The sequence below is a fragment of the Conger conger genome, chromosome 4 (genome assembly GCF_963514075.1).
Source record: "Conger conger chromosome 4, fConCon1.1, whole genome shotgun sequence".
Lineage (NCBI taxonomy): Eukaryota > Metazoa > Chordata > Actinopteri > Anguilliformes > Congridae > Conger > Conger conger.
The window spans coordinates 10,472,385-10,609,015 of record NC_083763.1 but is presented as its reverse complement, the minus strand read 5'-3'; the positions used below and the strand labels follow the sequence as shown (position 1 = coordinate 10,609,015).

Sequence of the window (136,631 nt, the reverse complement as noted above, 5' to 3'; positions counted from 1 at the left end):
ACCAGGGGAGTCAGGAGAGGTGCAGTCATGGTGTCAGGGAGACTGTCAAACGCTTTGGACTAGAGACAGCAGGCTCTCACAATTAACGTTTAACTGCTGCCCTTTTAGTGATGGCTTTCGGGAAGCTGCGGACACCTGTGAGGTTTTTATTAGTAAGCTGCTGACATTTCTTCAGAGAAGCCCCTCCTTCGACTTGTTGCAGAAACCCCAGCGTGGAGCACTGGCTTCAGAGATGTCAAGTGGAGCAGATTGAGGTCAGATTGTCAAAAGCAGTACATAGGTCACACATTTTATTTTCACACTAGGTTTTTTTCTTTTTGACAATGACTACCGCCATTGTCTGTAACTGAACGAGTGACTGACTTACTCCCCGTTCTTCAAATGCGATGCACATGATGTGTAACAAGAATATGGCTGCAAGTACCTCACCAACACAGGAACAATCACAGACGCAAACGCCAGCACGAGGTCAGGAAGTAATAAAAACTACTCAGGGCAGGGGAAGGGAAAACGAAACCTTCACAGAATAGCACACCCACTGAGAACCTGGGCCATGAACCATGCACTTGCTCACATGTGACCTGTAGTGCACTCCAGTCCAGAAGGGGGGGGAATGTGAAGTTAAGCGAAGAGGCCTTTCATTTGAGACTGGAACTGTGATGTCAGCCAGAAGCTGGCGTCTGTTTGCGTTTCTACAGCAGTGGATTCCCATGCATTTTCATCCTTGGTTGTTTTTTCAGTTATTTTGTGTAATGGTAAGAATAGGCATCTCTGTATGCTCATATTTATTGTGCATGAGAAGGTATTGTAGTTGCTTCAAGGGGGTGGTCACAATTTAGAGTAGAATATAGAAGACGGCAAGCGCTCAAATTCCGCACATCTTCCTGTTCTAGGCTAGCCCACAAGAGCACTTTGATCGCATGATTACATTCAAGCACCACATAGCAGAGCTGTTTGCTTTGATGACGTTTCTTCACATCAATCCCTCACCGCATCAAGAGCAGTGTTTTCCATTTTCTCACCACAGGTTTAACATTCATTAATGCTGTGAATAATGACTTAGATAAATGACAATGTGCATTAAATGAGAACAGAACAAACACAATAAGGCTGTATGTCATATTTGCATGAGTTTTATTGAAGTAAATTGCATAGGGGTAGGCAAAAGAAACACGGAACTCTTTTAAACATGCAGTGTCTAGTTTGAAAATGGAATGGAATTTTGTTTCTGGCTGATAGAAATGACTAGATATGTGATGAATAAGACTGACTGAAGTATATTCTTAGTAGAACTGGAATAGCTCTTGTGATGACAGATGCATTCACCATCTTGTGTCCCAGAGAGATAAAGACGGGCATTACCACTGAACCTCCACCCTCTCCACATACAGTAAGAGTGGAAAAGACTAAGACAAAGGAAGGTTTTTGACATACTTCTTGATCCAGGGCACAAACTTTGAGATCTGAGTATAAACATTGGGACGATTTGGGTAGCTGCAATTTCCTTCGTAGTTGAAGGAAACGATTCCCACTGCTTGTTCACTGCACACCAGTGGACCCCCTGAGTCTCCCTGCAAGAGACACATTTTGAAGATGTAAGGAATTGTGGAAAACACAATATTCATTTTTACACCTTGTTCTTTTCTGCTCTTTATATTTGCAAACAGTGGTAACATGAACCAAAGTTGCCGAAAAAACTATGACACAATAGGTTTTCTTTTCTTTCAGTTGACTGGCATTGTTCATGTATGCTGCAAACTGGATGTTTTAATGTATGTTGAGAGGTATAGTTGTCCCCTAATCTTCTGGATCAGTCTGTATCACTGATAAAAAGATGCACAAACCTGGCATGCCCCGTATTTGGCCTCGTACCCTCCAGCGCAGATTGTGTTATCTGGCAGGCTTCCTTTCCACTGTTTCTGGCAGATGCCACGGTTAATGGTGGACACATGAACAAAGCGAAGGTCCGTGACGTGAGGCTGCTTTTCAGTTTTGCCCCAGCCTGCCACGGTGCACTTTATGTCCGAACCGATGGGTCCATCCTTCTCCGGAATTGTAATTGTTTTTACATTTTTGCTTAATTTGATTTTTTTTGATAGCTGGAGAAACACAAATCAACCAAAAAAAACAGGACATTCATTGTATAATACATTACATTATTGGCATTTGGCAGACACTCTTATCCAGAGCGACGTACAGTTGATGAGACTAAGCAGGAGACAATCCTCCCCTGGAGCAATGCAGGGTTAGGGGCCTTGCTCAAGGGCCCAACGGCTGTGCAGATCTTATTGTGGCTACACCGGGATTAGAGCCACCGACCTTGCGTGTCCCAGTCCTTTACCTTAACCACTATACTACAGGCCACCCTGCAGCAATTGCAGCTGTTTCACCTCAAAGAATCAGTACTGATTGCCTGATAAAAAAAAATATGGATCCACAGTATTGCCCAGTATTGGTCTGGGTGTAAGCAAATATAGTTATTGAATACAGGATACCGGAGATGGAGACAGGTAAGTGAACTGGGTGGGGGACAGTATAGCTGGAGCCATGGGGAACTGAACTGGGTAGATTTGCTTCCCAGTTGGGGCAATGTGGTTGTTCCCTTGAAATGGGTACTTGCCCAAAACATTTGTGCACACATAAACAAATAATAATTTAAAAAAACAACGTTCATGTTAGTGCTTTCACCTCACTCAATTTATACTTTTTGCAGGACCAGCACTGAGATATATTTGACATTGAGTTGAGCACAATTATTTTTATAACTTTCAATTTACTTAGTCTGAACTGCTTCAGTAAAAACGTTAAGCTAGACCATACCTTTAGGAGCATGATGTCACTGCCACCACCCGGCGTTTTTTTGTATGCTTTGGGCTTTATTATTTTCATCACAGGGATTCTCAGAGCATTCCTGTTACCCTTCTGAATGTCATGAGAGCCGAGAACCACATTCATGTTTTTCCTGGAAAGCAAGTCGAAAGCACGCCTGCGTTAGCATTAGACCATTGTGCACTGGATTGTTACGCTTTTTAAAATGTTTTCAATAATATCTGGCAAATCTACTTAGCCTTGTCTTTGTTTCAGTTTTTAATGCACTTTGGTGAATCCGTTTGGTTATGTATATGACCCAGGTTTGGTAAGCATACATGTAAAACCTTTTGTTATGTTATTCCTGGGTATCAAACTCACAACCCTTCTGGCCTTTCCGGAGCATAGGCAATTACCCTGCTGAAAAAAGTTTTTGAAACTTTTGGTGGTCTGACTTGACCAGTTCAGGCCAGCTCCCAGCTGTACATGGTTTAGCTGCTTGCCCAGTTCACACCAGCTCCCAGGTGTAGATGGTTTAGCTGCTTGACCAGTTCACACCAGCTCCCAGGTGTAGATGGTTGGACCAGCTCAAGCTATGTTTTGAAGGAGCTTATATGTGTTTGACCAGCTACCAGCTCAGACAAGCTACCAGAACTAGCTGCTTGACCAGCTCATACCCAGTTAAACCAGCTCATGACCAGCTGGTCAAGCTGGCATAGCTGGATATTACAGCAGGGTAAGTACAGTAGAAAAGCAAAGGTCCTACATGAAGGATGAACACTGCAGAGACTACATTGTGCATTGTGAAGAAGGAAAGAGATTTTACCCGTTGTCACAATGTGCTGCAGTGAGCACAAAATCAGGAGATATCAGGAATCCTCCACATTTATGCTTCCCGTCTTTCTGCACCGAAGCCATGTAATCAAAGGAGCCCTTCTGAGCCTTTTTCCCATTGATGATCTCCACACCAACAGAAGCTGAATGATCAGAGGAAACACAAGTGCTCAGTTGTTGTTGTTTCTCCCACACGAGTTAAGTGTCACTGACAGATTTCATACAAATCTTCTGTAAAGAGAGACTCTGGTGTACAGTATATGAATGTAGTTTTATCTTCCTACAGAACAAAACAAAAAAAAAATGTTGCAGTGAAAATATCTTCAAAAATATTATTGATTTTATTTTTCTTTAAAAAACAGTACATTGAAAAGGAGTAGGAGGAAGTGAATACTCATTAGTTCCTACCCCTCATCAATTCATTATGAGCTCAAATAAAATCATTTATTGAATGTCCCTTGTAGTGCAGGTTTCAGTTATTACATATGTGGTTCTTCAAATGAAGACCACCCAGCTAATGCAAAATGTTCTCACAATGTCACTGGTATATTGTATCAATGTTATAACATTGAGACTGATGTCTCCAGGGAGAAATAATTATTTGCCAGGTCCCAACTGGAAGACGTCATCTCAATGATCTTGTTACAGACAGGTACACAGGACTTACCTCCTTGAGCCAAGGCGATCAGGAGAGCCACGACCAGGGGAGTCAGGAGAGGTGCAGTCATGGTGTCAGGGAGACTGTCAAATTCTTTGGACTAGAGACAGCAGGCTCTCACAATTAACGTTTAACTGCTGCTAGTGATGGCTAGTGAAGCTGCGGACACCTGTGAGGTTTTTATTAGTAAGCTGCTGACATTTCTTCAGAGAAGCCCCTCCTTCGACTTGTTGCAGAAACCCCAGCGTGGAGCACTGGCTTCAGAGATGTCAAGTGGAGCAGATTGAGGTCAGATTGTCAAAAGCAGTACATAGGTCACGCATTTTATTTTCACGCTAGGTTTTTTTTTTTTAAATGACTACCGCCATTGTCTGTAACTGAATGAGTGACTGACTTACTCCCCGTTCTTCAAATGCGATGCACATGATGTGTAACAGGAATATGGCTGCAAGTACCTCACGAACACAGGAACAATCACAGACGCAAACACTAGCACGAGGTCAGGATGTAATACAAGAGAGCTGGTGGAATGTGGCAAGAGAGAACAAACATAGAAAGAAATTTGAACACCCTTAGCTGCCTGCATTGTATGATTCATAAACTGATACCACAGATTTCCCTTTATATCATACTCATCCGCCTCCAAGCAGGTCTCGTTAGTTTGTGGCGAATGTCTCTTAACTCTTCCTAGGTCATCGGTGGGCAGAGTGGCGTTCCTCTGGTGCTCCTTCTCCAGCATCATGATTACGGGCACGGCAATCAGGAGTGCAATGAGGCCTTGGACTACAAGGCTGACATTGGCACTGCATCCCAATCTGCGGAGGGGGCTAAATTTGCCATCTTCTCGTGACATGTTGGGAGCAGAGGTTGCAATCATTTGCTCCTTGTTGGTTTGGTTCTCGTGAGTGTTTAAACTCCAGGAGAACTAGCATTATCCGTGCGTCGGTTGAGGTGGGTCTTTCACCCTGACCCCTCCTTTTGTAGTTCTGCTCTCTTGCAGTGGCTGGTGTGGACCCAGGAGGCACAGTATTCCACTCGTATTGCGGTTGGCACGGTGGGTAAGACCTGGTGTGGTCCTCTCCACATGGGTTGGTTCCACCTTTTCCTCTGGAAGTCTTTTATTGCGACCCAAGAAAAGAGTCCCAATGCTTCAGGTGGTGCAGGGGGCTGCTGGCCGGTGTTGGGAGGGCAGCCTTTACCTGCTGACATACAGACTTCAAGTTAGTTGAATACAGTAACTTGCCATTCTGGTTTCTGCCAGATCTTGGTCCAACGTTAGTTGATGTCAGCCAGAAGCTGGCGTCTATTTGCGTCTCTACAGCAGTGGATTTCCATGCATTTTCATCCTTGGTTGTTTTTTCAGTTATTTTGTGCAATGGTGAGAATAGGCATCTCTGTATGATAGTATTTATTGTGCATGAGAAAGTGTTATAGTTTCAAGCATCTTCCAAGCAAGGGGGTGGTCACATTTTAGAGTAGAATATAGAAGACGACAAGCGCTCAAATTCCGCACGTCTTCCTGTTCTAGACTAGCCCACAAGAGCACTTTGATCACATGATTACATTCCAGCACCACATAGCAGAGCTGTTTGCTTTGATGACGTTTCTTCACATCAATCCCTCACCACACCAAGAGCAGTGTGTTCCATTTTCTCACCCCAGGCTTAATATTCATTAATGAAAACCATTTTCAGTTGTGAAAAACACCTGTTTTTTTTTCAGTGAACCTCAATTAATGAATTAAATGAATGCATTTTAATTAAGATTTTAATTTTTCTCTTTCTCTTGGCAAACAGTGATAATATAAACCAGATTACTCCTTACAGTTTGGAGGCGTGGGCTTCCAGACCCATTTGTTTCTTGGTCCCCCCCCATCCTGCCACACCATTCCAGGCTGGACGTCTTCAGCTTTCTCAGGGAGGGGGATCCACTGCACTTCTTTGGTCTTCTTAACCGCAGTCTTGAGCTGCTCCAGACACAGAGAAATCGGAGTGGCACAGCCCACAGAGTTCTACAGCAAATGGAGCTGCACACATGAAGCACCAGATTGAGCAACAACATTTTCTTAATTTTAATCACATATTTATGATTGTAAGAATCCCCTTTCACAACAAACAGAGGAAGTGTCTGAGTGTGTAGTCCTACCTTGTGCTACTGGAACAGGATGTATTTAATGTTACATAATTTATCTGACTCCAAAACAAAATTTTATCCTTTCCTCCTCTAGTTTCTTGATCTAATGAGCGAATAACCCGATTACCATATTACAGAACATTAAGTTCTTCGGGACTCAAACGATTCTGGATCTGTACAATGAGATTGTTTTTGGTTAAGTTGCGTTTTGGGATTGCGGACTGGGACTGTGGGTTGAATAGCTAAATAATAAATGAATGAGTAAGCTATAGTGTCCATGAGCAGTAATCATAAATGTGAAGAAAACAGGTTGCTTGTTTCCAAAGAAGAAAATGTTGTTCAATGCTGCATGCATCGTTCCACACAGTGTCCTGCATCTAGTGTAGCCTCTGTTCATCGAGTATTCCTGGATATCTTGGACCGTGATCAAAATAGCCATAGAAGCCATTGAGTAGAATTAAAATCCCCTGATGATATACATGTTTCCAGGGTTTCACTGAGTGTGGCCATGCCCAAACTCCTAACTACTCAAGATATGTACCGTCTACTAATGATACTCCTGACTATCTGACATATCCTCTGTACTACTTTCCAATGGTATAGCAGAAATGCAATTAGTCATACACCTTTGTAATTTCCATGCAACAAAATTCCTGAGTCTGTACATGAAGAAAGATAAATTAATATTTTTACACTTGTTCACTTTGATGTCCATCTCAGTGGGAGACGTTGCTTTGTCAGCCAATGTGCCGCAGTCCTTGCGAGGAATTGGGACATCAGAAAACCGCCACAGGCGTGTTCTTTCTTTCGCATGTTCTTTTCAAGTTAAAAGGGAAATGTATACTGGAAATGGCTACTGCAGACTGGTGACCAACCCTGGTCCCTAAGTACCTATGCAGAAGAAAACTAACCAGAGAAAATTGAAGGTTTGCTGTTTTCAGGGAGGCCTCAAAAGCTGACACTGAATCTGCAGACTATGACCAAGAGTCTGAATAACATACCCCCAAAGACATTGAAAACTCTCAATGGGGAGGGTCTTCTGAAACCCACGGGAAAACAAGCTTGCGGTACCATGAATGGCCAAGAAGTTTATGCATCCAGTTCTGGGAGAGATAGTATTGTGGTAATATACAGGGTCAGTCTCAAGTCTGGCTTTCCAAGGTCAAGTAACTACAATCAGCTGGGGAATACAGTTAGCCAGTTGTAGGACAGTGTTTTCCCCCCAGGACACTGATGCGTGACTGCAATGACTGCATATGTTACACAATGAGTAATTGACCCTAGATGATTCAAGTCATGTATCACCAGCAAAACAAAAATTCTCAGATTTTACATCAAATTGAAAGGGTGCACGTAGCATGTTTGTTTCTGTTCTCAAGTTGTCCATAGTACCTAACACTTTAACCACATTATTCCATTCAGTGGAAAATAAAGTAGAGCGGTTTGCTTTGATAACATTTCAACTCATCAAACCATCACCACATCAAAAGCAGTGTGTTCCATTTTCTCACCACAGGTTTAACATTAATTAATGCTGTGAATATTGACTTAAATAAATGACAATGAGCATTAACTGAGAACAAGACAACAACACTGTTTGTCATATTGGCATGTGTTTTAATGAAATAAATGTAACTGCAGAAGCATAGTGGTTGCAAATAAACAACACTGAGTAGATCTCTTCTAAACAGGCGTTGTCTAGTTTGGAAATGGAATTAGCTTTGTTTTACTTTTAAAGATAAGCACATGGCCAATGTCTAAGCATACATTATGATGGTGTATGGCTGGACATATACCTTTAACCTACACTAAAAGACTTAAAAATGTGCAAAATAAGAATTTGACATATCTGTCTGAAAATTCATTTTAAAATAAGGAAACTTCTAGCTGATTAAAAAAAAATATATGACGAGATATGTAAAGAATAAAAGTGTAAGGAAAATAAAAAGTATAAAGAACATTAATTATTTTTGACATACTTCTTGATCCAAGGCAAGAACTTTGAGATCTGAGTATAAACGTTGGGATAATCAATTGGGTAGCTGCAATTTCCGTTGTTGAAGGAAACGATTCCCACTGCTTGGCCACTGCACACCAGTGGACCCCCTGAGTCTCCCTGCAAGAGACACATTTTGAAGATGTAAGGAATTGTGGAAAACACAATATTCATTTTTACACCTTGCTTCTTTTCTGCTCTTTATATTTGCAAACAGTGGTAACATGAACCAAAGTTGCCGAAAAAACTATGACACAATAGGTTTTCTTTTCTTTCAGTTGACTGGCATTGTTCATGTATGCTGCAAACTGGTTGTTTTAATGTATGTTGAGAGGTATAGTTGTCCCCTAATCTTCTGGATCAGTCTGTATCACTGATAAAAAGATGCACAAACCTGGCATGCCCCGTCTTTGGTCTTGTACCCTCCAGCGCAGATTGTGTTATCTGGCAGCTTTTTATTCCACTGTTTCTGGCAGATGCCACGGTTAATGGTGGACACATGAACAAAGCGAAGGTCCGTGACGTGAGGCTGCTTTTCAGTTTTGCCCCAGCCTGCCACGGTGCACTTTACGTCCGAACCGATGGGTCCATCCTTCTCCGGAATTGTAATTGTTTTTACATTTTTGCTTAATTTGATTTTTTTTGATAGCTGGAGAAACACAAATCAACCAAAAAAAACAGGACATTCATTGTATAATACATTACATTATTGGCATTTGGCAGACACTCTTATCCAGAGCGACGTACAGTTGATGAGACTAAGCAGGAGACAATCCTCCCCTGGAGCAATGCGGGGTTAGGGGCCTTGCTCAAGGGCCCAACGGCTGTGCAGATCTTATTGTGGCTACACCGGGATTAGAGCCACCGACCTTGCGTGTCCCAGTCCTTTACCTTAACCACTACACTACAGGCCACCCTGCAGCAATTGCAGCTGTTTCACCTCAAAGAATCAGTACTGATTGCCTGATGAAAAAACTATGGATCCACAGTATTGGTCTGGGTGTAAGCAAATATAGTTATTGAATACAGGATACCGGAGATGGAGACAGGTAAGTGAACTGGGTGGGGGACAGTATAGCTGGAGCCATGGGGAACTGAACTGGGTAGATTTGCTTCCCAGTTGGGGCAATATGGTTGTACCCTTGAAATGGGTACTTGCCCAAAACATTTGTGCACACATAAACAAATAATAATTTAAAAAAACATCGTTCATGTTAGTGCTTTCACCTCACTCAATTTATACTTTTTGCAGGACCAGCACTGAGATATATTTGACATTGAGTTGAGCACAATTATTTTTATAACTTTCAATTTACTTAGTCTGAACTGCTTCAGTAAAAACGTTAAGCTAGACGATACCTTTAGGAGCATGATGTCACTGCCGCCACCCGGCTTTATGTATGCTTTGGGCTTTATTATTTTCATCACACGGATTCTCAGAGCATTCCTGTTACCCTTCTGAATGTCATGAGAGCCGAGAACCACATTCATGTTTTTCCTGGAAAGCAAGTCGAAAGCACGCCTGCGTTAGCATTAGACCATTGTGCACTGGATTGTTATGCTTTTTAAAATGTTTTCAATAATATCTGGCAAATCTACTTAGTCTTGTCTTTGTTTCAGTTTTTAATGCACTTTGGTGAATCCGTTTGGTTATGTATATGACCCAGGTTTGGTAAGCGTACATGTAAAACCTTTTGTTATGTTATTCCTGGGTATCAAACTCACAACCCTTCTGGCCTTTCCGGAGCATAGGCAATTACCCTGCTGAAAAAAGTTTTTGAAACTTTTGGTGATCTGACTTGACCAGTTCAGGCCAGCTCCCAGCTGTACATGGTTTAGCTGCTTGACCAGTTCACACCAGCTCTCAGGTGTACATGGTTGGACCAGCTCAAGCTATGTTTTGAAGGAGCTTATATGTGTTTGACCAGCTACCAGCTCAGACAAGCTACCAGAACTAGCTGCTTGACCAGCTCATACCCAGTTAAACCAGCTCATTACCAGCTGGTCAAGCTGGCATAGCTGGATATTTACAGCAGGGTAAGTACAGTACAAAAGCAAAGGTCCTACATGAAGGATGAACACTGCAGAGACTACATTGTGCATTGTGAAGAAGGAAAGAGATTTTACCCGTTGTCACAATGTGCTGCAGTGAGCACAAAATCAGGAGATATCAGGAATCCTCCACATTTATGCTTCCCGTCTTTCTGCACAGAAGCCATGTAATCAAAGGAGCCCTTCTGAGCCTTTTTCCCATTGATGATCTCCACACCAACAGAAGCTGAATGATCAGAGGAAACACAAGTGCTCAGTTGTTGTTTCTCCCACACGAGTTAAGTGTCACTGACAGATTTCATACAAATCTTCTGTAAAGAGAGACTCTGGTGAACAGTATATGAATGTAGTTTTATCTTCCTACAGAACAAAAGAACAAAAGACCCAGAACAAAACAAAAAAAAATGTTTCAGTGAAAATATCTTCAAAAATATTATTGATTTTATTTTTCTTTAAAAAACAGTACATTGAAAAGGAGTAGGAGGAAGTGAATACTCATTAGTTCCTACCCCTCATCAATTCATTATGAGCTCAAATAAAATCATTTATTGACTGTCCCTTGTAGTGCAGGTTTCAGTTATTACATATGTGGTTCTTCAGATGAAGACCACCCAGCTAATGCAAAATGTTCTCACAATGTCACTGGTATGTTTTGTCAATGTTATAACATTGAGACTGATGTCTCCAGGGAGAAATAATTATTTGCCAGGTCCCAACTGGAAGACGTCATCTCAATGATCTTGTTACAGACAGGCACACATTCTTAGTGCTGGGACTTACCTCCTTGAGCCAAGGTGATCAGGAGAGCCACGACCAGGGGAGTCAGGAGAGGTGCAGTCATGGTGTCAGGGAGACTGTCAAACGCTTTGGACTAGAGACAGCAGGCTCTCACAATTAACGTTTAACTGCTGCTAGTGATGGCTTTCGGGAAGCTGCGGACACCTGTGAGGTTTTTATTAGTAAGCTGCTGACATTTCTTCAGAGAAGCCCCTCCTTCGACTTGTTGCAGAAACGCCAGCATGGAGCACTGGCTTCAGAGATGTCAAGTGGAGCAGATTGAGGTCAGATTGTCAAAAGCAGTACATAGGTCACGCATTTTATTTTCACACTAGGTTTTTAAAAAAAAATGACTACCGCCATTGTTTGTAACTGAATGAGTGACTGACTTACTCCCCATTCTTCAAATGCAATGCACATGATGTGTAACAGGAATATGGCTGCAAGTACCTCACGAACACAGGAACAATCAACAACACTAGCACGAGGTCAGGATGTAATACAAGAGAGCTGGTGGAATGTGGCAAGAGAGAACAAACATAGAAAGAAATTTGAACACCCTTAGCTGCCTGCATTGTATGATTCATAAACTGATACCACAGATTTCTCTTTATATCATACTCATCCGCCTCCAACCAGGTCTCGTTAGTTTGTGGCGAATGTCTCTTAACTCTTCCTTGGTCATCGGTGGGCAGAGTGGCGTTCCCCTGGTGCTCCTTCTCCAGCATCATGATTACGGGCACGGCAATCAGGAGTGCAATGAGGCCTTGGACTACAAGGCTGACATTGGCACTGCATCCCAATCTGCGGAGGGGGCTAAATTTGCCATCTTCTCGTGACATGTTGGGAGCAGAGGTTGCAAGCATTTGCTCCTTGTTGGTTTGGTTCTCGTGAGTGTTTAAACTCCAGGAGAACTAGCGTTTTCCGTGCGTCGGTTGAGGTGGGTCTTTCACCCTGACCCCTCCTTTTGTAGTTCTGCTCTCTTGCAGTGGCTGGCGTGGACCCAGGAGGCACAGTCTTCCACTCGTATTGCGGTTGGCACGGTGGGTAAGACCTGGTGTGGTCCTCTCCACATGGGTTGGTTCCACCTTTTCCTCTGAAAGTCTTTTATTACCACCCAAGAAAAGAGTCCCAATGCTTCAGGTTGTGCAGGGGGCTGCTGGCCGGTGCTTGGAGGGCTGCCTTTAACTGCTGACATACAGACTTTAGGTTAGTTGAATACAGTAACTTACCATTCTGGTTTCAGCCAGATCTTGGTCCAACGTTAGTTGATGTCAGCCAGAAGCTGGCGCCTGTTTGAGTCTCTACAGCAGTGGATTTCCATGCATTTTCATCCTTGGTTGTTTCTCAGGTATAGGCATCTCTGTATGCTCATATTTATTGTGCATGAGAAGGTATTGTAGTTTCAAGCATGGGGGTGGTCACATTGTAGAGTGGAATATAGAAGACGACAAGCGCTCAAATTCCGCACGTCTTCCTGTTCTCTTTCTCTTGGCAAACAGTGATAATATAAACCAGATTACTCCTTACAGTTTGGAGGCGTGGGCTTCCAGACCCATTCGTTTCTTGGTCCCCCCCATCCTGCCACACCGTTCCAGGCTGGACGTCTTCAGCTTCCTCAGGGAGGGGGATCCACTGCACTTCTTTGGTCTTCTTAACCGCAGTCTTGAGCTGCTCCAGACACAGATAAATCAGAGTGGCACAGCCCACAGAGTTCTACAGCAAATGGAGCTGCACACATGAAGCACTAGATTGAGCAACAACATTTTCTCAATTTTAATCACATATTCATGATTGTAAGAATCCCCTTTCACAACAAACAGAGGAAGTGTCTGAGTGTGTAGTCCTACCTTGTGCTACTGGAACAGGATGTATTTAATGTTACATAATTTATCTGACTCCAAAACAAAATTTTATCCTTTCCTCCTCTAGTTTCTTGATCTAATGAGCGAATAACCCGATTACCATATTACAGAACATTAAGTTCTTCAGGACTCAAATGATTCTGGATCTGTACAATGAGATTGTTTTTGGTTAAGTTGCGTTTTGGGATTGCGGACTGGGACTGTGGGTTGAATAGCTAAATATAAATGAATGAGTAAGCTATAGTGTCCATGAGTAGTAATCATAAATGTGAAGAAAACAGGTTGCTTGTTTCCAAAGAAGAAAATGTTGTTCAATGCTGCATGCATCGTTCCACACAGTGTCCTGCATCTAGTGTAGCCTCTGTTCATCGAGTATTCCTGGATATCTTGGACCGTGATCAAAATAGCCATAGAAGCCATTGAGTAGAATTAAAATCCCCTGATGATATACATGTTTCCAGGGTTTCACTGAGTGTGGCCATGCCCAAACTCCTAACTACTCAAGATATGTACCGTCTACTAATGATACTCCTGACTATCTGACATATCCTCTGTACTATTTTCCAATGGTACAGCAGAAATGCAATTAGTCATACACCTTTGTAATTGCCATGCAACAAAATTCCTGAGTCTGTACATGAAGAAAGATAAATTAACTTTTTTCACTTGTTCACTCTGATGTTCATCTCAGTGGGAGACCTTGCTTTGTCAGCCAATGTGCCGCAGTCCTTACGAGGAATTGGGACATCAGAAAACAGCCACAGGCGTGTTCTTTCTTTCGCATGTTCTTTTCAAGTTAAAAGGGAAATGTATACTGGAAATGGCTACTGCAGACTGGTGACCAACCCTGGTCCCTAAGTACCTATGCAGAAGAAAACTAACCAGAGAAAATTGAAGGTTTGCTGTTTTCAGGGAGGCCTCAAAAGCTGACACTGAATCTGCAGACTATGACCGAGAGTCTGAATAACATACCCCCAAAGACATTGAAAACTCTCAATGGGGAGGGTCTTCTGAAACCCACGGGAAAACAAGCTTGCGGTACCATGAATGGCCAAGAAGTTTATGCATCCGGTTCTGGGAGCGATAGTATCGTGGTAATATACAGGGTCAGTCTCAAGTCTGGCTTTCCAAGGTCGAGTAACTACAATCGGCTGGGGAATACAGTTACGCAGTTGCAGGACAGTGTTTTCCCCCCAGGGGGAATGTATCATCAGCAAAACAAAAATTCTCAGATTTTACATCAAGTTGTCCATAATACCTAACACTTTAACCACATTATTCCATTCAGTGGACAATAAAGTAGAGCGGTTTGCTTTGATAACTTTTCAACTCATCAAACCGTCACCACATCAAGAGCAGTGTGTTCCATTTTCTCCCCACAGGTTTAGCATTCATTAATGCTGTGAATATTGACTTAAATAAATAACAATGAGCATTAACTGAGGACAGAACACAACAACACTGTTTGTCATATTTGCATGTGTTTTAATGAAATAAATGGAACTGCAGAAGCATAGTGGTTGCAAATAAACAACACTTAGTAGATCTCTTCTAAACAGGCGTTGTCTAGTTTGGAAATGGAATTAGCTTTGTTTTACTTTTAAAGATAAGCACATGGCCAATGTCTAAGCATACATTATGATGGTGCATGGCTGGACATATACCTTCAACCTACACTAAAAGACTTAAAAATGTGTAAAATAAGAATTTGACATATCTGTCTGAAAATTCATCTTAAAATAAGGAAACTTCTAGCTGATAAACAAAATATATGACGAGATATGCAAAGAATAAAAGTAAGGAAAATAAAAGTGTAAAAAACATTAGATGTACTTCCTGATCCAGGGCAAGAACTTAGAGATCTGAGTATAGACGTTGGGCACATCTGGGTAATCGCAATAGTTATTGAAGGAAACAATTCCCACTGCTTGGCCATGGTATACCAGTGGACCACCAGAGTCTCCCTGCAAGAAACAATTTTCAGTTGTGAAAAACACCTCTGTTTTTTTCCAGTGAACCTCAATGTAAATCTGTTCTTTCTCTTGGCAAACAGTGATAATATAAACCAGATTACTCCTTACAGTTGACTCAATGGACAGATTATTTCTTAAGACTGAGGTGAATCAATATGCTCCTTTATTGGAGAAAATGTGGCACATGATCACAAAAACTAAGCCTTTTGTAGATGATGAGGAAAACTTTTTTATTCAATCATTTGCAATGTTGCACAATCTGAACATGGAATGTTTATTCTTAATGGCATGGATAAGTATTTCAGACATAATGTGACTAAAGAGAGCATATGTAATATATTTATGCAATGAAAATTAGAAAAATGACAAGATATGCCTGACAAAATCCTGTCTTCTTGGTACCCCCAGCACACATCATCCTGGTTGTGAGATTCCATTCTCTTTTCCACATACCTGACAGAAGCCTCTGTTGCTATCGCTTCCCCCTGCACACATCATCCTGCGTGTGATTGGTATCTTCCCCCACATTTCTCTGCACATGTTTCGGTCCACAACGGTCACTTCGACTTCCTGAAGGCGTGGGCTCCCGCTCCCATTTGTTTTTAGGGCTCCCCATCCTGCCACACTGCAGATCGTTCCAGGCTTGACGTCTTCATCTTTCTTAGGGAGGGGGATCCACTGCACTTTTTCGGTCTTCTTGACTGCAGTCTTGAGCTGCTCCAGACACAGAGAAATCAGAGTCCCACAGCAAATTGAGCTGCACACATGAAGCACCAGATCGAGTGACAACTGACAATTTGGCACTCTAGAGCTCACTGTATCGTTACCTGCAAATCTCTCCATCACTAGCTCTGAGCACCTGGAAAGACGTGATTCAGCAGCAGCAATGGAACCCAGGTCTACATGAACCCACCTTAAGCATCATAACTGACCCGATAATCCAGTCTGTGCTCATGGTGGGTGTATTTACTGACTCAATCACGTGTTATCCTTACCTGCAAAAGCATGATGTCATTGTCCGGTTTTCTGAAATCAGGGTGCTTGTAGTACATTTCCACTTCAGCCCTTTTCCCCTCGTGTTTCTTGTTAATGTCATGGGCACCGAGCAGAACTGTCAGTCTCTCTCCCCTTTGTAAAAGAAGCAGCAAAGTGTTAAAGGTACACTAGGTAAGATTTTCATGTTAAAACATTGTTACAAGACCATTGTAAATCCCTTCCTATTATTAAAAAAGCCTTGCTGACATATTGACTCACCCTCTGCCTGTATTTATAGTCCTTAAATTCGGGTTTCAAAGTGTACAGTTACCAGGCTGTCACTCTGTATCAAAACATTGTACGACTGGACAACAATGCAAGCTCATTGGTTGAAAATGGATGGTAACTGCCACAGCCAATTGGCGCTTTTCTTGCTTATTATCCAAGCGAAGACTCATAGTTATGAAATAATACCAGTTTGCTATCGGTAGCAACAAGCAAATTAGCTGTAGTTAGCTCGACACATTTACGAATATCCAAATATAGGCAATACGAACATAGTAGCGATGCATAGTGTACAAGCGTTGTGCCTCAGGTGGATATTTCTCAATTCAGGAAGCTGAGTAGTAGCTAATTTGCTTGTTGTTACTGATAGCAAACTGGTATTGTTTTCTAACTAGATAAGCAATAGTGTCCAGAGTTTCAGTGATCGCTTGTCTGGAGTGCAATTTGGGCAGCTACGTGTTCCTTTACGTGTTCAATCACCCGTGTTTAGCTAAACCTTTATTTCTTTCAAACTGTAAGTTACAGTTGTGTCATTTGTGGTAGACTATCACATCTTAGTTATATAGCCAGCTAGCCAAATAACTTGCTTGCTCATAATATAGTGGGTAAGTTAAAGTGAAAACTTAAAAAAGACAAAAAAATATGAACAGTTTTGTGTAGCACACCAAAGTGAAGATTTTATAGTCACCAGTTTGGCAAAAATTTTCTTAACAGAACACTACGAAAAGATGGCAGGCTCTGTTGCGTTTGTCACTGTCAGTTCCTCTCTTGACCTTTAGAAGTCCGAAATTACCTATTGTACCTTCAACCTAATTTTATCGCAGAAATACCCAAATTTGTGCCATTTGACCTGACATTTGTACAGTACACTTGCATTGACATTGTTTTACGTAATAATCTAGCTCACAGGAGATCTTACTTCCAGCAATGTGCTGCGGTCATTATGAAGAAGTTGGACACTAGGAAACCACCACAGATGTGTACGTTATTTCGCTGCACAGAGACCATGTAAGGTCTGGAGTGTGGCTTAGCCTCCCGTCCATTCACAATGCTAGAGTCCTGTTGGGCTGGGACAGAAGGAAGAGAGTGTTTTCATACATTTGAAAGTTACAAAATTATACAAAGAAGATTACACATTTAAAAGTTACACACTGGAAATGAAAGTGCACGGTTGTAAAGTGTGTTTTGTGCTTTTATTATTCCATTCATTTATATTTTATTTTGATTGCGTGGCAAAATTATTTGAATAAGCCAATTAAATGTTATAATTATTCATATCATATCAAATTTATTCATGCTTAAGTGGAGTTGAATATAAATTCCAAAAAACATTATAAACTATAAACAGGGAGTAGCCAAAAAGCCATTGCTTAGACCGTCGTTTATATGGCTGGTCTCTCTTTACATTACATGTAGCCTACATTTATTGCCTTCTTGAAAGATTTCAGGCATGGCATAGCCTACATCGGAAAGAGCGCATCTTCAAAGGCTGAGACGATTTCTTTGGTGAGGCTCACAGAAGAAACGACAAACACATGCACAATGTATAACGGTGTGTAATCGGTGTCTAAAATGTTCCTATTTCAGACTGACATTCTGTAGTGCTGGGACTTACCTGCTTCAGCGAAGGCAATCAGGAGGCCCACGACCAGAGGCGTCAGGAGAGGCGCAGTCATGGTGTCAGGGAGGCTCTCAAACACTTTCGACTTAAGACAGCAACTGATAACAGTGAGCTTTTCCCTGCTGTCCTTTTATTGATGCCTTGCAGGAAGCAGTGGACACACAAGATTTTTATCAGTATAACCACTATGACAGTTCTGCAGAGAAGCATGTTCTTTTTACTTGTTGCAGAAACCCCAGTGTGGGGCAGTGGCTTCAGATTAAGATCAGATTGTCAAAAGCAGTACATAAATCACACATTTAGATGTCTATCGTCCATCTTGTTGCAGAAATTCCAGCATGGTACGGTTGCTCTACAGTTGTAAACACTTTTTTTAAATTTGAGCTTTCTATTGCTTTCAATGAATACGATTGAATGTAACATCCGTATCCCATAGCTTTTTGATATAATTAGGGAATAACCTAAAATGCAGTTGTTTTACACATATTTTCTCCACCTCAGTACCCTGCCACTTAATATCCGTTACAGGAGCTCTAAACTGATCTGGATCTGTACAATGAGATTGTTTTTGACACAGCAAGCAAAAAATAAACTTGGCATGCCTCTGTTGTTCAGTACTGTATGCACACTGTAACACATAGTGTACTTCATCTAGTGTAGCCTCTGTTTATTGAATATTGTGGATATATTAGTCCACATGCAAAATAGCTTACTTGCCTACGATTGAATCTATAAATTCAGTACCTAAAAGTTACCTAATTTTCTTTTAGCTCTGTACTCCAATTAAATTTGTATTCTGATGGTGGAGGTGTGTGGCACATTGGCTCAGTTTTCAGGAAGGAAGCAGGGCAATCCGAGGACCATGCCTATTGGTTAAGTAGGCACACACCTGCACTACTTTACCAATCAGTCCAGGAGTTTATAAGGTGTGCTTCTTTGTACAGGAGACGACTGAGACCAGGGATCTGTTGCCATAGGAGAAAAGCTATTTTATTATTTTAGTTTGTTATTTTTATCTGAACCCGGTAAAGGTGACTGCTCTCTCTCTTTAGCTGTGTCATCCACAGCAGGCCCTGCTCGCTCTCTCTCTCTCTCTCTCTCTCTCTCTCTCTCTCTCTCTCTCACTCTTTCACATCCCTGCACCAAACCAGCTGCTCAACGCTGGTATGGAGTCTGTTAGTATTTAGACACAATTTCTGTTGGTTTGGCTCTGACTGTTCAGGAGTAGGCAGACCTGGCCTCATTGTGGGTTTCTGTTGGCCAGGGTTGCTAAAGTTCCTCTCAAGTGCCCACAGAGTCACACTATTTGTCACTGACACTGGCATATCACGAGTAACGTGACAGTGAGCTATAGAGTGCCAAATTGCTGATGGCTGGCGGGCCAGTGCATTGCATGGGTGCATATTATATTTTGCTTTCATATTATATTTCTTAGTTTCCCCATTATGACTCATTCTATGAATGCATTCTTTCTAACATTCTTTTTCTTTGCTTAGTGGTTGCTGGACAAATACAAGGACAATGCTATTATGCAGGTTCTGCAACAGCATCTCCATTTGAGTTCAGGACACTGACTAGGCCACTCTAAAACTTAAATTTTCATTATTTTCAGTCAATTAGATGTGGACTATTGTCTTGTTATTTAATATGAGACAAAAGTACAGACAATCAGCTTATGCTCAAATCCAAATGTCTTAACTTTAGAGCAGAAACAACAAATTTCACTGTACTGTTACCATACTTTTGGAGGGCACTGTACTCATGACTCTGTACAATGTTATTAATATTCCTGTAACAGGAAGATTCTCAACAAGTACATACGACTCCAATTCCAAGCATATGTATTCTATAAGAGTTGATTGCTTTGTGCATAATGTTTTCTTATGCAGGTAATTGAGATTTTTTATTAATTATAATTTCTCTTTTAGAAATGCACTCTTGCTGAAGGAATAGCAGGTGCACAAAAGTAATATTACAAGACGATGATATTAAATATTTTGCATTGGAGATTGTTTTGCTGTGTATTGGATTGGGGCATTTGACTTGTCTATTGTTTAGTACTTGCAGTGAAGGTAAAGAACTTATAATATGATGCTAATGCAATCGACCGATGCCGAGACTGCCAGTAAATTCTTTTGGTTGTGAAATTATTGACAGTGCCTGGTTTGCTGAAACCATTTGTCTGCTTGTGGTCTAAATGACTACTCAAAATTGTTATTACTTCCCTTTCTGCAATGACTAAGAAATGAATACAGTTTAGGTAAAATCACTTGCATCCCCTGGTTTTGAACAATACAGCTTGACCATGGCTTTCTTACTGTGTGTGTGCGTGGCACTGTCTATTGCACAGAGTGGTAAGTCTTTTTTGTCTAAAATGCTCCATTTATATGCTTTGAATTATCACAGCACTGCAGACTAAATGCTGCAGATTCAAAAAAGGAGAGAAAGCGTTTTTTCCAGTAGAATGGCAACCACGTTTGCAAGAGTGAAATGTATTTTTTCAACTATGTATCCAATGGAATTTCATCAGATGGCAGAGGATATTGTAATTTTACACACAAACATAGTTATCAGTTGACTGAAAATAGTTACTTGAATTCATTTCATTGACTCGAATTAGTTAGATATTGTTCTCAAAATCAGTAGTGGAATGATCTTTGAGTGGTGGCGTGTGTAACGTTTCTGTTGCCACTATCCCAAGCAGCTGAAGAGGGCAGAGTGGGTATCGTGGGGGGTACAGAAGCAGCACCCCATTCCCGCCCCTACATGGTTTCTCTGCAACACAACAAGCGGCATTTTTGTGGAGGAATTCTGGTCAGAGAGGATTTTGTGCTCACGGCTGCCCACTGTAATAAGTGAGTTTTCGTTGTGACATTGTCTGTAAAAATCAACTCCAGCTAAAGCCAGCGACATGAGTGTTCAGCTTTAGACTTTCACCAATGATTGATCATACACTCATATGACAGAAAAATACATTTTGTACATATACTCTGTAAACACAGATGTATCACACTGGATTATGAAATGTAGTTGTTTATATTTACAGGTATTTTTAACCTTTTTGGTTAAGATATTGGGCAAATGCGCTTGGAACTACCTGAGCCTGCATTCAGGTTATTTAGCCAGATAGTCTATTTAGCCAATCATTGCTATTCATTACTTCTTACATGCCTGTTTTTTCTTTCATTCCATTACATTACATTACATCATTGGCATTTATCCAGAGCGATGTACAGTTGATTACACTAAGCAGGAGACAATCCTCCCCTGGAGCAGTGCAGGGTTAAGGGCCTTGCTCAAGGGCCCAACAGTTGTGCGGAATTTATTGTGGCTACACCGGGATTAGAACCACCGACCTTGTGTCTCCCAGTCATTTACCTTAACCATTACGCTACAGGCCGCCCTTTCAGCTCACACTAATACAGCAAATGAAAGTAGTGATTAGGCTGAAATGAACACCAGCAAAAGATCATTCAGGGCGTTCCACTTTTTCAGTTTCAGGCGATACAGAGTAGTCCTGGGTGCTCACTCCCTACATTCCCGTGAATCAACTCAACAGGCGCTGGACATCAAGCGCTTCTACCCACACCCAAAATACAACAAGGAAGCCAATGACATCATGCTACTCAAGGTATGTTTTTCTGGGAGCAGTAATTGTGGTGATTTTATTTTGATATGTGACCACTCTCACATATGACAAAATCCTAATACCTCTATCTGTGCGGAATGTATCCTATCCATTTATGCCCCCTCATTCTGCTTACCGAACTCACCCTGAAGAATCGCCTGTAGTTTGCTTTCTTAATCCCTTTAGTACATTTAAAGAGGAATAATAATAATAATAATAATAATAAAAATAATAATAATAATAATAATAATAATAATAATAATACATTTAAAGCCTCAAATCAAATAAAGTCTCCTTTTATTGAGCTTGAAGTGATTAAGCAACTTAAGTGTTAACTTTTATGTTTTCTGTATGGAATCAATTTGGTTTCCCTTCTTTGAACCATTTCCAGAGCCTCTATAAAGAAGGGCAAACAGATTGATTCTGTGTATAGAAGATAAAAGTTATGAGTAATGACTATACCTCCAGTCTAGTATCAAAAGCCCTGGAAAGTTAACTGATTAGAAAATTAGTTAACCAATTTGTCGATAACATAGTAGATTAGTAGTGCTCCTAAATTATATTTCCCATTAGCACACATCAATTTTCAGGAGCTCCTATACTGGGAGCACTGTAGAACTGTGTTAAGTTTTTTCCCCCTCTTGTTTCTGCTAGCTGAATGGGAAGGCGGAGCTGACTAAATTTGTCCAGGTGATCCCTTTGATGACTCAGCGACTGCCACCAGGCAAGGTGTGCAGCACTGCAGGCTGGGGGGATGTGGGTGATAATGGCACCTTCCCGGACAAACTGCAAGAGGTGAACACCACCATCATCGGACAGAAGAAGTGTGCACAACTGTGGAGAGGCAGCGTTAAGATCACCAGTGGCATGGTGTGCGCGACAGGCCAGCGCCAATTCCAAGGCTTTTGTTCGGTATGTATCCTACAACCAAAACAGACACTTCTTTCGTTGTTCATTTAAAGACATAAGAGCAGAAAATAAGCAGTCTGACTAAGGTACAATAATATGAGTATGAAATCACTGCATAAATCCTCTTGCCTAGATTAGCTGTGTGTGCAGTATGTTTGTGTTTCAGTACTCCTAACTTCGCCATACTGCACATTTCAGGGGGATTCAGGAGGTCCACTGGTGTGTGATGGGAAGGCAGCTGGCACCGTTTCCTTCTCAGGACAGCGTTGTGGAGATTCCAGGACCCCAGATGTTTATATGAACATTCCCAGCTACAGGCGATGGATCGAAAGCGTCCTTAAACATGGATAATGTTTTTTTTTCATATTATTTGTTAAAAATTAACTGCTATTCTATTTTACTTTTTACGAAAAGTAAGTACAATAATCACAACAACTGGTAACATATAATAAGAAATTGTACAGCACTTTAGTTGAAGGTAGTCATTTTAAATGTGCTTTATAAATAAATGTGACTTGACTTGAAATGACTGAGAAAACTCTTCTTCTGTTTTAAATATATCAGATTGTTTTGTGACTCTTATGTCGTCTATCTTTTAACACCTTGTTTTGTATTGTCTAACACTTGGATTGAACAATATTGCACAATAAAAATGAAAGAAAAACTTGAAATGACATTAAAGAGTACAAGGAATGGCAAGATTCATTGTTGAATGGAAGCAAACAGCAGGCGAATAATTTTCAATCCAGCAAAGATCACACTGATGGCTATGGACAATGCAAGTGGTGAGTTTCGGCTCCCATTGGTGTTCAGCAACAAGAGTGCAAAATGGTAATTCTGCACTCGCATCACAGTAAACCTGGTACACAAATGCACTGATTTACTAATATTGATTCTATGGTGTGTTGAATAAGAGTTCTATTCCCGTGAGATCAGCATGTGAGTCAGCATGTTATAATGGACCATACAGAGAGTGCTTATGGAGGGTGCATTTCACTCACTTGTATCTCTGCACTTGTATACTCAGTACAGCCCGGTTTGACTTTCAGTAATGCGCGCCACAGTCATAACCAAAGGCCGCACGGATGTGCTTGTTCCTTTCTGAGATCTTACAGAGATCATGTGTAGTCTCCAGTGTGGCTTAGCCTCCCTGCCATTCACAATACTTGTTGGTCAGGTACAGAAGGAATAGATCTTGCAGCTAGAGCATGTTTATACTCCCCCACGTTGACTGCTGCCCTTGGTCAATACATTTAAATTCTACACAGTGGAAAATAAAGTATAAATTGAGTCATCCTTTAACCCTCTAAAGAGGTTCGGGTCTGTGGGACCCGTTTTCAATGTTTACTAAAATAAAAATGATACAACAAATATTTTTTTCAACCTTTGACTCATAACCCTTGGCTCATTTTCTGTGAAGAACATGTAAATTAACTCATTTTCATTGAGTACACACTGTGCACCCCCCAACACATTTACATTACATACAGGTTATAAGTATGAGGTTTATATGTTTTATAAGTATAAGGTTTGCTGTGTACCTTTACCTGGCCTTCCTCCTTCCTCCTAGGACTATTGTGTGTGTGTGGGTGTGTGTTTGTGTGTGTGCGTGCGTGCTTTCTCCTTTAGATTATTAGATTTAGATTTAGATCCACACTGTCAGACTGTGCCCCTCGTGTGGTGTGTAGATATTGTGTTCAATCAGGGCCGTTTGAGTAATGACTGGGTCTCTGAACTAAAGTGCAGTGAAAGGGCCCTCCAGTTTTTTATGACTGGACTGCATTTGCCCCCTCCTTGTGGCTGGGCCCCAGAAAGCTTTGCTGTTTTCCGCCTTATTGTGGGCATGTGTTCATTGTTAAATTTGTGTTCTGTATCCTAATTTCTATGATTTATTCCTCCCAGTTTTGATTATTATTGATTTGTTTGACCAAAATCACATTTCATCACAAAAAACGAATACTAATGAATGTGATTTAGCAGGGGTAAATGGCACATATTAACCGTATATGCTATATGTTATGGTCTATATTGCTTGTAATTAAGATAAGGTCAACATCTGTGAAGTATTTTTACATAAATTGTTATGACTGCATTGTTTTAAGACCCCAATAATGGTATGGGTCCACCAGACCCGCGAAAAGGTCCTGAGTAACATAAATATGTCCACCGCACAAGGGTTAAATACTCACTGTGTCTTGATATCGGCACCACAAAATGTCAAGTGAATTGTAGGGACTCAAATTAGTTGCATAAACATATTTTTTAAGCAAGCATCATGATATGGAACTCGAACAGGTCATCATTATCTGCACGATTGAACCCTGCGCACATGGATCTTGGTTGATATCCAGCTGGGAAGGGTGTGTAATCAGTGAGCTAACAAAAAGGCATAAGAAAGGCCACAAGTGTTCAATTAACAGCTGTTTGAACAGCAGTGCAGGAGGGCATCTCTGAACACACAAAGCATCAAATCTTGAAGCAGATGGGCTATGGCAGCAGAAGACAACACTGGGTCACACTTCTGTCAGCTAAGAACAGGAAGATGAGGCTACAGTGGGCACATGACTACCAAAACTGGACTCTTGAAGATTGGGAACACATTCCCTGGTCTGACAAATGTCTGCTGCCACATGCAGATGGTAGGGTCAGGATTTGGAATAACAGCATGAATCCATGGCTCCATCCTGCATGGTGTCAAAGGTACAGACTGCCAGTGGTGGTGGTGCAATAGTGTGGGGAATGTTGTCTTGGCACACATTAATCCCCTTAGCATTTTTGGTCGGAAGTCAAAGATCTGGCTATAATCAGCTTGGGGTATAGGGATGGCCTTTTGTATGCAAGGGAAACTTTTTCACTCCAAGATGCACACTAGGATGGAATGACTGTGATGGAGATCTGTGATGAATAAATATTTTACAGAATGAGTAACTGATCCTGGAACTATGCACTATTCAAGGTGTGGCGATAAAGGATTACATTTGGACTACTAGGACTGTAAAGCAATGCAAGGTTTTCCCTGTACATTATCATAGTGTTATCAACAATTAATATATTCATTATTTTACATGTTGAACTGTGCATTTAATGTTGTTATGGTGACGGTTTCTGTAATCCCATCATCCCACTTGCAAATTCCTTTTTTATTTTTTTTGTTTTATTATTTTTATTACACCGCTTGATTTAGTTCTTTACTTTATGTGAATTCATTTAAATAAAACCATCAGCTTGATGAGTTATCTGGGCCAAGAAAGCACATTTCTGTAATTCTCTTGGTGGGAACTTGTGATCTCTGTTTTTGGGGTCTTTCTGTCTCAGCCGAATGGTTAGAGATTCTGGTCTGTGATACAGCTTGTTGAAGGCGCTGAGTAATATCTGATGGTCTTTGCAGATGCTGTTTCTTTAGCTGTGTCATCCACAGCAGGCCCTGCTCGTTCTCTCTCTCTCCCTCCCTCTCTCTGTCTCTCTCTCTCTCTCTCTCACCTCTGCGGCGGTAAGTGTTAATCATTATTTCTATCTGCAGACCCCCATCTGTCATCAGCTGAGGTGTGACTTGAGTGCATCTTGCAGTTCTCACCAAACCAGCGGCACACCACGTTCTTTTTCACTACAGGCAGACTAGTTATAATGTGGTCTGATGCAGAAGGCCTTCTCGGAAGGAGGTGTTGGTTGACACAAATAGCTTCTGCTCTTTGTTCTAGCAATGAGGTTTTCTGATACCATGAAAAAGAATGGATAGAATATCATCCCCCCCCCTCCCACCACCACTTCCATCTCCCCCCAAACATACATCGAGACAAAATCAAATGCATGTATCATATATTGTTCATGATGCGCTTTAACATCATCTTGGTTGTGATTTGGGCCGAAATCCACTTTTTTATGCATGTCTTTCGGTCCATAACGGACACGTTGACTTCCAGAAGGCGTGGGCTTGCATACCCTTTGGTTTTGTTGGCCCCCCATCCTGCCACGCTGCAGACTGTTTCAGGCTTGACGTCCTTATCTTTCTTAGGGAGGGGGATCCACTGCACTACTTTGGTCTTCTTAACTGCAGTCTTGAGCTGCTCCAGACACAGAGAGATCAGTCATGAGAGCCCTGACACAGCACCGCTCACAGTTCTACAGCAAATGGAGCTGCTCACATTAATCCAGATCAAGCCGAAAGCAGATGAGTTTTTGCCTAAAAACTTGGACTGTTTTCCTTTGTCTTGTCCACTATTGGGCCCAAGATGTGCTAATGTTATCTCACCTACAGTGCATACGATGCACAATTTTTGTTTTGGCTCTGTCCTCCAGCACATTGGATTTGAAATAAAACATGAAACATGAGACATGAATGAAACAACGATTATCATATTGTGTCCCCCCATTTTAGGGGAGCAAATTTAATGGCGCCCTTTCAATGCACCATATACACTCTGTCACATTACCTGTGATACGCATCAGTGACAAATAGCGCTACTCTATGGGAGAAAGTGAATCATAGACACCCCGGCCAACATAAGCCCTGAACCGTATGACCAAGTGTCTGCTTATGGTGGGTGTATTGACTGACTCAGACTGACTTGTATTCTCCATACCTGCAACAGCATGATGTCATTCTCCAGTCCATGATACCCAGGGTGGATGTGGTAAAACTTCACTTCAGCCCTGTTTGGCTTCTCATGAATGTCATGGGCACCGAGCAGAACTGTCAACTTCTGTCCCCTTTGCAAAAGAAACAGCTGGGTGCTAACTTCACCTTATGTGTAGTTCATCCGTGTATCCAAATCTTGTGTTCACACTGTTGGTAATAATAACCCAGCTCCACAGGAGGTCTTACCATGTCAGGCAATGTGCTGCAGTCATGACAAAAGACTTGGACACTAGGAAACCACCACAGATGTGTCCGTTATTTTGCTGCACAGAGACCATGTAAGGTCTGGAGTGTGGCTTAGCCTCCCGGCCATTCACAATGCTAGAGTCCTGTTGGGCTGGGACAGGAAAGGTAATTTAGCCGATGAGAATGTGTTTATACGTTAAAAAGTGAATGTAAAATTATATATTTATAAGCAACGCATAATAGTTTAAAAGACACACTATTCAAAGATCCAAAAATATAAAACACAGTGTTATTGGGATCAAAATGAATTGACAAAATGCTAATTAGATGCACTTACATATATTATACAAAAGCAAACAACATGACATTGAGCTCACTCAGGTCATCACTGTCCAAAAAATAGTGGTCATTCTTCAGAACCCTTCTTACTTGGTTCTCAGTGTGAGAAGGGTGTGCATAATCAGTGTGTCAAGGTGTGTAATCAGTGTGTAAAGGGTGTGTAATCATTGTGTAAAGGGTGTGTAATCAGTGTGTAAAATGATCTAGTTACAGACAGATACAAATTGTTAGTGCTGGGACTTTCCTGCATCAGCCAAGGCAATCAGGAGGCCCACGAACAAAGGAGTCAGGAGAGGGGCAGTCATGGTGTCAGGGAGGCTCTCAAACACTTTGGATTTAAGACAGCAACTGATAAAAATGAACTGTTCCCTGCTGTCCTTTTATTGATGCCATGCAGGAAGCAGTGGACACACAAGATGTTTATCAGTATAACCGCTGACAGTTCTGCAGAGAAACCCGTTCTTTTTACTTGTTGCAGAAACCCCAGTGTGGCACAGTGGCTTCAGATTAAGATCAGATTGTCAAAAGCAGTACATAAGTGACACATTTAGATGTCTATCGTCCATCTTGTTGCAGAAATTCCAGCATGTACAGTGGCTTTAGAGTTGTTAAAACTTTGAAGAGTAGGTTTCTCAATTTTTTTATAATTTTTTATTTGAGAACTCTATTGCTTTCAATGAATAGGATTGAATGTAACATCCGCATCCCATAGCTTTTTGATATAATTAGGGAATAACCTGTAATGCAGTTTTACACACATTTTCTCCACGTCAGTACCCTGTCACTCAATTACAGGAGCTCTAAACTCAGTTTGCAGGAAGGAAAGCAATCCGAGGACCATGCCTACTGGTTAAGTAGGCACACACCTGCACTACTTTTGTCACGTTTCAGGTCTGTCTCGCCATGTTTTATGTTGATTTATGTTTATTCATGTTGTCTTAGTCACGTAGTGTCTTCATGTATTATGTTAGTCTAGGTTTGTCATGTTGTTTAGTTATGTTTTCGTACGATTTTATTACCTGGTTATGTTGAGTGATTATCGTCTTAGTTTCGCGTTGTGTCATGTTTTGATTTATGTTTATTGTTACGTTAACTGGTCACGGTTTATGCATACACTTTTACATGTTTTTCCGCAAACCTTGCGTTCCGCCTTTTCTCTCTCTCTCCTTCTGTCATTCACTTCCTAATTGTTTCTATTTGTCTATTTACTAAAACTACTAACGCTAGATCAGGATTGGGTAGAGACTAACAAACTAATCATGTGTTCATGTTACCTTACGTTTCTCGTGCATGTCATTTACTAATTTACTAATGCTAGGGCAGGATAGGTTTATTACTAACGATTACTAATCTCCTTGTTAAACTTGTCATCCATCGCACCTGTTTTCCATTTCCTTGCTACGCTCTAACTAATTGTCTACACCTGTCTACACCTGAATTTATAGCCCAGTCGCGCAACTGTTCACTGCGAAATTGTCTGCCTCTGTTTTCCACGCAACTCTTGAGCATTTACTGTTTTGATTACACGTTACGATCCAAGCCTGTTTACCGACCATAGTTTATTGATTTCTGTTTTGTGACCTTCGTTTGTTTTTTGACTACGTCCCCGCCTACCGTTTTTGTACTTTTGCCCCGCTGATTGTTTCATGGTTTCGACTCCCGCTTCGCCCACGACTACGCCTCTGCCTGCCGTCCGCCTGTTCATCTGCCCCGCTGACAGCTCTCCTGCTACCGGACCTCCCTGCACGCCTACCGACTACGAGATTGCCTCTTCCCTCGGCACCGTGCTTTTTGTTAGTTTTGTATTTGTTTGGCTGGATCTTCGTGTATGGACTTTGCTTGTGTTGACTACGCTCCTGGGACTCGTCCCGAATAAAGCCCTAATGGGACTTTATTTTACTATTGTTTCTGAGTCGTGCATTTTGGGTCCAACCCCCACGCACCCGTCTCAACTTTACCAATCAGTCCAGGAGTTTATAAGGTGTGCTTCTTTGTACAGGAGACGACTGAGACCAGGGAACTGTTGCCATAGGAGATAGAGCTGTTTGTGCTGACCGGGTGCAAGCAAAGCTGAAAAGCTACTTTATTATTTTAGTTAGCTATTTTTATCTGAACCCTGTAAGGGTGACTTTTTGTTTGTTTGACAGTTCTGTGCACTCTCTCTCTTGCAGGTGGTTCTGGGGGCAAAAGGGGTCCTAGATAGGTGTAACTACATACTGCATTACCGACTAGCATACCATGGTCGGCAGCTAGAATACCCTGAGTACAACAATAACTATACATAAGTGCTACTATAATCTATGGTATACACAAGGCTAATCATGGTAACATGGTAGTGAGATAGGGAGGGAAAGGTGCAGCCTGAAGAGATGAATCTTCAGTCTGTGTCTAACTATTGAATGAGGTATTTTTTTCTTTTGTTTTTTTTTTTTTTTTCATTTTCAAAGAACTAGCTATAATCAGTTGGGGTATACAATAGGCCGGAAACGTTTTCCATCCAAGGAAAGACTGACAGATATTGCAATGAGTCATGGAGAACTGCAATGACTAAGTAAGTAACAGAATGAGTAACTGACCCGAGAACTGTTGGACTAAACACTGGGAATTTAACTTTTCAGCATGTAAAGCAATACAACGATTTTTGGCACATTCACATTGTGTTCATTTCATGAAGGTTTTTATAAACCCATTGTCTCCTTGTGGTTTCCTTTTTATAACCTTGCTTTATTATTATTATTTCACAGCTTGTTTTAGCTGTTTATTTTGTCTGAATAAATGAAAATAAAACATCCATAGAGTAATGAGTTATCTGTGTATGGGAACAGGTCAAGCACGTATCTGTAATTCTCTTGGTGGGAACTTGTGATCTGTGTTTTCTGGGGTCTTTCTGTCTCAGCCGAATGGTTAGAGATTCTGGTCTGTGATGCAGCTTGTGGGAGGTGCTGAGTAATATCTGTTTCACACGCTGTTTCTTTAGCTGTGTCATCCACAGCAGCAGGCTCTGCTCGTTATAATGTGGTCTGATGCAGAAGGCCTTCTCTCTTAAATGTCTATCGCTTTCAGTTACCAGGATTGAATGTAACATCTGCATCCCAGAGCTTTTTGATCTAGTTAGGGAACAACCGAAAATGCAGTTGTTTTACACATATTTTCTCCAACTCAGTACCCTCCGAATCAAATTTTGCACTTACAAACGTTGCTGTGAAATTGCGAACAGGCTAAAAATTTACCAGGAGTTGCAAATAAGAAACCAATTTTAGCCATGTTTAAAAACCTTGAATTTACCCAAGATAAATTAATAATCAAAACTGGATTTAGCCATCTGGCTAGCCTCTCTAGTCGAAGCAGAACATAAATAACACCAAAAGCAACAAGCTGAAACAGTAGCCACCTTAATGGCTTGATGTAGTTTCAGCCAGTAAAAAAAGTTTTATTTTGAGGGTGAATTGGCCAACAATATTAACAACCCCTGCTTATAGTTTTAGATTTGGTAAAAGACCATGGTATAAGCGGAGTAATCCACTCTGCGATGGTCATTACACGGTTTTAACACACTCCACTTCACGCCGGGTGGTTCTTCAGCCCCGCATAATGCGTTAAAAGCGTGTAATGACCACCTCGTTGTGGATTATTCCTTACTTATATTGCTTTGGCAACAATGGTTGACTTCTATTCATGCCAATGAAACCATTCAGATTTGAGAGAAAGAGAGATATGTGATCTTGTTGCGGACACATATACATTTAATAGTCCTTGGACCTGGTTAAGCCATGGTAATCAGGAGACCCACTAACAGAAGCAGAATGCACCCTGGCTGCATGCTGATGGTGGAGGTGTGTGGCACATTGGCTCAGTTTTCAGGAAGGAAGCAGGGCAATCCGAGGACCATGCCTACTGGTTAAGTAGGCACACACCTGCACTACTTAACCAATCAGTCCAGGAGTTTATAAGGTGTGCTTCTTTGTACAGGAGACGACTGAGACCAGGGAACTGTTGCCATAGGAGATAGAGCTGTTTGTGCTGACCGAGTGCAAGCAAAGCTGAAAAGCTATTTTATTATTTTAGTTTGTTATTTTTATCTGAACCCGGTAAGGGTGACTGCTCTCTCTCTCTCTCTCTCTCTCTCACTCTTTCACATCCCTGCACCAAACCAGCTGCTCAACGCTGGTATGGAGTCTGTTAGTATTTAGACACAATTTCTGTTGGTTTGGCTCTGACTGTTCAGGAGTAGGCAGACCTGGCCTCATTGTGGGTTTCTGTTGGCCAGGGTTGCTAAAGTTCCTCTCAAGTGCCCACAGAGTCACACTATTTGTCACTGACACTGGCATATCACGAGTAACGTGACAGTGAGCTATAGAGTGCCAAATTGCTGGCGGGCCAGTGCATTGCATGGGTGCATATTATATTTTGCTTTCATATTATATTTCTTAGTTTCCCCATTATGACTCATTCTATGAATTAATTCTTTCTAACATTCATTTTCTTTGCTTAGTGGTTGCTGGACAAATACCATACAAGGACAATGCTATTATACAGCCTGAGTCATTATCCTGTCTCGTCAGTATGTTCGGTGAACTCCAGAGAAAGATCTAAGTGACCAGTGGAAAATCTATGACCCTCAAAGTTGGTATACAGTGCCAACTGTATTTGCCCCCTTCATGATTCCTTATTGTTGTGTATTTTTCATACTGAATGGTTTCAGAACTTTCAACAAAATGTAATGTTGGACAGGTTCTGCAACAGCATCTCCATTTGAGTCAAGTTCAGGACACTGACTAGGCCACTCTAAAACTTTAATTTTCATTATTTTCAGTCAATTAGATGTGGACTATTGTCTTGTTATTTAATATGAGACAAAAGTACAGACAATCAGCTTATGCTCAAATCCAAATGTCTTAACTTTAGAGCAGAAACAACAAACTGTACTGTTACCATACTTTTGGAGGGCACTGTACTCATTACTCTGTACAATGTTATTAATATTCCTGTAGCAGGAAGATTCTCAACAAGTAGATACGACTCCAATTCCAAGCATATGTATTCTATAAGAGTGCATAATGTTTTCTTATGCAGGTAATTGAATTTTTAATTAATTACAATTTCTCGTTTAGAAATGCACTCTTGCTGAAGGAATAGCAGGTGCACTAAAGTAATATTACAATATGATGATATTAAATACTTTGCATTGGAGATTGTTTTGCTGTGTATTGGATTGGGGCATTTGACTTGTCTATTGTTTAGTACTTGCAGTGAAGGTAAAGAACTTATAATATGATGCTAATGCAATCGACCGATGCCGAGACTGCCAGTAAATTCTTTTGGTTGTGAAATTAATGACAGTGCCTGGTTTGCTGAAACCATTTGTCTGCTTGTGGTCTAAATGACTACTCAAAATTGTTATTACTTCCCTTTCTGCAATGACTAAGAAATGAATACAGTATAGGTAAAATCACTTGCATCCCCTGGTTTTGAACAATACAGCTTGACCATGGCTTTCTTACTGTGTGTGTGCGTGGCACTGTCTATTGCACAGAGTGGTAAGTCTTTTTTGTCTAAAATGCTCCATTTATATGCTTTGAATTATCACAGCACTGCAGACTAAATGCTGCAGATTCAAAAAAGGAGAGAAAGCTTTTTTTCCAGTAGAATGGCAACCAGGTTTGCAAGAGTGAAATGTATTTTTTCAACTATGTATCCAATGGAATTTCATCAGATGGCAGAGGATATTGTAATTTTACACACAAACATAGTTATCAGTTGACTGAAAATAGTTACTTGAATTAATTTCATTGACTCGAATTAGTTAGATATTGTTCTCAAAATCAGTAGTGGAATGATCTTTGAGTGATGGCGTGTGTAACGTTTCTGTTGCCACTATCCCAAGCAGCTGAAGAGGGCAGAGTGGGTATCGTGGGGGGTACAGAAGCAGCACCCCATTCCCGCCCCTACATGGTTTCTCTGCAACACAACAAGCGGCATTTTTGTGGAGGAATTCTGGTCAGAGAGGATTTTGTGCTCACGGCTGCCCACTGTAATAAGTGAGTTTTCGTTGTGACATTGTCTGTAAAAATCAACTCCAGCTAAAGCCAGCGACATGAGTGTTCAGCTTTAGACTTTCACCAATGATTGATCATACACTCATATGACGGAAAAATACATTTTGTACATATACTCTGTAAACACAGATGTATCACACTGGATTATGAAATGTAGTTGTTTATATTTACAGGTATTTTTAACCATTTTAGTTAAGATATTGGGCTAATGCGCTTGGAACTACCTGAGCCTGCATTCAGGTTATTTAGCCAGATAGTCTATTTAGCCAATCATTGCTATTCATTACTTCTTACATGCCTGTTTTTTCTTTCATTCCATTACATTACATTACATCATTGGCATTTATCCAGAGCGATGTACAGTTGATTACACTAAGCAGGAGACAATCCTCCCCTGGAGCAGTGCAGGGTTAAGGGCCTTGCTCAAGGGCCCAACAGTTGTGCGGAATTTATTGTGGCTACACCGGGATTAGAACCACCGACCTTGTGTCTCCCAGTCATTTACCTTAACCATTACGCTACAGGCCGCCCTTTCAGCTCACACTAATACAGCAAATGAAAGTAGTGATTAGGCTGAAATGAACACCAGCAAAAGATCATTCAGGGCGTTCCACTTTTTCAGTTTCAGGCGATACGGAGTAGTCCTGGGTGCTCACTCCCTACATTCCCGTGAATCAACTCAACAGGCGCTGGACATCAAGCGCTTCTACCCACACCCAAAATACAACAAGGAAGACAATGACATCATGCTACTCAAGGTATGTTTTTCTGGGAGCAGTAATTGTGGTGATTTTATTTTGATATGTGACCACTCTCACATATGACAAAATCCTAATACCTCTATCTGTGCGGAATGTATCCTATCCATTTATGCCCCCTCATTCTGCTTACTGAACTCACCCTGAAGAATCGCCTGTAGTTTGCTTTCTTAATCCCTTTAGTACATTTAAAGAGGAATAATAATAATAATAATAATAATAATAATAATACATTTAAAGCCTCAAATCAAATAAAGTCTCCTTTTATTGAGCTTGAAGTGATTAAGCAACTTAAGTGTTAACTTTTATGTTTTCTGTATGGAATCAATTTGGTTTCCCTTCTTTGAACCATTTCCAGAGCCTCTATAAAGAAGGGCAAACAGATTGATTCTGTGTATAGAAGATAAAAGTTATGAGTAATGACTATACCTCCAGTCTAGTATCAAAAGCCCTGGAAAGTTAACTGATTAGAAAATTAGTTAACCAATTTGTCGATAACATAGTAGATTAGTAGTGCTCCTAAATTATATTTCCCATTAGCACACACAATTTTCAGGAGCTCCTATACAGGGAGCACTGTAGAACTGTTAAGTGTAAGCTTTTTTTCCCCCCTATCGTTTCTGCTAGCTGAATGGGAAGGCGAAGCTGACTAAATTTGTCCAGGTGATCCCTTTGATGACTCAGCGACTGCCACCAGGCAAGGTGTGCAGCACTGCAGGCTGGGGGGATGTGGGTGATAATGGCACCCTCCCGGACAAACTGCAAGAGGTGAACACCACCATCATCGGACAGAAGAAGTGTGCACAACTGTGGAGAGGCAGCGTTAAGATCACCAATGGCATGGTGTGCGCGACAGGCCAGCGCCAATTCCAAGGCTTTTGTTCGGTATGTATCCTACAACCAAAACAATGTTTCCTTCACTGCAAAAAGACTAAAGAAAGTGCCAAAATAAAAGTATGAAAGCACTGCATAATGAGTAAACTGATGATAAACTGTTATGTTCCTGTGTTCTGTGTGTTAGTTTATCATTGTTTATTATCTTTAGTCTTGTAATTAATTCTTTTTCATATTCATGTCTGGTGTTCTGTTTATATTCATAGTCTTTGCACTCATCTTCCCCTGTGATGTCTGAGTCTGAATGTTTACTAGCCCAGTCACTCCCTTGTCTGAGTGCCCCACTATTCGGGTGTTTACGGTAGTTCCAGGGTTCAATCTTCCTTCCAATCTTGCATTCCTTACTTCCTGCTTTCTCTCCATTTCATGTTTGTACAGAGCACTAATATACTAATCCCATCTAACATAGAATTTGTACAGTACTAATTATACTAACACACTAATATGTTTGTCAAACTAACAAACTAACATTCATTAGTTTTGGGTATTTGTAATTTAAATCACTTAACTAACTTACTAACGCATCTCCAGTTTCAATTCTGTTCTGTAACTCCGCCTCCCTATTCTATCACTGATTACTTGCTTAGTTTCAGCAAAGTATTTGCACCTGTCTCTCTGTATCTCTGCATTTCCTGATTATCTGCTATTGTCTACTCTCTAGTCCGGAGCCGTTTGTATTACATGTGTGTCTTTGTGAATCCAGTCCGCGTTTTCGTTTCCCCCTTGTTATTGTCCTATTACCCTTTCATGTGTCTCACCTGATGTTTATTTGTTAGACTGCCCTAACTCCCATGCCCCGCCTAGTTTGTCTCATTCCCCTGTGTATTTATACCTGTCCTTTTCAGTTGCACGCTGCTAGTTCGTCTTGTCCTGTTTTCTTGTCCTGAGCCCTTGATTCCTTCCCCCAGTTCTAGCCTCCTTGTGCCCTTGCCCTTGCCCTTGCCCTTGCCCTTGCCCTTGCCCTTGCCCTTGCCCTTGCCCTTGCCCCTGCCCCTGAGTCCTTGCCCTTGCCCTTGCCCTTGTTTATCTGGTTTTCTGGTTTTGACCCCTGCCTGCTTCCCTGGACTCTTCTTTGCTTTTTGGATATTTGTACCTCTGCCTTTTTGGATTGGACCCCCTGGATTTTGACCTTGGCTTGTTTTTTTTTTTACTCCGCTCTGTCTGCCCCAGCTGTTGCTATTAAATCCGCCATTTTTTCTTCACTCCAGTCTGCTTTTGGTTCCTCTGTTCCCCCCGGCATAACATAAAGTGTGTGTGTGTGTGTGTGTACAGTATGTACAGTATGTTTGTGTTTCAGTACTCCTAACCTCACCATACTGCACATTTCAGGGGGATTCAGGAGGTCCACTGGTGTGTGATGGGAAGGCAGCTGGCACCGTTTCCTTCTCAGGACAGCGTTGTGGAGATTCCAGGACCCCAGATGTTTATATGAACATTCCCAGCTACAGGAGTTGGATCGAAAGTGTCCTTAAACATGGATAATGTTTTTTCATATTATTTGTTAAAAATTAACTGCTTTTCTATTTTACTTTTTATTAAAAATAAGTACAATAATCAAAACAATTGGTAACATATAATTAGAAATTGTACAGCACTTTAGTTTAGTCATTTTAAATGTGCTTTATAAATAAATGTGACTTGACTTGAAATGACTGAGAAAACTATCCTCATGAATTGGAAATCAAGGTTTGTTTATTTTAGTTTGTGTGGCTCTGTTCTGTTTTGAATATATCTGATTATTTTATGACTCTATTGTCTATGTCTTGTATTGTCTAACACTTGTATTGAACATTATTGCACAATACAAATTTAATGAAAACTTGAAATGACATTAAAGAGTATTGTACAAGGAATGGCAAGATTCACTGTTGAATGGAAGCAAACAGCAGGCGACTAATTTTCAATCCAGCAAAGATCACACTGATGGCTATGGACAATGCAAGTGGTGAGTTTCGGCTCCCATTGGTGTTCAGCAACAAGAGTGTAAAATGGTAATTCTGTACTTGCATCACAGTAAACCTGGTACACAAATGCAATGATTTACTAATATTGATTCTATGGTGTGTTGTATAAGAGTTATATTCCCGTGAGATCAGCATGTGAGTCAGCATGTTATAATGGACCATACAGAGAGTGCTTATGGAGGGTGCATTTCACTCACTTGTATCTCTGCACTTGTATACTCACTACAGTTTGACTTTCAAGGCCACACGGATGTGCTTGTTCCTTTCTGAGATCTTACAGAAAGAATCGATCTTACAACTAGAGCATGTTTATACTCCCCCACGTTGACTGTTGCCCTTGGTCAATACTCGGGACCACAACATGTCAAGTGAATTGTAGGGATGCAAATTAGTTCTCTCAGCCGAATGGTCAGAGATTCTGGTCTGTGATACAGCTTGTTGAAGGCACTGAGTAATATCTGGTGGTCTTTGCAGACGCTGTTTCTTTAGCTGTGTCATCCACAGCAGGCCCTGCTCTCTCTCGCTCTCTCTCTCTCTCTCTCTCTCTCTCTCTCTCTCTCTCTGCAGCGGTAAGTGTTAATCATTATTTCTATCTGCAGACCCCCATCTGTCATCAGCTGTGGTGTGACTTGAGTGCATCTAGCAGTCACCAAACCAGCGGCACACCACGTTTTTTTCCACTGCAGGCAGATTCGTTTTAATGTGGTCTGATGCAGAAGGCCTTCTCGGAAGGAGGTGCTGGTTTACACAATTAGAATTCTGCTCTTCGTTCTAGCAATGAGGTTTTCTGATACCATGAAAAATAATGTATAGAAATCACTCTCCTCAGTCTCCCCCCCTCCCACCACCACTTCCATCTCCCCCAAACATACATCGAGACAAAATCAAATGCATGGATCATATATTGTTCATGATGCGCTTTAGTTGCAGTATTTAAACAATGGGTTCGCATTTTAACTGTGTTTCACTTTACACTGCTTATGATACATTTGACCCAGGACAGGTATTTTGATATTTGAGTGTAAACATTTGGTATTTTAGGTTCATTGCAGTTTCTGGCCTCATTGAAGGACACAATTCCCTCCGCTGTGCCCTTACACACCAGAGGACCTCCAGAATCCCCCTGCAATTAAAAAAACAATTTGTTGCTGATGCATATATCAAAAAATAATTGCTTCTGTATTGAATGAAAAACAGACAGTTTTTTCCACATACCTGACAGAAGCCTCTGTTGCCAACGCTTCCCCCTGCACACATCATCCTGGGTGTGATTGGTGTCTTCCCCCATTCTCTTCTGCACATCTTTCGGTCTGTGACAATGACATCGACTTCCAGAAGGCGTGGGCTTTCATACCCTTCGGTTTTATTGGCCCCCCATCCTGCCACGCTGCAGACTGTTTTGGGCTTGACGTCCTTATCTTTCTTAGGGAGGGGGATCCACTGCACTACTTTGGTCTTCTTAACTGCAGTCTTGAGCTGCTCCAGACACAGAGAGATCAGTCATGAGAGCCCTGCTCACAGTTCTAAAGCAAATGGAGCTGCTCACATTAATCCAGATCAAGCCAAAAGCAGATGAGTTTTTGCCTAAAAACTTGGACTGTTTTCCGTTGTCTTGTGCACTATTGGGCCCAAGATGTGCTAATGTTATCTCAAATCTCACCTACAGTGCATACGATGCACAATTTTAATTTTGGCTCTGTCCTCCAGCACATTGGATTTGAAATAAAACATGCAACATGATACATGAATGAAACAATGATTATGATTATGATTTTCATATTGAGTCCCCCCATTTTAGGGGAGCAAATGTAATGGCGCCCTTGCAATGCACCATACATACTCTGTCACATTACCTGTGATCTGCATATCTCAGTGACAAATAGCGCTACTCTATGGGAGAAAGTGAATCATAGACACCCTGGCCAACATAAGCCCTCCGCAACACTCAAGATGAGGCCAGTTCTGCCTACTCTGCAGGTCACACATCATAATGAACCATATGACCTGGTGTGTGCTTATGGTGGGCTTCACTGACTCAGACTGACTTGTATTCTCCATACCTGCAACAGCATGATGTCATTCTCCAGTCCATGATACCCAGGGTGGATGTGGTAAAACTTCACTTCAGCCCTGTTTGACTTTTGACTTTTGATGTCATGGGCACCGAGCAGAACTGTCAAGTTCTGTCCCCTTTGCAAAAGAAACAGCTGGGTGTTAATTTCACCTTTTATGTAGTTCATCCGTGTGTCCAAATCTTTCATTGCCACAGCATAAAGTAACTTTTTTCACCTTTTGACATTCATACACTTGTGTTTACACTGTTGGTAATAATAACCCAGCTCAACGGGAGGTCTTACCATGTCAGGCAATGTGCTGCAGTCATTACGAAGGAGTCGGACACCAGGAAACCACCACAGGTGTGCCTTTTATTTTGCTGCACAGAGACCATATAAGGTCTGGAGTGTGGCTTAGCCTCCCGTCCATTCACAATGCTAGAGTCCTGTTGGGCTGGGACAGAAGGAAGGTTCAGCCAATGAGCATGCGCATGTTTATACATTTACAAGTTAAAACTTATACATCAAAATGATACATTCTGCAGAGAGAGGGAGCGAGTGAGAGAGAGAGAGAGAGAGAGAGAGAGAGCGGTCTTACCGGTGAGCACCAGCAGGGGCAGGAGAGTCGTGAGCAGGAACAGAGGCACAGCAGCCATTGTGTCTGGGAGAGCTGAGTGGTCCTGCTGATGCTAAGTGTGGAAGAAATGAGCGGGATTACAACTGCGTGATACTTTTAACAATGATGAACTTTTTGCGATGATGAGCACCTCCCTGCGCTGCCTGAGGAGGCTGGAGGCCCGTGGTCTCACACAGGAAGAGGAGGTGGAGCTGTGAAGTTTCCTATGAAACAGAATCTACGTGATGACTACCCCTGTTCTGGGTCCCTATTCCAACCTGGGGCATGAAGTAAACAAAGCAAATCAAACCAAAACCATATTTCCACCAATTCAATATCCAAGCAATTCAAGTTTGGGACTCTACGTGTCATATTTGATCTATCTGGGCATTTTCAGGGTAACTGACGTTACAACTGCTGGATATTTGGGCGGTAAATCCCAGCTACATAATAGAGACTGATGAGAGTTATTGACACCTGAGGGTTATAAAAGCATATGTCAGTCTCTTATGTGTCTGTATTGGGCTTTGTCGCCCAGATATCCAGCAGATGTAATGTCAGTTACCGTGGAGTTGCCCAGCTGCATTTTTTATTCATCATTTTGCCTACAGGTGAAGATGCTAAGTTGCATTACCTGAACAATAATGCTTCTGTGTGCTTCAGGGGTCACCAACCCTGTTCCTGGAGATCTACCATCTCGTAGGTTTTCATTTCAACCCTGGTCCTGGAGATCTACCATCCTGTAGGTTTTAATTTCAACCATGGTCCTGGAGATCTGCCATCCTGTAGGTTTTCATTTCAAACCTGTTCCTGGAGATCTACCATCCTGTAGGTTTTCATTTCAACCATGGTCCTGGAGATCTACCATCCTGTAGGTTTTCATTTCAACCATAATTTGACACACCTGACTCTACTAATTAGCAGCTCAATGCAAATGTCTTGCTCTTGTATGTGTGCTTTGTTAGGGTTGGAGTGAAAACCAACAGGATGGTAGATCTACAGGAACAGGGTTGGTCCCCACTGGTATACTTCATGAAAAACAATCATACAACATGTCCAGCAGAGGGGGAATGTGAGTTATTTGAAGTGGAATTAAGTAATACATCAAACGGAACACAAGATGGCATCAATGTGCCAAAATTGAGACCTACTTGAAGGCAAATTCTGTACTTACATCACAGTAAACATGGTACACAAATGCACTGATTTACTAATATTGATTCTATGGTGTGTTTTATAAGAGTTATATTCCTGTGAGATCAGCCTGAGAGTCAGCATGTTATAATGGACCATACAGAGAGTGCTTATGGAGGGTGCATTTCACTCACTTGTATCTCTGCACTTGTATACTCAGTACAGCCCCGTTTGACTTTCAGTAATGCGCGCCACAGTCAGGACCAAAGGCCGCACGGATGTGCTTGTTCCTTTCAGAGATCTTACAGAGATCATGTGTAGTCTCCAGTGTGGCTTAGCCTCCCTGCCATTCACAATACTTGTTGGTCAGGTACAGAAGGAATAGATCTCGCAACTAGAGCATGTTTATACTCCCCCACGTTGACTGCTGCCCTTGGTCAATACATTTAAATTCTACACAGTGGAAAATAAAGTATAAATGTAATCATCCTTTAAATAAAGCACTCACTGTGTCTGGATATCGGCACCACAAAATGTCAAGTGAATTGTAGGGATGCAAATTAGTTGCATAAACATATTTTTTAAGCAAGCATCATGCTATGGAACTCGAACAGGTCATCATTATCTGCACGATTGAACCCTGCGCACATGGATCGTGGTTGATATCCAGCTGTGAAGGGTGTGTAATCAGTGAGCTATCAAAAAGGCATTAGAAAGGCCACACATGTTCCATTAACAGCTGTTTGAACAGCAGTGCAGGAGGGCATCTCTGAACACACAAAGCATCAAACCTTGAAGCAGATGGGCTATGGCAGAGAAGACAACACTGGGTTTCACTTCTGTCAGCTAAGAACAGGAAGATGAGGCTACAGTGGACACATGACTACCAAAACTGGACTCTTGAAGATTGGAAACACATTCCCTGGTCTGACGAATGTCTGCTGCCACATGCAGATGGTAGGGTCAGGATTTGGAATAACAGCATGAATCCATGGCTCCATCCTGCATGGTGTCAAAGGTACAGACTGCCAGTGGTGGTGGTGCAATAGTGTGGGGAATGTTGTCTTGGCACACATTAATCCCCTTAACTTTTTTGGTCATAAGTCAAAGATCTGGCTATAATCAGCTGGGGTATAGGGATGGCCTTTTGTATGCAAGGGAAACTTTTTCACTCCAAGACGCACACGAGGAGGGAATGACTGTGATGGAGAACTGTGATGAATAAATATGTTACAGAATGAGTAACTGACCCTGGAACTATGCACTATTCAAGGTGTGGGGATAAAGGATTATATTTGGACGATGTGAACACTAGGAATTGAACTTTTCAGCATGTAAAGCAATGCAAGGTTTTCCCTGTACATTATCATGGCGTTATCAACAATGAATAAATTATTTTTTACACATGATGAACTGTTCATTTAATGTTCTTATGGTGACGGTTTTTATAATCCCATCATCCCACTTGCAAATTCCTTTTTATTTATCTTGTTTTATTATTTTCGTTACACTGCTTGATTTAGACTATCCGGGCGGCACGGATGGTGCAGTGGGTAGCACTGCCGCTTCACAGCAAGGAGGTCCTGGGTTCGAATCCCCGTCGGCCGGCGCCTCTCTGTGTGGAATTTGCATGTTCTCCCCGTGTTTGCGTGGGTTTCCTCTGGGTACTCCGGTTTCCTCCCACAGTCCAAAGACATGCAGGTCAGGCTGACAGGAGAGTTTAAATTGCCTGTGGGTATGAGTGTGTGAGTGAATGGGGTGTGTGCCCTGCGATTGACTGGCGACCTGTCCAGGGTGTATTCCTGCCTTTCGCCCAATGTATGCTGGGATAGGCTCCAGCCCCCCTGCAACCCTGTTGAGGATAAGTGGGTTAAGATAATGGATGGATGAATGGATTCAGACTATCTGTCTCAGCTGAATGGTTAGAGATTCTGGTCTGTGATACAGCTTGTTGAAGGTGCTGAGTAACAGGTGGTGGTCTAAACTTGGCATGCCTTTGTTGTTCAGTACTGAATGCGCACTGTAACACATAGTGTACTTCATCTTGTGTAGCCTCTGTTCATTTAATACTGTGGATATATTAGCCCATATTCTTTTAGTTCTGTACTCCAATTCAATTTGTATTCTGATGGTGGAGGTGTGTGGCACGTTGTGTCATTCACAGCAGGCTCTGCTCTCTCTCTCTCTCTCTCTCTCTCTCCCTCTCTCTCTCTCTCTCTCTCTCTCTCTCTCTCTCTCTCACCTCTGCAGCTGAAAGTGTTAATCATTATTTCTATCTGCAGACCCCCATCGGTCATCAGCTGTGGTGTGACTTGAGTCAGCAAACCACTTTTTTTTCCGCTACAGGCAGATTAGTTATAATGTGGTCTGATGCAGAAGGCTTTCTCAGAAGGAGGTGCTGGTTTACACGACTAGCTTCTACTCTTCGTTCTAACAATGAAGTTTTCTGAAACCATGAAAAATAATGGATGGAATATCATTACCCCCACCCCCTACCTCCATCTCCCCCAAACACACATCCGGAACAAAATCAAATGCATGTATCATATATTGTTCATGATGTGCTTTAATTGCAGAATTTAAACAATGGGTTCCGATTTTATCTGTGGCTCAGTTTACATTGCTTATGATACATTTGACCCAGGACAGGTATTTGGATATTTGAGTGTAGACATTCGGTCTTTTAGGTTCATTGCAGTTTCCGTCATTGAAGGACGCAATTCCCACCGCTGTGCCCTTACACACCAGAGGACCTCCAGAATCCCCCTGCAATTAAAAAAACATTATGTTGCTGATGCAAATATCAAAATATAATTGATTCTGTGTTGAATGAAAAACAAACAGTTTTTTACACATACCTGACAGGCGCCTTTATTGTCGATGTTTAACGCTCCACAGATCATCCTGGATGTGATTGGATCCGGAACCCAGTCTTTTGTGCATGTCTTTCGGTTCATAACGGTCACGTTGACTTCCAGAAGGCGTGGGCTTGCATACCCTTTGGTTTTGTTTGCCCCCCATCCTGCCACGCTGCAGACTGTTTTGGGCTTGACGTCCTTATCTTTCTTAGGGAGGGGGATCCACTGCACTTCTTTGGTCTTCTTAACTGCAGTCTTGAGCTGCTCCAGACACAGATAAATCAGTCATGAGAGCCCTGACACAGCACCGCTCACAGTTCTACAGCAAATGGAGCTGCTCACATTAATCCAGATCAAGCCGAAAGCAGATGAGTTTTTGCCTAAAAACTTGAACTGTTTTCCGTTATCTTGTGCACTATTGGGCCCAAGATGTGCAAATGTTATCTCAAATCTCACCTACCAATTTTTGTTTTGGCTCTGTCCTCCAGCACATTGGATTTGAAATAAAACATGAAACATGAGACATGAATGAAACAACGATTATGATTCTGATTTTCATATTGAGTCCCCCCATTTTAGGGGAGCAAATTTAATGGTGCCCTTTCAATGCACCATACAGACTCTGTCACATTACCTGCCATACGCATATCTCAATGACAAATAGTGCTACTCTATGGGAGAAAGTGAATCATAGACACCCTGGCCAACATAAGCCACCGCAACACTCAATATGAGGCCAGTTTTCTGGCAACCTACTCTGCAGGTTGCACATCATCATGAACCATATGACCTGGTGTGTGCTTATGGTGGGCTTCACTGACTCAGACTGACTTGTATTCTCCATACCTGCAACAGCATGATGTCATTTTCCAGTGTATCAACATCAAACCCAGGGTGGATGTGGTAAAACTTCACTTCAGCCCTCTTTGACTTTTGATTCTCAGAAATGTCATGGGCACCGAGCAGAACTGTCAAGTTCTGTCCCCTTTGTAAAACAAAGAGCTGGGTGTTAACTTCACCTTATGTGTACTTCATCCATGTATCCAAATGTTTCATTGCCACAGCATCAAGTAACCTTTTTCACCTTTTGACATTCGTACACTTGTGTTTACACTGTTGATAATAATAACCCAGCTCAACGGGAGGTCTTACCATGTCAGGCAATGTGCTGCAGTCATTACGAAGGAGTCGGACACCAGGAAACCACCACAGATGTGGCTTTTATTTTCCTGCACAGAGACCATGTAAGGTCTGGAGTGTGGCTTAGCCTCCCGGCCATTCACAATGCTAGAGTCCTGTTGGGCTGGGACAGAAGGAAGGTTCAGCCAATGAGCATGAGCATGTTTATACATTTACAAGTTAAAACTTATACATCAAAATGATACATTCCACAGAGAGAGGGAGAGAGAGAGAGAGCGAGAGAGGGAGAGAGAGAGAGAGAGAGAGGAAGACAGAGAGAGAGAGAACGGTATTACCGGTGAGCACCAGCAGGGGCAGGAGAGTCGTGAGCAGGAACAGAGGCACAGCAGCCATGGTGTCTGGGAGAGCTGAGTGGTCCTGCTGATGCTAAGTGTGGAAGAAATGAGCAGGATTACAACTGCGTGATACTTTTTACAATGATGAACTTTTTGCGATGATGAGCACCTCCCTGCGCTGCCTGAGGAGGCTGGAGGCCTGTGGTCTCACACAGGAAGAGGAGGTGGAGCTGTGAAGTTCCCCATGAAACATCTACGTGCCAGACATTGGTGGAAACAGTAACCATCATAGCTGTGGCACACTTGGATGACTGCCCCTGTTCTGGGTTCCTATTCCAACCTGGGGCATGAAGTAAACGAAGCAAATCAAACTAAAACCATATTTCCACCAATTCAATATCCAAGCAATTCAAGTTTGGGACTCTACGTGTCATATTTGATCTATCTGGGCATTTTCAGGGTAACTGACGTTAGAACTGCTGGATATTTGGGTGGTAAATCCCAATACAGCTACATAATAGAGACTGATGAGAGTTGTCGACACCTGAGGGTTATAAAAGCATATGTCAGTCTCTTATGTGTCTGTATTGGGCTTTGTCGCCCAGATATCCAGCAGATGTAATGTCAGTTACCGTGGAGTTGCCCAGCTGCATTTTTTATTCATCATTTTGCCTACAGGTGAAGATGCTAAGTTGCATTACCTGAACAATAATGCTTCTGTGTGCTTCAGGGGTCACCAACCCTGTTCCTGGAGATCTACCATCTCGTAGGTTTTCATTTCAACCCTGGTCCTGGAGATCTACCATCCTGTAGGTTTTAATTTCAACCATGGTCCTGGAGATCTGCCATCCTGTAGGTTTTCATTTCAAACCTGTTCCTGGAGATCTACCATCCTGTAGGTTTTCATTTCAACCATGGTCCTGGAGATCTACCATCCTGTAGGTTTTCATTTCAACCATAATTTGACACACCTGACTCTACTAATTAGCAGCTCAATGCAAATGTCTTGCTCTTGTATGTGTGCTTTATTAGGGTTGGAGTGAAAACCAACAGGATGGTAGATCTACAGGAACAGGGTTGGTCCCCACTGGTATACTTCATGAAAAACAATCATACAACATGTCCAGCAGAGGGGGAATGTGAGTTATTTGAAGTGGAATTAAGTAATACATCAAACGGACCACAAGATGGCACCAATGTGCCAAAATTGAGACCTACATGAAGGCAAATTCTGTACTTGCATCACAGTTAACATGGTACACAAATGCACTGATTTACTAATATTGATTCTATGGTGTGTTGCATAAGAGTTATATTCCTGTGAGATCAGCATGAGAGTCAGCATGTTATAATGGACCATACAGAGAGTGCTTATGGAGGGTGCATTTCACTCACTTGTATCTCTGCACTTGTATACTCAGTACAGCCCGGTTTGACTTTCAGTAATGCGCGCCACAGTCATGACCAAAGGCCGCACGGATGTGCTTGTTCCTTTCTGAGATCTTACAGAGATCATGTGTAGTCTCCAGTGTGGCTTAGCCTCCCTGCCATTCACAATACTTGTTGGTCAGGTACAGAAGGAATAGATCTCGCAACTAGAGCATGTTTATACTCCCCCACGTTGACTGCTGCCCTTGGTCAATACATTTAAATTCTACACAGTGGAAAATAAAGTATAAATGTAATCATCCATCCATTAGAAAGGCCACACATGTTCAATTAACAGCTGTTTGAACAGCAGTGCAGGAGGGCATCTCTGAACACACAAAGCATCAAACCTTGAAGCAGATGGGCTATGGCAGAGAAGACAACACTGGGTTTCACTTCTGTCAGCTAAGAACAGGAAGATGAGGCTACAGTGAGCACATGACTACCAAAACTGGACTCTTGAAGATTGGAAACACATTCCCTTGTCTGAAGAATGTCTGCTGCCACATGCATTACATTACATTATTGGCATTTGGCAGACGCTCTTATCCAGAGCGGCGTACAACAAAGTGCATACCCATAACCAGGTTTAAGTGCGCTGAAAGACCCTAGAGGGAAGTACAATTTCAATTGCTACCCGTTCAACAAAGATAAGGACCAAGGCCATTTTTTTCTTTTTCTTTTTTTTTTTAAACAAACAAACAAACAAACAACAAAGCAAAAGTGACCAAACTTAACTATCCAAATATTGGTTACCTAGCCAACTAAAAATACTGAAACACAAAGTGAATCACAAAGACAACAATTAAGGTTCACAGGGAGGTAGGGAGGGACAGGGAGAGGTGCTGCTTGAAGAGGTGCGTCTTCAGCTTGCGCTTGAAGGTGGGGAGAGATTCTACAGTTCTGACCTCAACGGGGAGTTTGCTCCACCACCGTGGAGCCAGAACAGACAGTAGTCATGAGCGTGAGGTGGAGGTTCGGAGAGGGGGAGGTCCCAAGCAGCCTGTGGAGGCTGAACGAAGAGGTCTGGCAGGGGTGTAGGGTCTGATGAGTTTTTGTAGGTAAGATGGGGAAGACCCCTTTACTGCTTGGAAGGCTAGCACCAATGTTTTGAATTTGATGCGAGCCATGACATGCAGCCAGTGGAGGGAAGTAAGCAGGGGGATAACGTGTGAGTATTTGGGAAGGTTGAAGACCAGACCAGCTGCTGCATTCTGGATAAGTTGGAGGGGTCTGATGGCGGACGCTGGGAGGCCAGCCAAGAGGGAATCGCAGTAGTCCAGGCGGGACAGAACCATCGCTTGGACCAGGACCTCGGTTGAGTAGGGGGTGAGAAAGGTGCGGATTCTTCGTATGTTGTATAGGAAGAACCTGTATGACCGGGTCACCGCCGCAATGTTCTCGGAAAGGGACAGTCTGCTGTCCATCACCATGCCGAGGTTCCTTGCCCTGGATGATGGCGTGAATGTGGTATCCCCAAGGGAAATGGAGAGATCCAGATTGGGAGAGATATTAGCAGGGATGAATATCATTTCAGTCTTACCTGGGTTGAGCTTTAGATGGTGGTTGTCCATCCAGCTCTGGATGTCACTCAGGCAAGCAGAGATACGGGCAGAAACCTGTGTATCAGATGGTGGGAATGAGATGAAGAGTTGGGTATCGTCCGCATAGCAGTGGTAGGATAGCCCATGTGCAGTGATCACAGGGCCAAGGGAACGAGTGTAAAGAGAAAAAAGAAGCGGGCCTAGGACTGAGCCCTGGGGAACTCCTGTGGCAAGGGGCCGAGGTGTCGATACCGTACCAGCCCAGGCAACCTGGAAGGAGCAACCAGAGAGGTAGGACTCAATCCAGTCCAGGGCTGTGCCACAGATGCCCGTTGCTGACAGGGCGGACAGGAGGATGGAGTGATCCACAGTGCCATCCTCAGGGAAGGAGCTGAGAAGGGTGTCTAGCTCATCAAGGAAGTTTCCCAGGGGCCCTGGAGGACGATAGATAACTGCAATGAAAAGGTTAGTAGGGTAGGATACTGCAACAGAATGGAATTCAAAAGTGGATATGGTCAGGTCAGAGAGGGGGAGAACAGAGAATTTCCATGAGGGGGAAATTAAAAGACCAGTACCACCGCCACGGCCGGAAGGCCGGGGAGTGTGCGAGAAGGAGAAGGAGGATGAGAGGTCAACGGGAGTGGCAGTGTTGTCAGGTGTGATCCAGCTCTCCGTTGGGGCAAGGAATTGTAGGGACCGGAAGGAGGCATATGCGGGGATGAAGTCAGCCTTCCGAGTGGCAGACTGGCAGTTCCATAGTCCCCCTGTGACAGCAAAGTCCTCACAGGGGGACATGCAGATGGTATGGTCAGGATTTGGAATAACAGCATGAATCCATGGCTCCATCCTGCATGGTGTCAAAGGTACAGACTGCCAGTGGTGGTGGTGCAATAGTGTGTGGAATGTTTTCCTGGCACACATTAATCCCCTTTTTGGTCATAAGTCAAAGATCTGGCTATAATCAGCTGGGGTATAGGGATGGCCTTTTGTATGCAAGGGAAACTTTTTCACTCCAAGACGCACACAAGGAGGGAATGACTGTGGTGGAGAACTGTGATGAATAAATGTGTTACAGAATGAGTAACTGACCCTGGAACTATGCACTATTCAAGGTGTGGCGATAAAGGATTATATTTGGACGATGTGAACACTAGGAATTGAACTTTCCAGCATGTAAAGCAATGCAAGGTTTTCCCTGTACATTATCATGGCGTTATCAACAATGAATAAATAATTTTTTACACATGATGAACTGTTCATTTAATGTTCTTATGGTGACGGTTTTTATAATCCCATCATCCCACTTGCAAATTCCTTTTTATTTATCTTGTTTTATTATTTTCATTACACCACTTGATTTAGACTATCCGGGCGGCACGGATGGTGCAGTGGGTAGCACTGCCGCTTCACAGCAAGGAGGTCCTGGGTTCGAATCCCCGTCGGCCGGCGCCTCTCTGTGTGGAATTTGCATGTTCTCCCCGTGTTTGCGTGGGTTTCCTCCGGGTACTCCAGTTTCATGTAGAGTTAGGCTGATTGGAGAGTCTAAATTGCCTGTTGGTATGAGTGTGTGAGTGAATGGGGTGTGTGCCCTGCGATGGACTGGCGACCTGTCCAGGGTGTATTCCTGCCTTTCGCCCAATGTATGCTGGGATAGGCTCCAGCCCCCCTGCGACCCTGTTCAGGATAAGTGGGTTAAGATAATGGATGGATGGATGGATTTAGACTATCTGTCTCAGCTAAATGTTCAGAGATTCTGGTCTGTGATACAGCTTGTTGAAGGTCCTGTGTAACAGGTGGTGGTCTAAACTTGGCATGCCTTTGTTGTTCAGTACTGTATACGCACCGTAACACATAGTGTACTTCATCTAGTGTAGCCTCTGTTCATTTAATATTGTGGATATATTAGTCCATATTCTTTTAGTTCTGTACTCCAATTCAATTTGTATTCTGATGGTGGAGGTGTGTGGCACGTTGTGTCATTCACAGCAGGCTCTGCTCTCTCTCTCTCTCCCTGTCTCTCTCTCCCTCTCTCTCTCTCTCTCTCCCTCTCTCTCTCTCTCTCTCTCTCTCTCTCTCACCTCTGCAGCGGAAAGTGTTAATCATTATTTCTATCTGCAGACCCCCATCTGTCATCAGCTGTGGTGTGACTCGAATCGGCAAACCACTTTTTTTTCCACTACAGGCAGATTAGTAATAATGTGGCCTGATGCAGAAGGCTTTCTCAGAAGGAGGTGCTGGTTTACACAATTAGCTTCTGCTCTTTATTCTAGCAATGAAGTTTTCTGAAACCATGAAAAATTATGTATGGAATATCATTACCCCCACCCCCTACCTCCATCTCCCCCTGTAGGGGAAAATTCACAGAACGAAAGATCTCCCTCCTAAAAGCATGATAAACAATCACAAATCAAAATCAGACTCCACCTTAGTGAGCAGGCTGGTTCCTCCAAAACTCTCGACGATGTGTGCTAAAAGTTTATCAATATATCTGTATTAAAGTATGATATGTACCCTGTATAGTTTCAAACTGATTAACTGCTAAATTGTGCTAGGATTACACGGTGAGCCCAGCCAGCTAGCAGGGGGGGGGCCCCGTCTTGAACTGTGTAGACCAAACTGTCAAGGACACGGGCAGAACGAGATATGACTGTACAGCTGATTTCTCCAGGACTCTCGGTGTTTTATGCCAGGAGTGTATCTATTTGACCTAGAACATTAATTATAGCTGAGCTTATGAAAACGCAAGAAACCACAGTGAAAACTGTTGAAATGAGAGCAAAGAATACTACGTACATTTATTCCCTTAGAAGAGAATAACTAATCAAATGTTTAGTATGTCTGTAGATTAGAAAAGTATATTAGAAGTGAATATTAATGAAATGTTTAGTTTGTCTGTATATTTTCAATGATTACTGCTGCTTAGTTTGTCTTATAAAAGCGAAAGATACAGAGTGACGTGTATGGATGACGTGTTAGAGGGAGGGCATCCAGAACTTTATGAGGTCTGGTAGTTTGCCAAGAGCAGGTGCGGGGTGAAGTGAGGACACGTAGTTGGCAGAATGCCCTGAACTTTGTACAGAGTTGGCAGAGCATAAGGACCGTTGGCAATTGGCCACAATGACGTTGTGGGAGGAGCGTTGGGAGGAGTTACGATAAGAAAAGTGTGGGTGATTTGCCAGAATGAGGTTTGAGGAGGAGTTGTAGGTGGAGTAACTGTGTATAAAATGGGTGTACAAATGCCAGTCGGGGTTCAGTTCTGGAGAGCTGATCCGGCTTTATGCACGTGTGCTAATAAAGTCTGATTTTCCTGAAGATCTTGCTGCCTGGTGTCGTCTTTTCCCTCGCGAAGATGTTTTTCGACAAATTGAAGATTTGGACTCTGTCGTTTCCTAGACACGACACCCCAAACACACATCCGGAACAAAATCAAATGCATGTATCATATATTTTTCATGATGCGCTTTAATTGCAGAATTTAAACAATGGGTTTGCATTTTATCTGTGGCTCAGTTTACACTGCTTATGATACATTTGACCCAGGACAGGTATTTGGATATTTGAGTGTAAACATTCGGTTTTTCAGGTTTATTGCAGTTTCCGTAGTCATTGAAGGACACAATTCCCACCGCTGTGCCCTTACACACCAGAGGACCTCCAGAATCCCCCTGCAATTAAAAAAACAATATGTTGCTGATGCAAATATCAAAATATAATTGATTCTGTATTGAATGAAAAACAGACAGTTTTTTACTCATACCTGACAGATGCCTTTATTGTCGATGTTTAACGCTCCACAGATCATCCTGGATGTGATTGGTTCCAGAACCCACTTTTTTTTGCATGTCTTTCGGTCCATAACGGTCACGTTGAATTCCAGAAGGCGTGGGCTTGCATACCCTTTGGTTTTGTTGGCCCCCCATCCTGCCACGCTGCAGACTGTTTTGGGCTTGATGTCCTTATCTTTCTTAGGGAGGGGGATCCACTGCACTTCTTTGGTCTTCTTAACTGCAGTCTTGAGCTGCTCCAGACACAGAGAGATCAGTCACATTAATCCAGATCAAGCCGAAAGCAGATGAGTTTTTGCCTAAAAACTTGGACTTTTCCGTTCCGTTGTCTTGTCCACTATTGGGCCCAAGATGTGCTAATTTTATCTCAAATCTCACCTACAGTGCATACGATGCACAATTTTTGTTTTGGCTCTGTCCTCCAGCACATTGGATTTGAAATAAAACATGAAACATGAGACATGAATGAAACAACGATTATGATTATGATTTTCATATTGAGTCCCCCCATTTTAGGGGAGCAAATGTAATGGCGCCCTGGCAATGCACCATACACACTCTGTCACATGTGATCTGCATATCTCAGTGACAAATAGCGCTACTCTATGGGAGAAAGTGAATCATGGACACCCTGGCCAACATAAGCCCTCCGCAACACTCAAGATGAGGCCAGTTCTGCCTTCTCTGCAGGTTGCACATCATAATGAACCGTATGACCTAGTGTGTGCTTATGGTGGGCTTCACTGACTCAGACTGACTTGTATTCTCCATACCTGCAACAGCATGATGTCATTCTTCAGTGTATCAGCTTCAAACCCAGGGTGGATGTGGTAAAACTTCACTTCAGCCCTGTTTGACTTTTGATTCTCAGAAAGGTCATGGGCACCGAGCAGAACTGTCAAGTTCTGTCGCCTTTGCAAAAGAAACAGCTGGGTATTAACTTCACCTTATGTGTACTTCATCCATGTATCCAAATCTTTCATTGCCACAGCATCAAGTAACTTTTTTCACCTTTTGACATTCGTACACTTGTGTTTACACTGTTGGTAATAATAACCCAGCTCAACGAGAGGTCTTACCATGTCAGGCAATGTGCTGCAGTCATTACGAAGGAGTCGGACACCAGGAAACCACCACATTTGTGCCTTTTATTTTGTTGCACAGAGACCATGTAAGGTCTGGAGTGTGGCTTAGCCTCCCGGCCATTCACAATGCTAGAGTCCTGTTGGGCTGGGACAGAAGGAAGGTTCAGCCAATGAGCATGAGCATGTTTATACATTTACAAGTTAAAACTTATACATCAAAATGATACATTCCGCAGAGAGAGGGAGAGACAGAGAGAGAGAGAGAGAGGAAGACAGAGAGAGAGAGAGCGGTCTTACCGGTGAGCACCAGCAGGGGAAGGAGAGTCGTGAGCAGGAACAGAGGCACAGCAGCCATGGTGTCTGGGAGAGCTGAGTGGTCCTGCTGATGCTAAGTGTGGAAGAAATGAGCGGGATTACAACTGCGTGATACTTTTTACAATGATGAACTTTTTGCGATGATGAGCACCTCCCTGCACTGCCTGAGGAGGCTGGAGGCCCGTGGTCTCACACAGGAAGAGGAGGTGGAACTGTGAAGTTCCCCTTGAAACATCTACGTGCCATACATTGGTGGAAACAGTAACCATCACTTATAGCTGTGGCACACTTGGATGACTGCCCCTGTTCTGGGTCCCTATTCCAACCTGGGGCATGAAGTAAACAAAGCAAATCAAACCAAAACCATATTTCCACCAATTCAATATCCAAGCAATTCAAGTTTGGGACTCTACGTGTCATATTTGATCTATCTAGGCATTTTCAGGGTAACTGACGTTAGAACTGCTGGATATTTGGGTGGTAAATCCCAATACAGCTACATAATAGAGACTGATGAGAGTTATCGACACCTGAGGGTTATAAAAGCATATGTCAGTCTCTTATGTGTCTGTATTGGGCTTTGTCGCCCAGATATCCAGCAGATGTAATGTCAGTTACCGTGGAGTTGCCCAGCTGCATTTTTTATTCATCATTTTGCCTACGGGTGAAGATGGTAAGCTGCATTACCTGAATAAAAATGCTTCTGTGTGCTTCAGGGGTCACCAACCCTGTTCCTGGAGATCTACCATCTTGTAGGTTTTCATTTCAACCCTGGTCCTGGAGATCTACCATCCTGTAGGTTTTCATTTCAACCATGGTCCTGGAGATCTACCATCCTGTAGGTTTTCATTTCAACCCTGTTCCTGGAGATCTACCATCCTGTAGGTTTTCATTTCAACCATGGTCCTGGAGATCTACCATCCTGTAGGTTTTCATTTCAACCATAATTTGACACACCTGACTCTACTAATTAGCAGCTCAATGCAAATGTCTTGCTCTTGTATGTGTGCTTTGTTAGGGTTGGAGTGAAAACCAACAGGATGGTAGATCTACAGGAACAGGGTTGGTCCCCACTGGTATACTTCATGAAAAACAATCATACAACCATCATGTCCAGCAGAGGGGGGATGTGAGTTATTTGAAGGGGAATTAAGTAATACATCAAACAGACCACAAGATGGCATCAATTTGCCAAAATTGAGACCTACTTGAAGGCAAATTCTGTACTTGCATCACAGTAAACATGGGACACAAATGCACTGATTTACTAATATTGATTCTATGGTGTGTTGTATAAGAGTTATATTCCCGTGAGATCAGCATGTGAGTCAGCATGTTATAATGGACCATACAAAGAGTGCTTATGGAGGGTGCATTTCACTCACTTGTATCTCTGCACTTGTATACTCAGTACAGCCCGGTTTGACTTTCAGTAATGCGCGCCACAGTCACGACCAAAGGCCGCACGGATGTGCTTGTTCCTTTCTGAGATCTTACAGAGATCATGTGTAGTCTCCAGTGTGGCTTAGCCTCCCTGCCATTCACAATACTTGTTGGTCTGGGACAGAAGGAATAGATCTTGCAACTAGAGCATGTTTATTTACATTTACATTTTTGTCATTTGACAGACGCTTTTAATCCAAAGCGATTTACAAGTGCATAGGTTCTTCCACAAGTCAAAGCATCACATCCGTAACTCGGAAAATACACATGGAATTACACATGGAAGTGCAATTATTGTTATTATTATTATTTTTTTTGGGTTTGACAAGGAGGATAGGGATATCAGAAAGGGGGGGCGGGGGAAATCAGGAGGGTGGACTAAGGTAGAGTTTGAAAAGGTGTGTTTTTAGTCTGCATCGAAATAGGGGGAGGGATTCTGCTGTCCTGACAGTGGTAGGCAAGTCATTCCACCACTGAGGAACCAGAACAGAAAACAGGCGTGAACGTGCAGCTCGACCGCCAGGTGCACGTAGAGAGGGAACAATAAGGCGACCATAGCTGGCAGAGCGGAGTGGTCTAGCTGGGGAGTAGGGAGTGATCAAGGATTGTATGTAAGGTAGGGAAGTCCCCTTAGCAGCCTGAAATGCCAACACTAGGGCCTTGAATCGGATGCGTGCGGCAATAGGAAGCCAGTGGAGGCCAATGAGAAGCGGGGTGACATGAGTCGACATGGGCTGATTGGTGATCAGGCGGGCTGCAGCATGGAGGGGCTTGATGGCACACGCTGGGAGACCGGCTAGGAGGGAGTTGCAGTAATCCAGGCGGGAAATGACGAGGGCCTGGACTAGGAGCTGGGTGGCTTTCTCCGTCAGGAGATGACGGATACAGCGTATATTATACAGAAAGAACCTGCAGGTTCTGGCAGTGGAGGATACTTGTGGAGCCAGGGTGAGGCAGTTATCAAGAGTCACCCCAAGATTCTTTGCTGTACGGGAGGAGGAAACTACAAAGTCCTCAACAGTCAGTGAGAGGTCAATTGACGGAGAGGACTTAGCAGGGATATAGAGAAGCTCAGTTTTGGCAAGGTTGAGCTTCAGGTGGTGGGAAGTCATCCACGCAGAGATATCAGCCAAGCAGGCAGAGATCTGTGTGGTGACTTGGGTGTCGGGGGGGAAGGAAATTAAGAGTTGGGTGTCATCAGCGTAAGAGTGATAAGAAAAGCCATGGGAAGAGATAACAGAACCAAGAGACATGGTGTATAGCGAGAAGAGGAGAGGCCCAAGAACTGAGCCCTGCCGGACTCCAGTTTGTAGGGGGTGAGGGTCAGAGACTGAGCCCCTCCAAGTCACCTGGTAGGAGCGACCAGAAAGGTAGGAGGAAAACCAAGCGAGGTTATACTCCCCCACGTTGACTGCTGCCCTTGGTCAATACATTTAAATTCTACACAGTGGAAAATAAAGTATAAATGTAATCATCCTTTAAATAAAACACTCACTGTGTCTGGATATCGGGACCACAAAATGTCAAGTGAATTATAGGGATGCAAATTAGTGTCATATACATATTTTTTAAGCAAGCATCATGATATGGAACTCGAACAGGTCATCATTATCTGCACGATAGAACCCTGCACACATGGATCTTGGTTGATATCCAGCTGAGAAGGGTGTGTAATCAGTGAGCTAACAAAAAGGTATTAGAACGGCCACAAATGTTCAATTAACAGCTGTTTGAACAGCTGTGCAGGAGGGCATCTCTGAACACACAAAGCATCAAATCTTGAAGCTGATGGGCTATGGCAGAAAAGACAACACTGGGTTTCACTTCTGTCTGCTAAGAACAGGAAGATGAGGCTATAGTGGGCACATGACTACCAAAATTGGACCCTTGAAGATTGGAAACACATTCCCTTGTCTGACGAATGTCTGCTGCCACATGCAGATGGTAGGGTCAGGATTTGGAATAACAGCATGAATCCATGGCTCCATCCTGCATGGTGTCAAAGGTACAGACTGCCAGTGGTGGTGGTGCAATAGTGTGGGGAATGTTGTCTTGGCACACATTAATCCCCTTAACATTTTTGGTCATAAGTAAAAGATCTGGCTATAATCAGCTGGGGTATAGGGATGGCCTTTTGTGTGCAAGGGAAACTTTTTCACTCCAAGACGCACACTAGGAGGGAATGACTGTGATGGAGAACTGTGATGAATAAATATGTTACAGTATGAGTTACTGACCCTGGAACTATGCACTATTCAAGGTGTGGCGATAAAGGATTATATTTGGACTATGTGAACACTAGGAATTGAACTTTTCAGCATGTACAGTGGGGCAAAAAAGTATTTAGTCAGCCACCAATTGTGCAAGTTCTCCCACTTAAAAAGATGAGAGAGGCCTGTAATTTTCATCATAGGTACACTTCAACTATGAGAGACAGAATGGGGGGAAATAATCCAGGAAATCACATTGTAGGATTTTTAATGAATTAATTGGTAAATTCCTCGGTAAAATAAGTATTTGGTAACCTACAAACAAGCAAGATTTCTGGCTCTCAGACCTGTAACTTCTTCTTGAAGAGGCTCCTCTGTCCTCCACTCGTTACCTGTATTAATGGCACCTGTTTGAACTCGTTATCAGTATAAAAGACACCTGTCCACAACCTCAAACAGTCACACTCCACTATGGCCAAGACCAAAGAGCTGTCAAAGGACACCAGAAACAAAATTGTAGACCTGCACCAGGCTGGGAAGCCTGAATCTGCAATAGGTAAGCAGCTTGGTGTGAAGAAATCAACTGTGGGAGCAATTATTAGAAAATGGAAGACATACAAGACACTGATAATCTCCCTCGATCTGGGGCTCCACGCAAGATCTCACCCCGTGGGGTCAAAATGATCACAAGAACAGTGAGCAAAAATCCCAGAACCACACGGGGGGACCTAGTGAATGACCTGCAGAGAGCTGGGACCAAAGTAACAAAGGCTACCATCAGTAACACACTACGCCGCCAGGGACTCAAATCCTGCAGTGCCAGACGTGTCCCTCTGCTTATGCCTGTACATGTCCAGGCCCGTCTGAAGTTTGCTAGAGAGCATTTGGATGATCCAGAAGAGGATTGGGAGAATGTCATATGGTCAGATGAAACCAAAATAGAACTTTTTGGTAAAAACTCAACTTGTCGTGTTTGGAGGAGAAAGAATGCTGAGTTGCATCCAAAGAACACCATACCTACTGTGAAGCATGGGGGTGGAAACATCATGCTTTGGGGCTGTTTTTCTGCAAAGGGACCAGGACGACTGATCCGTGTAAAGGAAAGAATGAATGGGGCCATGTATCGTGAGATTTTGAGTGAAAACCTCCTTCCATCAGCAAGGGCATTGAAGATGAAACGTGGCTGGGTCTTTCAGCATGACAATGATCCCAAACACACCGCCCGGGCAACAAAGGAGTGGCTTCGTAAGAAGCATTTCAAGGTCCTGGAGTGGCCTAGCCAGTCTCCAGATCTCAACCCCATAGAAAATCTTTGGAGGGAGTTGAAAGTCCGTGTTGCCCAGCGACAGCCCCAAAACATCACTGCTCTAGAGGAGATCTGCATGGAGGAATAGGCCAAAATACCAGCAACAGTGTGTGAAAACCTTGTGAAGACTTACAGAAAACATTTGACCTTTGTTATTGCCAACAAAGGGTATATAACAAAGTATTGAGATGAACTTTTCTTATTGACCAAATACTTATTTTCCACCATAATTTGCAAATAAATTCTTTAAAAATCAGACAATGTGATTTTCTGGATTTTATTTTTTCTCATTTTGTCTCTCATAGTTGAGGTATACCTATGATGAAAATTAAAGGCCTCTCATCTTTTTAAGTGGGAGAACTTGCACAATTGGTGGTACTTTTTTGCCCCACTGTAAAGCAATGCAAGATTTCCCTTTTTTTTAAATGAATTATTTTACATGTTGAACTGTTCATTTAATGTTCTTATGGTGACGGTTTTTGTAATCCCATCATCCCACTTGCAAATTCCTTTTTATTTATTTTGTTTTATTATTTTTATTACACCGCTTGATTTAGTTTTTTACTTCATGTGAATACATTTAAATAAAACCATCAGTTTGACAAGTTATCTGTGCCAAGAAAGCACATTTCTGCAATTCTCTTGGTGGGAACTTGTGATCTCTGTTTTTGAGGTCTCTGTCTCAGCCGAATGGTTAGAGATTCTGGTCTGTGATACAGCTTGTTGAAGGTGCTGAGTAACAGGTGGTGGTCTTTGCAGACGCTGATTCTTTAGCTGTGTCTTCCAGAGCAGGCCCTGCTCTCTCTCTCTCTCTCTCTCTCTCTCTCTCTCACCTCTGTGGCGGTAAGTGTTCAAATATTTCTATCTGCAGACCCCCATCTGTCATCAGCTGTGGTGTGACTTGAGTGCATCTTGCAGTTCTCACCAAACCAGCGGCACACCACATTTTTTTCCACTACAGGCAGATTAGTTATAATGTGGTCTGATGCAGAAGGCCTGTGTTGGTTTACACAATTAGCTTCTGCTCTTCGTTCTAGCAATGAGGTTTTCTGATACCATGAAAAAGAATGGATAGAATATCATCCCCCCCCCCACCACCACTTCCATCTCCCCCAAACATACATCGAGACAAAATCAAATGCATGGTTCATATATTGTTCATGATGCACTTTAGTTGCAGTATTTAAACAATGGCTTCGCATTTTATCTGTGGTTCACTTTACACTGCTTATGATACATTTGACCCAGGACAGGTATTTGGATATTTGAGTGTAAACATTCGGTTTTGTAGGTTCATTGCAGTTTCTGTATTCATTGAAGGACACAATTCCCTCCGCTGTGCCCTTACACACCAGAGGACCTCCAGAATCCCCCTGCAATTAAAAAAACAATTTGTTGCTGATGCATATATCAAAATATAATTGCTTCTGTATTGAATGAAAAACAGGCAGTTTTTTCTACATACCTGACAGAAGCCTCTGTTGCCAACGCTTCCCCCTGCACACATCATCCTGGGTGTGATTGGTGTCTTCCCCCATTCTCTTCTGCACATCTTTCGGTCTGTGACAATGACATCGACTTCCAGAAGGCGTGGGCTTTCATACCCTTCGGTTTTATTGGCCCCCCATCCTGCCACGCTGCAGACTGTTTTGGGCTTGACGTCCTTATCTTTCTTAGGGAGGGGGATCCACTGCACTACTTTGGTCTTCTTAACTGCAGTCTTGAGCTGCTCCAGACACAGAGAGATCAGTCATGAGAGCCCTGCTCACAGTTCTAAAGCAAATGGAGCTGCTCACATTAATCTAGATCAAGCCGAAAGCAGATGAGTTTTTGCCTAAAACCTTGGACTGTTTTCCGTTGTCTTGTGCACTATTGGGCCCAAGATGTGCTAATGTTATCTCAAATCTCACCTACAGTGCATACGATGCACAATTTTAATTTTGGCTCTGTCCTCCAGCACATTGGATTTGAAATAAAACATGAAACATGAGACATGAATGAAACAATGATTATGATTATGATTTTCATATTGAGTCCCCCCATTTTAGGGGAGCAAATGTAATGGCGCCCTTGCAATGCACCATACACACTCTGTCACATTACCTGTGATCTGCATATCTCAGTGACAAATAGCGCTACTCTATGGGAGAAAGTGAATCATAGACACCCTGGCCAACATAAGCCCTCCGCAACACTCAAGATGAGGCCAGTTCTGCCTACTCTGCAGGTCACACATCATAATGAACCATATGACCTGGTGTGTGCTTATGGTGGGCTTCACTTACTCAGACTGACTTGTATTCTCCATACCTGCAACAGCATGATGTCATTCTCCAGTCCATGATACCCAGGGTGGATGTGGTAAAACTTCACTTCAGCCCTGTTTGACTTTTGACTTTTGATGTCATGGGCACCGAGCAGAACTGTCAAGTTCTGTCCCCTTTGCAAAAGAAACAGCTGGGTGTTAATTTCACCTTTTATGTAGTTCATCCGTGTGTTCAAATCTTTCATTGCCACAGCATCAAGTAACTTTTTTCACCTTTTGACATTCATACACTTGTGTTTACACTGTTGGTAATAATAACCCAGCTCAACGGGAGGTCTTACCATGTCAGGCAATGTGCTGCAGTCATTACGAAGGAGTCGGACACCAGGAAACCACCACAGGTGTGCCTTTTATTTTGCTGCACAGAGACCATGTAAGGTCTGGAGTGTGGCTTAGCCTCCCGTCCATTCACAATGCTAGAGTCCTGTTGGGCTGGGACAGAAGGAAGGTTCAGCCAATGAGCATGCGCATGTTTATACATTTACAAGTTAAAACTTATACATCAAAATGATACATTCTGCAGAGAGAGGGAGCGAGTGAGAGAGAGAGAGAGAGAGCGGTCTTACCGGTGAGCACCAGCAGGGGCAGGAGAGTCGTGAGCAGGAACAGAGGCACAGCAGCCATTGTGTCTGGGAGAGCTGAGTGGTCCTGCTGATGCTAAGTGTGGAAGAAATGAGCGGGATTACAACTGCGTGATACTTTTAACAATGATGAACTTTTCGCGATGATGAGCACCTCCCTGCGCTGCCTGAGGAGGCTGGAGGCCCGTGGTCTCACACAGGAAGAGGAGGTGGAGCTGTGAAGTTTCCTATGAAACAGAATCTACGTGATGACTACCCCTGTTCTGGGTCCCTATTCCAACCTGGGGCATGAAGTAAACAAAGCAAATCAAACCAAAACCATATTTCCACCAATTCAATATCCAAGCAATTCAAGTTTGGGACTCTACGTGTCATATTTGATCTATCTGGGCATTTTCAGGGTAACTGACGTTACAACTGCTGGATATTTGGGCGGTAAATCCCAGCTACATAATAGAGACTGATGAGAGTTATTGACACCTGAGGGTTATAAAAGCATATGTCAGTCTCTTATGTGTCTGTATTGGGCTTTGTCGCCCAGATATCCAGTAGTTGTAAAGTCAGTTACTGTGGAGTTGCCCAGCTGCATTTTATTTTCATAATTTTGCCTACGGATGAAGATGCTAAGCTGCATTACCTGAATAATAATGCTTCTGTGTCACCAACCCTGTTCCTGGAGATCTGCCATCCTGTAGGTTTTCATTTCAACCATGGTCCTGGAGATCTACCATCCTGTAGGTTTTCATTTCAACCATGGTCCTGGAGATCTACCATCCTGTAGGTTTTCATTTCAACCATGGTCCTGGAGATCTACCATCCTGTAAGTTTTCATTTCAACCCTGTTCCTGGAGATCTACCATCCTGTAGATTTTCATTTCAACCATGGTCCTGGAGATCTGCCATCCTGTAGGTTTTCATTTCAACCATAATTTGACACTCCTGACTCTACTAATTAGCAGCTCAATGCAAATGTCTTGCTCTTGTATGTGTGCTTTGTTAGGGTTGGAGTGAAAACCAACAGGATGGTAGATCTACAGGAACAGGGTTGGTCCCCACTGGTATACTTCATGAAAAACAATCATACAACATGTCCAGCAGAGGGGGAATGTGAGTTATTTGAAGTGGAATTAAGTAATACATCAAACGGACCACAAGATGGCACCAATGTGCCAAAATTGAGACCTACATGAAGGCAAATTCTGTACTTGCATCACAGTTAACATGGTACACAAATGCAATGATTTACTAATATTGATTCTATGGTGTGTTGCATAAGAGTTATAATCCTGTGAGATCAGCATGAGAGTCAGCATGTTATAATGGACCATACAGAGAGTGCTTATGGAGGGTGCATTTCACTCACTTGTATCTCTGCACTTGTATACTCAGTACAGCCCCGTTTGACTTTCAGAAATGCGCGCCACAGTCAGGACCAAAGGCCGCACGGATGTGCTTGTTCCTTTCTGAGATCTTACAGAGATCATGTGTAGTCTCCAGTGTGGCTTAGCCTCCCTGCCATTCACAATACTTGTTGGTCTGGTACAGAAGGAATAGATCTTGCAACTAGAGCATGTTTATACTCCCCCACGTTGACTGCTGCCCTTGGTCAATACATTTAAATTCTACACAGTGGAAAATAAAGTATAAATGTAATCATCCTTTAAATAAAGCACTCACTGTGTCTGGATATCGGCACCACAAAATGTCAAGTGAATTGTAGGGATGCAAATTAGTTGCATAAACATATTTTTTAAGCAAGCATCATGATATGGAACTCGAACAGGTCATCATTATCTGCACGATTGAACCCTGCGCACATGGATCGTGGTTGATATCCAGCTGTGAAGGGTGTGTAATCAGTGAGCTAACAAAAAGGCATTAGAAAGGCCACACATGTTCCATTAACAGCTGTTTGAACAGCAGTGCAGGAGGGCAGCTCTGAACACACAAAGCATCAAACCTTGAAGCAGATGGGCTATGGCAGAGAAGACAACACTGGGTTTCACTTCTGTCTGCTAAGAACAGGAAGATGAGGCTACAGTGGACACATGACTACCAAAACTGGACTGTTGAAGATTGGAAACACATTCCCTGGTCTGACGAATGTCTGCTGCCACATGCAGATGGTAGGGTCAGGATTTGGAATAACAGCATGAATCCATGGCTCCATCCTGCATGGTGTCAAAGGTACAGACTGCCAGTGGTGGTGCAATAGTGTGGGGAATGTTGTCTTGGCACACATTAATCCCCTTAACATTTTTGGTCATAAGTAAAAGATCTGGCTGTAATCAGCTGGGGTATAGGGATGGCCTTTTGTATGCAAGGGAAACTTTTTCACTCCAAGACGCACACTAGGAGGGAATGACTGTGATGGAGAACTGTGATCAATAAATATGTTACAGAATGAGTAACTGACCCTGGAACTATGCACTATTCAAGGTGTGGTGATAAAGGATTATATTTGGACTATGTGAACACTAGGAATTGAACTTTTCAGCATGTAAAGCAATGCAAGGGTTCCCTTTTTTTTTACATGAATTATTTTACATGTTGAACTGTTCATTTAATGTTCTTATGGTGACGGTTTTTGTAATCCCATCATCCCACTTGCAAATTCCTTTTTATTTATTTTGTTTTACTATTTTAATTACACCGCTTGATTTAGTTCTTTACTTCATGTGAATACATTTAAATAAAACCATCAGTTTGACAAGTTATCTGTGCCAAGAAAGCACATTTCTGTAATTCTCTTGGTGGGAACTTGTGATCTCTGTTTTTGAGGTCTCTGTCTCAGCCGAATGGTTAGAGATTCTGGTCTGTGATACAGCTTGTTGAAGGTGCTGAGTAACAGGTGGTGGTCTGTGTGGAATTTGCATGTTCTCCCCGTGTTTGCGTGGGTTTCCTCTGGGTACTCCGGTTTCCTCCCACAGTCCAAAGACATGCAGGTCAGGCTGACAGGAGAGTCTAAATTGCCTGTGGGTATGAGTGTGTGAGTGAATGGGGTGTGTGCCCTGCGATTGACTGGCGACCTGTCCAGGGTGTATTCCTGCCTTTCGCCCAATGTATGCTGGGATAGGCTCCAGCCCCCCTGCAACCCTGTTGAGGATAAGTGGGTTAAGATAATGGATGGATGAATGGATTCAGACTATCTGTCTCAGCCGAATGGTTAGAGATTCTGGTCTGTGATACAGCTTGTTGAAGGTGCTGAGTAACAGGTGGTGGTCTAAACTTGGCATGCCTTTGTTGTTCAGTACTGAATGCGCACTGTAACACATAGTGTACTTCATCTTGTGTAGCCTCTGTTCATTTAATATTGTGGATATATTAGCCCATATTCTTTTAGTTCTGTACTCCAATTCAATTTGTATTCTGATGGTGGAGGTGTGTGGCACGTTGTGTCATTCACAGCAGGCTCTGCTCTCTCTCTCTCTCTCTCTCTCTCTCTCTCTCTCTCTCTCTCTCTCACCTCTGCAGCTGAAAGTGTTAATCATTATTTCTATCTATGATGCAGAAGGCTTTCTCAGAAGGAGGTGCTGGTTTACACGACTAGCTTCTACTCTTCGTTCTAACAATGAAGTTTTCTGAAACCATGAAAAATAATGGATGGAATATCATTACCCCCACCCCCTACCTCCATCTCCCTCAAACACACATCCGGAACAAAATCAAATGCATGTATTATATATTGTTCATGATGTGCTTTAATTGCAGAATTTAAACAATGGGTTCGCATTTTATCTGTGGCTCAGTTTACACTGCTTATGATATCATTGACCCAGGACAGGTATTTGGATATTTGAGTGTAAACATTCGGTTGTTCAGGTTCATTGCAGTTATCTTCCTCATTGAAGGCCACAATTCCCACCGCTGTGCCCTTACACACCAGAGGACCTCCAGAATCCCCCTGCAATTAAAAAAAACAATTTGTTGCTGATTAAAATATCAAAATATAATTGATTCTTTATTGAATCAAAAACAGACAGTTTTTTTTACACATACCTGACAGAAGCCTTTATTGTCCTTTAATGCTCCACACATCATCTTGGTTGTGATTTGGGCCGTAATCCACTTTTTTATGCATGTCTTTCGGTCCATAACGGACACGTTGACTTCCAGAAGGCGTGGGCTTACGTTCCCATTGGTTTTGTTTGCCCCCCATCCTGCCACGCTGCAGACTGTTTCGGGCTTGACGTCCTTATCTTTCTTAGGGAGGGGGATCCACTGCACTACTTTGGTCTTCTTAACTGCAGTCTTGAGCTGCTCCAGACACAGAGAGATCAGTCATGAGAGCCCTGACACAGCACCGCTCACAGTTCTACATCAAATGGAGCTGCTCACATTAATCCAGATCAAGCCGAAAGCAGATGAGTTTTTGCCTAAAAACTGTTTTCCGTTGTCTTGTCCACTATTGGGCCCAAGATGTGCTAATGTTATCTCAAATCTCACCTACAGTGCAAAAGATGCACAATTTTTGTTTTGGCTCTGTCCTCCAGCACATTGGATTTGAAATAAAACATGAAACATGAGACATGAATGAAACAACGATTATCATATTGTGTCCCCCCATTTTAGGGGAGCAAATTTAATGGCGCCCTTTCAATGCACCATACACACTCTGTCACATTACCTGTGATACGCATCAGTGACAAATAGCGCTACTCTATGGGAGAAAGTGAATCATAGACACCCTGGCCAACATAAGCCCTGAACCGTATGACCAAGTGTGTGCTTATGGTGGGTGTATTGACTGACTCAGACTGACTTGTATTCTCCATACCTGCAACAGCATGATGTCATTGTTCAGTCCATCATACCCAGGGTGGGGGTGGTAAAACTTCAGTTCAGCCCTGTTTGGCTTCTCATGAATGTCATGGGCACCGAGCAGAACTGTCAACTTCTGTCCCCTTTGCAAAAGAAACAGCTGGGTGCTAACTTCACCTTATGTGTAGTTCATCCGTGTATCCAAATCTTTCATTGCCACAGCATAAAGTCACTTTTTTCACCTTCTGACATTTGTACACTTGTGTTCACACTGTTGGTAATAATAACCCAGCTCAACGGGAGGTCTTACCGTGTCAGGCAATGTGCTGCAGTCATTACGAAGGAGTCGGACACCAGGAAACCACCACATTTGTGCCTTTTATTTTGCTGCACAGAGACCATGTAAGGTCTGGAGTGTGGCTTAGCCTCCCGGCCATTCACAATGCTAGAGTCCTGTTGGGCTGGGACAGGAAAGGTAATTTAGCCGATGAGAATGTGTTAATACGTTAAAAAGTGAATGTAAAATTAAATATTTATAAGCAACGCAGAATAGTTTAAAAGACACACTATTCAAAGATCCAAAAATATAAAACACAGTGTTATTGGGATCAAAATGAATTGACAAAATGCTAATTAGATGCACATACATATATTATACAAAAGCAAACAACATGACATTGAGCTCACTCAGGTCATCACTGTCCAAATAGTGGTCATTCTTCAGAACCCTTCTCACTTGGTTCTCAGTGTGAGAAGGGTGTGCATAATCAGTGTGTAAAGGGAGTGTAATCAGTGTGTAAAGGGTGTGTAATCATTGTGTAAAGGGTGTGTAATCAGTGTGTAAAATGATCTAGTTACAGACAGGTACAAATTGTTAGTGCTGGGACTTTCCTGCATCAGCCAAGGCAATCAGGAGGCCCACGAACAAAGGAGTCAGGAGAGGGGCAGTCATGGTGTCAGGGAGGCTCTCAAACACTTTGGACTTAAGACAGCAACTGATAAAAATGAACTGTTCCCTGCTGTCCTTTTATTGATGCCATGCAGGAAGCAGTGGGCACACAAGATGTTTATCAGTATAACCGCTGACAGTTCTGCAGAGAAACCCGTTCTTTTTACTTGTTGCAGAAACCCCAGTGTGGCACAGTGGCTTCAGATTAAGATCAGATTGTCAAAAGCAGTACATAAGTCACACATTTAGATGTCTATCGTCCATCTTGTTGCAGAAATTCCAGCATGTACAGTGGCTTTAGAGTTGTTAAAACTTTGAAGAGTAGGTTTCTCAATTTTTTTATAATTTTTTATTTGAGAACTCTATTGCTTTCAATGAATAGGATTGAATGTAACATCCGCATCCCATAGCTTTTTGATATAATTAGGGAATAACCTGTAATGCAGTTTTACACACATTTTCTCCACGTCAGTACCCTGTCACTCAATTACAGGAGCTCTAAACTCAGTTTGCAGGAAGGAAAGCAATCCGAGGACCATGCCTACTGGTTAAGTAGGCACACACCTGCACTACTTTACCAATCAGTCCAGGAGTTTATAAGGTGTGCTTCTTTGTACAGGAGACGACTGAGACCAGGGAACTGTTGCCATAGGAGATAGAGCTGTTTGCGCTGACCGGGTGCAAGCAAAGCTGAAAAGCTACTTTATTATTTTAGTTTGCTATTTTTATCTGAACCCGGTAAGGGTGACTTTTTGTTTGTTTGACAGTTCTGTGCACTCGCTCTCTTGCAGGTGGTTCTGGGGGCAAAAGGGGTCCTAGATAGGTGTAACTACATACTGCATTACCGACTAGCATACCATGGTCGGCAGCTAGAATACCCTGAGTACAACAATAACTATACATAAGTGCTACTATAATCTATGGTATACACAAGGCTAATCATGGTAACATGGTAGTGAGATAGGGAGGGAAAGGTGCAGCCTGAAGAGATGAATCTTCAGTCTGTGTCTAACTATTGAATGAGGTATTTTTTTCTTTTGTTTTTTTTTTTTTTTTCATTTTCAAAGAACTAGCTATAATCAGTTGGGGTATACAATAGGCCGGAAACGTTTTCCATCCAAGGAAAGACCGACAGATATTGCAATGAGTGATGTAGAACTGCAATGACTAAGTAAGTAACGGAATGAGTAACTGACCCGAGAACTGTTGGACTAAACACTGGGAATTTAACTTTTCAGCATGTAAAGCAATGCAACGATTTTTGGCACATTCACATTGTGTTCATTTCATGAAGGTTTTTATAAGCCCATTGTCTCCTTGTGGTTTCCTTTTTATAACCTTGCTTTATTATTATTATTTCACAGCTTGTTTTAGCTGTTTATTTTGTCTGAATGAATGAAAATAAAACATCCATAGAGTAATAAGTTATCTGTGTATGGGAACAGGTCAAGCACATATCTGTAATTCTCTTGGTGGGAACTTGTGATCTGTGTTTTCTGGGGTCTTTCTGTCTCAGCCAAATGGTTAGAGATTCTGGTCTGTGATGCAGCTTGTGGGAGTAATATCTGTTTCACAGGCTGTTTCTTTAGCTGTGTCATCCACAGCAGGCTCTGCTCTTTCTCTCTCTCTCTCTCTCTCTCTCTCTCTCACCTCTGCGGCGGTAAGTGTTAATCATTATTTCTATCTGCAGACCCCCATCTGTCATCAGCTGTGGTGTGACTTGAGTGCATCTTGCAGTTCTCACCAAATCAGCGGCACACCACGTTTTTTTTCCACTGCAGGCAGATTAGTTATAATGTGGTCTGATGCAGAAGGCCTTCTCTCTTAAATGTCTATCGCTTTCAGTTACCAGGATTTAATGTAACATCCGCATCTAGTTAGGAAACAACCTAAAATGCAGTTGTTTTACACATATTTTCTCCAACTCAGTACCCTCCTAATCAAATTTTGCACTTACAAATGTTGCTGTGAAATTGCGAACAGGCTAAAAATTTACCAGGAGTTGCAAATAAGAAACCAATTCAAGCCATGTTTAAAAACCTTGAATTTACCCAAGATAAATTAATAATCAAAACTGGAACATAAATAACATATATAACCAAAGCAACATGCTGAAACAGTAGCCACCTTAATGGCTTGCTGTAGTTTAAGCCAGTAAAAAAAGTTTTATTTTGAGGGTGAATTGGCCAACAATATTAACAACCCCTGCTTATAGTTTTAGATTTGATAAAAGACCATGGTATAAGCGGAGTAATCCACTCTGCGATGGTCATTACACGGTTTTAACACACTCCACTTCACGCCGGGTGGTTCTTCAGCCCCACATCATGCGTTAAAAGCATGTAATGACCACCTCGTTGTGGATTATTCCTTACTTATATTGCTTTGGCAACAATGGTTGACTTCTATTCATGCCAATGAAACCATTCAGATTTGAGAGAAAGAGAGATATGTGATCTTGTTGCGGACACATATACATTTAATAGTCCTTGGACCTGGTTAAGCCATGGTAATCAGGAGACCCACTAACAGAAGCAGAATGCACCCTGGCTGCATGCTGATGGTGGAGGTGTGTGGCACATTGGCTCAGTTTTCAGGAAGGAAGCAGGGCAATCCGGGGACCATGCCTACTGGTTAAGTAGGCACACACCTGCACTACTTAACCAATCAGTCCAGGAGTTTATAAGGTGTGCTTCTTTGTACAGGAGACGACTGAGACCAGGGAACTGTTGCCCTAGGAGATAGAGCTGTTTGTGCTGACTGAGTGCAAGCAAAGCTGAAAAGCTATTTTATTATTTTAGTTTGTTATTTTTATCTGAACCCGGTAAGGGTGACTGCTCTCTCTCTCTCTCTCTCTCTCTCACTCTTTCACATCCCTGCACCAAACCAGCTGCTCAACGCTGGTATGGAGTCTGTTAGTATTTAGACACAATTTCTGTTGGTTTGGCTCTGACTGTTCAGGAGTAGGCAGACCTGGCCTCATTGTGGGTTTCTGTTGGCCAGGGTTGCTAAAGTTCCTCTCAAGTGCCCACAGAGTCACACTATTTGTCACTGACACTGGCATATCACGAGTAACGTGACAGTGAGCTATAGAGTGCCAAATTGCTGGTGGGCCAGTGCATTGCATGGGTGCATATTATATTTTGCTTTCATATTATATTTCTTAGTTTCCCCATTATGACTCATTCTATGAATGAATTCTTTCTAACATTCATTTTCTTTGCTTAGTGGTTGCTGGACAAATACCATACAAGGACAATGCTATTATACAGCCTGAGTCATTATCCTGTCTCGTCAGTATGTTCGGTGAACTCCAGAGAAAGATCTAAGTGACCAGTGGAAAATCTATGACCCTCAAAGTTGGTATACAGTGCCAACTGTATTTGCCCCCTTCATGATTCCTTATTGTTGTGTATTTTTCATACTGAATGGTTTCAGAACTTTCAACAAAATGTAATGTTGGACAGGTTCTGCAACAGCATCTCCATTTGAGTCAAGTTCAGGACACTGACTAGGCCACTCTAAAACTTTAATTTTCATTATTTTCAGTCAATTAGATGTGGACTATTGTCTTGTTATTTAATATGAGACAAAAGTACAGACAATCAGCTTATGCTCAAATCCAAATGTCTTAACTTTAGAGCAGAAACAACAAATTTCACTGTACTGTTACAATACTTTTGGAGGGCACTGTACTCATTACTCTGTACAATGTTATTAATATTCCTGTAGCAGGAAGATTCTCAACAAGTACATACGACTCCAATTCCAAGCATATGTATTCTATAAGAGTTGATTGCTTTGTGCATAATGTTTTCTTATGCAGGTAATTGAATTTTTAATTAATTACAATTTCTCGTTTAGAAATGCACTCTTGCTGAAGGAATAGCAGGTGCACAGAAGTAATATTACAATACGATGATATTAAATACTTTGAGATTGTTTGGGGCATTTGACTTGTCTATTGTTTAGTACTTGCAGTGAAGGTAAAGAACTTATAATATGATGCTAATGCAATCGACCGATGCCGAGACTGCCAGTAAATTCTTTTGGTTGTGAAATTATTGACAGTGCCTGGTTTGCTGAAACCATTTGTCTGCTTGTGGTCTAAATGACTACTCAAAATTGTTATTACTTCCCTTTCTGCAATGACTAAGAAATGAATACAGTATAGGTAAAATCACTTGCATCTCCTGGTTTTGAACAATACAGCTTGACCATGGCTTTCTTACTGTGTGTGTGCGTGGCACTGTCTATTGCACAGAGTGGTAAGTCTTTTTTGTCTAAAATGCTCCATTTATATGCTTTGAATTATCACAGCACTGCAGACTAAATGCTGCAGATTCAAAAAAGGAGAGAAAGCTTTTTTTCCAGTAGAATGGCAACCAGGTTTGCAAGAGTGAAATGTATTTTTTCAACTATGTATCCAATGGAATTTCATCAGATGGCAGAGGATATTGTAATTTTACACACAAACATAGTTATCAGTTGACTGAAAATAGTTACTTGAATTCATTTCATTGACTCGAATTAGTTAGATATTGTTCTCAAAATCAGTAGTGGAATCATCTTTGAGTGATGGCGTGTGTAACGTTTCTGTTGCCACTATCCCAAGCAGCTGAAGAGGGCAGAGTGGGTATCGTGGGGGGTACAGAAGCAGCACCCCATTCCCGCCCCTACATGGTTTCTCTGCAACACAACAAGCGGCATTTTTGTGGAGGAATTCTGGTCAGAGAGGATTTTGTGCTCACGGCTGCCCACTGTAATAAGTGAGTTTTCGTTGTGACATTGTCTGTAAAAATCAACTCCAGCTAAAGCCAGCGACATGAGTGTTCAGCTTTAGACTTTCACCAATGATTGATCATACACTCATATGACGGAAAAATACATTTTGTACATATACTCTGTAAACACAGATGTATCACACTGGATTATGAAATGTAGTTGTTTATATTTACAGGTATTTTTAACCTTTTTGGTTAAGATATTGGGCTAATGCGCTTGGAACTACCTGAGCCTGCATTCAGGTTATTTAGCCAGATAGTCTATTTAGCCAATCATTGCTATTCATTACTTCTTACATGCCTGTTTTTTCTTTCATTCCATTACATTACATTACATCATTGGCATTTATCCAGAGAGATGTACAGTTGATTACACTAAGCAGGAGACAATCCTCCCCTGGAGCAGTGCAGGGTTAAGGGCCTTGCTCAAGGGCCCAACAGTTGTGCGGATCTTATTGTGGCTACACCGGGATTAGAACCACCGACCTTGTGTCTCCCAGTCATTTACCTTAACCACTGCACTACAGGCCGCCTTTTCAGCTCACACTAATACAGCAAATGAAAGTAGTGATTAGGCTGAAATGAACACCAGCAAAAGATCATTCAGGGCGTTCCACTTTTTCAGTTTCAGGCGATACAGAGTAGTCCTGGGTGCTCACTCCCTACATTCCCGTGAATCAACTCAACAGGCGCTGGACATCAAGCGCTTCTACCCACACCCAAAATACAACAAGGAAGCCAATGACATCATGCTACTCAAGGTATGTTTTTCTGGGAGCAGTAATTGTGGTGATTTTATTTTGATATGTGACCACTCTCACATATGACACAATCCTGTGCGGAATGTATCCTATCCATTTATGCCCCCTCATTCTGCTTACCGAACTCACCCTGAAGAATCGCCTGTAGTTTGCTTTCTTAATCCCTTTAGTACATTTAAAGAGGAATAATAATAATAATAATAATAATAATAATAATAATAATAATAATAATACATTTAAAGCCTCAAATCAAATAAAGTCTCCTTTTATTGAGCTTGAAGTGATTAAGCAACTTAAGTGTTAACTTTTATGTTTTCTGTATGGAATCAATTTGGTTTCCCTTCTTTGAACCATTTCCAGAGCCTCTATAAAGAAGGGCAAACAGATTGATTCTGTGTATAGAAGATAAAAGTTATGAGTAATGACTATACCTCCAGTCTAGTATCAAAAGCCCTGGAAAGTTAACTGATTAGAAAATTAGTTAACCAATTTGTCGATAACATAGTAGATTAGTAGTGCTCCTAAATTATATTTCCCATTAGCACACACAATTTTCAGGAGCTCCTATACAGGGAGCACTGTAGAACTGTTAAGTGTAAGCTTTTTTCCCCCCTATCGTTTCTGCTAGCTGAATGGGAAGGCGAAGCTGACTAAATTTGTCCAGGTGATCCCTTTGATGACTCAGCGACTGCCACCAGGCAAGGTGTGCAGCACTGCAGGCTGGGGGGATGTGGGTGATAATGGCACCTTCCCGGACAAATTGCAAGAGGTGAACACCACCATCATCGGACAGAAGAAGTGTGCACAACTGTGGAGAGGCAGCGTTAAGATCACCAGTGGCATGGTGTGCGCGACAGGCCAGCGCCAATTCCAAGGCTTTTGTTCGGTTGTTTCCTTCACTGCAAAAAGACTAAAGAAAGTGCCAAAATAAAAGTATGAAAGCACTGCATAATGAGTAAACTGATGATAAACTGTTATGTTCCTGTGTTCTGTGTGTTAGTTTATCATTGTTTATTATCTTTAGTCTTGTAATTAATTCTTTTTCATATTCATGTCTGGTGTTCTGTTTATATTCATAGTCTTTGCACTCATCTTCCCCTGTGATGTCTGAGTCTGAATGTTTACTAGCCCAGTCACTCCCTTGTCTGAGTGCCCCACTATTCGGGTGTTTACGGTAGTTCCAGGGTTCAATCTTCCTTCCAATCTTGCATTCCTTACTTCCTGCTTTCTCTCCATTTCATGTTTGTACATAGCACTAATATACTAATCCCATCTAACATAGAATTTGTACAGTACTAATTATACTAATACACTAATATGTTTGTCAAACTAACAAACTAACATTCATTAGTTTTGGGTATTTGTAATTTAAATCACTTAACTAACTTACTAACGCATCTCCAGTTTCAATTCTGTTCTGTAACTCCGCCTCCCTATTCTTTCACTGATTACTTGCTTAGTTTCAGCAAAGTATTTGCACCTGTCTCTCTGTATCTCTGCATCTCCTGATTCTCTGCAATTGTCTACTCTCTAGTCCGGAGCCGTTTGTATTACATGTGTGTCTTTGTGAATCCAGTCCGCGTTTTCGTTTCCCCCTCGTTATTGTCCTATTACCCTTTCATGTGTCTCACCTGATGTTTATTTGTTAGACTGCCCTAACTCCCATGCCCCGCCTAGTTTGTCTCATTCCCCTGTGTATTTATACCTGTCCTTTTCAGTTGCACGCTGCTAGTTCGTCTTGTCCTGTTTTCTTGTCCTGAGCCCTTGATTCCTTCCCCCAGTTCTAGCCTCCTTGTGCCCTTGCCCTTGCCCTTGCCCATCTGGTTTTGACCCCCTGACTCTTCTTTGCTTTTTGGATATTTGTACCTCTGCCTTTTTGGATTGGACCCCCTGGATTTTGACCTTGGCTTGTTTTTTTTTACTCTGCTCTGTCTGCCCCAGCTGTTGCTATTAAATCCGCCATTTTTTCTTCACTCCAGTCTGCTTTTGGTTCCTCTGTTCCCCCCGGCATAACATAAAGTGTGTGTGTGTGTGTACAGTATGTACAGTATGTTTGTGTTTCAGTACTCCTAACCTCACCATACTGCACATTTCAGGGGGATTCAGGAGGTCCACTGGTGTGTGATGGGAAGGCAGCTGGCACCGTTTCCTTCTCAGGACAGCGTTGTGGAGATTTCAGGACCCCAGATGTTTATATGAACATTCCCAGCTACAGGAGATGGATCGAAAGCGTCCTTAAACATGGATAATGTTTTTTCATATTATTTGTTAAAAATTAACTGCTTTTCTATTTTACTTTGAACTAAAAATAAGTACAATAATCACAACAATTGGTAACATATAATTAGAAATTGTACAGCACTTTAGTTGAAGGTAGTCATTTTAAATGTGCTTTATAAATAAATGTGACTTGACTTGAAATGACTGAGAAAACTATCCTCATGAATTGGAAATCGAGGTTTGTTTATTTTAGTTTGTGTGGCTCTGTTCTGTTTTGAATATATCTGATTATTTTATGACTCTATTGTCTATGTCTTGTATTGTCTAACACTTGTATTGAACATTATTGCACAATAAAAATTTAATGAAAACTTGAAATGACATTAAAGAGTATTGTACAAGGAATGGCAAGATTCACTGTTGAATGGAAGCAAACAGCAGGCGAATAATTTTCAATCCAGCAAAGATTGCATCACACTGATGGCTATGGACAATGCAAGTGGCCAGTTTCGGCTCCCATTGGTGTTCAGTCACAAGAGTGTAAAATGGTAATTCTGTACTCGCATCACAGTAAACATGGTACACAAATGCAATGATTTACTAATATTGATTCTATGGTGTGTTGAATAAGAGTTATATTCCTGTGAGATCAGCATGTGAGTCAGCATGTTATAATGGACCATACAGAGAGTGCTTATGGAGGGTGCATTTCACTCACTTGTATCTCTGCACTTGTATACTCACTACAGTTTGACTTTCAAGGCCACACGGATGTGCTTGTTCCTTTCTGAGATCTTACAGAAAGAATCGATCTTACAACTAGAGCATGTTTATACTCCCCCACGTTGACTGTTGCCCTTGGTCAATACTCGGGACCACAACATGTCAAGTGAATTGTAGGGATGCAAATTAGTTCTCTCAGCCGAATGGTCAGAGATTCTGGTCTGTGATACAGCTTGTTGAAGGCACTGAGTAATATCTGGTGGTCTTTGCAGACGCTGTTTCTTTAGCTGTGTCATCCACAACAGGCCCTGCTCTCTCTCTCTCTCTCTCTCTCTCTCTCTCTCTCTCTCTCTCTCTCTCTCTCTCTCTCTCTCTCTCTCTCTCTCTCTCTCTCTCTCTCTCTCTCTCTCTCTCTCTCTCTCTCTCTCTCTCTCTCTCTCTCTCTCTCTCTGCAGCGGTAAGTGTTAATCATTATTTCTATCTGCAGACCCCCATCTGTCATCAGCTGTGGTGTGACTTGAGTGCATCTAGCAGTCACCAAACCAGCGGCACACCACGTTTTTTTCCACTGCAGGCAGATTAGTTTTAATGTGGTCTGATGCAGAAGGCCTTCTCGGAAGGAGGTGCTGGTTTACACAATTAGAATTCTGCTCTTCGTTCTAGCAATGAGGTTTTCTGATACCATGAAAAATAATGTATAGAAATCACTCTCCTCAGTCTCCCCCCCTCCCACCACCACTTCCATCTCCCCCAAACATACATCGAGATCAAATCAAATGCATGGATCATATATTGTTCATGATGCGCTTTAGTTGCAGTATTTAAACAATGGGTTCGCATTTTAACTGTGGTTCACTTTACACTGCTTATGATACATTTGACCCAGGACAGGTATTTTGATATTTGAGTGTAAACATTTGGTATTTTAGGTTCATTGCAGTTTCTGGCCTCATTGAAGGACACAATTCCCTCCGCTGTGCCCTTACACACCAGAGGACCTCCAGAATCCCCCTGCAATTTAAAAAACAATTTGTTGCTGATGCATATATCAAAATATAATTGCTTCTGTACTGAATGAAAAACAGGCAGTTTTTTCCACATACCTGACAGAAGCCTCTGTTGCCAACGCTTCCCCCTGCACACATCATCCTGGGTGTGATTGGTTTCTTCCCCCATTTTGTTCTGCACATCTTTCGGTCTGTGACAATGACATCGACTTCCAGAAGGCGTGGGCTTTCATACCCTTCGGTTTTATTGGCCCCCCATCCTGCCACGCTGCAGACTGTTTTGGGCTTGACGTCCTTATCTTTCTTAGGGAGGGGGATCCACTGCACTACTTTGGTCTTCTTAACTGCAGTCTTGAGCTGCTCCAGACACAGAGAGATCAGTCATGAGAGCCCTGACACAGCACCGCTCACAGTTCTACAGCAAATGGAGCTGCACACATTAATCCAGATCAAGCCAAAAGCAGATGAGTTTTTGCCTAAAAACTTGGACTGTTTTCCGTTGTCTTGTCCACTATTGGGCCCAAGATGTGCTAATGTTATCTCAAATCTCACCTACAGTGCATACAATGCACAATTTTTGTTTTGGCTCTGTCCTCCAGCACATTGGATTTGAAATAAAACATGAAACATGAGACATGAATGAAACAACGATTATGATTATGATTTTCATATTGAGTCCCCCCATTTTAGGGGAGCAAATGTAATGGTGCCCTTTCAATGCACCATTCACACTCTGTCACATTACCTGTGATCTGCATATCTCAGTGACAAATAGCGCTACTCTATGGGAGAAAGTGAATCATAGACACCCTGGCCAACATAAGCCCTCCGCAACATTCAAGATGAGGCTAGTTGTCTGGCCACCTACTCTGCAGGTCACACATCATAATGAACCGTATGACCTAGTGTGTGCTTATGGTGGGCTTCACTGACTCAGACTGACTTGTATTCTCCATACCTGCAACAGCATGATGTCATTCTCCAGTGAATCAGCTTCAAACCCAGGGTGGATGTGGTAAAACTTCACTTCAGCCCTGTTTGACTTTTCATTCTCAGAAATGTCATGGGCCCCGAGCAGAACTGTCAAGTTCTGTCCCCTTTGCAAAAGAAACAGCTGGGTATTAACTTCACCTTATGTGTACTTCATCCATGTATCCAAATGTTTCATTGCCACAGCATCAAGTAACCTTTTTCACCTTTTGACATTCGTACACTTGTGTTTACACTGTTGATAATAATAACCCAGCTCAACGGGAGGTCTTACCATGTCAGGCAATGTGCTGCAGTCATGACAAAAGACTTGGACACCAGGAAACCACCACAGATGTGGCTTTTATTTTCCTGCACAGAGACCATGTAAGGTCTGGAGTGTGGCTTAGCCTCCCGGCCATTCACAATGCTAGAGTCCTGTTGGGCTGGGACAGAAGGCAGGTTCAGCCAATGAGCATGAGCATGTTTATACATTTACAAGTTAAAACTTATACATCAAAATGATACATTCCGCAGAGAGAGGGAGAGAGAGAGAGAGAGAGAGGAAGACAGAGAGAGAGAGAGCGGTCTTACCGGTGAGCACCAGCAGGGGCAGGAGAGTCGTGAGCAGGAACAGAGGCACAGTAGCCATGGTGTCTGAGAGAGCTGAGTGGTCCTGCTGATGCTAAGTGTGGAAGAAATGAGCGGGATTACAACTGCGTGATACTTTTAACAATGATGAACTTTTTGCGATGATGAGCACCTCCCTGCGCTGCCTGAGGAGGCTGGAGGCCTGTGGTCTCACACAGGAAGAGGAGGTGGAGCTGTGAAGTTCCCCATGAAACATCTACGTGGCAGACATTGGTAGAAACAGTAACCATCACTTATAACTGTGGCACACTTGGATGACTTTCCCTGTTCTGGGTCCCTATTCCAACCTGGGGCATGAAGTAAACGAAGCAAATCAAATTAAAACCATATTTCCACCAATTCAATATCCAAGCAATTCAAGTTTGGGACTCTACGTGTCATATTTGATCTATCTGGGCATTTTCAGGGTAACTGACGTTAGAACTGCTGGATATTTGGGTGGTAAATCCCAATACAGCTACATAATAGAGACTGATGAGAGTTATCGACACCTGAGGGTTATAAAAGCATATGTCAGTCTCTTATGTGTCTGTATTGGGCTTTGTCGCCCAGATATCCAGCAGATGTAATGTCAGTTACCGTGGAGGTACCCAGCTGCATTTTTTATTCATAATTTTGCCTACAGGTGAAGATGCTAAGCTGCATTACCTGAACAATAATGCTTCTGTGTGCTTCAGGGGTCACCAACCCTGTTCCTGGAGATCTACCATCTTGTAGGTTTTCATTTCAACCCTGGTCCTGGAGATCTACCATCCTGTAGGTTTTCATTTCAACCATGGTCCTGGAGATCTACCATCCTGTAGGTTTTCATTTCAACCATAATTTGACACACCTGACTCTACTAATTAGCAGCTCAATGCAAATGTCTTGCTCTTGTATGTGTGCTTTGTTAGGGTTGGAGTGAAAACCAACAGGATGGTAGATCTACGGGAACAGGGTTGGTCCCCACTGGTATACTTCATGAAAAACAATCATACAACATGTGCAGCAGAGGGGGAATGTGAGTTATTTGAAGTGGAATTAAGTAATACATCAAACAGACCGCAAGATGGCACCAATGTGCCAAAATTGAGACCTACATGAAGGCAAATTCTGTACTTGCATCACAGTAAACATGGTACACAAATGCACTGATTTACTAATATTGATTCTATGGTGTGTTGTATAAGAGTTATATTCCTGTGAGATCAGCATGTGAGTCAGCATGTTATAATGGACCATACAGAGAGTGCTTATGGAGGGTGCATTTCACTCACTTGTATCTCTGCACTTGTATACTCAGTACAGCCCGGTTTGACTTTCATTAATGCGCGCCACAGTCATGACCAATGGCCGCACGGATGTGCTTGTTCCTTTCTGAGATCTTACAGAGATCATGTGTAGTCTCCAGTGTGGCTTAGCCTCCCTGCCATTCACAATACTTGTTGGTCAGGTACAGAAGGAATAGATCTCGCAACTAGAGCATGTTTATACTCCCCCACGTTGACTGCTGCCCTTGGTCAATACATTTAAATTCTACACAGTGGAAAATAAAGTATAAATGTAATCATCCTTTAAATAAAGCACTCACTGTGTCTGGATATCGGCACCACAAAATGTCAAGTGAATTGTAGGGATGCAAATTAGTTGCATAAACATATTTTTTAAGCAAGCATCATGCTATGGAACTCGAACAGGTCATCATTATCTGCACGATTGAACCCTGCGCACATGGATCTTGGTTGATATCCAGCTGTGAAGGGTGTGTAATCAGTGAGCTATCAAAAAGGCATTAGAAAGGCCACACATGTTCAATTAACAGCTGTTTGAACAGCAGTGCGGGAGGGCATCTCTGAACACACGAAGCATCAAATCTTGAAGCAGATGGGCTATGGCAGAAAAGACAACACTGGGTTTCACTTCTGTCTGCTAAGAACAGGAAGATCAGGCTACAGTGGACACATGACTACCAAAACTGGACTGTTGAAGATTGGAAACACATTCCCTGGTCTGACGAATGTCTGCTGCCACATGCAGATGGTAGGGTCAGGATTTGGAATAACAGCATGAATCCATGGCTCCATCCTGCATGGTGTCAAAGGTACAGACTGCCAGTGGTGGTGCAATAGTGTGGGGAATGTTGTCTTGGCACACATTAATCCCCTTAACATTTTTGGTCATAAGTCAAAGATCTGGCTATAATCAGCTGGGGTATAGGGATGGCCTTTTGTATGCAAGGGAAACTTTTTCACTCCAAGATGCACACAAGGAGGGAATGACTGTGATGGAGAACTGTGATGAATAAATATGTTACAGAATGAGTAACTGACCCTGGAACTATGCACTATTCAAGGTGTGGGGATAAAGGATTATATTTGGACTATGTGAACACTAGGAATTGAACTTTTCAGCATGTAAAACAATGCAAGGTTTTCCCTGTACATTATCATGGCGTTATCAACAATGAATAAATAATTTTTTACACATGATGAACTGTTCATTTAATGTTCTTATGGTGACGGTTTTTATAATCCCATCATCCCACTTGCAAATTTCTTTTTATTTATCTTGTTTTATTATTTTCATTACACTGCTAGATTTAGACTATCCGGGCGGCATGGATGGTGCAGTGGGTAGCACTGCCGCTTCACAGCAAGGAGGTCCTGGGTTCGAATCTTCGTCGGCCGGAGCCTCTGTGTGTGGAATTTGCATGTTCTCCCCGTGTTTGCGTGGGTTTCCTCCGGGTACTCCAGTTTCATGTAGAGTTAGGCTGATTGGAGAGTCTAAATTGCCTGTGGGTATGAGTGTGTGAGTGAATGGGGTGTGTGCCCTGCGATTGACTGGCGACCTGTCCAGGGTGTTTTCCTGCCTTTCGCCCAATGTATGCTGGGATAGGCTCCAGCCCCCCTGCAACCCTGTTCAGGATAAGTGGGTTAAGATAATGGATGGATGGATGGATTCAGACTATCTGTCTCAGCTGAATGGTTAGAGATTCTGGTCTGTGATACAGCTTGTTGAAGGTGCTGAGTAACAGGTGGTGGTCTAAACTTGGCATGCCTTTGTTGTTCAGTACTGAATGCGCACTGTAACACATAGTGTACTTCATCTTGTGTAGCCTCTGTTCATTTAATATTGTGGATATATTAGCCCATATTCTTTTAGTTCTGTACTCCAATTCAATTTGTATTCTGATGGTGGAGGTGTGTGGCACGTTGTGTCATTCACAGCAGGCTCTGCTCTCTCTCTCTCTCTCCCTCTCCCTCTCTCTCTCTCTCTCTCTCTCTCACCTCTGCAGCTGAAAGTGTTAATCATTATTTCTATCTGCAGACCCCCATCGGTCATCAGCTGTGGTGTGACTTGAGTCGGCAAACCACTTTTTTTTCCGCTACAGGCAGATTAGTTATAATGTGGTCTGATGCAGAAGGCTTTCTCAGAAGGAGGTGCTGGTTTACACGACTAGCTTCTACTCTTCGTTCTAACAATGAAGTTTTCTGAAACCATGAAAAATAATGGATGGAATATCATTACCCCCACCCCCTACCTCCATCTCCCCCAAACACACATCCGGAACAAAATCAAATGCATGTATCATATATTGTTCATGATGTGCTTTAATTGCAGAATTTAAACAATGGGTTCGGATTTTATCTGTGGCTCAGTTTACACTGCTTATGATACATTTGACCCAGGACAGGTATTTGGATATTTGAGTGTAGACATTCGGTCTTTTAGGTTCATTGCAGTTTCCGTCATTGAAGGACGCAATTCCCACCGCTGTGCCCTTACACACCAGAGGACCTCCAGAATCCCCCTGCAATTAAAAAAACATTATGTTGCTGATGCAAATATCAAAATATAATTGATTCTGTGTTGAATGAAAAACAGACAGTTTTTTACACATACCTGACAGGCGCCTTTATTGTCGATGTTTAACGCTCCACAGATCATCCTGGATGTGATTGGATCCGGAACCCAGTCTTTTATGCATGTCTTTCGGTTCATAACGGTCACGTTGACTTCCAGAAGGCGTGGGCTTGCATACCCTTTGGTTTTGTTTGCCCCCCATCCTGCCACGCTGCAGACTGTTTTGGGCTTGACGTCCTTATCTTTCTTAAGGAGTGGGATCCACTGCACTTCTTTGGTCTTCTTAACTGCAGTCTTGAGCTGCTCCAGACACAGATAAATCAGTCATGAGAGCCCTGACACAGCACCGCTCACAGTTCTACAGCAAATGGAGCTGCTCACATTAATCCAGATCAAGCCGAAAGCAGATGAGTTTTTGCCTAAAAACTTGAACTGTTTTCCGTTATCTTGTGCACTATTGGGCCCAAGATGTGCAAATGTTATCTCAAATCTCACCTACCAATTTTTGTTTTGGCTCTGTCCTCCAGCACATTGGATTTGAAATAAAACATGAAACATGAGACATGAATGAAACAACGATTATGATTCTGATTTTCATATTGAGTCCCTGTCACGTTTCAGGTCTGTCTCACCATGTTTTATGTTGATTTATGTTTATTCATGTTGTCTTAGTCACGTAGTGTTTTATCATGTATTATGTTGTCTAGGTTCGTCATGTTGTTTAGTTATGTTTCGTTACGATTTATTTTCTTGTCATGTTTAGTTATGTTATCGTACGATTTTATTACCTGGTTATGTTGAGTGATTATCGTCTTAGTTTCGCTTTGTGTTATGTTTCGATGCATGTTTATTGTTTAGTTAACTGGTCGTTGTTATGCATACACTTTTACATGTTTTTCCGCAAACCTTGCGTTCCGCCTTCTCTCTCTCTCTCTCTCTCTCGTTCTGTCCTTCACTCCCCTTATGTTCTATTTGTCTATTTACTAAAACTACTAACGCTAGATCAGGATTGGGTAGAAACTAACAAGACTAATCATGTGTTCATGTTACCTTACGTTTCTCGTGCATGTCATTTACTAATTTACTAATGCTAGGGCAGGATAGGTTTATTACTAACGATTACTAATCTCCTTGTTAAACTTGTCATCCATCGCACCGGTTTTCCATTTCCTTGCTACGCTCTTACTAATTGTCTACACCTGTCTACACCTGCATTTATAGCCCAGTCGCGCAACTGTTCACTGCGAAATTGTCTGCCTCTGTCTTTTCACGCAACTCTTGAGCATTACTACTGTCTTGATTACACGTTACGATCCACGCCTGTTACTGACCATCGACCATTGATTTCTGTTTTGTGACCTTTGTTTTGTTTTTCGACTACGTCCCCGCCTACCGTTTATGTACTTTTGCCCCGCTGATTGTTTCATGGTTTCGACTCCCGCTTCGCCCACGACTACGCCTCTGCCTGCCGTCCGCCTGTTCATCTGCCCCGCTGACTGCTCTCCGGCTACCGGACCTCCCTGCACGCCTACCGACTACGAGATTGCCTCTTCCCTCGGCACCGTGCTTTTTGTTTGTTTTGTATTTGTTTGGCTGGATCTACGTGTATGGACTTTGCTTGTGTTGACTACTCTCCTGGGATTCGTCCCGAATAAAGCCCTGAGGGGTCTTTATATTACTATTGTTTCTGAGTCGTGCATTTTGGGTCCAACCCCCACGCACCCGTCTCAGTCCCCCCATTTTAGGGGAGCAAATTTAATGGTGCCCTTTCAATGCACCATACACACTCTGTCACATTACCTGCCATACGCATATCTCAATGACAAATAGTGCTACTCTATGGGAGAAAGTGAATCATAGACACCCTGGCCAACATAAGCCACCGCAACACTCAATATGAGGCCAGTTTTCTGGCAACCTACTCTGCAGGTTGCACATCATCATGAACCATATGACCTGGTGTGTGCTTATGGTGGGCTTCACTGACTCAGACTGACTTGTATTCTCCATACCTGCAACAGCATGATGTCATTTTCCAGTGTATCAACATCAAACCCAGGGTGGATGTGGTAAAACTTCACTTCAGCCCTGTTTGACTTTTGATTCTCAGAAATGTCATGGGCACCGAGCAGAACTGTCAAGTTCTGTCCCCTTTGTAAAACAAAGAGCTGGGTGTTAACTTCACCTTATGTGTACTTCATCCAAATGTTTCATTGCCACAGCATCAAGTAACCTTTTTCACCTTTTGACATTCGTACACTTGTGTTTACACTGTTGATAATACTAACCCAGCTCAATGGGAGGTCTTACCATGTCAGGCAATGTGCTGCAGTCATTACGAAGGAGTCGGACACCAGGAAACCACCACAGATGTGGCTTTTATTTTCCTGCACAGAGACCATGTAAGGTCTGGAGTGTGGCTTAGCCTCCCGGCCATTCACAATGCTAGAGTCCTGTTGGGCTGGGACAGAAGGAAGGTTCAGCCAATGAGCATGAGCATGTTTATACATTTACAAGTTAAAACTTATACATCAAAATGATACATTCCACAGAGAGAGGGAGAGAGAGAGAGCGAGAGAGGGAGAGAGAGAGAGAGAGAGAGAGGAAGACAGAGAGAGAGAGAGCGGTATTACCGGTGAGCACCAGCAGGGGCAGGAGAGTCGTGAGCAGGAACAGAGGCACAGCAGCCATGGTGTCTGGGAGAGCTGAGTGGTCCTGCTGATGCTAAGTGTGGAAGAAATGAGCGGGATTACAACTGCGTGATACTTTTTACAATGATGAACTTTTTGCGATGATGAGCACCTCCCTGCGCTGCCTGAGGAGGCTGGAGGCCTGTGGTCTCACACAGGAAGAGGAGGTGGAGCTGTGAAGTTCCCCATGAAACATCTACGTGCCAGACATTGGTGGAAACAGTAACCATCATAGCTGTGGCACACTTGGATGACTGCCCCTGTTCTGGGTTCCTATTCAACCTGGGGCATGAAGTAAACGAAGCAAATCAAACTAAAACCATATTTCCACCAATTCAATATCCAAGCAATTCAAGTTTGGGACTCTACGTGTCATATTTGATCTATCTGGGCATTTTCAGGGTAACTGACGTTAGAACTGCTGGATATTTGGGTGGTAAATCCCAATACAGCTACATAATAGAGACTGATGAGAGTTATCGACACCGGAGGGTTATAAAAGCATATGTCAGTCTCTTATGTGTCTGTATTGGGCTTTGTCGCCCAGATATCCAGCAGATGTAATGTCAGTTACCGTGGAGTTGCCCAGCTGCATTTTTTATTCATCATTTTGCCTACAGGTGAAGATGCTAAGTTGCATTACCTGAACAATAATGCTTCTGTGTGCTTCAGGGGTCACCAACCCTGTTCCTGGAGATCTACCATCTCGTAGGTTTTCATTTCAACCCTGGTCCTGGAGATCTACCATCCTGTAGGTTTTAATTTCAACCATGGTCCTGGAGATCTGCCATCCTGTAGGTTTTCATTTCAACCCTGTTCCTGGAGATCTACCATCCTGTAGGTTTTCATTTCAACCATGGTCCTGGAGATCTACCATCCTGTAGGTTTTCATTTCAACCATAATTTGACACACCTGACTCTACTAATTAGCAGCTCAATGCAAATGTCTTGCTCTTGTATGTGTGCTTTGTTAGGGTTGGAGTGAAAACCAACAGGATGGTAGATCTACAGGAACAGGGTTGGTCCCCACTGGTATACTTCATGAAAAACAATCATACAATGTGCAGCAGAGGGGGAATGTGAGTTATTTGAAGTGGAATTAAGTAATACATCAAACAGACCGCAAGATGGCACCAATGTGCCAAAATTGAGACCTACATGAAGGCAAATTCTGTACTTGCATCACAGTAAACATGGTACACAAATGCACTGATTTACTAATATTGATTATATGGTGTGTTGTATAAGAGTTATATTCCTGTGAGATCAGCATGTGAGTCAGCATGTTATAATGGACCATACAGAGAGTGCTTATGGAGGGTGCATTTCACTCACTTGTATCTCTGCACTTGTATACTCAGTACAGCCCGGTTTGACTTTCAGTAATGCGCGCCACAGTCATGACCAAAGGCCGCACGGATGTGCTTGTTCCTTTCTGAGATCTTACAGAGATCATGTGTAGTCTCCAGTGTGGCTTAGCCTCCCTGCCATTCACAATACTTGTTGGTCAGGTACAGAAGGAATAGATCTCGCAACTAGAGCATGTTTATACTCCCCCACGTTGACTGCTGCCCTTGGTCAATACATTTAAATTCTACACAGTGGAAAATAAAGTATAAATGTAATCATCCTTTAAATAAAGCACTCACTGTGTCTGGATATCGGCACCACAAAATGTCAAGTGAATTGTAGGGATGCAAATTAGTTGCATAAACATATTTTTTAAGCAAGCATCATGCTATGGAACTCGAACAGGTCATCATTATCTGCACGATTGAACCCTGCGCACATGGATCGTGGTTGATATCCAGCTGTGAAGGGTGTGTAATCAGTGAGCTAACAAAAAGGCATTAGAAAGGCCACACATGTTCCATTAACAGCTGTTTGAACAGCAGTGCAGGAGGGCATCTCTGAACACACAAAGCATCAAACCTTGAAGCAGATGGGCTATGGCAGAAAAGACAACACTGGGTTTCACTTCTGTCTGCTAAGAACAGGAAGATGAGGCTACAGTGGACACATGACTACCAAAACTGGACTGTTGAAGATTGGAAACACATTCCCATGTCTGACGAATGTCTGCTGCCACATGCAGATGGTAGGGTCAGGATTTGGAATAACAGCATGAATCCATGGCTCCATCCTGCATGGTGTCAAAGGTACAGACTGCCAGTGGTGGTGCAATAGTGTGGGGAATGTTGTCTTGGCACACATTAATCCCCTTAACATTTTTGGTCATAAGTCAAAGATCTGGCTATAATCAGCTGGGGTATAGGGATGGCCTTTTGTATGCAAGGGAAACTTTTTCACTCCAAGACGCACACGAGGAGGGAATGACTGTGATGGAGAACTGTGATGAATAAATATGTTACAGAATGAGTAACTGACCCTGGAACTATGCACTATTCAAGGTGTGGGGATAAAAGATTATATTTGGACTATGTGAACACTAGGAATTGAACTTTTCAGCATGTAAAGCAATGCAAGGTTTTCCCTGTACATTATCATGGCGTTATCAACAATGAATAAATTATTTTTTACACATGATGAACTGTTCATTTAATGTTCTTATGGTGACGGTTTTTATTATCCCATCATCCCACTTGCAAATTTCTTTTTATTTATCTTGTTTTATTATTTTCATTACACTGCTAGATTTAGACTATCCGGGCGGCATGGATGGTGCAGTGGGTAGCACTGCCGCTTCACAGCCAGGAGGTCCTGGGTTCGAATCTTCGTCGGCCGGAGCCTCTGTGTGTGGAATTTGCATGTTCTCCCCGTGTTTGCGTGGGTTTCCTCCGGGTACTCCAGTTTCATGTAGAGTTAGGCTGATTGGAGAGTCTAAATTGCCTGTGGGTATGAGTGTGTGAGTGAATGGGGTGTGTGCCCTGCGATTGACTGGCGACCTGTCCAGGGTGTATTCCTGCCTTTCGCCCAATGTATGCTGGGATAGGCTCCAGCCCCCCTGCAACCCTGTTGAGGATAAGTGGGTTAAGATAATGGATGGATGAATGGATTCAGACTATCTGTCTCAGCTGAATGGTTAGAGATTCTGGTCTGTGATACAGCTTGTTGAAGGTGCTGAGTAACAGGTGGTGGTCTAAACTTGGCATGCCTTTGTTGTTCAGTACTGAATGCGCACTGTAACACATAGTGTACTTCATCTTGTGTAGCCTCTGTTCATTTAATACTGTGGATATATTAGCCCATATTCTTTTAGTTCTGTACTCCAATTCAATTTGTATTCTGATGGTGGAGGTGTGTGGCACGTTGTGTCATTCACAGCAGGCTCTGCTCTCTCTCTCTCTCTCTCTCTCTCTCTCTCTCCCTCTCTCTCTCTCTCTCTCTCTCTCTCTCTCTCTCTCTCTCTCTCTCTCACCTCTGCAGCTGAAAGTGTTAATCATTATTTCTATCTGCAGACCCCCATCGGTCATCAGCTGTGGTGTGACTTGAGTCGGCAAACCACTTTTTTTTCCGCTACAGGCAGATTAGTTATAATGTGGTCTGATGCAGAAGGCTTTCTCAGAAGGAGGTGCTGGTTTACACGACTAGCTTCTACTCTTCGTTCTAACAATGAAGTTTTCTGAAACCATGAAAAATAATGGATGGAATATCATTACCCCCACCCCCTACCTCCATCTCCCCCAAACACACATCCGGAACAAAATCAAATGCATGTATCATATATTGTTCATGATGTGCTTTAATTGCAGAATTTAAACAATGGGTTCGGATTTTATCTGTGGCTCAGTTTACATTGCTTATGATACATTTGACCCAGGACAGGTATTTGGATATTTGAGTGTAGACATTCGGTCTTTTAGGTTCATTGCAATTCCCACCGCTGTGCCCTTACACACCAGAGGACCTCCAGAATCCCCCTGCAATTAAAAAAACATTATGTTGCTGATGCAAATATCAAAATATAATTGATTCTGTGTTGAATGAAAAACAGACAGTTTTTTACACATACCTGACAGGCGCCTTTATTGTCGATGTTTAACGCTCCACAGATCATCCTGGATGTGATTGGATCCGGAACCCAGTCTTTTGTGCATGTCTTTCGGTTCATAACGGTCACGTTGACTTCCAGAAGGCGTGGGCTTGCATACCCTTTGGTTTTGTTTGCCCCCCATCCTGCCACGCTGCAGACTGTTTTGGGCTTGACGTCCTTATCTTTCTTAGGGAGGGGGATCCACTGCACTTCTTTGGTCTTCTTAACTGCAGTCTTGAGCTGCTCCAGACACAGATAAATCAGTCATGAGAGCCCTGACACAGCACCGCTCACAGTTCTACAGCAAATGGAGCTGCTCACATTAATCCAGATCAAGCCGAAAGCAGATGAGTTTTTGCCTAAAAACTTGAACTGTTTTCCGTTATCTTGTGCACTATTGGGCCCAAGATGTGCAAATGTTATCTCAAATCTCACCTACCAATTTTTGTTTTGGCTCTGTCCTCCAGCACATTGGATTTGAAATAAAACATGAAACATGAGACATGAATGAAACAACGATTAAGATTCTGATTTTCATATTGAGTCCCCCCATTTTAGGGGAGCAAATTTAATGGTGCCCTTTCAATGCACCATACAGACTCTGTCACATTACCTGCCATACGCATATCTCAATGACAAATAGTGCTACTCTATGGGAGAAAGTGAATCATAGACACCCTGGCCAACATAAGCCACCGCAACACTCAATATGAGGCCAGTTTTCTGGCAACCTACTCTGCAGGTTGCACATCATCATGAACCATATGACCTGGTGTGTGCTTATGGTGGGCTTCACTGACTCAGACTGACTTGTATTCTCCATACCTGCAACAGCATGATGTCATTTTCCAGTGTATCAACATCAAACCCAGGGTGGATGTGGTAAAACTTCACTTCAGCCCTGTTTGACTTTTGATTCTCAGAAATGTCATGGGCACCGAGCAGAACTGTCAAGTTCTGTCCCCTTTGTAAAACAAAGAGCTGGGTGTTAACTTCACCTTATGTGTACTTCATCCATGTATCCAAATGTTTCATTGCCACAGCATCAAGTAACCTTTTTCACCTTTTGACATTCGTACACTTGTGTTTACACTGTTGATAATAATAACCCAGCTCAACGGGAGGTCTTACCATGTCAGGCAATGTGCTGCAGTCATTACGAAGGAGTCGGACACCAGGAAACCACCACAGATGTGGCTTTTATTTTCCTGCACAGAGACCATGTAAGGTCTGGAGTGTGGCTTAGCCTCCCGGCCATTCACAATGCTAGAGTCCTGTTGGGCTGGGACAGAAGGAAGGTTCAGCCAATGAGCATGAGCATGTTTATACATTTACAAGTTAAAACTTATACATCAAAATGATACATTCCACAGAGAGAGGGAGAGAGAGAGAGAGCGAGAGAGGGAGAGAGAGAGAGAGAGAGAGGAAGACAGAGAGAGAGAGAACGGTATTACCGGTGAGCACCAGCAGGGGCAGGAGAGTCGTGAGCAGGAACAGAGGCACAGCAGCCATGGTGTCTGGGAGAGCTGAGTGGTCCTGCTGATGCTAAGTGTGGAAGAAATGAGCAGGATTACAACTGCGTGATACTTTTTACAATGATGAACTTTTTGCGATGATGAGCACCTCCCTGCGCTGCCTGAGGAGGCTGGAGGCCTGTGGTCTCACACAGGAAGAGGAGGTGGAGCTGTGAAGTTCCCCATGAAACATCTACGTGCCAGACATTGGTGGAAACAGTAACCATCATAGCTGTGGCACACTTGGATGACTGCCCCTGTTCTGGGTTCCTATTCCAACCTGGGGCATGAAGTAAACGAAGCAAATCAAACTAAAACCATATTTCCACCAATTCAATATCCAAGCAATTCAAGTTTGGGACTCTACGTGTCATATTTGATCTATCTGGGCATTTTCAGGGTAACTGACGTTAGAACTGCTGGATATTTGGGTGGTAAATCCCAATACAGCTACATAATAGAGACTGATGAGAGTTGTCGACACCTGAGGGTTATAAAAGCATATGTCAGTCTCTTATGTGTCTGTATTGGGCTTTGTCGCCCAGATATCCAGCAGATGTAATGTCAGTTACCGTGGAGTTGCCCAGCTGCATTTTTTATTCATCATTTTGCCTACAGGTGAAGATGCTAAGTTGCATTACCTGAACAATAATGCTTCTGTGTGCTTCAGGGGTCACCAACCCTGTTCCTGGAGATCTACCATCTCGTAGGTTTTCATTTCAACCCTGGTCCTGGAGATCTACCATCCTGTAGGTTTTCATTTCAACCATGGTCCTGGAGATCTGCCATCCTGTAGGTTTTCATTTCAAACCTGTTCCTGGAGATCTACCATCCTGTAGGTTTTCATTTCAACCATGGTCCTGGAGATCTACCATCCTGTAGGTTTTCATTTCAACCATAATTTGACACACCTGACTCTACTAATTAGCAGCTCAATGCAAATGTCTTGCTCTTGTATGTGTGCTTTATTAGGGTTGGAGTGAAAACCAACAGGATGGTAGATCTACAGGAACAGGGTTGGTCCCCACTGGTATACTTCATGAAAAACAATCATACAACATGTCCAGCAGAGGGGGAATGTGAGTTATTTGAAGTGGAATTAAGTAATACATCAAACGGACCACAAGATGGCATCAATTTGCCAAAATTGAGACCTACTTGAAGGCAAATTCTGTACTTACATCACAGTAAACATGGTACACAAATGCACTGATTTACTAATATTGATTCTATGGTGTGTTTTATAAGAGTTATATTCCTGTGAGATCAGCATGAGAGTCAGCATGTTATAATGGACCATACAGAGAGTGCTTATGGAGGGTGCATTTCACTCACTTGTATCTCTGCACTTGTATACTCAGTACAGCCCGGTTTGACTTTCAGTAATGCGCGCCACAGTCATGACCAAAGGCCGCACGGATGTGCTTTTTCCTTTCTGAGATCTTACAGAGATCATGTGTAGTCTCCAGTGTGGCTTAGCCTCCCTGCCATTCACAATACTTGTTGGTCAGGTACAGAAGGAATAGATCTCGCAACTAGAGCATGTTTATACTCCCCCACGTTGACTGCTGCCCTTGGTCAATACATTTAAATTCTACACAGTGGAAAATAAAGTATAAATGTAATCATCCTTTAAATAAAGCACTCACTGTGTCTGGATATCGGCACCACAAAATGTCAAGTGAATTGTAGGGATGCAAATTAGTTGCATAAACATATTTTTTAAGCAAGCATCATGCTATGGAACTCGAACAGGTCATCATTATCTGCACGATTGAACCCTGCGCACATGGATCGTGGTTGATATCCAGCTGTGAAGGGTGTGTAATCAGTGAGCTAACAAAAAGGCATTAGAAAGGCCACACATGTTCCATTAACAGCTGTTTGAACAGCAGTGCATGAGGGCAGCTCTGAACACACAAAGCATCAAACCTTGAAGCAGATGGGCTATGGCAGAGAAGACAACACTGGGTTTCACTTCTGTCAGCTAAAAACAGGAAGATGAGGCTACAGTGAGCACATGACTACCAAAACTGGACTCTTGAAGATTGGAAACACATTCCCTGGTCTGACGAATGTCTGCTGCCACATGCATTACATTACATCATTGGCATTTGGCAGAGGCTCTTATCCAGAGCGGCGTACAACAAAGTGCATACCCATAACCAGGTATAAGTGCGGTGAAAGGCCCTAGAGGGAAGTACAATTTCAATTGCTACCCATACAACAAAGATAAGGACCAAGGCCATTTTTTTTTAAACAAACAAACAACAAAGCAAAAGTGACCAAACTTAACTATCCAAATACTGGTTACCTAGCCAACTAAAAATACTGAAACACAAAGTAAATCACAAAGACAAAAATTAAGGTTCACAGGGAGGTAGGGAGGGACGGGGAGAGGTGCTGCTTGAAGAGGTGCATCTTCAGTTTGCGCTTGAAGGTGGGGAGCGATTCCACAGTTCTGACCTCAACGGGGAGTTCGTTCCACCACCGTGGAGCCAGAGCAGACATTAGTCGTGAGCGTGAGGTGGAGGTTCGGAGAGGGGGAGGTGCCAAGCGGCCTGTGGAGGCTGAACGAAGAGGTCTGGCAGGGGTGTAGGGTCTGATGAGTTTTTGTAGGTAAGATGGGGAAGACCCCTTAACTGCTTGGAAGGCTAGCACCAATGTTTTGAATTTGATGCGAGCCATGACATGCAGCCAGTGGAGGGAAGTAAGCAGGGGGATGACGTGTGAGTATTTGGGAAGGTTGAAGACCAGACCAGCTGCTGCATTCTGGATAAGTTGGAGGGGTCTGATGGCGGACGCTGGGAGGCCAGCCAAGAGGGAATCGCAGTAGTCCAGGCGGGACAGAACCATCGCTTGGACCAGGACCTCGGTTGAGTAGGGGGTGAGAAAGGTGCGGATTCTTCGTATGTTGTATAGGAAGAACCTGCATGACCGGGTCACCGCCGCAATGTTCTCGGAAAGGGACAGTCTGCTGTCCATCACCACGCCGAGGTTCCTTGCCCTGGATGATGGCGTGAATGTGGTATCCCCAAGGGAAATGGAGAGATCCAGATGGGGAGAGATATTAGCAGGGATGAATATCATTTCAGTCTTACCTGGGTTGAGCTTTAGATGGTGGTTGTCCATCCAGCTCTGGATGTCACTCAGGCAAGCAGAGATACGGGCAGAAACCTGTGCATCAGATGGTGGGAATGAGATGAAGAGTTGGGTATCGTCCGCATAGCAGTGGTAGGATAGCCCATGTGCAGTGATCACAGTGCCAAGGGAACGAGTGTAAAGAGAAAAAAGAAGCGGGCCTAGGACTGAGCCCTGGGGAACTCCTGTGGCAAGGGCCCGAGGTGCCGATACCGTACCAGCCCAGGCAACCTGGAAGGAGCGACCAGAGAGGTAGGACTCAATCCAGTCCAGGGCTGTGCCACAGATGCCCGTTGCTGACAGGGCGGACAGGAGGATGGAGTGATCCACAGTGCCATCCTCAGGGAAGGAGCTGAGAAGGGTGTCTAGCTCATCAAGGAAGTTTCCCAGGGGCCCTGGAGGACGATAGATAACTGCAATGAAAAGGTTAGTAGGGTAGGATACTGCAACAGAATGGAATTCAAAAGTGGATATGGTCAGGTCAGAGAGGGGGAGAACAGAGAATTTCCATGAGGGGGAAATTAAAAGACCAGTACCACCGCCACGGCCGGAAGGCCGGGGAGTGTGCGAGAAGGAGAAGGAGGATGAGAGGTCAACGGGAGTGGCAGTGTTGTCAGGTGTGATCCAGCTCTCCGTTGGGGCAAGGAATTGTAGGGACCGGAGGGAGGCATATGCGGGGATGAAGTCAGCCTTCCGAGTGGCAGACTGGCAGTTCCATAGTCCCCCTGTGACAGCAAAGTCCTCACAGGGGGACATGCAATCCCATGGCTCCATCCTGCATGGTGTCAAAGGTACAGACTGCCAGTGGTGGTGGTGCAATAGTGTGTGGAATGTTTTCCTGGCACACATTAATCCCCTTTTTGGTCATAAGTCAAAGATCTGGCTATAATCAGCTGGGGTATAGGGATGGCCTTTTGTATGCAAGGGAAACTTTTTCACTCCAAGACGCACACAAGGAGGGAATGACTGTGGTGGAGAACTGTGATGAATAAATGTGTTACAGAATGAGTGACTGACCCTGGAACTATGCACTATTCAAGGTGTGGCGATAAAGGATTATATTTGGACGATGTGAACACTAGGAATTGAACTTTCCAGCATGTAAAGCAATGCAAGGTTTTCCCTGTACATTATCATGGCGTTATCAACAATTAATAAATACTTTTTTACGCATGATGAACTGTTCATTTAATGTTCTTATGGTGACGGTTTTTATAATCCCATCATCCCACTTGCAAATTCCTTTTTATTTATCTTGTTTTATTATTTTCATTACACCACTTGATTTAGACTATCCGGGCGGCACGGATGGTGCAGTGGGTAGCACTGCCGCTTCACAGCAAGGAGGTCCTGGGTTCGAATCCCCGTCGACCGGAGCCTCTGTGTGTGGAATTTGCATGTTCTCCCCGTGTTTGCGTGGGTTTCCTCCGGGTACTCCAGTTTCATGTAGAGTTAGGCTGATTGGAGAGTCTAAATTGCCTGTGGGTATGAGTGTGTGAGTGAATGGGGTGTGTGCCCTGCGATGGACTGGCGACCTGTCCAGGGTGTATTCCTGCCTTTCGCCCAATGTATGCTGGGATAGGCTCCAGCCCCCCTGCGACCCTGTTCAGGATAAGTGGGTTAAGATAATGGATGGATGGATGGATTTAGACTATCTGTCTCAGCAAAATGTTCAGAGATTCTGGTCTGTGATACATCTTGTTGAAGGTGCTGTGTAACAGGTGGTGGTCTAAACTTGGCATGCCTTTGTTGTTCAGTACTGTATACGCACCGTAACACATAGTGTACTTCATCTAGTGTAGCCTCCGTTCATTTAATATTGTGGATATATTAGTCCATATTCTTTTAGTTCTGTACTCCAATTCAATTTGTATTCTGATGGTGGAGGTGTGTGGCACGTTGTGTCATTCACAGCAGGCTCTGCTCTCTCTCTCTCTCCCTGTCTCTCTCTCCCTCTCTCTCTCTCTCTCTCCCTCTCTCTCTCTCTCTCTCTCTCTCTCTCTCTCTCTCTCTCACCTCTGCAGCAGAAAGTGTTAATCATTATTTCTATCTGCAGACCCCCATCTGTCATCAGCTGTGGTGTGACTCGAATCGGCAAACCACTTTTTTTTCCACTACAGGCAGATTAGTAATAATGTGGCCTGATGCAGAAGGCTTTCTCAGAAGGAGGTACTGGTTTACACAATTAGCTTCTGCTCTTTATTCTAGCAATGAAGTTTTCTGAAACCATGAAAAATAATGTATGGAATATCATTACCCCCACCCCCAACCTCCATCTCCCCCAAACACACATCCGGAACAAAATCAAATGCATGTATCATATATTGTTCATGATGCGCTTTAATTGCAGAATTTAAACAATGGGTTTGCATTTTATCTGTGGCTCAGTTTACACTGCTTATGATACATTTGACCCAGGACAGGTATTTGGATATCCGAGTGTAAACATTCGGTTTTTCAGGTTTATTGCAGTTTCCGTAGTCATTGAAGGACACAATTCCCACCGCTGTGCCCTTACACACCAGAGGACCTCCAGAATCCCCCTGCAATTAAAAAAACAATATGTTGCTGATGCAAATATCAAAATATAATTGATTCTGTATTGAATGAAAAACAGACAGTTTTTTACTCATACCTGACAGATGCCTGGAGACTGACTTGTATTCTCCATACCTGCAACAGCATGATGTCATTCTTCAGTGTATCAGCTTCAAACCCAGGGTGGATGTGGTAAAACTTCACTTCAGCCCTGTTTGACTTTTGATTCTCAGAAATGTCATGGGCACCGAGCAGAACTGTCAAGTTCTGTCGCCTTTGCAAAAGAAACAGCTGGGTATTAACTTCACCTTATGTGTACTTCATCCATGTATCCAAATGTTTCATTGCCACAACATCAAGTAACCTTTTTCACCTTTTGACATTCGTACACTTGTGTTTACACTGTTGGTAATAATAACCCAGCTCAACGGGAGGTCTTACCATGTCAGGCAATGTGCTGCAGTCATTACGAAGGAGTCGGACACCAGGAAACCACCACATTTGTGCCTTTTATTTTGCTGCACAGAGACCATGTAAGGTCTGGAGTGTGGCTTAGCCTCCCGGCCATTCACAATGCTAGAGTCCTGTTGGGCTGGGACAGAAGGAAGGTTCAGCCAATGAGCATGAGCATGTTTATACATTTACAAGTTAAAACTTATACATCAAAATGATACATTCCGCAGAGAGAGGGAGAGACAGAGAGAGAGAGAGAGAGAGAGAGAGAGAGAGAGAGAGGAAGACAGAGAGAGAGAGAGCGGTCTTACCGGTGAGCACCAGCAGGGGCAGGAGAGTCGTGAGCAGGAACAGAGGCACAGCAGCCATGGTGTCTGGGAGAGCTGAGTGGTCCTGCTGATGCTAAGTGTGGAGGAAATGAGCGGGATTACAACTGCGTGATACTTTTTACAATGATGAACTTTTTGCGATGATGAGCACCTCCCTGCGCTGCCTGAGGAGGCTGGAGGCCCGTGGTCTCACACAGGAAGAGGAGGTGGAACTGTGAAGTTCCCCATGAAACATCTACGTGCCAGACATTGGTGGAAACAGTAACCATCACTTATAGCTGTGGCACACTTGGATGACTGCCCCTGTTCTGGGTCCCTATTCCAACCTGGGGCATGAAGTAAACAAAGCAAATCAAATCAAAACCATATTTCCACCAATTCAATATCCAAGCAATTCAAGTTTGGGACTCTACGTGTCATATTTGATCTATCTGGGCATTTTCAGGGTAACTGACGTTACAACTGCTGGATATTTGGGTGGTAAATCCCAATACAGCTACATAATAGAGACTGATGAGAGGTATCGACACCTGAGGGTTATAAAAGCATATGTCAGTCTCTTATGTGTCTGTATTGGGCTTTGTCGCCCAGATATCCAGCAGATGTAATGTCAGTTACCGTGGAGTTGCCCAGCTGCATTTTTTATTCAGAATTTTGCCTACGGGTGAAGATGGTAAGCTGTATTACCTGAGTAATAATGCTTCTGTGTGCTTCAGGGGTCACCAACCCTGTTCCTGGGGATCTACCATCTTGTAGGTTTTCATTTCAACCCTGGTCCTGGAGATCTACCATCCTGTAGGTTTTCATTTCAACCATGGTCCTGGAGATCTACCATCCTTTAGGTTTTCATTTCAACCCTGTTCCTGGAGATCTACCATCCTGTAGGTTTTCATTTCAACCATGGTCCTGGAGATCTACCATCCTGTAGGTTTTCATTTCAACCATAATTTGAAACACCTGACTCTACTAATTAGCAGCTCAATGCAAATGTCTTGCTCTTGTATGTGTGCTTTGTTAGGGTTGGAGTGAAAACCAACAGGATGGTAGATCTACAGGAACAGGGTTGGTCCCCACTGGTATACTTCATGAAAAATAATCATACAACATGTCCAGCAGAGGGGGAATGTGAGTTATTGGAAGTGGAATTAAGTAATACATCAAACGGACCACAAGATGGCATCAATTTGCCAAAATTGAGACCTACTTGAAGGCAAATTCTGTACTTGCATCACAGTAAACATGGGACACAAATGCACTGATTTACTAATATTGATTCTATGGTGTGTTGCATAAGAGTTATATTCCCGTGAGATCAGCATGTGAGTCAGCATGTTATAATGGACCATACAAAGAGTGCTTATGGAGGGTGCATTTCACTCACTTGTATCTCTGCACTTGTATACTCAGTACAGCCCGGTTTGACTTTCAGAAATGCGCGCCACAGTCACGACCAAAGGCCGCACGGATGTGCTTGTTCCTTTCTGAGATCTTACAGAGATCATGTGTAGTCTCCAGTGTGGCTTAGCCTCCCTGCCATTCACAATACTTGTTGGTCTGGGACAGAAGGAATAGATCTTGCAACTAGAGCATGTTTATTTACATTTACATTTTTGTCATTTGGCAGACGCTTTTAATCCAAAGCGACATACAAGTGCATAGGTTCTTCCACAAGTCAAAGCATCACATCCGTAACTCGGAAAATACACATGGAATTACACATGGAAGTGCAATTATTGTTTTTTTTTTTTTTTTTTTGGGTTAGACAAGGAGAATAGGGATATCAGAAAGGGGGGGCGGGGGAAATCAGGAGGGTGAACTAAGGTAGAGTTTGAAAAGGTGTGTTTTTAGTCTGCATCGAAATAGGGGGCGGGATTCTGCTGTCCTGACAGTGGTAGGCAAGTCATTCCACCACTGAGGAACCAGAACGGAAAACAGGCGTGAACGCGTAAGGTAAGTAAATGTAAGGTGGGGAAGTCCCCTTAGCAGCCTGAAATGCCAACACTAGGGCCTTGAATCGGATGCGTGCGGCAATAGGAAGCCAGTGGAGGCCAATGAGAAGCGGGGTGACATGAGCCGACATGGGCTGATTGGTGATCAGGCGGGCTGCAGCGTGGAGGGGCTTGATGGCACACGCTGGGAGACCGGCTAGGAGGGAGTTGCAGTAATCCAGGCGGGAAATGACGAGGGCCTGGACTAGGAGCTGGGTGGCTTTCTCCGTCAGGAGATGACGGATACAGCGTATATTATACAGAAAGAACCTGCAGGTTCTGGCAGTGGAGGATACTTGTGGAGCCAGGGTGAGGCAGTTATCAAGAGTCACCCCAAGATTCTTTCCCGTACGGGAGGAGGAAACTACAAAGTCCTCAACAGTCAGTGAGAGGTCAATTGACGGAGAGGACTTAGCAGGGATGTAGAGAAGCTCAGTTTTGGCAAGGTTGAGCTTCAGGTGGTGGGAAGTCATCCACGCAGAGATATCAGCCAAGCAGGCAGAGATCTGTGTGGTGACTTGGGTGTCGGGGTGGAAGGAAATTAAGAGTTGGGTGTCATCAGCGTAAGAGTGATAAGAAAAGCCATGGGAAGAGATAACAGAACCAAGAGACATGGTGTATAGCGAGAAGAGGAGAGGCCCAAGAACTGAGCCCTGCCGGACTCCAGTTTGTAGGGGGTGAGGGTCAGAGACTGAGCCCCTCCAAGTCACCTGGTAGGAGCGACCAGAGAGGTAGGAGGAAAACCAAGCGAGGTTATACTCCCCCACGTTGACTGCTGCCCTTGGTCAATACATTTAAATTCTACACAGTGGAAAATAAAGTATAAATGTAATCATCCTTTAAATAAAACACTCACTGTGTCTGGATATCGGGACCACAAAATGTCAAGTGAATTATAGGGATGCAAATTAGTTGCATATACATATTTTTTAAGCAAGCATCATGATATGGAACTCGAACAGGTCATCATTATCTGCACGATAGAACCCTGCACACATGGATCTTGGTTGATATCCAGCTGAGAAGGGTGTGTAATCAGTGAGCTAACAAAAAGGTATTAGAACGGCCACAAATGTTCAATTAACAGCTGTTTGAACAGCTGTGCAGGAGGGCATCTCTGAACACACAAAGCATCAAATCTTGAAGCCGATGGGCCATGGCAGAAAAGACAACACTGGGTTTCACTTCTGTCTGCTAAGAACAGGAAGATGAGGCCTGACGAATGTCTGCTGCCACATGCAGATGGTAGGGTCAGGATTTGGAATAACAGCATGAATCCATGGCTCCATCCTGCATGGTGTCAAAGGTACAGACTGCCAGTGGTGGTGGTGCAATAGTGTGGGGAATGTTGTCTTGGCACACATTAATCCCCTTAACATTTTTGGTCATAAGTAAAAGATCTGGATATAATCAGCTGGGGTATAGGGATGGCCTTTTGTGTGCAAGGGAAACTTTTTCACTCCAAGACGCACACTAGGAGGGAATGACTGTGATGGAGAACTGTGATGAATAAATATGTTACAGAATGAGTAACTGACCCTGGAACTATGCACTATTCAAGATGTGGTGATAAAGGATTATATTTGGACTATGTGAACACTAGGAATTGAACTTTTCAGCCCTTTTTTGACATGAATTATTTTACATGTTGAACTGTTCATTTAATGTTCTTATGGTGAGGGTTTTTGTAATCCCATCATCCCACTTGCAAATTCCTTTTTATTTATTTTGTTTTATTATTTTTATTACACTGCTTGATTTAGTTTTTTACTTCATGTGAATACATTTAAATAAAACCATCAGTTTGACAAGTTATCTGTGCCAAGAAAGCACATTTCTGCAATTCTCTTGGTGGGAACTTGTGATCTCTGTTTTTGAGGTCTCTGTCTCAGCTGAATGGTTAGAGATTCTGGTCTGTGATACAGCTTGTTGAAGGTGCTGAGTAACAGGTGGTGGTCTTTGCAGACGCTGATTCTTTAGCTGTGTCATCCAGAGCAGGCCCTGCTCTCTCTCTCTCTTTCTTTCTCTCTCTCTCTCTCTCTCTCTCTCTCACCTCTGCGGCGGTAAGTGTTCATCAATATTTCTATCTGCAGACCCCCATCTGTCATCAGCTGTGGTGTGACTTGAGTGCATCTTGCAGTTCTCACCAAACCAGCGGCACACCACATTTTTTTCCACTGCAGGCAGATTAGTTTTAATGTGGTCTGATGCAGAAGGCCTTCTCGAAAGGAAGTGTTGGTTTACACAATTAGCTTCTGCTCTTCGTTCTAGCAATGAGGTTTTCTGATACCATGAAAAATAATGTATAGAAATCACTCTCCACAGTCTCCCCCCCTCCCACCACCACTTCCATCTCCCCCAAACACACATCGAGACAAAATCAAATGCATGGTTCATATATTGTTCATGATGCACTTTAGTTGCAGTATTTAAACAATGGCTTCGCATTTTATCTGTGGTTCACTTTACACTGCTTATGATACATTTGACCCAGGACAGGTATTTGGATATTTGAGTGTAAACATTCGGTTTTGTAGGTTCATTGCAGTTTCTGTATTCATTGAAGGACACAATTCCCTCCGCTGTGCCCTTACACACCAGAGGACCTCCAGAATCCCCCTGCAATTTAAAAACCAATTTGTTGCTGATGCATATATCAAAATATAATTGCTTCTGTACTGAATGAAAAACAGGCAGTTTTTTCCACATACCTGACAGAAGCCTCTGTTGCCAACGCTTCCCCCTGCACACATCATCCTGGGTGTGATTGGTTTCTTCCCCCATTCTCTTCTGCACTTCTTTCGGTCTGTGACAATGACATCGACTTCCAGAAGGCGTGGGCTTACGTTCCCATTGGTTTTGTTGGCCCCCCATCCTGCCACGCTGCAGACTGTTTTGGGCTTGACGTCCTTATCTTTCTTAGGGAGGGGGATCCACTGCACTTCTTTGGTCTCCTTAACTGCAGTCTTGAGCTGCTCCAGACACAGAGAAATCAGTCATGAGAGCCCTGACACAGCACCGCTCACAGTTCTACAGCAAATGGAGCTGCTCACATTAATCCAGATCAAGCCGAAAGCAGATGAGTTTTTGCCTAAAAACTTGGACTGTTTTCCGTTGTCTTGTCCACTATTGGGCCCAAGATGTGCTAATGTTATCTCAAATCTCACCTACAGTGCATACGATGCACAATTTTTTGTTTTGGCTCTGTCCTCCAGCACATTGGATTTGAAATAAAACATGAAACATATGACATCAATGAAACAACGATTATGATTATGATTTTCATATTGAGTCCCCCCATTTTAGGGGAGCAAATTTAATGGTGCCCTTTCAATGCACCATACACACTCTGTCACATTACCTGCCATACGCATATCTCAATGACAAATAGTGCTACTCTATGGGAGAAAGTGAATCATAGACACCCTGGCCAACATAAGCCACCGCAACACTCAATATGAGGCTAGTTGTCTGGCCACCTACTCTGCAGGTCACATATCATAATGAACCGTATGACCTAGTGTGTGCTTATGGTGGGCTTCACTGACTCAGACTGACTTGTATTCTCCATACCTGCAACAGCATGATGTCATTCTCCAGTGCATCAGCTTCAAACCCAGGGTGGATGTGGTAAAACTTCACTTCAGCCCTGTTTGAATTTTGATTCTCAGAAATGTCATGGGCACCGAGCAGAACTGTCAAGGTCTGTCCCCTTTGTAAAAGAAAGAGCTGGGTGTTAACTTCACCTTATGCGTATTTCATCCATGTATCCAAATGTTTCATTGCTACAACATCAAGTAACCTTTTTCACCTTTTGACATTCGTACACTTGTGTTTACACTGTTGGTAATAATAACCCAGCTCAACGGGAGGTCTTACCATGTCAGGCAATGTGCTGCAGTCATTACGAAGGAGTCGGACACCAGGAAACCACCACATTTGTGCCTTTTATTTTGCTGCACAGAGACCATGTAAGGTCTGGAGTGTGGCTTAGCCTCCCGGCCATTCACAATGCTAGAGTCCTGTTGGGCTGGGACAGAAGGAAGGTTCAGCCAATGAGCATGAGCATGTTTATACATTTACAAGTTAAAACTTATACATCAAAATGATACATTCCGCAGAGAGAGGGAGAGATAGAGAGAGAGAGAGAGGAAGTCAGAGAGAGAGAGAGCGGTCTTACCGGTGAGCACCAGCAGGGGCAGGAGAGTTGTGAGCAGGAACAGAGGCACAGCAGCCATGGTGTCTGGGAGAGCTGAGTGGTCCTGCTGATGCTAAGTGTGGAAGAAATGAGCGGGATTACAACTGCGTGATCCTTTAACAATGATGAACTTTTTGTGATGATGAGCACCTCCCTGCGCTGCCTGAGGAGGCCGGAGGCCCGTGGTCTCACACAGGAAGAGGAGGTGGAGCTGTGAAGTTCCCCATGAAACATCTACGTGGCAGACATTGGTGGAAACAGTAACCATCACTTACAGCTGTGGCACACTTGGATGACTGCCCCTGTTCTGGGTGCCTATTGACGTGACAACTGCTGGATATTTGGGTGGTAAATCCCAACACAGCTACATGATAGAGACTGATGAGAGTTATCGACACCTGAGGGTTATAAAAGCATATGTCAGTCTCTTATTTTTTCATTTTTGTCTTTTGGCAGATGCTTTTAATCCAAAGCGACTTACAAGTGCATAGGTTCTATCATAAGTCAAAGCATCACATCCAGAACTAGGAAAATACATATGGAATGCTGTTCTAAACATAGTCGTCATCATAAGTGCAAATTTTTATTTATTTATTTAATTTTTATTTTTTTTGGGGGGGGGGGTTAGACAAGGATAGGGATATCAGAAAGGAGGGGCGGGGGAAATCAGGAGGGAGGACTAAGGTAGAGTTTGAAAAGGTGGGTTTTGAGTCTGCGTCGAAATAGGGGGAGGGATTCCGCTGTCCTGACAGTGGTAGGCAAGTCATTACACCACTGAGGAACCAGAACGGAAAACAGGCGTGAACGTGCAGCTCGACCGCCAGGTGCACGTAGAGAGGGAACCGTAAGGCGACCAGAGCTGGCAGAGCGGAGTGGTCTAGCTGGGGAGTAGGGAGTGATCAAGGATTGGATGTAAGGTCTTATGTCTTATGTGTCTGTATTGGGCTTTGTCGCCCAGATATCCAGTAGTTGTAAAGTCAGTTACCGTGGAGTTGCCCAGCTGCATTTTTTATTTATAATTTTTCCTACGGGTGAAGATGCTAAGTTGCATTACCTGAATAATAATGCTTCTGTGTGCTTCAGGGGTCACCAACCCTGTTCCTGGAGATCTACCATCTTGTAGGTTTTCATTTCAACCCTGGTCCTGGAGATCTACCATCCTGTAGGTTTTCATTTCAACCATGGTCCTGGAGATCTACCATCCTTTAGGTTTTCATTTCAACCCTGTTCCTGGAGATCTATCATCCTGTAGGTTTTCATTTCAACCATGGTCCTGGAGATCTACCATCCTGTAGGTTTTCATTTCAACCATAATTTGACAGACCTGACTCTACTTTTTAGCAGCTCAATGCAAATGTCTTGCTCTTGTATGTGTGCTTTGTTAGGGTTCGAGTGAAAATCAACAGGATGGTAGATCTACAGGAACAGGGTTGGTCCCCACTGGTATACTTCATGAAAAACAATCATACAACATGTCCAGCAGCAGGGGAATGTGAGTTATTTGAAGTGGAATTAAGTAATACATCAAACAGACCGCAAGATGGCACCAATGTGCCAAAATTGAGACCTACATGAAGGCAAATTCTGTACTTACATCACAGTAAACATGGTCCACAAATGCACTGATTTACTAATATTGATTCTAAGAGTTATATTCCCGTGAGATCAGCATGTGAGTCAGCATGTTATAATGGACCATACAGAGAGTGCTTATGGATAACGTATAAATGTAATCATCCTTTAAATAAAGCACTCACTGTGTCTGGATATCGGCACCACAAAATGTCAAGTGAATTGTAGGGATGCAAATTAGTTGCATAAACATATTTTTTAAGCAAGCATCATGATATGGAACTCGAACAGGTCATCATTATCTGCACGATTGAACCCTGCGCACATGGATCTTGGTTGATATCCAGCTGTGAAGGGTGTGTAATCAGTGAGCTATCAAAAAGGCATTAGAAAGGCCACACATGTTCAATTAACAGCTGTTTGAACAGCAGTGCGGGAGGGCATCTCTGAACACACGAAGCATCAAATCTTGAAGCAGATGGGCTATGGCAGAAAAGACAACACTGGGTTTCACTTCTGTCTCCTAAGAACAGGAAGATGAGGCTACAGTGGACACATGACTACCAAAACTGGACTCTTGAAGATTGGAAACACATTCCCTGGTCTGACGAATGTCTGCTGCCACATGCATTACATTACATCATTGGCATTTGGCAGAGGCTCTTATCCAGAGCGGCGTACAACAAAGTGCATACCCATAACCAGGTATAAGTGCGGTGAAAGGCCCTAGAGGGAAGTACAATTTCAATTGCTACCCATACAACAAAGATAAGGACCAAGGCCATTTTTTTTTAAACAAACAAACAACAAAGCAAAAGTGACCAAACTTAACTATCCAAATACTGGTTACCTAGCCAACTAAAAATACTGAAACACAAAGTAAATCACAAAGACAACAATTAAGGTTCACAGGGAGGTAGGGAGGGACGGGGAGAGGTGCTGCTTGAAGAGGTGCATCTTCAGTTTGCGCTTGAAGGTGGGGAGAGATTCCACAGTTCTGACCTCAACGGGGAGTTCGTTCCACCACCGTGGAGCCAGAGCAGACATTAGTCGTGTGCGTGAGGTGGAGGTTCGGAGAGGGGGAGGTGCCAAGCGGCCTGTGGAGGCTGAACGAAGAGGTCTGGCAGGGGTGTAGGGTCTGATGAGTTTTTGTAGGTAAGATGGGGAAGACCCCTTAACTGCTTGGAAGGCTAGCACCAATGTTTTGAATTTGATGCGAGCCATGACATGCAGCCAGTGGAGGGAAGTAAGCAGGGGGATGACGTGAATGATGGCGTGAATGTGGTATCCCCAAGGGAAATGGAGAGATCCAGATGGGGAGAGATATTAGCAGGGATGAATATCATTTCAGTCTTACCTGGGTTGAGCTTTAGATGGTGGTTGTCCATCCAGCTCTGGATGTCACTCAGGCAAGCAGAGATACGGGCAGAAACCTGTGCATCAGATGGTGGGAATGAGATGAAGAGTTGGGTATCGTCCGCATAGCAGTGGTAGGATAGCCCATGTGCAGTGATCACAGTGCCAAGGGAACGAGTGTAAAGAGAAAAAAGAAGCGGGCCTAGGACTGAGCCCTGGGGAACTCCTGTGGCAAGGGGCCGAGGTGTCGATACCGTACCAGCCCAGGCAACCTGGAAGGAGCAACCAGAGAGGTAGGACTCAATCCAGTCCAGGGCTGTGCCACAGATGCCCGTTGCTGACAGGGCGGACAGGAGGATGGAGTGATCCACAGTGCCATCCTCAGGGAAGGAGCTGAGAAGGGTGTCTAGCTCATCAAGGAAGTTTCCCAGGGGCCCTGGAGGACGATAGATAACTGCAATGAAAAAGTTAGTAGGGTAGGATACTGCAACAGAACGAATTCAAATGTGGATATGGTCAGGTCAGAGAGGGGGAGAACAGAGAATTTCCATGAGGGGGAAATTAAAAGACCAGTACCACCGCCACGGCCGGAAGGCCGGGGAGTGTGCGAGAAGGAGAAGGAGGATGACAGGTCAGCGGGAGTGGCAGTGTTGTCAGGTGTGATCCAGGTCTCCATTAGGGCAAGGAATTGTAGGGACTGGAGGGAGGCATATGCGGGGATGAAGTCAGCCTTCCGAGTGGCAGACTGGCAGTTCCATAGTCCCCCTGTCACAGCAAAGTCCTCACAGGGGGACATGCAATCCCATGGCTCCATCCTGCATGGTGTCAAAGGTACAGACTGCCAGTGGTGGTGGTGCAATAGTGTGGGGAATGTTGTCTTGGCTCACATTAATCCCTTTAACATTTTTGGTCATAAGTAAAAGATCTGGCTACAATCAGCTGGGGTATAGGGATGGCCTTTTGTATGCAAGAGAAACTTTTTCACTCCAAGACGCACACGAGGAGGGAATGACTGTGAATGAGAACTGTGATGAATAAATGTGTTACAGAATGAGTAACTGACCCTGGAACTATGCACTATTCAAGGTGTGGCGATTAAGGATTATATTTGGACGATGTGAACACTAGGAATTGAACTTTTCAGCATGTAAAGCAATGCAAGGTTTTCCCTGTACATTATCATAGCGTTATCAACAATGAATAAATTATTTTTTACACATGATGAACTGTTCATTTAATGTTCTTATGGTGACGGTTTTTATAATCCCATCATCCCACTTGCAAATTCCTTTTTATTTATCTTGTTTTATTATTTTCATTACACCGCTTGATTTAGACTATCCGGGCGGCACGGATGGTGCAGTGGGTAGCACTGCCGCTTCACAGCAAGGAGGTCCTGGGTTCGAATCCCCGTCGGCCGGCGCCTCTCTGTGTGGAATTTGCATGTTCTCCCCGTGTTTGCGTGGGTTTCCTCTGGGTACTCCGGTTTCCTCCCACAGTCCAAAGACATGCAGGTCAGGCTGACAGGAGAGTCTAAATTGCCTGTGGGTATGAGTGTGTGAGTGAATGGGGTGTGTGCCCTGCGATTGACTGGCGACCTGTCCAGGGTGTATTCCTGCCTTTCGCCCAATGTATGCTGGGATAGGCTCCAGCCCCCCTGCAACCCTGTTGAGGATAAGTGGGTTAAGATAATGGATGGATGAATGGATTCAGACTATCTGTCTCAGCTGAATGGTTAGAGATTCTGGTCTGTGATACAGCTTGTTGAAGGTGCTGAGTAACAGGTGGTGGTCTAAACTTGGCATGCCTTTGTTGTTCAGTACTGAATGCACACTGTAACACATAGTGTACTTCATCTTGTGTAGCCTCTGTTCATTTAATATTGTGGATATATTAGCCCATATTCTTTTAGTTCTGTACTCCAATTCAATTTGTATTCTGATGGTGGAGGTGTGTGGCACGTTGTGTCATTCACAGCAGGCTCTGCTCTCTCTCTCTCTCTCTCTCTCTCTCTCTCTCTCTCTCCCTCTCTCTCTCTCTCTCTCTCTCACCTCTGCAGCTGAAAGTGTTAATCATTATTTCTATCTGCAGACCCCCATCGGTCATCAGCTGTGGTGTGACTTGAGTCGACAAACCACTTTTTTTTCCGCTACAGGCAGATTAGTTATAATGTGGTCTGATGCAGAAGGCTTTCTCAGAAGGAGGTGCTGGTTTACACGACTAGCTTCTACTCTTCGTTCTAACAATGAAGTTTTCTGAAACCATGAAAAATAATGGATGGAATATCATTACCCCCACCCCCTACCTCCATCTCCCCCAAACACACATCCGGAACAAAATCAAATGCATGTATCATATATTGTTCATGATGTGCTTTAATTGCAGAATTTAAACAATGGGTTCGGATTTTATCTGTGGCTCAGTTTACATTGCTTATGATACATTTGACCCAGGACAGGTATTTGGATATTTGAGTGTAGACATTCGGTCTTTTAGGTTCATTGCAGTTTCCGTCATTGAAGGACGCAATTCCCACCGCTGTGCCCTTACACACCAGAGGACCTCCAGAATCCCCCTGCAATTAAAAAAACATTATGTTGCTGATGCAAATATCAAAATATAATTGATTCTGTGTTGAATGAAAAACAGACAGTTTTTTACACATACCTGACAGGCGCCTTTATTGTCGATGTTTAACGCTCCACAGATCATCCTGGATGTGATTGGATCCGGAACCCAGTCTTTTGTGCATGTCTTTCGGTTCATAACGGTCACGTTGACTTCCAGAAGGCGTGGGCTTGCATACCCTTTGGTTTTGTTTGCCCCCCATCCTGCCACGCTGCAGACTGTTTTGGGCTTGACGTCCTTATCTTTCTTAGGGAGGGGGATCCACTGCACTTCTTTGGTCTTCTTAACTGCAGTCTTGAGCTGCTCCAGACACAGAGAGATCAGTCACATTAATCCAGATCAAGCCGAAAGCATATGAGTTTTTGCCTAAAAATTTGGACTTTTCCATTCCGTTGGCTTGTCCACTATTGGGCCCAAGATGTGCTAATTTTATCTCAAATCTCACCTACAGTGCATACGATGCACAATTTTTGTTTTGGCTCTGTCCTCCAGCACATTGGATTTGAAATAAAACATGAAACATGAGACATGAATGAAACAACGATTATGATTATGATTTTCATATTGAGTCCCCCCATTTTAGGGGAGCAAATGTAATGGCGCCCTGGCAATGCACCATACACACTCTGTCACATGTGATCTGCATATCTCAGTGACAAATAGCGCTACTCTATGGGAGAAAGTGAATCATGGACACCCTGGCCAACATAAGCCCTCCGCAACACTCAAGATGAGGCCAGTTCTGTATTCTCTGCAGGTTGCAAATCATAATGAACCGTATGACCTAGTGTGTGCTTATTGTGGGCTTCACTGACTCAGACTGACTTGTATTCTCCATACCTGCAACAGCATGATGTCATTCTTCAGTGTATCAGCTTCAAACCCAGGGTGGATGTGGTAAAACTTCACTTCAGCCCTGTTTGACTTTTGATTCTCAGAAATGTCATGGGCACCGAGCAGAACTGTCAAGTTCTGTCGCCTTTACAAAAGAAACAGCTGGGTATTAACTTCACCTTATGTGTACTTCATCCATGTATCCAAATCTTTCATTGCCACAGCATCAAGTAACTTTTTTCACCTTTTGACATTCGTACACTTGTGTTTACACTGTTGGTAATAATAACCCAGCTCAACGGGAGGTCTTACCATGTCAGGCAATGTGCTGCAGTCATTACGAAGGAGTCGGACACCAGGAAACCACCACATTTGTGCCTTTTATTTTGCTGCACAGAGACCATGTAAGGTCTGGAGTGTGGTTTAGCCTCCCGGCCATTCACAATGCTAGAGTCCTGTTGGGCTGGGACAGAAGGAAGGTTCAGCCAATGAGCATGAGCATGTTTATACATTTACAAGTTAAAACTTATACATCAAAATGATACATTCCGCAGAGAGAGGGAGAGACAGAGAGAGAGAGAGAGAGAGAGAGAGAGAGAGAGAGAGAGGAAGACAGAGAGAGAGAGAGCGGTCTTACCGGTGAGCACTAGCAGGGGCAGGAGAGTCGTGAGCAGGAACAGAGGCACAGCAGCCATTCTGTCTGGGAGAGCTGAGTGGTCCTGCTGATGCTAAGTGTGGAAGAAATGAGCGGGATTACAACTGCGTGATACTTTTAACAATGATGAACTTTTTGCGATGATGAGCACCTCCCTGCGCTGCCTGAGGAGGCTGGAGACCCGTGGTCTCACACAGGAAGAGGAGGTGGAGCTGTGAAGTTTCCTATGAAGCAGAATCTACGTGATGACTACCCCTGTTCTGGGTCCCTATTCCAACCTGGGGCATGAAGTAAACAAAGCAAATCAAACCAAAACCATATTTCCACCAATTCAATATCCAAGCAATTCAAGTTTGGGACTCTACGTGTCATATTTGATCTATCTGGGCATTTTCAGGGTAACTGACGTTACAACTGCTGGATTTTTGGGTGGTAAATCCCAATACAGCTACATAATAGAGACTGATGAGAGGTATCGACACCTGAGGGTTATAAAAGCATATGTCAGTCTCTTATGTGTCTGTATTGGGCTTTGTCGCCCAGATATCCAGCAGATGTAATGTCAGTTACCGTGGAGTTGCCCAGCTGCATTTTTTATTCATAATTTTGCATACGGGTGAAGATGGTAAGCTGCATTACCTGAATAAAAATGCTTCTGTGTGCTTCAGGGGTCACCAACCCTGTTCCTGGAGATCTACCATCTTGTAGGTTTTCATTTCAACCCTGGTCCTAGAGATCTACCATCCTGTAGGTTTTCATTTCAACCATGGTCCTGGAGATCTGCCATCCTGTAGGTTTTCATTTCAACCCTGTTCCTGGAGATCTACCATCCTGTAGGTTTTCATTTCAACCATGGTCCTGGAGATCTACCATCCTGTAGGTTTTCATTTCAACCATAATTTCACACACCTGACTCTACTAATTAGCAGCTCAATGCAAATGTCTTGCTCTTGTATGTGTGCTTTGTTAGGGTTGGAGTGAAAACCAACAGGATGGTAGATCTACAGGAACAGGGTTGGTCCCCACTGGTATACTTCATGAAAAACAATCATACAACATGTCCAGCAGAGGGGGAATGTGAGTTATTTGAAGGGGAATTAAGTAATACATCAAACAGACCACAAGATAGCATCAATGTGCCAAAATTGAGACCTACTTGAAGGCAAATTCTGTACTTGCATCACAGTAAACATGGGACACAAATGCACTGATTTACTAATATTGATTCTATGGTGTGTTGTATAAGAGTTATATTCCCGTGAGATCAGCATGTGAGTCAGCATGTTATAATGGCCCATACAAAGAGTGCTTATGGAGGGTGCATTTCACTCACTTGTATCTCTGCACTTGTATACTCAGTACAGCCCGGTTTGACTTTCAGTAATGCGCGCCACAGTCACGACCAAAGGCCGCACGGATGTGCTTGTTCCTTTCTGAGATCTTACAGAGATCATGTGTAGTCTCCAGTGTGGCTTAGCCTCCCTGCCATTCACAATACTTGTTGGTCTGGGGCAGAAGGAATAGATCTTGCAACTAGAGCATGTTTATTTACATTTACATTTCTGTCATTTGGCAGACGCTTTTAATCCAAAGCGATTTACAAGTGCATAGGTTCTTCCACAAGTCAAAGCATCACATCCGTAACTCGGAAAATACACATGGAATTACACATGGAAGTGCAATTATTGTTATTATTATTTTTTTTTTTGGGTTTGACAAGGAGGATAGGGATATCAGAAAGGGGGGGCGGGGGAAATCAGGAGGGTGGACTAAGGTAGAGTTTGAAAAGGTGTGTTTTTAGTCTGCATCGAAATAGGGGGAGGGATTCTGCTGTCCTGACAGTGGTAGGCAAGTCATTCCACCACTGAGGAACCAGAATAGAAAACAGGCGTGAACGTGCAGCTCGACCGCCAGGTGCACGTAGAGAGGGAACAATAAGGCGACCACAGCTGGCAGAGCGGAGTGGTCTAGCTGGGGAGTAGGGAGTGATCAAGGATTGTATGTAAGGTGGGGAAGTCCCCTTAGCAGCCTGAAATGCCAACACTAGGGCCTTGAATCGGATGCGTGTGGCAATAGGAAGCCAGTGGAGGCCAATGAGAAGCGGGGTGACATGAGCCGACATGGGCTGATTGGTGATCAGGTGGGCTGCAGCATGGAGGGGCTTGATGGCACACGCTGGGAGACCGGCTAGGAGGGAGTTGCAGTAATCCAGGCGGGAAATGACGAGGGCCTGGACTAGGAGCTGGGTGGCTTTCTCCGTCAGGAGATGACGGATACAGCGTATATTATACAGAAAGAACCTGCAGGTTCTGGCAGTGGAGGATACTTGTGGAGCCAGGGTGAGGCAGTTATCAAGAGTCACCCCAAGATTCTTTGCTGTATGGGAGGAGGAAACTACAAAGTCCTCAACAGTCAGTGAGAGGTCAATTGACGGAGAGGACTTAGCAGGGATGTAGAGAAGCTCAGTTTTGGCAAGGTTGAGCTTCAGGTGGTGGGAAGTCATCCACACAGAGATATCAGCCAAGCAGGCAGAGATCTGTGTGGTGACTTGGGTGTCGGGGGGGAAGGAAATTAAGAGTTGGGTGTCATCAGCGTAAGAGTGATAAGAAAAGCCATGGGAAGAGATAACAGAACCAAGAGACATGGTGTATAGCGAGAAGAGGAGAGGCCCAAGAACTGAGCCCTGCCGGACTCCAGTTTGTAGGGGGTGAGGGTCAGAGACTGAGCCCCTCCAAGTCACCTGGTAGGAGCGACCAGAAAGGTAGGAGGAAAACCAAGCGAGGTTATACTCCCCCACGTTGACTGCTTTAAATTCTACACAGTGGAAAATAAAGTATAAATGTAATCATCCTTTAAATAAAACACTCACTGTGTCTGGATATCGGGACCACAAAATGTCAAGTGAATTATAGGGATGCAAATTAGTTGCATATACATATTTTTTAAGCAAGCATCATGATATGGAACTCGAACAGGTCATCATTATCTGCACGATAGAACCCTGCACACATGGATCTTGGTTGATATCCAGCTGAGAAGGGTGTGTAATCAGTGAGCTAACAAAAAGATATTAGAACGGCCACAAATGTTCAATTAACAGCTGTTTGAACAGCTGTGCAGGAGGGCATCTCTGAACACACAAAGCATCAAATCTTGAAGCAGATGGGCTATAGCAGAAAAGACAACACTGGGTTTCACTTCTGTCTGCTAAGAACAGGAAGATGAGGCTATAGTGGGCACATAACTACCAAAATTGGACCCTTGAAGATTGGAAACACATTCCCTTGTCTGACGAATGTCTGCTGCCACATGCAGATGGTAGGGTCAGGATTTGGAATAACAGCATGAATCCATGGCTCCATCCTGCATGGTGTCAAACGTGAGGTAGGACTCAATCCGGTCCAGGGCTGTGCCACAGATGCCCGTTGCTGACAGGGCGGACAGGAGGATGGAGTGATCCACAGTGCCATCCTCAGGGAAGGAGCTGAGAAGGGTGTCTAGCTCATCAAGGAAGTTTCCCAGGGGCCCTGGAGGACGATAGATAACTGCAATGAAAAAGTTAGTAGGGTAGGATACTGCAACAGAACGAATTCAAAAGTGGATATGGTCAGGTCAGAGAGGGGGAGAACAGAGAATTTCCATGAGGGGGAAATTAAAAGACCAGTACCACCGCCACGGCCGGAAGGCCGGGGAGTGTGCGAGAAGGAGAAGGAGGATGACAGGTCAGCGGGAGTGGCAGTGTTGTCAGGTGCCAGGTCTCCATTAGGGCAAGGAATTGTAGGGACTGGAGGGAGGCATATGCGGGGATGAAGTCAGCCTTCCGAGTGGCAGACTGGCAGTTCCATAGTCCCCCTGTGACAGCAAAGTCCTCACAGGGGGACATGCAATCCCATGGCTCCATCCTGCATGGTGTCAAAGGTACAGACTGCCAGTGGTGGTGCAATAGTGTGGGGAATGTTGTCTTGGCACACATTAATCCCCTTAACATTTTTGGTCATAAGTAAAAGATCTGGCTATAATCAGCTGGGGTATAGGGATGGCCTTTTGTATGCAAGGGAAACTTTTTCACTCCAAGACGCACACTAGGAGGGAATGACTGTGATGGAGAACTGTGATGAATAAATATGTTACAGAATGAGTAACTGACCCTGGAACTATGCACTATTCAAGGTGTGGCGATAAAGGATTATATTTGGACTATGTGAACACTAGGAATTGAACTTTTCAGCATGTACAGTGGGGCAAAAAAGTATTTAGTCAGCCACCAATTGTGCAAGTTCTCCCACTTAAAAAGATGAGAGAGGCCTGTAATTTTCATCATAGGTACACTTCAACTATGAGAGACAGAATGGGGGGAAAGAATCCAGGAAATTAATTGGTAAATTCCTTGGTAAAATAAGTATTTGGTCACTTACAAACAAGCAAGATTTCTGGCTCTCACAGACCTGTAACTTCTTCTTGAAGAGGCTCCTCTGTCCTCCACTCGTTACCTGTATTAATGGCACCTGTTTGAACTCGTTATCAGTATAAAAGACACCTGTCCACAACCTCAAACAGTCACACTCCAAACTCCACTATGGCCAAGACCAAAGAGCTGTCAAAGGACACCAGAAACAAAATTGTAGACCTGCACCAGGCTGGGAAGCCTGAATCTGCAATAGGTAAGCAGCTTGGTGTGAAGAAATCAACTGTGGGAGCAATTATTAGAAAATGGAAGACATACAAGACACTGATAATCTCCCTCGATCTGGGGCTCCACGCAAGATCTCACCCCGTGGGGTCAAAATGATCACAAGAACGGTGAGCAAAAATCCCAGAACCACACGGGGGGACCTAGTGAATGACCTGCAGAGAGCTGGGACCAAAGTAACAAAGGCTACCATCAGTAACACACTACGCCGCCAGGGACTCAAATCCTGCAGTGCCAGACGTGTCCCTCTGCTTAAGCCAGTACATGTCCAGGCCCGTCTGAAGTTTGCTAGAGAGCATTTGGATGATCCAGAAGAGGATTGGGAGAATGTCATATGGTCAGATGAAACCAAAATAGAACTTTTTGGTAAAAACTCAACTTGTCGTGTTTGGAGGAGAAAGAATGCTGAGTTGCATCCAAAGAACACCATACCTACTGTGAAGCATGGGGGTGGAAACATCATGCTTTGGGGCTGTTTTTCTGCAAAGGGACCAGGACGACTGATCCGTGTAAAGGAAAGAATGAATGGGGCCATGTATCGTGAGATTTTGAGTGAAAACCTCCTTCCATCAGCAAGGGCATTGGGTCTTTCAGCATGACAATGATCCCAAACACACCGCCCGGGCAACAAAGGAGTGGCTTCGTAAGAAGCATTTCAAGGTCCTGGAGTGGCCTAGCCAGTCTCCAGATCTCAACCCCATAGAAAATCTTTGGAGGGAGTTGAAAGTCCGTGTTGCCCAGCGGCAGCCCCAAAACATCACTGCTCTAGAGGAGATCTGCATGGAGGAATAGGCCAAAATACCAGCAACAGTGTGTGAAAACCTTGTGAAGACTTACAGAAAACATTTGACCTCTGTTATTGCCAACAAAGGGTATATAACAAAGTATTGAGATGAACTTTTGTTATTGACCAAATACTTATTTTCCACCATAATTTGCAAATAAATTCTTTAAAAATCAGACAATGTGATTTTCTGGATTTTATTTTTTCTCATTTTGTCTCTCATAGTTGAGGTATACCTATGATGAAAATTAAAGGCCTCTCACCTTTTTAAGTGGGAGAACTTGCACAATTGGTGGTACTTTTTTGCCCCACTGTAAAGCAATGCAAGGTTTCCCTTTTTTTACATGAATTATTTTACATGTTGAACTGTTCATTTAATGTTCTTATGGTGACGGTTTTTGTAATCCCATCATCCCACTTGCAAATTCCTTTTTATTTATTTTGTTTTATTATTTTTATTACACCGCTTGATTTAGTTTTTTACTTCATGTGAATACATTTAAATAAAACCATCAGTTTGACAAGTTATCTGTGCCAAGAAAGCACATTTCTGCAATTCTCTTGGTGGGAACTTGTGATCTCTGTTTTTGAGGTCTCTGTCTCAGCCGAATGGTTAGAGATTCTGGTCTGTGATACAGCTTGTTGAAGGTGCTGAGTAACAGGTGGTGGTCTTTGCAGACGCTGATTCTTTAGCTGTGTCATCCAGAGCAGGCCCTGCTCTCTCTCTCTCTCTCTCTTTCTCTCTCTCTCTCTCTCTCTCTCTCTCTCACCTCTGCGGCGGTAAGTGTTCATCAATATTTCTATCTGCAGACCCCCATCTGTCATCAGCTGTGGTGTGACTTGAGTGCATCTTGCAGTTCTCACCAAACCAGCGGCACACCACATTTCTTTCCACTACAGGCAGATTAGTTTTAATGTGGTCTGATGCAGAAGGCCTTGGTTGGTTTACACAATTAGCTTCTGCTCTTCGTTCTAGCAATGAGGTTTTCTGATACCATGAAAAAGAATGGATAGAATATCAAACCCCCCCCCACCACCACTTCCATCTCCCCCAAACATACATCGAGACAAAATCAAATGCATGGATCATATATTGTTCATGATGCGCTTTAGTTGCAGTATTTAAACAATGGCTTCGCATTTTAACTGTGGTTCACTTTACACTGCTTATGATACATTTGACCCAGGACAGGTATTTTGATATTTGAGTGTAAACATTTGGTATTTTAGGTTCATTGCAGTTTCTGGCCTCATTGAAGGACACAATTCCCTCCGCTGTGCCCTTACACACCAGAGGACCTCCAGAATCCCCCTGCAATTAAAAAAACAATTTTTTGCTGATGCATATATCAAAAAATAATTGCTTCTGTATTGAATGAAAAACAGACAGTTTTTTCCACATACCTGACAGAAGCCTCTGTTGCCAACGCTTCCCCCTGCACACATCATCCTGGGTGTGATTGGTTTCTTCCCCCATTTTGTTCTGCACATCTTTCGGTCTGTGACAATGACATCGACTTCCAGAAGGCGTGGGCTTTCATACCCTTCGGTTTTATTGGCCCCCCATCCTGCCACGCTGCAGACTGTTTTGGGCTTGACGTCCTTATCTTTCTTAGGGAGGGGGATCCACTGCACTACTTTGGTCTTCTTAACTGCAGTCTTGAGCTGCTCCAGACACAGAGAGATCAGTCATGAGAGCCCTGACACAGCACCGCTCACAGTTCTACAGCAAATGGAGCTGCACACATTAATCCAGATCAAGCCAAAAGCAGATGAGTTTTTGCCTAAAAACTTGGACTGTTTTCCGTTGTCTTGTCCACTATTGGGCCCAAGATGTGCTAATGTTATCTCAAATCTCACCTACAGTGCATACAATGCACAATTTTTGTTTTGGCTCTGTCCTCCAGCACATTGGATTTGAAATAAAACATGAAACATGAGACATGAATGAAACAACGATTATGATTCTGATTTTCATATTGAGTCCCCCCATTTTAGGGGAGCAAATGTAATGGTGCCCTTTCAATGCACCATACACACTCTGTCACATTACCTGTGATCTGCATATCTCAGTGACAAATAGCGCTACTCTATGGGAGAAAGTGAATCATAGACACCCTGGCCAACATAAGCCCGCCGCAACACTCAAGATGAGGCTAGTTGTCTGGCCACCTACTCTGCAGGTCACACATCATAATGAACCGTATGACCTAGTGTGTGCTTATGGTGGGCTTCACTGACTCAGACTGACTTGTATTCTCCATACCTGCAACAGCATGATGTCATTCTCCAGTGCATCAGCTTCAAACCCAGGGTGGATGTGGTAAAACTTCACTTCAGCCCTGTTTGACTTTTCATTCTCAGAAATGTCATGGGCCCCGAGCAGAACTGTCAAGTTCTGTCCCCTTTGCAAAAGAAACAGCTGGGTGTTAACTTCACCTTATGTGTACTTCATCCATGTATCCAAATGTTTCATTGCCACAGCATCAAGTAACCTTTTTCACCTTTTGACATTCGTACACTTGTGTTTACACTGTTGATAATAATAACCCAGCTCAACGAGAGGTCTTACCATGTCAGGCAATGTGCTGCAGTCATGACAAAAGACTTGGACACCAGGAAACCACCACAGATGTGGCTTTTTTTTTGCTGCACAGAGACCATGTAAGGTCTGGAGTGTGGCTTAGCCTTCCGGCCATTCACAATGCTAGAGTCCTGTTGGGCTGGGACAGAAGGGAGGTTCAGCCAATGAGCATGAGCATGTTTATACATTTACAAGTTAAAACTTATACATCAAAATGATACATTCCACAGAGAGAGGGAGAGAGAGAGAGAGAGAGAGGAAGACAGAGAGAGAGAGAGCGGTCTTACCGGTGAGCACCAGCAGGGGCAGGAGAGTCGTGAGCAGGAACAGAGGCACAGTAGCCATGGTGTCTGAGAGAGCTGAGTGGTCCTGCTGATGCTAAGTGTGGAAGAAATGAGCGGGATTACAACTGCGTGATACTTTTAACAATGATGAACTTTTTGCGATGATGAGCACCTCCCTGCGCTGCCTGAGGAGGCTGGAGGCCTGTGGTCTCACACAGGAAGAGGAGGTGGAGCTGTGAAGTTCCCCATGAAACATCTACGTGGCAGACATTGGTAGAAACAGTAACCATCATAGCTGTGGCACACTTGGATGACTGCCCCTGTTCTGGGTTCCTATTCCAACCTGGGGCATGAAGTAAACGAAGCAAATCAAATTAAAACCATATTTCCACCAATTCAATATCCAAGCAATTCAAATTTGGGACTCTACGTGTCATATTTGATCTATCTGGGCATTTTCAGGGTAACTGACGTTAGAACTGCTGGATATTTGGGTGGTAAATCCCAATACAGCTACATAATAGAGACTGATGAGAGTTATCGACACCTGAGGGTTATAAAAGCATATGTCAGTCTCTTATGTGTCTGTATTGGGCTTTGTCGCCCAGATATCCAGCAGATGTAATGTCAGTTACCGTGGAGTTGCCCAGCTGCATTTTTTATTCATCATTTTGCCTACAGGTGAAGATGCTAAGTTGCATTACCTGAACAATAATGCTTCTGTGTGCTTCAGGGGTCACCAACCCTGTTCCTGGAGATCTACCATCTCGTAGGTTTTCATTTCAACCCTGGTCCTGGAGATCTACCATCCTGTAGGTTTTCATTTCAACCATGGTCCTGGAGATCTGCCATCCTGTAGGTTTTCATTTCAAACCTGTTCCTGGAGATCTACCATCCTGTAGGTTTTCATTTCAACCATGGTCCTGGAGATCTACCATCCTGTAGGTTTTCATTTCAACCATAATTTGACACACCTGACTCTACTAATTAGCAGCTCAATGCAAATGTCTTGCTCTTGTATGTGTGCTTTGTTAGGGTTGGAGTGAAAACCAACAGGATGGTAGATCTACAGGAACAGGGTTGGTCCCCACTGGTATACTTCATGAAAAACAATCATACAACATGTCCAGCAGAGGGGGAATGTGAGTTATTTGAAGTGGAATTAAGTAATACATCAAACGGACCACAAGATGGCATCAATGTGCCAAAATTGAGACCTACTTGAAGGCAAATTCTGTACTTACATCACAGTAAACATGGTACACAAATGCACTGATTTACTAATATTGATTCTATGGTGTGTTTTATAAGAGTTATATTCCTGTGAGATCAGCATGTGAGTCAGCATGTTATAATGGACCATACAGAGAGTGCTTATGGAGGGTGCATTTCACTCACTTGTATCTCTGCACTTGTATACTCAGTACAGCCTGGTTTGACTTTCATTAATGCGCGCCACAGTCATGACCAAAGGCCGCACGGATGTGCTTGTTCCTTTCTGAGATCTTACAGAGATCATGTGTAGTCTCCAGTGTGGCTTAGCCTCCCTGCCATTCACAATACTTGTTGGTCAGGTACAGAAGGAATAGATCTCGCAACTAGAGCATGTTTATACTCCCCCACGTTGACTGCTGCCCTTGGTCAATACATTTAAATTCTACACAGTGGAAAATAAAGTATAAATGTAATCATCCTTTAAATAAAGCACTCACTGTGTCTGGATATCGGCACCACAAAATGTCAAGTGAATTGTAGGGATGCAAATTAGTTGCATAAACATATTTTTTAAGCAAGCGTCATGCTATGGAACTCGAACAGGTCATCATTATCTGCACGATTGAACCCTGCGCACATGGATCGTGGTTGATATCCAGCTGTGAAGGGTGTGTAATCAGTGAGCTATCAAAAAGGCATTAGAAAGGCCACACATGTTCCATTAACAGCTGTTTGAACAGCAGTGCAGGAGGGCATCTCTGAACACACAAAGCATCAAACCTTGAAGCAGATGGGCTATGGCAGAGAAGACAACACTGGGTTTCACTTCTGTCAGCTAAGAACAGGAAGATGAGGCTACAGTGGACACATGACTACCAAAACTGGACTCTTGAAGATTGGAAACACATTCCCTGGTCTGACGAATGTCTGCTGCCACATGCAGATGGTAGGGTCAGGATTTGGAATAACAGCATGAATCCATGGCTCCATCCTGCATGGTGTCAAAGGTACAGACTGCCAGTGGTGGTGGTGCAATAGTGTGGGGAATGTTGTCTTGGCACACATTAATCCCCTTAACTTTTTTGGTCATAAGTCAAAGATCTGGCTATAATCAGCTGGGGTATAGGGATGGCCTTTTGTATGCAAGGGAAACTTTTTCACTCCAAGACGCACACGAGGAGGGAATGACTGTGATGGAGAACTGTGATGAATAAATATGTTACAGAATGAGTAACTGACCCTGGAACTATGCACTATTCAAGGTGTGGGGATAAAGGATTATATTTGGACGATGTGAACACTAGGAATTGAACTTTTCAGCATGTAAAGCAATGCAAGGTTTTCCCTGTACATTATCATGGCGTTATCAACAATGAATAAATTATTTTTTACACATGATGAACTGTTCATTTAATGTTCTTATGGTGACGGTTTTTATAATCCCATCATCCCACTTGCAAATTCCTTTTTATTTATCTTGTTTTATTATTTTCGTTACACTGCTTGATTTAGACTATCCGGGCGGCACGGATGGTGCAGTGGGTAGCACTGCCGCTTCACAGCAAGGAGGTCCTGGGTTCGAATCCCCGTCGGCCGGCGCCTCTCTGTGTGGAATTTGCATGTTCTCCCCGTGTTTGCGTGGGTTTCCTCTGGGTACTCCGGTTTCCTCCCACAGTCCAAAGACATGCAGGTCAGGCTGACAGGAGAGTTTAAATTGCCTGTGGGTATGAGTGTGTGAGTGAATGGGGTGTGTGCCCTGCGATGGACTGGCGACCTGTCCAGGGTGTATTCCTGCCTTTCGCCCAATGTATGCTGGGATAGGCTCCAGCCCCCCTGCAACCCTGTTCAGGATAAGTGGGTTAAGATAATGGATGGATGAATGGATTCAGACTATCTGTCTCAGCTGAATGGTTAGAGATTCTGGTCTGTGATACAGCTTGTTGAAGGTGCTGAGTAACAGGTGGTGGTCTAAACTTGGCATGCCTTTGTTGTTCAGTACTGAATGCGCACTGTAACACATAGTGTACTTCATCTTGTGTAGCCTCTGTTCATTTAATACTGTGGATATATTAGCCCATATTCTTTTAGTTCTGTACTCCAATTCAATTTGTATTCTGATGGTGGAGGTGTGTGGCACGTTGTGTCATTCACAGCAGGCTCTGCTCTCTCTCTCTCTCTCTCTCTCTCTCTCCCTCTCTCTCTCTCTCTCTCTCTCTCTCTCTCTCTCTCTCTCTCTCTCTCTCACCTCTGCAGCTGAAAGTGTTAATCATTATTTCTATCTGCAGACCCCCATCGGTCATCAGCTGTGGTGTGACTTGAGTCGGCAAACCACTTTTTTTTCCGCTACAGGCAGATTAGTTATAATGTGGTCTGATGCAGAAGGCTTTCTCAGAAGGAGGTGCTGGTTTACACGACTAGCTTCTACTCTTCGTTCTAACAATGAAGTTTTCTGAAACCATGAAAAATAATGGATGGAATATCATTACCCCCACCCCCTACCTCCATCTCCCCCAAACACACATCCGGAACAAAATCAAATGCATGTATCATATATTGTTCATGATGTGCTTTAATTGCAGAATTTAAACAATGGGTTCCGATTTTATCTGTGGCTCAGTTTACATTGCTTATGATACATTTGACCCAGGACAGGTATTTGGATATTTGAGTGTAGACATTCGGTCTTTTAGGTTCATTGCAGTTTCCGTCATTGAAGGACGCAATTCCCACCGCTGTGCCCTTACACACCAGAGGACCTCCAGAATCCCCCTGCAATTAAAAAAACATTATGTTGCTGATGCAAATATCAAAATATAATTGATTCTGTGTTGAATGAAAAACAGACAGTTTTTTACACATACCTGACAGGCGCCTTTATTGTCGATGTTTAACGCTCCACAGATCATCCTGGATGTGATTGGATCCGGAACCCAGTCTTTTGTGCATGTCTTTCGGTTCATAACGGTCACGTTGACTTCCAGAAGGCGTGGGCTTGCATACCCTTTGGTTTTGTTTGCCCCCCATCCTGCCACGCTGCAGACTGTTTTGGGCTTGACGTCCTTATCTTTCTTAGGGAGGGGGATCCACTGCACTTCTTTGGTCTTCTTAACTGCAGTCTTGAGCTGCTCCAGACACAGATAAATCAGTCATGAGAGCCCTGACACAGCACCGCTCACAGTTCTACAGCAAATGGAGCTGCTCACATTAATCCAGATCAAGCCGAAAGCAGATGAGTTTTTGCCTAAAAACTTGAACTGTTTTCCGTTATCTTGTGCACTATTGGGCCCAAGATGTGCAAATGTTATCTCAAATCTCACCTACCAATTTTTGTTTTGGCTCTGTCCTCCAGCACATTGGATTTGAAATAAAACATGAAACATGAGACATGAATGAAACAACGATTATGATTCTGATTTTCATATTGAGTCCCCCCATTTTAGGGGAGCAAATTTAATGGTGCCCTTTCAATGCACCATACAGACTCTGTCACATTACCTGCCATACGCATATCTCAATGACAAATAGTGCTACTCTATGGGAGAAAGTGAATCATAGACACCCTGGCCAACATAAGCCACCGCAACACTCAATATGAGGCCAGTTTTCTGGCAACCTACTCTGCAGGTTGCACATCATCATGAACCATATGACCTGGTGTGTGCTTATGGTGGGCTTCACTGACTCAGACTGACTTGTATTCTCCATACCTGCAACAGCATGATGTCATTTTCCAGTGTATCAACATCAAACCCAGGGTGGATGTGGTAAAACTTCACTTCAGCCCTGTTTGACTTTTGATTCTCAGAAATGTCATGGGCACCGAGCAGAACTGTCAAGTTCTGTCCCCTTTGTAAAACAAAGAGCTGGGTGTTAACTTCACCTTATGTGTACTTCATCCATGTATCCAAATGTTTCATTGCCACAGCATCAAGTAACCTTTTTCACCTTTTGACATTCGTACACTTGTGTTTACACTGTTGATAATAATAACCCAGCTCAACGGGAGGTCTTACCATGTCAGGCAATGTGCTGCAGTCATTACGAAGGAGTCGGACACCAGGAAACCACCACAGATGTGGCTTTTATTTTCCTGCACAGAGACCATGTAAGGTCTGGAGTGTGGCTTAGCCTCCCGGCCATTCACAATGCTAGAGTCCTGTTGGGCTGGGACAGAAGGAAGGTTCAGCCAATGAGCATGAGCATGTTTATACATTTACAAGTTAAAACTTATACATCAAAATGATACATTCCACAGAGAGAGGGAGAGAGAGAGAGAGCGAGAGAGGGAGAGAGAGAGAGAGAGAGAGGAAGACAGAGAGAGAGAGAACGGTATTACCGGTGAGCACCAGCAGGGGCAGGAGAGTCGTGAGCAGGAACAGAGGCACAGCAGCCATGGTGTCTGGGAGAGCTGAGTGGTCCTGCTGATGCTAAGTGTGGAAGAAATGAGCAGGATTACAACTGCGTGATACTTTTTACAATGATGAACTTTTTGCGATGATGAGCACCTCCCTGCGCTGCCTGAGGAGGCTGGAGGCCTGTGGTCTCACACAGGAAGAGGAGGTGGAGCTGTGAAGTTCCCCATGAAACATCTACGTGGCAGACATTGGTGGAAACAGTAACCATCATAGCTGTGGCACACTTGGATGACTGCCCCTGTTCTGGGTTCCTATTCCAACCTGGGGCATGAAGTAAACGAAGCAAATCAAACTAAAACCATATTTCCACCAATTCAATATCCAAGCAATTCAAGTTTGGGACTCTACGTGTCATATTTGATCTATCTGGGCATTTTCAGGGTAACTGACGTTAGAACTGCTGGATATTTGGGTGGTAAATCCCAATACAGCTACATAATAGAGACTGATGAGAGTTGTCGACACCTGAGGGTTATAAAAGCATATGTCAGTCTCTTATGTGTCTGTATTGGGCTTTGTCGCCCAGATATCCAGCAGATGTAATGTCAGTTACCGTGGAGTTGCCCAGCTGCATTTTTTATTCATCATTTTGCCTACAGGTGAAGATGCTAAGTTGCATTACCTGAACAATAATGCTTCTGTGTGCTTCAGGGGTCACCAACCCTGTTCCTGGAGATCTACCATCTCGTAGGTTTTCATTTCAACCCTGGTCCTGGAGATCTACCATCCTGTAGGTTTTAATTTCAACCATGGTCCTGGAGATCTGCCATCCTGTAGGTTTTCATTTCAAACCTGTTCCTGGAGATCTACCATCCTGTAGGTTTTCATTTCAACCATGGTCCTGGAGATCTACCATCCTGTAGGTTTTCATTTCAACCATAATTTGACACACCTGACTCTACTAATTAGCAGCTCAATGCAAATGTCTTGCTCTTGTATGTGTGCTTTATTAGGGTTGGAGTGAAAACCAACAGGATGGTAGATCTACAGGAACAGGGTTGGTCCCCACTGGTATACTTCATGAAAAACAATCATACAACATGTCCAGCAGAGGGGGAATGTGAGTTATTTGAAGTGGAATTAAGTAATACATCAAACGGACCACAAGATGGCACCAATGTGCCAAAATTGAGACCTACATGAAGGCAAATTCTGTACTTGCATCACAGTTAACATGGTACACAAATGCACTGATTTACTAATATTGATTCTATGGTGTGTTGTATAAGAGTTATATTCCTGTGAGATCAGCATGTGAGTCAGCATGTTACAATGGACCATACAGAGAGTGCTTATGGAGGGTGCATTTCACTCACTTGTATCTCTGCACTTGTATACTCAGTACAGCCCGGTTTGACTTTCAGTAATGCGCGCCACAGTCATGACCAAAGGCCGCACGGATGTGCTTGTTCCTTTCTGAGATCTTACAGAGATCATGTGTAGTCTCCAGTGTGGCTTAGCCTCCCTGCCATTCACAATACTTGTTGGTCAGGTACAGAAGGAATAGATCTCGCAACTAGAGCATGTTTATACTCCCCCACGTTGACTGCTGCCCTTGGTCAATACATTTAAATTCTACACAGTGGAAAATAAAGTATAAATGTAATCATCCTTTAAATAAAGCACTCACTGTGTCTGGATATCGGCACCACAAAATGTCAAGTGAATTGTAGGGATGCAAATTAGTTGCATAAACATATTTTTTAAGCAAGCATCATGCTATGGAACTCGAACAGGTCATCATTATCTGCACGATTGAACCCTGCGCACATGGATCGTGGTTGATATCCAGCTGTGAAGGGTGTGTAATCAGTGAGCTAACAAAAAGGCATTTGAAAGGCCACACATGTTCCATTAACAGCTGTTTGAACAGCAGTGCAGGAGGGCATCTCTGAACACACAAAGCATCAAACCTTGAAGCAGATGGGCTATGGCAGAGAAGACAACACTGGGTTTCACTTCTGTCAGCTAAAAACAGGAAGATGAGGCTACAGTGAGCACATGACTACCAAAACTGGACTCTTGAAGATTGGAAACACATTCCCTGGTCTGACGAATGTCTGCTGCCACATGCATTACATTACATCATTGGCATTTGGCAGAGGCTCTTATCCAGAGCGGCGTACAACAAAGTGCATACCCATAACCAGGTATAAGTGCGGTGAAAGGCCCTAGAGGGAAGTACAATTTCAATTGCTACCCATACAACAAAGATAAGGACCAAGGCCATTTTTTTTTAAACAAACAAACAACAAAGCAAAAGTGACCAAACTTAACTATCCAAATACTGGTTACCTAGCCAACTAAAAATACTGAAACACAAAGTAAATCACAAAGACAACAATTAAGGTTCACAGGGAGGTAGGGAGGGACGGGGAGAGGTGCTGCTTGAAGAGGTGCATCTTCAGTTTGCGCTTGAAGGTGGGGAGCGATTCCACAGTTCTGACCTCAACGGGGAGTTCGTTCCACCACCGTGGAGCCAGAGCAGACATTAGTCGTGAGCGTGAGGTGGAGGTTCGGAGAGGGGGAGGTGCCAAGCGGCCTGTGGAGGCTGAACGAAGAGGTCTGGCAGGGGTGTAGGGTCTGATGAGTTTTTGTAGGTAAGATGGGGAAGACCCCTTAACTGCTTGGAAGGCTAGCACCAATGTTTTGAATTTGATGCGAGCCATGACATGCAGCCAGTGGAGGGAAGTAAGCAGGGGGATGACGTGTGAGTATTTGGGAAGGTTGAAGACCAGACCAGCTGCTGCATTCTGGATAAGTTGGAGGGGTCTGATGGCGGACGCTGGGAGGCCAGCCAAGAGGGAATTGCAGTAGTCCAGGCGGAACAGAACCATCGCTTGGACCAGGACCTCGGTTGAGTAGGGGGTGAGAAAGAGGCGGATTCTTCGTATGTTGTATAGGACGAACCTGCATGACCGGATCACCGCCGCAATGTTCTCGGAAAGGGACAGTCTGCTGTCCATCACCACGCCGAGGTTCCTTGCACTGGATGATGGCGTGAGTGTGGTATCCCCGAGGGAAATGGAGAGATCCAGATGGGGAGAGATATTAGCAGGGATGAATATCATTTCAATCTTACCTGGGTTGAGCTTTAGATGGTGGTTGTCCATCCAGCTCTGGATGTCACTCAGGCAAGCAGAGATACGGGCAGAAACCTGTGTATCAGATGGTGGGAATGAGATGAAGAGTTGGGTATCGTTCGCATAGCAGTGGTAGGATAGCCCATGTGCAGTGATCACAGGGCCAAGGGAACAAGTGTAAAGAGAAAAAAGAAACGGGCCTAGGACTGAGCCCTGGGGAACTCCTGTGGCAAGGGCCCGAGGTGCCGATACCGTACCAGCCCAGGCAACCTGGAAGGAGCGACCAGAGAGGTAGGACTCAATCCAGTCCAGGGCTGTGCCACAGATGCCCGTTGCTGACAGGGCGGACAGGAGGATGGAGTGATCCACAGTGCCATCCTCAGGGAAGGAGCTGAGAAGGGTGTCTAGCTCATCAAGGAAGTTTCAAAGGGGCCCTGGAGGACGATAGATAACTGCAATGAAAAGGTTAGTAGGGTAGGATACTGCAACAGAATGGAATTCAAAAGTGGATATGGTCAGGTCAGAGAGGGGGAGAACAGAGAATTTCCATGAGGGGGAAATTAAAAGACCAGTACCACCGCCACGGCCGGAAGGCCGGGGAGTGTGCGAGAAGGAGAAGGAGGATGAGAGGTCAACGGGAGTGGCAGTGTTGTCAGGTGTGATCCAGCTCTCCGTTGGGGCAAGGAATTGTAGGGACCGGAGGGAGGCATATGCGGGGATGAAGTCAGCCTTTCGAGTGGCAGACTGGCAGTTCCATAGTCCCCCTGTGACAGCTAAGTCCTCACAGGGGGACATGCAGATGGTATGGTCAGGATTTGGAATAACAGCATGAATCCATGGCTCCATCCTGCATGGTGTCAAAGGTACAGACTGCCAGTGGTGGTGGTGCAATAGTGTGTGGAATGTTTTCCTGGCACACATTAATCCCCTTTTTGGTCATAAGTCAAAGATCTGGCTATAATCAGCTGGGGTATAGGGATGGCCTTTTGTATGCAAGGGAAACTTTTTCACTCCAAGACGCACACAAGGAGGGAATGACTGTGGTGGAGAACTGTGATGAATAAATGTGTTACAGAATGAGTAACTGACCCTGGAACTATGCACTATTCAAGGTGTGGCGATAAAGGATTATATTTGGACGATGTGAACACTAGGAATTGAACTTTCCAGCATGTAAAGCAATGCAAGGTTTTCCCTGTACATTATCATGGCGTTATCAACAATGAATAAATAATTTTTTACGCATGATGAACTGTTCATTTAATGTTCTTATGGTGACAGTTTTTATAATCCCATCATCCCACTTGCAAATTCGTTTTTATTTATCTTGTTTTATTATTTTCATTACACTGCTTGATTTAGACTATCCGGGCGGCACGGATGGTGCAGTGGGTAGCACTGCCGCTTCACAGCAAGGAGGTCCTGGGTTCGAATCCCCGTCGGCCGGCGCCTCTCTGTGTGGAATTTGCATGTTCTCCCCGTGTTTGCGTGGGTTTCCTCCGGGTACTCCAGTTTCATGTAGAGTTAGGCTGATTGGAGAGTCTAAATTGCCTGTGGGTATGAGTGTGTGAGTGAATGGGGTGTGTGCCCTGCGATGGACTGGCGACCTGTCCAGGGTGTATTCCTGCCTTTCGCCCAATGTATGCTGGGATAGGCTCCAGCCCCCCTGCGACCCTGTTCAGGATAAGTGGGTTAAGATAATGGATGGATTTAGACTATCTGTCTCAGCTAAATGTTCAGAGATTCTGGTCTGTGATACATCTTGTTGAAGGTGCTGTGTAACAGGTGGTGGTCTAAACTTGGCATGCCTTTGTTGTTCAGTACTGTATACGCACCGTAACACATAGTGTACTTCATCTAGTGTAGCCTCTGTTCATTTAATATTGTGGATATATTAGTCCATATTCTTTTAGTTCTGTACTCCAATTCAATTTGTATTCTGATGGTGGAGGTGTGTGGCACGTTGTGTCATTCACAGCAGGCTCTGCTCTCTCTCTCTCTCCCTGTCTCTCTCTCCCTCTCTCTCTCTCTCTCTCCCTCTCTCTCTCTCTCTCTCTCTCTCTCTCACCTCTGCAGCGGAAAGTGTTAATCATCATTTCTATCTGCAGACCCCCATCTGTCATCAGCTGTGGTGTGACTCGAATCGGCAAACCACTTTTTTTTCCACTACAGGCAGATTAGTAATAATGTGGCCTGATGCAGAAGGCTTTCTCAGAAGGAGGTACTGGTTTACACAATTAGCTTCTGCTCTTTATTCTAGCAATGAAGTTTTCTGAAACCATGAAAAATAATGTATGGAATATCATTACCCCCACCCCCAACCTCCATCTCCCCCAAACACACATCCGGAACAAAATCAAATGCATGTATCATATATTGTTCATGATGCGCTTTAATTGCAGAATTTAAACAATGGGTTTGCATTTTATCTGTGGCTCAGTTTACACTGCTTATGATACATTTGACCCAGGACAGGTATTTGGATATTCGAGTGTAAACATTCGGTTTTTCAGGTTTATTGCAGTTTCCGTAGTCATTGAAGGACACAATTCCCACCGCTGTGCCCTTACACACCAGAGGACCTCCAGAATCCCCCTGCAATTAAAAAAACAATATGTTGCTGATGCAAATATCAAAATATAATTGATTCTGTATTGAATGAAAAACAGACAGTTTTTTACTCATACCTGACAGATGCCTTTATTGTCGATGTTTAATGCTCCACAGATCATCCTGGATGTGATTGGTTCCAGAACCCACTTTTTTTTGCATGTCTTTCGGTCCATAACGGTCACGTTGACTTCCAGAAGGCGTGGGCTTGCATACCCTTTGGTTTTGTTTGCCCCCCATCCTGCCACGCTGCAGACTGTTTTGGGCTTGATGTCCTTATCTTTCTTAGGGAGGGGGATCCACTGCACTTCTTTGGTCTTCTTAACTGCAGTCTTGAGCTGCTCCAGACACAGAGAGATCAGTCACATTAATCCAGATCAAGCCGAAAGCAGATGAGTTTTTGCCTAAAAACTTGGACTTTTCCGTTCCGTTGGCTTGTCCACTATTGGGCCCAAGATGTGCTAATTTTATCTCAAATCTCACCTACAGTGCATACGATGCACAATTTTTGTTTTGGCTCTGTCCTCCAGCACATTGGATTTGAAATAAAACATGAAACATGAGACATGAATGAAACAACGATTATGATTATGATTTTCATATTGAGTCCCCCCATTTTAGGGGAGCAAATGTAATGGCGCCCTGGCAATGCACCATACACACTCTGTCACATTACCTGTGATCTGCATATCTCAGTGACAAATAGCGCTACTCTATGGGAGAAAGTGAATCATAGACACCCTGGCCAACATAAGCCCTCCGCAACACTCAAGATGAGGCCAGTTCTGCCTTCTCTGCAGGTTGCACATCATCATGAACCATATGACCTGGTGTGTGTTTATGGTGGGCTTCACTGACTCAGACTGACTTGTATTCTCCATACCTGCAACAGCATGATGTCATTCTTCAGTGTATCAGCTTCAAACCCAGGGTGGATGTGGTAAAACTTCACTTCAGCCCTGTTTGACTTTTGATTCTCAGAAATGTCATGGGTACCGAGCAGAACTGTCAAGTTCTGTCGCCTTTGCAAAAGAAACAGCTGGGTATTAACTTCACCTTATGTGTACTTCATCCATGTATCCAAATCTTTCATTGCCACAGCATCAAGTAACTTTTTTCACCTTTTGACATTCATACACTTGTGTTTACACTGTTGATAATAATAACCCAGCTCAACGGGAGGTCTTACCATATCAGGCAATGTGCTGCAGTCATTACGAAGGAGTCGGACACCAGGAAACCACCACATTTGTGCCTTTTATTTTGCTGCACAGAGACCATGTAAGGTCTGGAGTGTGGCTTAGCCTCCCGGCCATTCACAATGCTAGAGTCCTGTTGGGCTGGGACAGAAGGAAGGTTCAGCCAATGAGCATGAGCATGTTTATACATTTACAAGTTAAAACTTATACATCAAAATGATACATTCCGCAGAGAGAGGGAGAGACAGAGAGAGAGAGAGAGAGAGAGAAAGAGGAAGACAGAGAGAGAGAGAGCGGTCTTACCGGTGAGCACCAGCAGGGGCAGGAGAGTCGTGAGCAGGAACAGAGGCACAGCAGCCATGGTGTCTGGGAGAGCTGAGTGGTCCTGCTGATGCTAAGTGTGGAAGAAATGAGCGGGATTACAACTGCGTGATACTTTTTACAATGATGAACTTTTTGCGATGATGAGCACCTCCCTGCGCTGCCTGAGGAGGCTGGAGGCCCGTGGTCTCACACAGGAAGAGGAGGTGGAACTGTGAAGTTCCCCATGAAACATCTACGTGCCAGACATTGGTGGAAACAGTAACCATCACTTATAGCTGTGGCACACTTGGATGACTGCCCCTGTTCTGGGCCCCTATTCCAACCTGGGGCATGAAGTAAACAAAGCAAATCAAACCAAAACCATATTTCCACCAATTCAATATCCAAGCAATTCAAGATTGGGACTCATATTGTGTCATATTTGATCTATCTGGGCATTTTCAGGGTAACTGACGTTAGAACTGCTGGATATTTGGGTGGTAAATCCCAATACAGCTACATAATAGAGACTGATGAGAGGTATCGACACCTGAGGGTTATAAAAGCATATGTCAGTCTCTTATGTGTCTGTATTGGGCTTTGTCGCCCAGATATCCAGCAGATGTAATGTCAGTTACCGTGGAGTTGCCCAGCTGCATTTTTTATTCATAATTTTGCCTACGGGTGAAGATGGTAAGCTGTATTACCTGAGTAATAATGCTTCTGTGTGCTTCAGGGGTCACCAACCCTGTTCCTGGAGATCTACCATCTTGTAGGTTTTCATTTCAACCCTGGTCCTGGAGATCTACCATCCTGTAGGTTTTCATTTCAACCATGGTCCTGGAGATCTACCATCCTGTAGGTTTTCATTTCAACCCTGTTCCTGGAGATCTACCATCCTGTAGGTTTTCATTTCAACCATGGTCCTGGAGATCTACCATCCTGTAGGTTTTCATTTCAACCATAATTTGACACACCTGACTCTACTAATTAGCAGCTCAATGCAAATGTCTTGCTCTTGTATGTGTGCTTTGTTAGGGTTGGAGTGAAAACCAACAGGATGGTAGATCTACAGGAACAGGGTTGGTCCCCACTGGTATACTTCATGAAAAATAATCATACAACATGTCCAGCAGAGGGGGAATGTGAGTTATTTGAAGTGGAATTAAGTAATACATCAAACGGACCACAAGATGGCATCAATGTGCCAAAATTGAGACCTACTTGAAGGCAAATTCTGTACTTGCATCACAGTAAACATGGGACACAAATGCACTGATTTACTAATATTGATTCTATGGTGTGTTGCATAAGAGTTATATTCCCGTGAGATCAGCATGTGAGTCAGCATGTTATAATGGACCATACAAAGAGTGCTTATGGAGGGTGCATTTCACTCACTTGTATCTCTGCACTTGTATACTCAGTACAGCCCGGTTTGACTTCAAGTAATGCGCGCCACAGTCATGACCAAAGGCCGCACGGATGTGCTTGTTCCTTTCTGAGATCTTACAGAGATCATGTGTAGTCTCCAGTGTGGCTTAGCCTCCCTGCCATTCACAATACTTGTTGGTCTGGGACAGAAGGAATAGATCTTGCAACTAGAGCATGTTTATTTACATTTACATTTTTGTCATTTGGCAGACGCTTTTAATCCAAAGCGACATACAAGTGCATAGGTTCTTCCACATGTCAAAGCATCACATCCGTAACTCGGAAAATACACATGGAATTACACATGGAAGTGCAATTATTGTTATTATTATTATTTTTTTGGGTTAGACAAGGAGAATAGGGATATCTGAAAGGGGGGGCGGGAAATCAGGAGGGTGAACTAAGGTAGAGTTTGAAAAGGTGTGTTTTTAGTCTGCATCGAAATAGGGGGCGGGATTCTGCTGTCCTGACAGTGGTAGGCAAGTCATTCCACCACTGAGGAACCAGAACGGAAAACAGGCGTGAACGCGCAGCTCGACCGCCAGGTGCACGTAGAGAGGGAACCATAAGGCGACCACAGCTGGCAGAGCGGAGTGGTCTAGCTGGGGAGTAGGGAGTGATCAAGGATTGTATGTAAGGTGGGGAAGTCCCCTTAGCAGCCTGAAATGCCAACACTAGGGCCTTGAATCGGATGCGTGCGGCAATAGGAAGCCAGTGGAGGCCAATGAGAAGCGGGGTGACATGAGCCGACATGGGCTGATTGGTGATCAGGCGGGCTGCAGCGTGGAGGGGCTTGATGGCACACGCTGGGAGACCGGCTAGGAGGGAGTTGCAGTAATCCAGGCGGGAAATGACGAGGGCCTGGACTAGGAGCTGGGTGGCTTTCTCCGTCAGGAGATGACGGATACAGCGTATATTATACAGAAAGAACCTGCAGGTTCTGGCAGTGGAGGATACTTGTGGAGCCAGGGTGAGGCAGTTATCAAGAGTCACCCCAAGATTCTTTCCCGTACGGGAGGAGGAAACTACAAAGTCCTCAACAGTCAGTGAGAGGTCAATTGACGGAGAGGACTTAGCAGGGATGTAGAGAAGCTCAGTTTTGGCAAGGTTGAGCTTCAGGTGGTGGGAAGTCATCCACGCAGAGATATCAGCCAAGCAGGCAGAGATCTGTGTGGTGACTTGGGTGTCGGGGTGGAAGGAAATTAAGAGTTGGGTGTCATCAGCGTAAGAGTGATAAGAAAAGCCATGGGAAGAGATAACAGAACCAAGAGACATGGTGTATAGCGAGAAGAGGAGAGGCCCAAGAACTGAGCCCTGCCGGACTCCAGTTTGTAGGGGGTGAGGGTCAGAGACTGAGCCCCTCCAAGTCACCTGGTAGGAGCGACCAGAGAGGTAGGAGGAAAACCAAGCGAGGTTATACTCCCCCACGTTGACTGCTGCCCTTGGTCAATACATTTAAATTCTACACAGTGGAAAATAAAGTATAAATGTAATCATCCTTTAAATAAAGCACTCACTGTGTCTGGATATCGGCACCACAAAATGTCAAGTGAATTGTAGGGATGCAAATTAGTTGCATAAACATATTTTTTAAGCAAGCGTCATGATATGGAACTCGAACAGGTCATCATTATCTGCACGATAGAACCCTGCACACATGGATCTTGGTTGATATCCAGCTGAGAAGGGTGTGTAATCAGTGAGCTAACAAAAAGGTATTAGAACGGCCACAAATGTTCAATTAACAGCTGTTTGAACAGCTGTGCAGGAGGGCATCTCTGAACACACAAAGCATCAAATCTTGAAGCCGATGGGCCATGGCAGAAAAGACAACACTGGGTTTCACTTTTGTCTGCTAAGAACAGGAAGATGAGGCCTGACGAATGTCTGCTGCCACATGCAGATGGTAGGGTCAGGATTTGGAATAACAGCATGAATCCATGGCTCCATCCTGCATGGTGTCAAACGTACAGACTGCCAGTGGTGGTGGTGCAATAGTGTGGGGAATTTTGTCTTGGCACACATTAATCCCCTTAACATTTTTGGTCATAAGTAAAAGATCTGGATATAATCAGCTGGGGTATAGGGATGGCCTTTTGTGTGCAAGGGAAACTTTTTCACTCCAAGACGCACACTAGGAGGGAATGACTGTGATGGAGAACTGTGATGAATAAATATGTTACAGAATGAGTAACTGACCCTGGAACTATGCACTATTCAAGATGTGGCGATAAAGGATTATATTTGGACTATGTGAACACTAGGAATTGAACTTTTCAGCCCTTTTTTTACATGAATTATTTTACATGTTGAACTGTTCATTTAATGTTCTTATGGTGAGGGTTTTTGTAATCCCATCATCCCACTTGCAAATTCCTTTTTATTTATTTTGTTTTATTATTTTTATTACACTGCTTGATTTAGTTTTTTACTTCATGTGAATACATTTAAATAAAACCATCAGTTTGACAAGTTATCTGTGCCAAGAAAGCACATTTCTGCAATTCTCTTGGTGGGAACTTGTGATCTCTGTTTTTGAGGTCTCTGTCTCAGCCGAATGGTTAGAGATTCTGGTCTGTGATACAGCTTGTTGAAGGTGCTGAGTAACAGGTGGTGGTCTTTGCAGACGCTGATTCTTTAGCTGTGTCATCCAGAGCAGGCCCTGCTCTCTCTCTCTCTCTCTCTCTTTCTCTCTCTCTCTCTCTCTCTCTCTCTCTCTCTCTCTCTATCTCACCTCTGCGGCGGTAAGTGTTCATCAATATTTCTATCTGCAGACCCCCATCTGTCATCAGCTGTGGTGTGACTTGAGTGCATCTTGCAGTTCTCACCAAACCAGCGGCACACCACATTTTTTTCCACTGCAGGCAGATTAGTTTTAATGTGGTCTGATGCAGAAGGCCTTCTCGGAAGGAAGTGTTGGTTTACACAATTAGCTTCTGCTCTTCGTTCTAGCAATGAGGTTTTCTGATACCATGAAAAATAATGTATAGAAATCACTCTCCTCAGTCTCCCCCCGTCCCACCACCACTTCCATCTCCCCCAAACACACATCGAGACAAAATCAAATGCATGGTTCATATATTGTTCATGATGCACTTTAGTTGCAGTATTTAAACAATGGCTTCGCATTTTATCTGTGGTTCACTTTACACTGCTTATGATACATATGACCCAGGACAGGTATTTGGATATTTGAGTGTAAACATTCGGTTTTGTAGGTTCATTGCAGTTTCTGTATTCATTGAAGGACACAATTCCCTCCGCTGTGCCCTTACACACCAGAGGACCTCCAGAATCCCCCTGCAATTTAAAAAACAATTTGTTGCTGATGCATATATCAAAATATAATTGCTTCTGTACTGAATGAAAAACAGGCAGTTTTTTCCACATACCTGACAGAAGCCTCTGTTGCCAACGCTTCCCCCTGCACACATCATCCTGGGTGTGATTGGTTTCTTCCCCCATTCTCTTCTGCACTTCTTTCGGTCTGTGACAATGACATCGACTTCCAGAAGGCGTGGGCTTACGTTCCCATTGGTTTTGTTGGCCCCCCATCCTGCCACGCTGCAGACTGTTTTGGGCTTGACGTCCTTATCTTTCTTAGGGAGGGGGATCCACTGCACTTCTTTGGTCTTCTTAACTGCAGTCTTGAGCTGCTCCAGACACAGAGAAATCAGTCATGAGAGCCCTGACACAGCACCGCTCACAGTTCTACAGCAAATGGAGCTGCTCACATTAATCCAGATCAAGCCGAAAGCAGATGAGTTTTTGGCTAAAAACTTGGACTGTTTTCCGTTGTCTTGTCCACTATTGGGCCCAAGATGTGCTAATGTTATCTCAAATCTCACCTACAGTGCATACGATGCACAATTTTTTGTTTTGGCTCTGTCCTCCAGCACATTGGATTTGAAATAAAACATGAAACATGAGACATGAATGAAACAACGATTATGATTCTGATTTTC

General features: G+C 43.4%; 20 protein-coding genes and 1 pseudogene across 23 annotated transcripts in view; 3 read left to right on the top strand and 18 right to left on the bottom strand.

Moving 5' to 3' along the window:
* The window catches only part of LOC133127524 (duodenase-1-like), a 2,754-nt gene extending 2,695 nt beyond the window's left edge, over positions 1-59 (bottom strand). The window contains exon 1 of the mRNA XM_061240491.1: positions 1-59. This exon is cut by the window's left edge and continues 32 nt beyond it. Coding sequence (XP_061096475.1) covers positions 1-29 — 29 coding nt within the window. The 5' untranslated portion in view covers positions 30-59.
* Positions 60-1,406: 1,347 nt separating this feature from the next.
* On the bottom strand, positions 1,407-3,783 carry LOC133126036 (granzyme B-like). Its single transcript, XM_061237835.1, has 4 exons — positions 3,635-3,783; positions 2,821-2,962; positions 1,845-2,099; positions 1,407-1,571 (listed from the first exon to the last, which is right to left on the bottom strand). The coding sequence occupies exons 1-4, from the start codon at positions 3,724-3,726 to the stop codon at positions 1,407-1,409; spliced, it is 654 nt and encodes a 217-aa protein (XP_061093819.1). The 5' UTR covers positions 3,727-3,783.
* A 2,330-nt stretch (positions 3,784-6,113) lies between these two features.
* LOC133126035 (granzyme B-like) lies at positions 6,114-11,989 on the bottom strand. Its single transcript, XM_061237834.1, has 6 exons — positions 11,930-11,989; positions 10,557-10,747; positions 9,789-9,927; positions 8,824-9,078; positions 8,409-8,549; positions 6,114-6,266 (listed from the first exon to the last, which is right to left on the bottom strand). Exons 1-6 carry the CDS (start codon positions 11,987-11,989, stop codon positions 6,114-6,116), a joined length of 939 nt encoding a protein of 312 aa, XP_061093818.1.
* A 2,598-nt stretch (positions 11,990-14,587) lies between these two features.
* Positions 14,588-18,089, bottom strand: LOC133127534 (mast cell protease 3-like). Its single transcript, XM_061240504.1, has 5 exons — positions 17,972-18,089; positions 17,276-17,423; positions 16,092-16,224; positions 15,550-15,810; positions 14,588-15,087 (listed from the first exon to the last, which is right to left on the bottom strand). Exons 1-5 carry the CDS (start codon positions 18,030-18,032, stop codon positions 14,947-14,949), a joined length of 744 nt encoding a protein of 247 aa, XP_061096488.1. The 5' UTR covers positions 18,033-18,089; the 3' UTR covers positions 14,588-14,946.
* A 2,108-nt stretch (positions 18,090-20,197) lies between these two features.
* LOC133127532 (mast cell protease 1A-like) lies at positions 20,198-23,195 on the top strand. Of its 2 annotated transcripts, none has more exons than XM_061240501.1 (5): positions 20,198-20,331; positions 20,682-20,832; positions 21,473-21,608; positions 22,260-22,517; positions 22,713-23,195. In XM_061240501.1, exons 1-5 carry the CDS (start codon positions 20,283-20,285, stop codon positions 22,863-22,865), a joined length of 747 nt encoding a protein of 248 aa, XP_061096485.1. In that variant the 5' UTR covers positions 20,198-20,282; the 3' UTR covers positions 22,866-23,195. The 2 variants fall into 2 exon arrangements, with proteins under 2 accessions (XP_061096485.1, XP_061096484.1); XM_061240500.1 differs by having other exon boundaries at positions 20,220-20,331; positions 20,679-20,832.
* A 9,905-nt stretch (positions 23,196-33,100) lies between these two features.
* Positions 33,101-37,209, top strand: LOC133127531 (mast cell protease 1A-like). 2 transcript variants are annotated; one of them, XM_061240497.1, is made up of 5 exons: positions 33,101-33,212; positions 33,560-33,713; positions 34,354-34,489; positions 35,117-35,374; positions 36,713-37,209. In XM_061240497.1, exons 1-5 carry the CDS (start codon positions 33,164-33,166, stop codon positions 36,863-36,865), a joined length of 750 nt encoding a protein of 249 aa, XP_061096481.1. In that variant the 5' UTR covers positions 33,101-33,163; the 3' UTR covers positions 36,866-37,209. The 2 variants fall into 2 exon arrangements, with proteins under 2 accessions (XP_061096481.1, XP_061096482.1); XM_061240498.1 differs by having other exon boundaries at positions 33,130-33,212; positions 33,563-33,713.
* Positions 37,210-38,231: 1,022 nt separating this feature from the next.
* Positions 38,232-40,080, bottom strand: LOC133127530 (mast cell protease 1A-like). Its single transcript, XM_061240496.1, has 5 exons — positions 40,000-40,080; positions 39,705-39,855; positions 39,408-39,537; positions 38,563-38,823; positions 38,232-38,470 (listed from the first exon to the last, which is right to left on the bottom strand). The coding sequence occupies exons 1-5, from the start codon at positions 40,055-40,057 to the stop codon at positions 38,312-38,314; spliced, it is 759 nt and encodes a 252-aa protein (XP_061096480.1). The 5' UTR covers positions 40,058-40,080; the 3' UTR covers positions 38,232-38,311.
* A 3,681-nt stretch (positions 40,081-43,761) lies between these two features.
* Positions 43,762-45,542, bottom strand: LOC133126033 (mast cell protease 1A-like). The gene is made up of 5 exons (XM_061237832.1): positions 45,485-45,542; positions 45,162-45,312; positions 44,856-44,994; positions 44,010-44,270; positions 43,762-43,917 (listed from the first exon to the last, which is right to left on the bottom strand). Exons 1-5 carry the CDS (start codon positions 45,540-45,542, stop codon positions 43,762-43,764), a joined length of 765 nt encoding a protein of 254 aa, XP_061093816.1.
* A 6,420-nt stretch (positions 45,543-51,962) lies between these two features.
* On the bottom strand, positions 51,963-56,352 carry LOC133126032 (complement factor D-like; the record flags this gene model as incomplete). The annotated part of the gene is made up of 5 exons (XM_061237831.1): positions 51,963-52,121; positions 52,214-52,474; positions 53,015-53,153; positions 53,321-53,463; positions 56,323-56,352. Coding segments are annotated over 5 exons (732 nt in total), but the record flags the coding sequence as incomplete, so codon positions are not given.
* Positions 56,353-59,769: 3,417 nt separating this feature from the next.
* Positions 59,770-61,550, bottom strand: LOC133126031 (mast cell protease 1A-like). The gene is made up of 5 exons (XM_061237829.1): positions 61,493-61,550; positions 61,208-61,358; positions 60,911-61,040; positions 60,066-60,326; positions 59,770-59,973 (listed from the first exon to the last, which is right to left on the bottom strand). Exons 1-5 carry the CDS (start codon positions 61,548-61,550, stop codon positions 59,815-59,817), a joined length of 759 nt encoding a protein of 252 aa, XP_061093813.1. The 3' UTR covers positions 59,770-59,814.
* Positions 61,551-65,252: 3,702 nt separating this feature from the next.
* LOC133126030 (mast cell protease 1A-like) lies at positions 65,253-68,892 on the bottom strand. Its single transcript, XM_061237828.1, has 5 exons — positions 68,868-68,892; positions 66,579-66,729; positions 66,285-66,411; positions 65,507-65,764; positions 65,253-65,411 (listed from the first exon to the last, which is right to left on the bottom strand). Exons 1-5 carry the CDS (start codon positions 68,890-68,892, stop codon positions 65,253-65,255), a joined length of 720 nt encoding a protein of 239 aa, XP_061093812.1.
* A 2,481-nt stretch (positions 68,893-71,373) lies between these two features.
* Positions 71,374-75,325, top strand: LOC133127533 (mast cell protease 1A-like). Of its 2 annotated transcripts, none has more exons than XM_061240502.1 (5): positions 71,374-71,485; positions 71,833-71,986; positions 72,627-72,762; positions 73,391-73,648; positions 74,859-75,325. In XM_061240502.1, the coding sequence occupies exons 1-5, from the start codon at positions 71,437-71,439 to the stop codon at positions 75,009-75,011; spliced, it is 750 nt and encodes a 249-aa protein (XP_061096486.1). In that variant the 5' UTR covers positions 71,374-71,436; the 3' UTR covers positions 75,012-75,325. The 2 variants fall into 2 exon arrangements, with proteins under 2 accessions (XP_061096486.1, XP_061096487.1); XM_061240503.1 differs by having other exon boundaries at positions 71,417-71,485; positions 71,836-71,986.
* Positions 75,326-76,477: 1,152 nt separating this feature from the next.
* On the bottom strand, positions 76,478-84,866 carry LOC133126029 (transmembrane protease serine 9-like). Its single transcript, XM_061237827.1, has 10 exons — positions 84,809-84,866; positions 84,486-84,636; positions 84,188-84,326; positions 82,215-82,475; positions 81,976-82,122; positions 78,276-78,366; positions 77,977-78,127; positions 77,671-77,809; positions 76,809-77,069; positions 76,478-76,716 (listed from the first exon to the last, which is right to left on the bottom strand). Exons 1-10 carry the CDS (start codon positions 84,864-84,866, stop codon positions 76,558-76,560), a joined length of 1,557 nt encoding a protein of 518 aa, XP_061093811.1. The 3' UTR covers positions 76,478-76,557.
* Positions 84,867-88,612: 3,746 nt separating this feature from the next.
* Positions 88,613-90,371, bottom strand: LOC133126028 (mast cell protease 1A-like; annotated as a pseudogene).
* A 5,527-nt stretch (positions 90,372-95,898) lies between these two features.
* LOC133126027 (tryptase-2-like) lies at positions 95,899-96,874 on the bottom strand. Its single transcript, XM_061237826.1, has 4 exons — positions 96,817-96,874; positions 96,494-96,644; positions 96,188-96,326; positions 95,899-96,057 (listed from the first exon to the last, which is right to left on the bottom strand). The coding sequence occupies exons 1-4, from the start codon at positions 96,872-96,874 to the stop codon at positions 95,899-95,901; spliced, it is 507 nt and encodes a 168-aa protein (XP_061093810.1).
* Positions 96,875-101,220: 4,346 nt separating this feature from the next.
* Positions 101,221-103,060, bottom strand: LOC133126026 (mast cell protease 1A-like). The gene is made up of 5 exons (XM_061237825.1): positions 103,003-103,060; positions 102,702-102,852; positions 102,396-102,534; positions 101,534-101,794; positions 101,221-101,441 (listed from the first exon to the last, which is right to left on the bottom strand). The coding sequence occupies exons 1-5, from the start codon at positions 103,058-103,060 to the stop codon at positions 101,283-101,285; spliced, it is 768 nt and encodes a 255-aa protein (XP_061093809.1). The 3' UTR covers positions 101,221-101,282.
* Positions 103,061-108,305: 5,245 nt separating this feature from the next.
* On the bottom strand, positions 108,306-110,188 carry LOC133127528 (mast cell protease 1A-like). The gene is made up of 5 exons (XM_061240495.1): positions 110,048-110,188; positions 109,723-109,873; positions 109,417-109,555; positions 108,616-108,876; positions 108,306-108,523 (listed from the first exon to the last, which is right to left on the bottom strand). The coding sequence occupies exons 1-5, from the start codon at positions 110,103-110,105 to the stop codon at positions 108,368-108,370; spliced, it is 765 nt and encodes a 254-aa protein (XP_061096479.1). The 5' UTR covers positions 110,106-110,188; the 3' UTR covers positions 108,306-108,367.
* A 6,494-nt stretch (positions 110,189-116,682) lies between these two features.
* On the bottom strand, positions 116,683-118,468 carry LOC133126025 (mast cell protease 1A-like). The gene is made up of 5 exons (XM_061237824.1): positions 118,411-118,468; positions 118,112-118,262; positions 117,806-117,944; positions 116,944-117,204; positions 116,683-116,851 (listed from the first exon to the last, which is right to left on the bottom strand). Exons 1-5 carry the CDS (start codon positions 118,466-118,468, stop codon positions 116,693-116,695), a joined length of 768 nt encoding a protein of 255 aa, XP_061093808.1. The 3' UTR covers positions 116,683-116,692.
* Positions 118,469-122,235: 3,767 nt separating this feature from the next.
* On the bottom strand, positions 122,236-124,016 carry LOC133126024 (mast cell protease 1A-like). Its single transcript, XM_061237822.1, has 5 exons — positions 123,959-124,016; positions 123,636-123,786; positions 123,330-123,468; positions 122,484-122,744; positions 122,236-122,391 (listed from the first exon to the last, which is right to left on the bottom strand). Exons 1-5 carry the CDS (start codon positions 124,014-124,016, stop codon positions 122,236-122,238), a joined length of 765 nt encoding a protein of 254 aa, XP_061093806.1.
* Positions 124,017-129,556: 5,540 nt separating this feature from the next.
* LOC133126023 (mast cell protease 1A-like) lies at positions 129,557-131,290 on the bottom strand. The gene is made up of 5 exons (XM_061237821.1): positions 131,233-131,290; positions 130,920-131,070; positions 130,614-130,752; positions 129,808-130,068; positions 129,557-129,715 (listed from the first exon to the last, which is right to left on the bottom strand). Exons 1-5 carry the CDS (start codon positions 131,288-131,290, stop codon positions 129,557-129,559), a joined length of 768 nt encoding a protein of 255 aa, XP_061093805.1.
* Positions 131,291-135,807: 4,517 nt separating this feature from the next.
* Positions 135,808-136,631, bottom strand: part of LOC133126022 (mast cell protease 1A-like) — a 1,778-nt gene continuing 954 nt past the window's right edge. Inside the window, exons 4-5 of the mRNA XM_061237820.1 lie at positions 136,059-136,319; positions 135,808-135,966 (exon numbers count right to left, since the gene is read on the bottom strand). Of these exons, the coding sequence (XP_061093804.1) occupies positions 135,808-135,966; positions 136,059-136,319 (420 nt within the window). The remainder of the gene's footprint in view (positions 135,967-136,058; positions 136,320-136,631) is intronic.

Bases quoted from the DNA above. Each gene is read 5' to 3' on its own strand.
- LOC133126036 (XM_061237835.1), bottom strand. From the start codon at position 3,726: ATGGCTTCGGTGCAGAAAGACGGGAAGCATAAATGTGGAGGATTCCTG. The intron at 2,100-2,820 runs GTATGGTCTAGC...GTGTTTCTCCAG, and splicing joins GTGACATCATGCTCCTAAAG to CTATCAAAAAAAATCAAATT. The intron at 1,572-1,844 runs GTTTGTGCATCT...TGTCTCTTGCAG, and splicing joins CCAAATACGGGGCATGCCAG to GGAGACTCAGGGGGTCCACT.
- LOC133126035 (XM_061237834.1), bottom strand. From the start codon at position 11,989: ATGATGCTGGAGAAGGAGCACCAGGGGAACGCCACTCTGCCCACCGAT. The intron at 9,079-9,788 runs GTATCGTCTAGC...GTGTTTCTCCAG, and splicing joins GTGACATCATGCTCCTAAAG to CTATCAAAAAAAATCAAATT. The intron at 6,267-8,408 runs GTCAAAAATAAT...TGTCTGGAGCAG, and splicing joins TGCCTTGGATCAAGAAGTAT to CTCAAGACTGCGGTTAAGAA.
- LOC133127534 (XM_061240504.1), bottom strand. From the start codon at position 18,032: ATGACTGCGCCTCTCCTGACGCCTCTGGTCGTGGGCCTCCTGATTGCC. The intron at 15,811-16,091 runs GTAAGGATAACA...TGTCTGGAGCAG, and splicing joins ATGACATCATGCTTTTGCAG to CTCAAGACTGCAGTCAAGAA. The intron at 15,088-15,549 runs GTATGTGGAAAA...TGTTTCTTGCAG, and splicing joins GCAACAGAGGCTTCTGTCAG to GGAGACTCTGGTGGTCCACT.
- LOC133127532 (XM_061240500.1), top strand. From the start codon at position 20,283: ATGGCTTTCTTACTGTGTGTGTGCGTGGCACTGTCTATTGCACAGAGT. The intron at 20,332-20,678 runs GTAAGTCTTTTT...CACTATCCCAAG, and splicing joins ACTGTCTATTGCACAGAGTG to CAGCTGAAGAGGGCAGAGTG. The intron at 22,518-22,712 runs GTATGTATCCTA...TGCACATTTCAG, and splicing joins AATTCCAAGGCTTTTGTTCG to GGGGATTCAGGAGGTCCACT.
- LOC133127531 (XM_061240497.1), top strand. From the start codon at position 33,164: ATGGCTTTCTTACTGTGTGTGTGCGTGGCACTGTCTATTGCACAGAGT. The intron at 33,213-33,559 runs GTAAGTCTTTTT...CACTATCCCAAG, and splicing joins ACTGTCTATTGCACAGAGTG to CAGCTGAAGAGGGCAGAGTG. The intron at 34,490-35,116 runs GTATGTTTTTCT...CGTTTCTGCTAG, and splicing joins ATGACATCATGCTACTCAAG to CTGAATGGGAAGGCGAAGCT.
- LOC133127530 (XM_061240496.1), bottom strand. From the start codon at position 40,057: ATGGCTGCTGTGCCTCTGTTCCTGCTCACGACTCTCCTGCCCCTGCTG. The intron at 39,856-39,999 runs GTAAGACCGCTC...CTTCTGTCCCAG, and splicing joins GCCCCTGCTGGTGCTCACCG to CCCAACAGGACTCTAGCATT. The intron at 39,538-39,704 runs GTAAGACCTCCC...TCTTTTGCAAAG, and splicing joins GCAGCACATTGCCTGACATG to GGGACAGAACTTGACAGTTC.
- LOC133126033 (XM_061237832.1), bottom strand. From the start codon at position 45,542: ATGGCTGCTGTGCCTCTGTTCCTGCTCACGACTCTCCTGCCCCTGCTG. The intron at 45,313-45,484 runs GTAATACCGTTC...CTTCTGTCCCAG, and splicing joins GCCCCTGCTGGTGCTCACCG to CCCAACAGGACTCTAGCATT. The intron at 44,995-45,161 runs GTAAGACCTCCC...TGTTTTACAAAG, and splicing joins GCAGCACATTGCCTGACATG to GGGACAGAACTTGACAGTTC.
- LOC133126031 (XM_061237829.1), bottom strand. From the start codon at position 61,550: ATGGCTGCTGTGCCTCTGTTCCTGCTCACGACTCTCCTGCCCCTGCTG. The intron at 61,359-61,492 runs GTAAGACCGCTC...CTTCTGTCCCAG, and splicing joins GCCCCTGCTGGTGCTCACCG to CCCAACAGGACTCTAGCATT. The intron at 61,041-61,207 runs GTAAGACCTCCC...TCTTTTGCAAAG, and splicing joins GCAGCACATTGCCTGACATG to GGGACAGAACTTGACAGTTC.
- LOC133126030 (XM_061237828.1), bottom strand. From the start codon at position 68,892: ATGATTAACACTTACCGCCGCAGAG. The intron at 66,412-66,578 runs GTAAGACCTCCC...TCTTTTGCAAAG, and splicing joins GCAGCACATTGCCTGACACG to GGGACAGAAGTTGACAGTTC. The intron at 65,412-65,506 runs GTATGTGTAAAA...TTTTAATTGCAG, and splicing joins ACAATAAAGGCTTCTGTCAG to GGGGATTCTGGAGGTCCTCT.
- LOC133127533 (XM_061240502.1), top strand. From the start codon at position 71,437: ATGGCTTTCTTACTGTGTGTGTGCGTGGCACTGTCTATTGCACAGAGT. The intron at 72,763-73,390 runs GTATGTTTTTCT...CGTTTCTGCTAG, and splicing joins ATGACATCATGCTACTCAAG to CTGAATGGGAAGGCGAAGCT. The intron at 73,649-74,858 runs GTTGTTTCCTTC...TGCACATTTCAG, and splicing joins AATTCCAAGGCTTTTGTTCG to GGGGATTCAGGAGGTCCACT.
- LOC133126029 (XM_061237827.1), bottom strand. From the start codon at position 84,866: ATGGCTGCTGTGCCTCTGTTCCTGCTCACGACTCTCCTGCCCCTGCTG. The intron at 84,327-84,485 runs GTAAGACCTCCC...TGTTTTACAAAG, and splicing joins GCAGCACATTGCCTGACATG to GGGACAGAACTTGACAGTTC. The intron at 76,717-76,808 runs GTATGTGGAAAA...TTTAAATTGCAG, and splicing joins GCAACAGAGGCTTCTGTCAG to GGGGATTCTGGAGGTCCTCT.
- LOC133126027 (XM_061237826.1), bottom strand. From the start codon at position 96,874: ATGGCTGCTGTGCCTCTGTTCCTGCTCACGACTCTCCTGCCCCTGCTG. The intron at 96,645-96,816 runs GTAAGACCGCTC...CTTCTGTCCCAG, and splicing joins GCCCCTGCTGGTGCTCACCG to CCCAACAGGACTCTAGCATT. The intron at 96,058-96,187 runs GTATGGAGAATA...TTTTAATTGCAG, and splicing joins ATGACATCATGCTGTTGCAG to GGGGATTCTGGAGGTCCTCT.
- LOC133126026 (XM_061237825.1), bottom strand. From the start codon at position 103,060: ATGGCTGCTGTGCCTCTGTTCCTGCTCACAACTCTCCTGCCCCTGCTG. The intron at 101,795-102,395 runs GTATGGAGAATA...TGTCTGGAGCAG, and splicing joins ATGACATCATGCTGTTGCAG to CTCAAGACTGCAGTTAAGGA. The intron at 101,442-101,533 runs GTATGTGGAAAA...TTTAAATTGCAG, and splicing joins GCAACAGAGGCTTCTGTCAG to GGGGATTCTGGAGGTCCTCT.
- LOC133127528 (XM_061240495.1), bottom strand. From the start codon at position 110,105: ATGGCTGCTGTGCCTCTGTTCCTGCTCACGACTCTCCTGCCCCTGCTA. The intron at 109,874-110,047 runs GTAAGACCGCTC...CTTCTGTCCCAG, and splicing joins GCCCCTGCTAGTGCTCACCG to CCCAACAGGACTCTAGCATT. The intron at 108,877-109,416 runs GTATGGAGAATA...TGTCTGGAGCAG, and splicing joins ATGACATCATGCTGTTGCAG to CTCAAGACTGCAGTTAAGAA.
- LOC133126025 (XM_061237824.1), bottom strand. From the start codon at position 118,468: ATGGCTACTGTGCCTCTGTTCCTGCTCACGACTCTCCTGCCCCTGCTG. The intron at 118,263-118,410 runs GTAAGACCGCTC...CTTCTGTCCCAG, and splicing joins GCCCCTGCTGGTGCTCACCG to CCCAACAGGACTCTAGCATT. The intron at 117,205-117,805 runs GTATGGAGAATA...TGTCTGGAGCAG, and splicing joins ATGACATCATGCTGTTGCAG to CTCAAGACTGCAGTTAAGAA.
- LOC133126024 (XM_061237822.1), bottom strand. From the start codon at position 124,016: ATGGCTGCTGTGCCTCTGTTCCTGCTCACGACTCTCCTGCCCCTGCTG. The intron at 122,745-123,329 runs GTATGGAGAATA...TGTCTGGAGCAG, and splicing joins ATGACATCATGCTGTTGCAG to CTCAAGACTGCAGTTAAGAA. The intron at 122,392-122,483 runs GTATGTGTAAAA...TTTTAATTGCAG, and splicing joins ACAATAAAGGCGCCTGTCAG to GGGGATTCTGGAGGTCCTCT.
- LOC133126023 (XM_061237821.1), bottom strand. From the start codon at position 131,290: ATGGCTGCTGTGCCTCTGTTCCTGCTCACGACTCTCCTGCCCCTGCTG. The intron at 131,071-131,232 runs GTAAGACCGCTC...CTTCTGTCCCAG, and splicing joins GCCCCTGCTGGTGCTCACCG to CCCAACAGGACTCTAGCATT. The intron at 130,753-130,919 runs GTAAGACCTCCC...TCTTTTGCAAAG, and splicing joins GCAGCACATTGCCTGATATG to GCGACAGAACTTGACAGTTC.